At 47.8% G+C, this 128,743-nt stretch overlaps 1 protein-coding gene across 1 annotated transcript; it reads right to left on the bottom strand.

The window, feature by feature from the left end:
• Positions 1-2,066: 2,066 nt before the first annotated feature.
• PTGIS (prostaglandin I2 synthase) lies at positions 2,067-63,323 on the bottom strand. The gene is made up of 10 exons (XM_068987047.1): positions 63,221-63,323; positions 38,942-39,065; positions 36,860-37,038; positions 33,961-34,104; positions 28,606-28,757; positions 18,681-18,862; positions 10,387-10,555; positions 9,249-9,430; positions 7,948-8,099; positions 2,067-5,330 (listed from the first exon to the last, which is right to left on the bottom strand). Exons 1-10 carry the CDS (start codon positions 63,292-63,294, stop codon positions 5,186-5,188), a joined length of 1,503 nt encoding a protein of 500 aa, XP_068843148.1. The 5' UTR covers positions 63,295-63,323; the 3' UTR covers positions 2,067-5,185.
• Positions 63,324-128,743: the final 65,420 nt, after the last annotated feature.

Raw genomic sequence — 128,743 nt, forward strand, 5'->3', positions numbered from 1 at the left:
CTGAAGGAGATAGAAGATGGCAGCTGTGGCTAGGGCGGAGTATGGGCTGGCAAGAATGGACTGAGGAGTGGGAGAGAAAAACAGAGGAGAGAAAGACCATCCAGGTGAGGGTTGTCTGGAGGTGTCTGGATTTTATTGCAATGGAGTTGATGGGTTTTAAACAAGGGAGTAACTGATCTGATATTTACCATCAGGGTGTAAAAAAGCCTCTCCTTCTCCCCACAACTTTCACTCCTTAACCCCTGGAAACTACTAACCTACTTTCTGCCATTATTGACTTACCGATTCTGGACATTTCACATAAATGGAGTCATACAATGTGCACTTTTTGTGACTGGCTTCTCTTGCTAGGTATATATTTTTTGAAGATTATCTATGTTGTACCATGGAACAGTACATCATTTCTTTTCATTGACAATTAGTGTTCCGTTGTATGAACATATCACATTGTGTTTATCCACTCCTCAGCTGGAGGACATTGGGGTTGTTTCCACTTTGGAGTTATTTAATATTGACTCTTGAGTGACTGTTTCATTCTGATATGGAAGCTACTTTTCTGTGTTAGGGGTATTCAAATGTCCATTCACAGATTGTTAATGGAAGTAAATGACAAATGCATTTCTTAATGTTCTTACCTGGCAAAATAAAACTCGGTGGAGTCTTTCTGTTAACTTTTATGGAACAGAATCTGAAAGGTCAAAACCCTGGAGCTGCAGACTGCTGATAAAGTCAATGGCTCAGAGAAGCCAAGTGTTGTCCCTCTGGCCCTGCGTGTGGCTCAGAGCAGGGCTGGTAAACAAGAGAGCACAGTGCAGCGATTCTCAAGCTGGGGTACAGTCCCCTCCTCAGGCACATGTCGGTCTCCCGGAGAGAAAGACTACATTTCCCAGACTCCTATGCAGTAAGGAGTGTCATGCAACTAAATTGTGACCAAGGAGATAGAAGCAGATCTTTCTCTTTGCTCCTCTCTCCTTCCTGCTGGCTGGAATGTGGACAAAATGGCAGGAGCTCAAGCAGACATCCTGGACCCTGAGGTAGAAAGCACTGGTTACAGATGATGCTGGAGGGACCAAAAGGAAGAGCCTGGTGTGGAGATGCCATACCACCTCTGATCTCCTGTATCTGTGTAAGAGAGAAAGCAATGTCTGCTGTATTGAATATAAGCATCTTAATATGTGAAGTAGTGCTGTGTAACTTTCGGATGTCTGTCACAGCCCAACCCAATCCCACCAAATGGGCCTCCGTGGCCCCCCCCAGATGAGGAAACTGATACGACATTTGCCTCAGGACAGCATTTTTTCTCAAAGATTTGAGAGGGAAAAAAAGCAGTTTTCCCTTTTCAAGTTTTCCCAAAGCTAATTTAATTAATTTCTCCCCAGGAATTCCTTGGTGGTTCAGTGGTTAGGACTCTGCATTTCACTGCAAGGGGCATAGGTTCAATGCCTGGTCAGGGAACTAAGATCCCACATGCCTCGAGGTGTGGCCAAAAAAAAAGAAAAACTTCTCTCCCCTTCTTTTAAATATTAAAACAAATGCATATATTTACATGAAGCATAGGGAACATGTGGCAAATTTGTAAGAGACTCTCTCTGCTTGGTTTACTTTGGGTGGTAAGCCTCTTCCCCAAGGTCCTCTATGGACACCTGGTCCGTCCTCTGCCCTCAGGAGGATTGTTGATAGATTCTGAGCCTGGTCTCAGGAGGCAGGGAGCCTGTGCCTGAATCCCGGGTCTACTACTTATTAATTGCGTGATCCTGGCCAGCCACTTCACTCTCTGACCCTCAGTTTCCTCCTCTAAAACGGAGACGGTCATGTCACTTGGCAGGAGGCTGGGGGGTGTGACTTGATTCTGTCCATGGAAGGCCATGTCCCAGAGCCAGGCACTCAGGTGCTCCACTCCCTTCCCAGGCGCTAAGCTCGCCTCTCTGGACGTAGTCGACTCTTTATCTGACTCACAGTCAGAGGCAGTCCACAAACAAGAATGATTTGATGTATTTCAGCACATTTCTGCTCGACAATATCATATAAAAATAGAATTCTTTATTAAAACAGCAAGGCGGAACAATCACTGCTACTCACAAAACACCGTCTTTAAAAACAACAACAAAAAACATCCAGACGAATGTCGTTAGGCCAGAAGATTCAACTCTCAGGGCTGGTTTCTCCACCTGGAGAATGGGCAGGTGGGATGTCCCCCGCTCACTGTGGGCGGGAAGCACCGGTGGGAGATGGCCCAGGGTGGCCCTTGTGCTGGGCGTGATGCCCCCCTGTGGGGTGGGCACCTCGCTCCTCTTCCCCTGTCGAGGACCAAGTCTCAGGGTGCTGCTGGCGTGGTCGTAACGCCACTCAAACACCTGTCTGTTCCCTTTGTAACTCAGAAGAGGCAGAGCTCAGGCTCTGAGCCTTGGTGACACCAGCACAGGGGACCCCTCCCCAGCAGATTTATCTTTCACAGTCACTTTCTATTTTTGGCAGCAAGTGATACATGTTGTTAGTTACCGGCAGTGGGAAAGAAGCTCCCTTTTTAAACAAATATAAGTTTAAAAAAAATGAGACCATTTAAAGGAAATAAACTGGTAAACAACAATACAAAATACAGCAAAAAATAATAATCATGATGTGGTACAGAAACACTCCATCAGGTCAATGTCTGGGTATTTCTGACCTCGGTATTTTTAGAAGAAAGGGAAAAAAGAAAAAAGATGAAAACAAAGGTGGGTTCAAAGCACTTTCTTTCAAGCTGTACTTGATCTCCGATACCAGCTGGGGCTGCCTGGTGGGAGAATTGTCTCTTCCTAATGATTGTGGCTCCAAGGAGGTGTCCCCTTTAAAGGGAACAGGCTCTTTTTTGAACATGGGTGAGATCTAGTCTCGGCGACAAAGCAGCCCTAATGTGGAAGGGGATAATCAGAGGGCTTTTCCCGAGCGCATCAGGGTAGAAGCCACGCGCCAGAGATCTTCCCGGAGCTATTTCTGCCAGCCTCCTTCCTTCCCTTCCTAGTCAGGATAAGGCAGCTGAGGGTTGCCATGGAAACCGGCTCCTCCTCCCACAGGAGACTGCCAGCTCTGATTTCCTGCAGAGTTAAGAAGCAGGCGGCAGCGGGGGTCACCCAGGCGTGAAGATGGGTTTCCCTAGGGATATCCTGCCTCCTGCCAATCACAGACTGTCTGGGAATCCTGGGGCTGCTTGGAGGCTGGGGGCCAGGGAAGCCCCCAAGCCCTGGTGCCTCTTTGAGAAGAGACCCCAGAACATTCAGAGATTTCACGTCTTCTCTTATCCCTCCAGCTAAAGCTAAAGAAACCTAGTTATGTGTGTGTACGTGTGTCTGCATCTCATGAGATGCATCCACCCATGGGTGCCTCTGGCTCTGTCTGCTGTCTGATGCCAAACAGAACTGCCCCTCCACTATCCCTCTGAGCTCAAGGAGCACAGAGCTGCCCACCTAGCATTTGCTGCTGGGAGAGTAAATCTGTTTGTGAGATTCTATCGGCTTGTAAGCTGTGCAAGTCACTTCACCTTTCTGAAGCCCATTTCCTCATCTATAAAGAGCGTGTAACCATCCTCTTCCCAGAGATGCCGTCAAAATAGAAACTGGTCCTGTCACAGGCATTTAGAGGGTCTTCAATAAGCAGGACCTAATATTAACAAGAATACATATCATCCTAATAACGGCTTCCAGGTAATTTTTCTCTTTGATCTGTTTTTTTCTCTCCCTAAATGCAAAGGCAAGTTGTTGTCACTGATCTGTTTGATCGAAGGGTGGCACACCCAGGATAGGAAGGACCGTTGGTCTGAGAAACAATCCATCAGCAGGACCCTACACCTCCTACAATACCACCTCCAAAAGTAGGAACAGGGTTCTCAAACCGGTGCCTTTGGGGGACAGGAGGTACTGTGGATGGAAAAGCAGAAAGTAGAAATGCTGGTGAACCAGAGATGGGCACCGGATAAGGCAGACAGCTGCTACTCGGCTCTGGCTAACAGTGGCCCTCGGGAACACAGGCCCAGTGTGGACAGATCTTTCAAGCCTTCAAGAGAAGTTGGACATTTTCAATCAACTCTTCCAAAGATGACAAGGTAACATTACCGTATTTTCTATAAATGTGGCCCAAATGAAACAAGCCTGCAATCTAGATGGGGCCCAGAGCTGGAGCTCCTGAGCTAGAATGGAGGAAACCAAGGTCTCTTGTTTGGCTCCACCAGCCCCAGGAGTTCTGGCTGCTTGCTTTCACAGGGGCCACCCAGTCTGGGCTGTCCTGCTAATTCCCTGCCTGAGTCCCAGCGCCAGGAGAGCCCATCCCATGTGGAGCCCGGAACTCTTAATGCTGAGAAGCCTGCTCCTCAGAGCCCCGCATCCAGTGGCCACCCCCAGCCCGTGGAAGCCCCAGCCTCGGGAAACCCTCCTGCGTTTTCTCAAGGATTGGTGTAAACAGAGAGATGGGGGAGGTGTCCAGTGAAGGGGACACCCAGGAAAGCGGATATGCTAAGAGACTCTTTGGCTTTAGGTAGTTTAGTAACAGTTCAGGGACAGAGTTTATATCAACAGATGTACTGCTAGGCCCTGAATGGCCTTTTTATGGCCAGCGTCTGCTTTGACTCGTTATTACCTGGACCATACCCAGGGCATTGGATGGCAATCCCTTAGGGGTTGGGGACAGAGCAGTTAGGAGGTCTCTTAGTGTGCCCTGTCTGCTGCAGCTTTAGGTGGCATAATATAAAGAATCCACTTGCCAGTGCTAGCGACCCAAGAGATGCATGTTCAACCCCTGGGTTGGGAAGATCCCCTGGAGCAGGAAATAGCAACCCACTTCAGTATTCTTGCCTGGAACATTTCCGTGGACAGAGGAGCCTGGTAAACTACAGTCCATGGAGCCACAAAGAATCAGACATGACTGAGCGACTGAGCACAGGCACCCGTAGCTTTAGCGGATTTCACAACGGTGGGAGGAGCTGGGAGCAGAGAGAGTCTCATGTTGGAACTTTGCCGCAGATAATCTGGGCAGCTTTTGGTGTCTTTTCTTCACTCTCCTTCTCCCCCGCCCCCCTCCACCACCCCCAGGCACAGTCTTCTGAAAAACAGCAGGGAAGGGATAATGCTGGAACCATTGGATGTTCAAAGCCTGGCACCCGGGCTGAACGCAGGCACGGGAAGTTGGGTGATGGGGTAGGCTGGGCGAGTGGAGCTCACGGCCGGATGCGGTAGCGGACGGGCACATCGTGTTCCGGCTGCATCAGCCCGAAGCCGTACCTGCTGAGGTCAAACTCGGGGATGTCCATGTCCGGGGTGATCAGCTCCAGGTCAAACTGCGTCAGCACAAGGAACACGAATCTGGAGAGAGGCAGTGTCAGAGGCATGAAGAGGGAAAGAGGGGCGTCCGTTCAAAGTCAGGCAGGAAAACAAGGGCTTCCTCCTGGTCTGACCCCAGCTCTCACTCTGGGAAAACTGGGAAAGGAGGGTGAGCAAGCAGAGCACAAAGGCCACACGCTTCTGAGTCCTGGCTGACAGGCTGTGGGCAGGCATGACATGTGTCAATTCCAACCAAAGCATTTCAGAGCCAGTGCCTGCTCTCCAGCTCTCCTGGCTGCCTGGGCTTCATGTGGAGACGATGGGGTTGGAAGACGGGAAGAACCTGGCCCCTGAGTCCCTGCATGGAGGTGAAGAGCAACCCCCCAAACCCACAGCTGACACTGTATGAGTGGGAACCAAACCTGTACAAGCTTGGGGGTCGACTTGGGTGTCATTTGCCACAGCAGCAAAACTGAGCTTCTCCTGGTTAATACGGACACTGACCCTTCCTGATTCTTCCCACCATCCTCAGCCCAGGCCCCAGCAAATTCCTGGAACCCCGACTGTCTACCCTGGTCTGGGCTGCTGCTAAACCACAGCCGCCTTCGTGAGATCAGAAGCGGGCACCCCTCCTCCGGACAGCTGTGGGGATGCTGGGAGAGCAGGACGCACAGTAGGCACGGCCATCGCCTGGACGCTGTCCTGACAAGTACACGAACTGTGTGATGATGCTATCGGTGGGCCCGTAAAAGGGGTGGCAGGCCAACCCCCGGCAGTGTGAACTGGCTCCACCAGCCGAACTGTACCTCTGCCTGTGTTAGCTAAGCTCAGCCTGATCCGCTACTCCTCTGGGCCCTACCATCACCCCGCCCCCACTGCCACCCAGGTGCCCAATGCTGGCACAACACACGGCAGGGAAGACCCTTTCATCTGACTAGACGAGTGCAAAAGAGGGAAGATGAGGACAGAGCAAAGTCAGCGCTCTGGGCAGGGGAGCTGGGCGCAGACTCGGGCTCTGCCTCTTAAGGGCATGTGACTCCTGTCGGGTTTCTTCCCCACCCTGGGCCTCAGTTTCCCCGTCTGGTCAAGGAGGGTCAAAGGGGTGGGCTGTGTTCCTTCCAGCTCTGAAGCTGCAGGGTGGTAGAGGGGGAGTTTATACCAGTGTGTTGGGGGGTCTGTACCCACACCCAGATTTGGAGCCTGGCACCTTCATTCACCAGGTGCCTGACCGTGAGGAATGCTTTGACCTGTAGAGTCAGTTATCATGACGATGAACTGAAACAAAAATAACAGATTAGCTAACCTATTGGACTCTGTGTGCCAGACACTTTGCTAAGCATTTCGTATCCATTATGTCTTTCATCTGTCCAAAAACTTCCTAGAGTAGGAACTACAGTCAGTTCTGCTGTAACATTTGTTTTGAACACGAGAATTCGTGCCAGTGGGATTCATCCATCAGGGTGCAAACAAAGCGTAACGCAAATTTCACGTCTGCCTGTGGTCACTTCATCCGCAAGGAACACTAAGAGAATGAAAAACTGCACCCAGCTGAATGAAGCCGAGCAGGAATTCACAAAATGCACACACCTAAACTCTGTCCCCTAGCTACCTCAGTACACCAGGTGGGTGGTGAGTCACACCATTCCCAGCAGGCGTCCAACCTCAGATAACCCCCCTCCCAGGCTTCAGTGTGACTCAACGCTCCATCCAATGCCCACTTCCATGGCAAACGTCAGGTCATCGCCAAAGTAAAGCACCGTATTTATCGTACCACTTAGGTGTTTCTATTTATTCCATTAAACATGTGTAAACCTGTGGCAGGGCCCTAAAGTAAATCCTAAAGAAAATCAACCCTGAATATTCATTGGAAGACTGATGCTGAAGCTGAAACTCTAATACTTTGGCCACCTGATGTGAAGAACTGACTCACTTGGAAAAGACCCTGATGCTGAGAAAGATTGAAGGCGGGAGGAGAAGGGGACGGCAGAGGATGAGATGGCTGGATGGCATCACCGACACGATGGACATGAGTCTGAGCAGGCTCCAGGAGTTGGTGATGGACAGGGAGGCCTGGCGTGCTGCAGTCCACGGGGTTGCAAAGAGTCACACGACTGAGCAACTGAACAACAACAATAAACCTGTGCTACCGTATTTTCCAGGGTGCGTTCTCTTTCTGCGACACTGATGAGGTTTCTGAGTGCTGGGCCCCGGCCCTATCTCCACCACAGCCCTGTGGTTTTTATTGTGTGGTTTCCCACAGCGCAGGGATTTTCAAGAATGCACTGGAAGTTTTAGAGTGGAACTAACTGTAAATGATCTCCATTTTACTGCTGCGAAAACTGAGGCCAAAGGTTAATGGAATGTGCCCATTCACTGGCATAATGCCTGCACATGAAAGTCGTAATAGTAGTAATTACAATCATAACTTGTATTAAAAGCCTACAATGAGCCAGGCAGTGGCTGAAGTACCTAGAAAGGTCCCATTTACTCATCCTGACACCTTTGGGATGTAAGATGATCAGTACCCCTATTTTACAGTTGCGGAAACAGAGGCAGAGGTTACCCAGCTGAACAGAAGGACAGGCGATGTCATACCCCTGGTTTGTTATCTGAGGGCCAAAGTGCACGGGGCCCGTGGCTCCATGTGCCCGGTACTCACTGCTTGATGCTGTTGACGGCGTAACCCCTCCCCAGGCACTGATTATGCCCTGCTCCCCACGGCAGGCTGTAGTTCTTCAGTCGTTTCCCATCTTTGTAAAAGTCTTTCTTCTCTGATCCATCAGGGTTCAGGAATCGGTTGTATTTAAATACCTGAAACAGGAAGAAGGTCCCTTTCTAACTCCATCCCCCAAACAGGGATGTATGGAGAAAAATGTCTGAAGATGTTTATCACAGTCTTGTTTATAATAAAGAAACAGTGGACACAATGTAAAGCTCAACTGACGGGGACTGGATAAAAATGGTGGCAGCTAATGATAAGGCTGAGCTTAGTCTGTGTCTGCTGACATTGGAAAGAACTTTCAAGACTGGTTGTTGGGTGAAAAACAAAGTGTCAGAATATTGTGTGATTCTGTGACTATACAAACACATACTTATTCACATGAGTGTGAGCATGTTGTGTGTCTATAAAAAGACATAAATATCTAAAGGACACGCTCCCAACCACAGTTAGGGAACCCTGAGGAACTGGAGAGGAAGGGGAACGAAGACAGATTTTTATTTGTAAATATATATATGTCTATATTTCTGTCTTAAAGTATATATCACTTTAAACATAAAACAATTTAAAATAAATGAAATTAAAATGATTTTTTACAAAAGAGAATGCCAGTTTCCTCTGGTTACATTGTAGAGTGGTAACATGAAGAGTGTATTTGAGCACGGGGCTTTTTGGACAGAGTAGGTGGAAGGATAGGTGACTGGACCAGTGGACAGACAGACGGGAGAGTGAGTTGATGATTGCTGCATGGATGGATGGATGGATGGATGGATGGTGGATGGATGCATGCAGGGATGGATGGTGGGTAGATGCATGCATGGATGGATGGATAGGTGGTGGGTGCATGCATGTATAGTACAGAACATGGCACACAGTAAACATCCCCAACTGTTAGAAATCATGAAAGTTTGCCACATTTCGAAATCTGGGGAGATGGAAAAGCCTTGAGAAGCTAACATTATAAGATGCTAAAAATAGGAAAAATTGCTCAGCTGGCTCTTGCAAGGTGCTTAGTGTGTACCAGGTGCTGTGAAGATCTTTCTTAACATAATCACATGTAATCTTCCTGACAACCCCATGGCAGTAGATGCTATTACGAGGTCCATTTCTCAGGTGAGGAAATAGACACACAGAGGTGACAGTAATCTGGGCCAGGATTCACGGCAAATAAAGAGCCCAACGGGCTGCCGCTGAACGTGAATCCACTCATTTCCTCCCACGACCCCTGGTGTGCCTTTTACCTCCGGGTCTGTGTAGATCTCCGGGTCCTTCTGGGGACTCAGGAAGGGAAAGAGGAGGAGGCGGTCCCCACGTCGCAGGCTGAATTCCCGCCCATCCGCCATGGGCAAGGCCAGGTCGGCCACGACTTCGCGGGTGATGAAGGGCGCGGCGGTGAGCCTGAGGCTCTCACTCAGCACGCTGTCTGCACGGGGCAGGTTCAAGGAGGGAACGGTCAGCGGCGTCCCCTCCACCACTGAAATGCCACCCCCTGGCCCTCATCTGACAGAGGCAGGTGCAGAGACAGAGAGGGTGCATGGCTCTCCCGCCATCACAAAGCCAGGTCAAAACCGGCCGCATGATGAGGCATTTGCCGCAGAGACCTCGGACATGAAGTTCTGGGTCTGATCCTAAAAGAAGCTGCGGGGGAAGGTGGGAGGCAGGCAGATAGCAGAGAGGGCTGGAGAGACAGCGGGGTTTGGCTATGTCTGCCTGCCCAACAGACGGCCTCCTTCAGGAAACAGTTCCCTGTTTTCTTCCGGGGACCACCCCGTTACCGCCCTCAGGGGTTGGGCTGCGCATTCCACACCCAACACCTGGGATTGCACTGCGACTGGCTAATCAGAGCACCTCAACCCGCCGAACCTCATGATTGGCTCCGGATGGGCACATGACCTGAAAAGAGCCAATGAAAGCCATTCCTGGGACTTTGGCTAGGAACGTGGCAGGGACGCACACCCTCCCCAGGCAGGCAACCTGGCGCCACTGGTGGCCATCTTGCCAGCTCGAGGCTGGAGCGGAAAATGAAGCTGAGGACGGAGAGAGACTGAGACCCGAGGGTGTCGTTAAACCACCTGGATCTACCTGGGCCTGGAGCTAGTCCCTCTAGACTTTTTAGTTACCTGCCCCCAATGAAATCTCTTTACTGCTTCAGCCCCTTTAAGTTAGGTTTTCTGCCATCTGCAACCAAAAGCCTCCCACTAGACCATGAGACTCAGGTAGTGAAGACTGGGGTGTGGAGACACCAGGTCTGTGAAGATAGGAGGCCCAGGGCAGGGGCCTTAGGTCAGAGGAACTGATGGGAACCCATGATGGGGAGGAAGGGCTTGGGGGGTGCCCATGATGCCCAGGTCTTTAGGGCTCTCTTGGAGGGTGTCTCACCCAGTACAGGCATGCTGTCCAGAACTTTCTGCTGGAGGCCGGTCATCTGTGAAATGGGCTGCTCTGCTCCCAAGAGGACAGTCTCTAGCTCTCCACGGACTGCGGCCAGGGCCTCAGGGTTCTTGAGGAGAAAGAGCAGGAGCCAGAAGGCGGCAGGACCCATGTTCCCCTGCAATAAGAAGCCCCAGAGGGCAAAGCTGGGGTGAGAGTTGATTGGTCTGTGCCATGTGCCCTGGCCCAGGTACAGGGGTTGGGAAGCCTGGGTTCCCACTCCACCCCCCGCATGACCCCCGTCTACCTTCAGCTCAGGACATGGCTCAAACATGCTCTGCGGTTTTGGCATAGCCCCGTGCCTACTTCAAGGCCGTTCTTGGTGTCCCAGACCTTGAGCAAAATGACTGCGCTGAGGTCACACATGTAATCTCTGCAGCTAATCAGTGAACTATTCACAGTGATTTCAGTGAATCTCTGTAGCTAACCAGACCACCTTACCTGCCTCCTAAGAAATCTGTATGCAGGTCAGGAAGCAACAGTTAGAACTGGACATGGAACAACAGACTGGTTCCAAATTGAGAAAGGAGTACATCAAGGCTGTATATTGTCACCCTGCTTATTTAACTTATATGCACAGTACAGCATGAGAAATTTTGCACTGGATAAACACAAGGGGGAATCAAGATTGCCGGGAGAACTCTCAATAACCTCAGATAGGCAGATTACACCACCCTTATGGCAGAAAGGGAAGAACCAAAGCGCCTCTTGATGAAAGTGAAAGAAGGGAGTGAAAAAGTTGCTTAAAACTCAACTTTCAAAAAACTAAGACCATGGAATCCGGTCTTATCACTTCATGGCAAATAGGGAAACAATGGAAACAGTGACAGACTTTATTTTGGGGGGCTCCAAAATCACTGCAGATGGTGACTGCAGCCATGAAATTAAAAGATGCTTGCTCCCTGGAAGAAAAGCTATGACCAACGTAGACAGAATATCAAAAAGCAGAAACATTACTTTGCTGACAAAAGTCCATCTAGTCCAAGCTATGGTTTTTCCAGTAGTCATGTATGGATGTGACAGTTGGACTATAAAGAAAGCTAAGCACCAAAGAACTGATGCTTTTGAACTATGGTGTTGGAGAAGACTCTTGAGAGTCCCTTGGACTGCAAGGAGATCCAAGCAGTCCATCCTAACGGAAATCAGTCCTGAATATTCATTGGAAGGACTGATGCTGAAGCTGAAACTCCAATACTTTGGCCATCTGATGTGAAGAAGGGACTTGCTGGAAAAGACCCTGATGCTGGGAAAGACTGAAGGCAGGAGAAGGGGGCAACAGAAGATGAGATGATTGGATGGCATCACTGACTTGATGGACATGAGTTTGAGCAAGGTCCGGGAGTTGGTGATGGACTTGCTTGCTGCAGTCCATGGGGTCGCAAAGAGTCGGGCACAACTGAGCAACTGAACTGAAAGGAACTGAATCAGTGAAAATGTTGGTAATAAGAACACAATGTATCAATTAAGATTTCTGTTGGGACTTCCCTGGCAGGCCAGTGGTTAAGATTTCACCTTCCAATGCAGGGGGGATGGGTTTGATCCCTGGTCAGGAAGCTAAGATTCCACATGCCTTGCCAGCAAAAAACCAAAACATAAAACAGAAGCAATATTGTAATAAATTCAAGAAAAGATTTTAAAAACAAAGATTATTGTTAAATCTGAGGATGGATGCATCCTTAGCCCCACTTCCCCATGCTTCCGTACATCCATGCCTCTTACCATGTGACTCTGTACTTCCTCCCATTAAAGGGGTAGGATGTATTTCCTGGCCCCATGGATTTGGGCTCAGCCATGTGATGTGTTTTGGCCAACAGAATGAGGTAGAACTGACTGAACACAGGCATTAAGAGACCTTGTGCATTTCCACTTGCCTGGTGAGCTACCTGATCCCCAGAGGAGGCCAAGAAACATGGAGCAGAGCTGCACTATCCAGTTGAGCCCAGTCTAGACCAGCTGATTCCTAGCAGCCCCAGACTGGTGAGTTAAATAAACACTCATCAGGGCATGCCACTGAGTTTTTGTGGTCAGTTGTCATGCAACAATAGGGAACTGGTACAATATCTGAATGTTTGCTTTCAAATATTTGAGTATCGTATGTGGATATAGCAACGCAGCAATAACCAATGGTGATTGTGAAAGCTATTTGTTTCCTGAACAAAAATTATGTAAAACTGCTCAGGAGTTAGGTAATTAGGAAAATGGATAAAAACATCTTGCTCCAAGACTGCATCCTTGGCTGAGTAACACTCAGGTATTCAGCGTGTGGCTAAATATGTATGGGGTACCCTTAAATGAACTCCAGACATGGCTGGAATACAAATTAACCTTGATTTGGAGGAAGATTTTCATCTACCATAAATGACTCTCCTATCCAATCTTCATAATGGAATATTAAGTAGTCATCAAACGTCATGTTTACCCAGCAATTCTATTACAGACACAACTGCACGTGGACAAAAGGACATTTGCACAAGGATATTTATCACAGTGTTGTGTAACAGCAAAAGACTGGGAGCAACCTCAATATCTAGCAACAGGAGATCAGTGAGATCACGATGATCCATCCACAGGATGATGATACCGGAAGTGGTTAGAAAGGAACTGACTGTGCATTCAAACGTGTGACTAGAGCCAAGATGCACCGAAGCAAGCTGCAGGGTGGGGCTCAGTGTGCTACCACTTGTGTGTATTTAAAGAGGGACATATACATATGAAGAGCACAGACCAGCTCTGGAAAGACTCTAGCACCTGGCAGCTGAGGTTGCCTCTGGGACAGAAGCTGGGAGGGGCATCAGTGACAGCGGGATGGATTTTCTTTCTCCTGAATTCTCGTGAATTCAGAGGTGCCAGGTTCCCTCGTCCAGCAGGCACCGGTATCACCCCACCTTTAACTGAAAAGGAAATCTAAAAACATCCCAGCGTATAGTGAGGGCTTAATGATATTTGTTGAATAAATTATTTGTGTCCCTTTGGGCTGGGGACCTCCAAGGAAGCCTGGAAGTGGGCTGGCAGAGCCCTGGACCAGGACCAAGTTCAGGCAGAATTGTGCAAATCCAGGCTGCCCACTTCCTGTGACTCTGTACAAGCCCCTCCCCTCTCTGGGTTTCAGAACCTCCCTCTTGGTAAAATGGGAGTAAACACACACTCACTCCTGGGGTGGCTACAAGGAGTATAAAGGATTCCCTCCTCAGGCTGAGCTCAGAAATGGTCTCTCCCTCTCACCGGCCCCTCCCTCAGGCTGAGAACCCATGGGGGCTCTGGACTCTCTCTGAGGTTTCCTCCAGCACCTCAGGTCCAGCTGAGACAAGCAAGGTCACTTGCTGTCCATCACTTGAACAGCCGGTGGAATACAGGCGATAAATAATTCAGCTCTGGGTTAACTCAGTGCCAAGGCCCTTTTATCTTGTCCAGATGGTCAGATGGGGGCCACTGCTCATTAATTACAATGCAGGACTGGGAAAGGAGGCTGCTCAGTCAACTCTGTTTTCAGGAGGAAGCTGTGGAGAGTCAGCGAGGTGACAAAGACTGCGTTCTACCCGGCTGCACAGAGGTGTGAGTGTGCGCGTGTCTGATCACACAATCTTGAGATCTTTAGACCACTACCCTGGACGTTGAGTGTTCTCCCCTGGCGCCTTGCCTCAGCTCACCCAGGAGGACACTTCTGGTCTCATCTCATTCCCGCCCACAGCAAAGTCCACCTTCCAGCAGGATCCAGAAAGCAGCATCCGAGCTCTCTTCTACCTTTTCTGTGAACGTCACCCGAGAGCTGACCTCCAGGGGGCGCTCCCTGGGGGCGAGACCCGGTGCGCGGTGACTCACGTGCGCCACCTTGCGGCCTCCTCACCGCACTGTCCGTCAACAGGAGCGGGGTTGGCCTGCAGCCAGGCCTGCTCCGCATCGCTCCTTAGCCCATTTTCCTTTGGAGAATTGCCTCCACTTCACTCGAAGTCTGTGTGGACTGTCTGGGGCTGAACAAACCCCCTCCAGACCTCAGTGTGGTCATAGGAGCCGGCCTGGTCCAGTCAGTCAGTCAGTGATGGACTCAGAGGGGACGGGTGACCTGGGCTGGACCAGTGGGTACCAGACTTAGGATCTGCGCTAGAATTCAAGAGAGAAGCCCTCCGCCGCCGGGAGGAGTGGCTGCCAGGAGCAAGTCCATCTGAGGCTCAAAAGAGCCCAGAACTGAGGGGTGGAGGAGATCATAGATAACATTTCATTTTCGGGGGGATTAAATTTTTTTTCTAAGGGAATGAAAGAATATGTGCAAAGCTGATCCTGGACTGGACCCTGGAAGAGAAAAGGGACATGAGTGGGAAAACTGGGGAGATCTGAACAAAGTACGGACTTTCAATGACTAGTCAGCAGTGCTGATGGCTTAGTTTCCCCGCATGCGCTGTGGTTCTGTGAGAGGTTAACACTGGGGGCCGCTGGGTGAAGGGTATTTGGGAACTCTCTGTACTATCTTTGTGACTCTCCTATAACCTAAAATTATCTCAAAATCAAACTACCGAAGGGGGAAAACCCAGTTCTGTGCACAGCTGTTATTCTTATTACCCTGACCTCCTCTTTGCAGATGGTGATATTGAAGTGACCTGTTCAAGGTCGCACAGCTGGGATTCCACCCGCGTCTGTCTGACCCGAAACACCGCTTTTGCTTCTCATCCTCTTGGTGCAGCACCTCCACGATGGTGATTTCCCGTCGGCCGAGCGTCTGTAGACCTCCTCTCCGGTCTCCCTGCCGCCACTCCCCACCTACTACAGTCTGCTCTCAACAACGTAGCCAGAATAACCCCCCTAAAGCAGAAGGCAGGCCACGTCCCTCTGCTCAGAGCCTTTAAACCGTTCCCATTTCAAGTCCTCCCCGTGGCCTGCAGGGCCCTCCCTGGTCTGGCATCTGCCACCTCCCTGCCATGTCACCCTCGTCCCCGCCTGAGGGCCTTCGCACTCACTGGCTTCCCTCCCCATCCTACACATCTACATGGCTCATGTCTCCACTGCCTTTGAGTTTCTGCTCAGATGCCGCCTTCCTGGTGAGGCTTTCCTTGACCACTCAAAAAAAGCAGCCCCTCTTCACTCCCTTTCTCTGCCTTATCCACAGAACTCATCATCTGCAATACATCTTACAAGGTTGTCCACTGTCTTCTCTCACCAGAATGTCAGCTCCTTAAGGGCAGGGATCTTGGTTCTGCTCACTGCTCTATCCCCACCGCCTAGAATGGTGTCTGGCACATGGGTGGCACACTAAATACTTCTTGAATTTTTTAAATGACTTTTTAAAAATTGTATTTATGTATCTATCTGTGTATTTATTTGGCTGCATCAGGTCCTCACTCCAGCATGCAGGATATTTACCTCTGGCACGTGGGATCTTTGAGTTTCAGTAAGAAACTGCTAGTTGCAGCACATGGGATCTAGTTTCCTGACCAGGGATTGAACTTGGGCCCCCAGCACTGAGAATACAGAGTTCAGCCACTGGACCACCAGGGAAGTCCCTTGAATATGGTTATTAAGCTCTGGTTATCAGCTAAGCAGTTACAGGACTTTACCTGGATCACTTCCTTTCACCCTCCCCACAATGCCTTATGGAAGGTCTTGCTGTCTCTGTTTTACAGAGGAGTAAAATCAGCTTCCCTGGTGGCTCAGACAGTCAAGTGTCTGCCTGCAGTGCAGGAGACCCGGGTTCAATCCCCGGGTCAGGAAGATCCCCTGGAGAAGGAAATGGCAACCTACTCCAGTACTCTTGCCTGGAAAATTCCATGGACGGAGGAGCCTGGTGGGCTACAGTCCATGGGGTCACAGAGTTGGACACGACTGAGTGACTTCACTTTCACTCTAAACCGAGGCACCAAGAAGTTAAGGATTTGACTTTCCAGGAAGTGGCAGAGATTCAGGATCCAAGTTCAGGGAGGTTGGTCACAGAGCCTGTGCCCCAAACTGCTGAGCTACTCAACCTCTTGGCCCTGCTCTCAAGACTCAAGATCTCGAAGGGTCTTCTACTGGCCTGAATGGTGGACACTGCCAACAACTCAACCCGAGAGGACATCTGGACCCCAACTCCTTCCCGGTTCTGGTGCCGCCAAAGGCTGTTCCTCAGACTTGCTGCCACTCAAGCCCCCAGGCCAGCATCCAGTTCCACTGATAGAGGCCATTTCCATAAGGGATTCTGGGGACAGTTTGGAGCTCCAAGTCACTGCCCATAAATATGTTATTAGACACTGATGGGGCCCCAGCTGCTGACTAAACCCACTCCATCCCTTGCCAGCCTCTGCCTGCAAGGACATTTTACCATTCTGAGAGAAAACTAAAAATAAGTCGTAAGTCGATGGGAGAGGAATTACCCAGAAACATAGCCTGTGCAACCGCCCGTCACTGCCACTGAGAGGTGGGGCCGAGAGAAGGAGGGGCTCTGGGCTGGGGTGAGGGCTGGGGCCAGGCCTGGAGTTGCAGTGCCCTCACTCGGCTCGCTCTCGTTGCCAGCAGCGTGCGGGCATCACCAGCTCCACTGGCGCAGCCTCCCCTTTGTTCCCAGAGTCTGTCTAGTGCCTCCTCGTCTCCACGGCCACCACCGTCTGCTCACCATGTCCCCGCTTCTCAGAGCCTGTCCCTCCTCTGCTCAGAACCCTGCCAGGGCTTCCACTTCACCCAGAAAAAAAATCTCGAGTCTTTACTGAGTAGGGCCCAAGGGCCCTCCATGATCCCTGCCCTCAGTCCCACAGCCCACCCCCCGGCCCCCACTCTGCTTTGGCCACACTCAACTCCTCACTGCTACTCAAACACTTGGCATGAACCAACCCCAGGGCCTTTGCACATGCTGTTTCCCCTTCCTGGAATATTCTATCCCCATACCCTCCCCAAGTCCCCAAATCTAGCTCCTTCTTATCATCCAGGGTTCAGCCCAGTCGTCTCTTCCCCAGCAAGGCCACCCTGGCCAGAGTAGAGTAGACCCCCAGGACCTATCTAGTCATGACCTTGTTTTATATCCTTCATGTGAGCACCTAATCACCCTGCATGTTTTCTTGATGTTTCTCTCACCTCTACTCCTGGCTAAAATATGAGCAACACAGAGCAGTGTCTTTGAGGTCCATGGTAAGTTCTCGGTGGAACTTATATTTTTCTTGAGCAAGTAATTTATTTTCAGAATCCCCAATGCAAACATAATACATTGAATAATGAAGCAAAATTATCTAAGGTCACTGTAAATAGGATTCAACCAAGTTTGGTTTCAATCAAAATGGATTTTAGGTCTGTTTTCATTTTTTTTTAATTAAAATTTTTTTATTGGAGTATAGTTGCTTTACAATGTTGTGTTAGTTTCTGGATGATAAGCAAAGTGAATTAGCTATATGTACATATATATATATATTAGATATCCTTCCCATTTAGATCAACTCAGAGCACAGAATAGACCTCCTGGAACTTCTACATGAGTCTTCAAGACAACTGGTTTGCACACTTCAGTAATCTCAAGGTCATGAAAACAATGAAAGGCACCAAACCTGTTCCATACTAAAGAAAACTAAGAAGGTATAATGACTAAATGCAGTCTGTGATCCTGGGTTCGGTGCTGGACCAAGATAAGATTATTAAAACAACAGGCAAAACTGGAACACAGACTGTATATTAGATAATGGTCCTGATTCTGGGTTAACTGTCCTGAATCTGATCACTGGGCTGTGGAGATGGAGGAGAATATTCTTGTTTCTTAGGAGACGCACAATGAAGAAATTAGGGGCAAAGAATCATGATGCCTTCAACTAACTTGCAAATGATTCAATAAGATAATCAGAGTAGGGGAGAGAGAAAGTAAATGTGGTCAAATGTTTAAAACTGGGGAATCTAACATTGTGAATCAACTATACTCCAATAAAAATAAATAAAACTGAAGAATTAAGGTGAAGTATATATGAGTTCATGAAACTATTCATACAGCTTCTCTAAGTTTGCTATTTTTCCAAATTAAAAATTATATATTGAATGAAAGGTCCTGTTCATGAGACACTTTGACAGTTGAGAGAGTGAGGGAACGGGGGCAGATAGCTGGGTGTGTTTGCACAGACCCACACCCACACTCACAGTGGCCCACTCACACATGTACAGGCACACACACAGGCCCATGCAAGCACATGCACACGGACTCGCAGGCACGTTGCCTTAGTGTCCTCATAGTACACACGTGTGAGTGCACACACACACACATAAACACTCACGTGCACAGCCTCACATCCGCAGCCGCTGGCACCCACCTGCGTGGCCCAGAGCTGCAGCACCAGGGCACGGGCCTGCATCTCCTCCGACACGCCCATCTCCTCCAGGTGCAGCAGGTAACTCTCCAGCCATCTGCTCCGTTGGGCCCGGCTGGCCAGCCTGGCTGGGGACAACAGCTTCCACAGGCGACCTTTGACCTTGCCCACTTGGTCCTTATCCCCTGCAGGGATGGAGCACAGGGGATTGAGGGGGGGCAGTTTACAGCTCCACCTCCAGCCCAGTGCCACCCTGCCTCGCCCTCCTCCCTGAGGTCAAGGGTCTTTGGGTGTCACCCCAGGGGGGTGGGTGGGGAGTGTCACCCCAGGGGGGTAGGTGGGGAGTGTCACCCCAGGGGGGTGGGTGGGGAGTTCCTGCAGGAGAAAGCTCCAGGGACCCCAGTCCTGAAATGCGGGCCTGGTTGAGAGGAGGTGAACCGCCAGCATTTGTTAAATGAATGGGTTTCTTCGCAGAGCGGGGGAGGGAACAGGAAACAGGGAGCCGTGTGCTTCCTTCCCGGGGTCTGATCCCAGAGGAAAGCCAGCCGACACAGCATCGGCCAGGAGAAATGACCGAGCAGACCACCAAGAGGGGACAGATGGGTCTGAGCTTCAAACTCAACACCTGCAGGAAAGGGCAGGTCGCGTGCACGAGGGCGGAGGGCCAGGCAGGGCCCGATGGGAGGGTGCCGGGGCTGCACTCAGCTCCACCCCCCCTTCCCCAGCCTCTAGGCCTGACAGAGAAGGCACAGCCAGGGAGCCTGTGATTCCAGGAGAAGCTGAAACCCAAATGTTCACGTGGAATCCTCTCATGTGTTTTAAAGTCAGCATCTCAGTAAGTCATTTTCAATCACCACGCAGGTCACAAAAACTTCTCTGAGGGTCCGCTTTGGCACCCGGATCACCAGTTCACAAACACTATTAAATAAAAGATGGCGTGTTTACATTCCGGAAAACTGTGCAGCGGCCCACACAGGCAGGCCATGGAAGGCATAAAGTCAGTGCTTCCTATTCATATATTTTGTTAATGCTACAAGACGATGCTGCATTGACACGTGTGCAAATGTAAAATTTGTTCGTTTCTTTCCCCAAAATCACCCTTTGGAAAAGGAGTCACTCGGATTGCTATGAGATTCCAAAGTACTAGCAACTGTCTCACTGACTTTTTTGAGCCATAAAGCAGTGTTTCAGGAAGACCCATCTACCCAGGGTCTCTAAATCAGGCCTCACGTGACAGAGCGTAAAATGGAGGCGAAACTTATTCAAGCATATTAATTAGGTTTTCGCGTAATCTGCTCCACATGCTTTTCTTCCACCTCTAGACACTTTTTCAGGTGAAATACTTCTCAGTTTAAAGCAATGTGGCCACCTGTTCGTCTGAAATACATGATTTTCCTGTTATGTATATTTGCTACGTGTTATGTGTATTTTCGGGGCTTCCCTGGTAGCTTAGTGGTAAAGATGCCAAGGCAGGAGGTACAGGTTTTATCCCGAGTCCGGGAAGATCCCACAGGCTACGGAGCAGCTAAGCCCGTGCAAGCTGTGACTACTGAGCCCACACACCTAGAGCCTGTGCTCTGAAGCAGGAAAAGCTAAAACAGTGAGAAGCCCTTGTTCCACAACTAGACAGTAGCCCCCCCAACTGCTTGCTGCAACTAGAGAAAAACCCCTGTAGCAACGAAGACCTACAGCAGCTCTTTAAAAAAAAGGAATCATAATAAAGTAAATAAATAAAACAAAAGATCCAGGAAAAAGTCTTTAAAAAAAATAAGCAAAAAAAAAAAAAAACCCCACAACAACTATATTGGCAATTTGGTAAAATCAGCTTAACATTTTTAGAGCCCTTGGAATTGTACAGGACACACAAAATCTTACACAAGATTTCATTATGGCTACTCTATTAGGAAAAAGCAGCGTCCACACCAGTGTGTTTACCATGCATTTGTGGGCAAAAGCGAAAAGCAAGAATAACATCATGCCTGCTTGTAGTCACATGAAGGAATTCTGGAAGGATCCAGGAGAAACTAGTAACACCAGCCGACTGTGGGTGGGCGGGGTGGGGGGGACAGGGTGGAAGGATGGATGGGAGACGTCTCACTGTCACCATTTTATATTCTCAACGTTTAATCACGTGAACCAAAATCTGGCACCAAGCCCAGCCCTGTAAAGAATTTCCAGTGAAAGAGCATAGATTCATGGATGGATAGATCCCAAAAGTTCATTCTATATTTCAATCAGATGATACGGGAGTGAAGAAAGAGGTTCTGGAAAACTGAGTTTGGTGACTCCACCTGGCAGCCCGCTGATGGAGATGACACAGGAGCCCGAGATGGAGTCTGAATAGGCCACCTCCTGAAAGGTGCAGTGAGAAGAGAGCGACATCTCTAAACGGTTAGTTTATACAACGCTTAACCATGGTTGCTCAACAACATCGATAAGGAGATGTTGTTTCATTTCCAGTCCTAATTATTTCCACATTTAGGTTGACTAAAAAGACAAACCAAACCAAACAAAAAACAAAAAGCCCTTCCTGCTGGGAAAACCAGGGCTTGCTGTATTTGGAGCTGAGTATAACCGGGGTGTACCGTATTTCACGCATGTACCTGGAGAAGGGTCAAGACTAACTCTGTCCAGAAAGAAAGCCACAAGTCACATATGCTGACTGAGCACATAAAATGTGGCCACTCAGAATGGGGATGTCCTGTGAGTCAAAAGTACCTACCAGGTTTCAAGTCTTGGCGACAGACACAAAATGTAAAATTTTGCAGTAATTCCATATTAATTACATGCTAAAATGATAATAGTTTAGATATATTGGGTTGAAGAAAAATATTATTAAAGCTGATTTCACCTCTTTCTTTTTTAAATTTAATTTTGTGTATTTATTTTATTTTTATGGGATTTTTCTTCCCCTGGCTGCTCCCTGCAGCATGTGGAATCTTGGTTTCCCAACCAGGGATTGAACCCGTGTCCCCTGCAGTGGAAGCTTGGAGTCTTAACCACTGGAATGCTGTGGAATTCCTCTTTATTTATCTTTTTTACAGTTTCCCTTGTAGCTCAGTAGGTAAAGAATCTGCCTGCAATGCAGGAGACTCGAGTTCGATCCCTAGGTTCAATCCCCTGGAGAAGGAAATGGCAACTCCAGTATCCTTGCCTGGAAAATCTCATGGACAAAGGAGCCTGGTGGGCTGCAGTCCATGGGGTTGCAAAGAGTTGGGCATGACTGAGCGACTAACACTATTTTTTTTTAAACATGTCTACTAGAAAATGTAAAGTTACATATGTGGCCGGCATTCTATTTCTACAGGATGGTGCTCTTCTAGCAGCTGTTGTTGTTCAGTTGCTCAGTCTTGTCCAACTGTTCATGACCCCATGAACCATAGCAGTAAAATACTCAATTGATAACAATGGTTACCTTGGAGATAGATGTAGAGGGAGTGAGGTCAAAACAGTATATGCCTTCTCTGCAATATTTTATTTTTTCACAAGAGGCAGGGGAGCCCACTTAAGAGCCCAAGCTCTGGAGCAGAGTGCCTGACCTTGAATAAGGCACCTCACCTCTGAACATCTCAGTCTCCTCACCTATAACCTCTGAACACCTCGGTCTCCTCACCTATAAATTAGGGTAAGAGTACTCACCACATAGGGTTGTACAGGGATTGAATGCATTCACATATAAAGCCTGAAGAGTGATGCCTGGCCCAGGCCTAATAAACATTAGCTATACTATTAAACAAAGCTGAATGAATGTTAGTAAATTATTAGTCCAAGAGGAATGTATTCATGTATTATGTCCATAATTAAGAAATAATAAATGGTGAAATAAAGATCACCTAGTTTGCAGCCACAGCAACCCAGGTTGAGATCCCAGCTCTGCCCCTTCCTAGGAGGATAATCTTGGGTAAATCATTCCCTATTTCTGAGACTTAGTTCCCCATCTGAAAAACGGGGGCAACCTGGCTCAGAGGAGCATTAGGAGGACTCAAAAAGATCACACATGGAGCACACTCCGTACTGGCAGGGGTTTGGCAAATTGCACTGGCTATATCCCGCCATTCTTATAAGGTATTATTTATCAGCCCCCATGTAATGACTCAAGGCTGTGAATCAGAACCGCCAGGCTCATATGATCGGTAACTTGGTCGGAAGCAGGAGAAACAGGTTCAATCCCAGACTTCCCATGCTGTGTGGGCTTGGCTTGAGGCCCTGTCCATCTCTGAGCCTCAGTCGCATTTTTTTTTTTTTCTCAAATATTTCTTTCTTTCTTTGGCTGCACCAGGTCTTAGCTGCAGCACTCAGGCTCTTCACTCTTCACTGAGGCACGCCAGATCTTTAGCTGTGGCACGTGAACTCCTAGTTGCAGCCTGTGGAATCTAGTTCCCTGAGCAGGGCCCCCTGCATTGGGAGTTCAGAGTAGCCACTGGGCCATTAGGAAAGTCCCTCAGTCTCCCCATTTGTAAAGCAAGAGGTTTAGGTTTGGAAACACCTCTGTCCCCTGGAGACCCAAGAGTACAGTTCAGAAAGGCCCCCAGTGGAGACATATTTTTAAAGTCTTGTGTTTCACTTTTAAAATGCATTTGATTTTTGCATTAGACCCTGTGATTCTTTAATATAAGAATGCTCCCCCCCCCAAACAATATTCAAATAAAACACCCAATAATCCGGTGAAATGATTATTCCAAAAAGAAGTGATTTGCTTAGCTCAGGGCTCCATTTAACTCCCTACTGCCCCCCAATTCTCTCCTGTATGAGAAGCACCAAATTCGATTATCTGAGGGTCCTCAAAAGCTCAATCTTCTTTTAAAATGTTTATATTTCTAAAACCAGAGGAGGAATAATGCATGAAAATAGTAAACAACAATAATAATAATAATAAAAGAAAAAACAAGTAATTCTAAGACAGTGGTCCCCAAACTTTTTGGCACCAGGGATCAGTTCAATTTTCCAGGAAAAACAGTCTTCCACAGATAACATGGCAATGAATATCTGTGGATTTGTAGACACATGGGAGCATCTCTGTGGGTAATTCCAAGAAGCAGAAGTCCAGGATCAAAGGTGTGTGTATTTTATGCTGATAGGTTCTACCAAATTGCTTTTCCAAAGTAGCTGCATAGCTTCACATGCCCCATAGCAAGCTCTGGGGGCCCTTCTGCAACCCAGCCTCCTGTCCTAAGTTGAGAAACCGTCCCCCACATTGCCACCTGCTGCCCATACTGAGAAATGCAGCCTTCCCATACCCAGCCCAGAGCTGCTCCGGGAATAAAAGGGAGGGTCCCTCTCTGCATCTACCCAGACTTCCCGGGAATCTGGAATGGAAGACTTCTGTATACTTCTTCCATACTTCTGTATGGAAGAAACAGCAACAGAGAAACCACTCTTCCCTGGAGAAGCAATCAGTGCCATCCGTGCACTAGATTTTGCAATCAAACAGATCAAGCTTCTATCTTGCTGCTCTGCCACCTACCAGCTATGTGTCTATGAAAAATGGCTTCACTTCTCTGAGCCTCAGTTTCTTTACTGGAAGAAAGAGTTTAATAATACCAACTTGCATCAGAAGGGCTGATGCTGAAGCGCCAATACTTTGGCCACCTGATGCGAAGAGCCAACTCATTGGAAAAGACCCTGATGCTGGGAAAGATTGGGGGCAGGAGGATGAGATGGTGGATGGCATCACCAACTCAATGAACGTGAGTTTGAGCAAACTCCAGGAGATGGTGAAGGATAGGGAAGCTTAGCATTCTACAGTCCGTGGGGTCGCAAAGAATTGGACACAACTTAGCAATTGCAGGATGTCAGGATTCAATAAGATAAGGAGCTGTCTCAAAAAACACATTACGAATCATGAACAAGCAACTCACAAAGAGGAAAAGCAAATGGCTGGTAACACTAAAACATGTTTTCTCATCACAGGATGAAATGCCCATAAAGCCAGATGCCCTTTTATGCCCATCAGATTAGTAAGGATTTAAAGACTCGTAACTGCATGCTCACAAGGTTGTGGGAAAATGCAAATTAAAACGACCAATTACCCACTTCTGCCCATTAGACTGGCAAACCATTGGAAAGACTGATAAAATCTGGTGAGGAATGAGCAGACGCCTTCCCTTTGGGTAGGCGTATGAATTGCTCCATGGCTTCGTAAAAGATACAGCAACAGCTAATAAAAATTTTAATGTGTATGCCCTTTAACCTGGCAAACCCACTTCCAGGAAACTGTTAGAGAAAAATAAAATCACCAGATTGTAGAAGAGATAACAAGTACAATCAAGTGCTATAACAGTCACACACACAAAAAGGAAACAATTATAAATATCCACTGGAGGGGGTGGCCGTCTAAATAGTGACCTGAAAGAGCCAGAAGGATGTCTGGATTTTTTATGTTGATTTTCACATCCTTCTGCTTTGCTAGGCAGTGTGTGTATATATATATATATAGTATGCTTGAGTTAATTTTATAGATTTTCTGGGGTTTTCTGAGTATAGTATCAGATCACTTGCAAATAGGGATAGTTTTATTTCTTCTTTATTCATTATTGTATCGGTAATTGATTTCCCTTATCTAATTGCATTGGCTAATGCCTCTAGAAGATGTTTGAATTAACAAGGGAGATTGTGCAGCTATATTGTTAGATTAGAAAATCAAGTTGTAGATAATAAATATAACCCCTTTTTGTAAATACACACAGTAATACTTCAGATATATATATTTGTCTCCATTTTTTAAATAGAGTATTCCTACAAAACACAGAAGGGATGTATCAGCACGTTAACACTGGTTTCCATAGGAAGATGGGTTTGGAAGAGTATTATTTCTTTTTCCTGTCTACATCTATCACAAGAATGTGTTTCTTTTTGAAAACATATTTATTTATGTGGCTGTGTCAGGTCTTCACTGTGGCATACGGGATGTTCAGTTTTTGTTGTGGCATGAGGGCTGCTGCAGCATGTGAACTCTTGGTTGAGGCATGTGGGGCCTAGTTCCCTGACCAGGGATCAAACCCTGTTCCCTTGCATTGGGAGCACAGAGGCTCAGCCCCTAGACCCACCAGGGAAGTTCCTGTGTTTCTTTCTTTTTTATATGTATATAACTTTAAATGTTTACTTATCTTACTTTTGTTATACTGTTATTTCTGCCTTCACTGAGGCTCGTTGCTTTGCACGGGCGTTCTCTAGCTGCGACGAGCGCTAGTCTTTGTTGTGGCGCTTGGGCGTCTCACTGCGGTGGCTTCTCTTGCTGTGGAGCAGAGGCTCTAGGTGAGTGGGCTTCAGCAGCTGCTGTCAGGGGCTCAGTGGGTCAGCGTGCGGGCTCTGGGGCGAGGGCTCAGTAGTCGTGGTACACAGGCTTATTTGCTCCAAGGCACGTGGAATCTTCCCAGACCAGGCATTGAATCCTGTTATCGCCTGCACTGGCAGGCAGATTCTTATCCACTGGGCCACCAAGGAAGTGCCCTATGTTTGTTTGTTTGTTTTAACTTAAATAATATAATGTGTTAAAGTTTGATTTTTCAAAATATTAATATATAAATAAAGGAAATGGGGTCATGCACTGTTGTAAGCTTTGAATGACACAGTATTCAACCTGGTATCTGGCACAAAGAAACTGCTCAACAAATAATGTTTTTTTTTTCTTATTACCTCAGCCAGTCCTAACAGCCACCTTCTAGGAAGATCCTACTGTTCTCTCCATTTTACAGATGGGATCACTGAGGCACAGAGAAAATACATAAGAGCCAGTAAACCACTTCAAGCCACCTGAACCCAGAGTCTGTCTTAACCACTGCCTTCAACTGCCCCTCCAAAGAGAAGACCCAGAGCAAAAAGAAGTTAAGTAACTTGCCCTAAATCACCAGCAAGGAAGAAGCAAAGTATTGATTCAAATCCGGGTCTTGCTGCAAGTTTCTGAGACCAGGACACAGTGTTTCTCTGCCTTCCCATGGCTGAGTTGTCAGAAACTTGTCAAAAATGCACGTCCCAGTCTTCCTGAAGAAAGTGAAAGTGTTAGTCGCCCAGTCCTGTCTGACTCTTTGCAACCCCACGGACTGTAGCCCATCAGGCTCCTCTGCCCATGGAATTCTCCAGGCAAGAATATTGGAGTGGGTTGCCATGCCCTTCTCCAAGGGATCTTCCCGACCCAGGGATCGAACCTGGTCTCCTGCATTGCTTTGCCTACAAAGGTCTGTCTAGTCAAAGCTATGGTTCTTCCAGTAGTCATGTATGGATGTGAGAGTTGGACTGTGAAAAAAGCTGAGCGCCGAAGAACTGATGCTTTCGAACCGTGGTGTTGGAGAAGACTCTTGAGAGTCCCTTGGACTGCAAGGAGATCCAACCAGTCCATCCTAAAGGAAATCAGTCCTGAATATTCATTGGAAGGACTGATGCTGGAACTGAAGCGCCAATACTTTGGCCACCTGATGCTGACTCATTGGAAAAGACCCTGATGCTGGGAAAGATTGAAGGCAGGAGGAGAAGGGGACAGAGGATGAGATGGCTGGGTGGCATCACCGATTTGATGGACATGAGTTTGAGCAAGCTCCGGGAGATGGTGAAGGACAGGGAAGCCTGGCGTGCTGCAGTCCATGGGGTCACAAAGAGTCAGACACGACTGAGTGACTGAACAACTCCTACATTGCTGGCAAATTCCTTCCCCTCTGAGCCACCAGGGAAGCTCATTCAAATCAAAAGGACTGGGATGGCGCTTGGAGACTTATTAACAAGGGCCCAAGAGGACTCTTCTCCCTGGGGAAGTCTGAGACACAGTGGCTGGGGGGAACTGAATCCCAGGGATTCCTATGGGCCTGACGCCCTGAATGCAGCAGGAAGCTTTCTACCGATATTGATTCCCCTCTGTAGCCATGAAAATGAAGGCGGTGGGTTTTTGTAAACCCACGTGGGAAGTTCTAGATGAGGAGCTCAGTGAAAACTCTGTAGCAGAACAGTTGCTCCAGAGTGCTACACCGATGTTACAAAAGCACAGGGCTAAACACTAAGAGAAATGAAGGCATTTGCGCTCAGAAAGACACGTACAAGAACGTGCACAACCGCCTAATTCATAGCCACAAACTGGAAGCCACCCAGGTGCCCCTCAACCAGGAACATTTAACAAATTGTGATTATTACTCCAATGAAATACTGCAGAGCAACGAAAAAGAAACCATAGACGCGGACAACAATCTCCATGAATCTTACAGACATAAAGTTGAGTGAAAAAATTCAGACATCCAAGTGCACATATTCTATGATTCTTTTTAGAGGAAGTTCAAGAACAGGTTAAACTAGCTGAGGCGGAAGAAATCCATACAGTGGCTAACTCTACGGGGTGGATATTGACTGGGACAGGGCATGGAAAGTTTAGGTTTCTCTCTCAGCTGTGCATTTAGGACTGTGTACTTTCTTGTATATAAAATATACCTCAATAAAAAAAAAAAGAATTCTGTGTGTGTGTTTAGAGAAAACTCTCCACGCTAGTAATAAAGGTCACCTCTGTGGAGGGGAAGGGAAGTGGTAGACCGGGATGAGGAGAAGGTGGAGGCCTCTTTTATAATTCCCTCTAAGTTATTCTATTTGGCTTGAAGTTCTTATAACCAGCATAAAGTACTTATAAGAATTTCTAAAGAAAACAAGAAAAGAATTTTTAAAGCAAATTAAATCTTAAACCTGGAAAGGAAAGACACACACACAAAGGTCCCCAAGCCCCACTCCGGATGTGCTGCTTCAGAATTTCCAACAGGAACCCCAGCTCTCGTCCAGGCCCTGCCTCCCCACCGGTGCGCTCTTACATACCTCCCCCAGGACGGGGACCTCACCACCTCAAAAGGCATTAGAATGTTTTCCTTCTCGTGTCGTCTATGATCCTTCGGCTTGAGGGTGGACTCCCTCTCTGGGCCCCTCTGCCAGCCCCACAGCTCACCGAAGACCCCACGGTGCTTACCCGCTGACAGGGAGCCACGTGCCAGCTTGGGGAGCAGCAGGTCAAGCTGGCGGAAGGTGTGGAAGACGTCGGCTGAGTGGACGCGGTCCTGGGCCTGGCTCTCCTGGGTGTGCGGCGGTGCCTCGACGCCGTACTGGGTCAGGTAGCCGGCTCTGGGGGCGGCAAGCAGAGGGTCAGCAGGCCGTCTCTGAATGGTCCCAGCTGAGCTCTCAGGGCGGCCTACAAGCTCTTCAAAGATTCGTACCCCTGGGGAGTACCAGGTTTTCCTACCCTGTGCCAGGGACAGTTCTGGGCCAGAGAGTCAGCAGAGAGGCAAACACACAAAACCCTCAAGACAGAGGAGCGGAGGAGTCGTGGGCCAGCCGGGCTCGGAGGGAGGCGCAACGCGGGAGAGGGAGGGAGGAGCGCTCCTTCCGTCAAGCTGCAGGATGGGCAGAGGGCGCGGTCCAGGGCGCAGGGAAGAGCCAACCTCTGCCGCCGGAGGGAGCACGGATGCACTGCTGGAAGCGGGTAAGCAGCGCAGGTGGAAGGGCGAGATGGGGGCCCTGGGTCAAGAAAAGAGGCTCCTGCCCCTGGAGAGGAAGTCAGGGCAGGCTCCTTGGAGGAGGCAGGATCTGAGCTGGAACCTGCAGCATAAGCGGGCGACAGGGGTTCTGGCAGAGGGCACAGCCCAGGCGAAGGCCTGGGGCCAAGGCAGCAGCCACGGCTGCGTCCGAGGACTGCCAGGTGCTGGGCTGGAGTGGCCTGGGAGTCGCCAGAGCCCGTCACACAGGGCTGGCCGTCAACGTGGGAAGGCTGGCCCTGACCTCAAGGGCAACCGGGAGGCGTCTGAGCAGGAGAGGGCCAGGGGCTGGTGGGGGAGCAGGGAGAGAGGATGACACAAGAGCAAGTGTAAGCCCTCGTGTGAGTATGTACACACAACACACACACATTCATACTGCCCACAGGAATGCTCCCAGAGGAAATGTCTCCACCACCCAAGTTTTCCCTTTCAAAGCTCCAGGAGCCCAGCCCCACCGGCCTCAGTCCTGGGAGGCAAACCACGTGGTGAGAGGGGCCAGGACTTCTGAGAGAGACACCGAGAGGCCCTGACCAGCCTCCCGCAGCTCCTCCTAAGTCCCTGGCTCGCCCAGGTCAGGGATTCTCCCGGGGAGAGGATGGAAGCAGGGATGAGGGGGGTGGGGCTGAGAGACGCCTGTCTAGTCCCCACTTAACCCCTCACTTACAGTGCAGGTGTGCAATAAGTCTTCAGAGAACGTTCTATCAATGGATGGGTGGATGGATGGGATGGAGGTGGGGAGGACGGGTGGATGGGTGAATGGATGGGTGGATGGGTGGATGGATGGATGGGAAAGAGGGAGGGAGACTGGGTGGATGGGAGGATGGGTGGATGGATGGATAGCTAGAACAGAATCCCAAGAACACTGATCTTAGAAGAAAATACAGGGCCACCATGATTCTGAGCTCAGTTATCCGAGCTGTTCTCCTGCCTTTTCCCTGCATCCCACTCCCCTCCCCTCCTCCCATCTTAGCCTCCACGTCCCCCAGAGATGGCAAGTTCCAGACCGGCCCATCCCACTGGACTAGGAGGAAGCAACCCTTCCTTCAGAGCGGCTGGAACCAGCTCCCTCCAGAGTCTACCTCCGGGCCCCACTGATGCCGCTGCATCGGCCCGGAAGGAATTCCCTGCTCCTTCTCCTCCAAACGTGTAAGCCCTGGGTCCTCATCTCCAGACAAACGCCCTCAGTCCCCTTACGGCAGAAGTAGTAAAGGTGCAGCCCACAGCCTGGGTTCAGTCCAGAAATGTGTTTGGTTTGGTTAATCGTGTTTTCCTAAAAACAAACTGAATGCATGTTTAAACATTCGGGGAAATTCACACAAAATCTTGAATGGACATGAGTTTGAGTCAACTCCAGGAGTTGGTGATGGGCAGGGAGGCCTGGCGTGCTGTAGTCCATGGGGTCGCAAAGAGTCGGACACGACTGAGCGACTGAACTGAACTGAACACAAAACCTGGATTTCCCCCTCCATCTCGTCTTGAGAAAGGGGAGAGTCTGGCCACTGGCAGCCTGCAGTCCTGCCTGGCAGCCCGGGGCAGGAGTGGAGTCACTGCCACCCCTCTCAGACGGGAACGAGCTGGCAGAGTCACACGGTCCTCCCCGGCCCTGAGGTCTCCGTGACACGGCAGTTAAACGCCTGTCACCATTTACCATCCTACTTGTACTGGTGTTGGTTTTTTTTTTTTTTTTCTTAAAGCAGAAAACTAGTTCCTTAGATAAAATTTCTACCAAAAATAGGCAATGAAAAAAAAAAAACCCTCCTAAAAAGAAAAGAGAGAAAAAAGAAAAGCAGGAAGACCCACGAGATTTCACACTGTGGACGTGACACCCTTTCTAAGGCTCCTTCGCTTTGAAATAAAACCCAACAGCTGAAGACAGGCGAAGTGATTACATGACCTGTAAATACATGTTTGGCCCGTAGGTGGCGCTAGGGGCCAGACAGAAAAAGCTGGAATAAGGCTTGGGAATACGAGGTCTGTGTGCTCACTCCCTCACTCACGTCCGACTATTTGCCACCCCTTGGATGTAGCCCCCTAGGCTCCTCGGGCCATGGGATTTTTCAGGCAGGAATACTGGAGAGGGTTACCAATTCCTCCTCCAGGGAATCTTCCCGACCCAGGGATCAAACCTGCGTCTCCTGCATTGGAAGATGGATTCTTTATCACTGAGCCACCTGGGAAGCCTCGGGGACATCATAGTAAATGAGGGGTCAGGAAAGGCCTCCCTGAGGAGATAACCCTTGAGACGAGACTTGAATGAAGGGAGGCAGGAGCCGTGCAGACATGTAGGGAACAGCATTCTTGGGCAAGGGAACTGAAACTGCAAAGGCCTTGAGGCGGGAACGTGTCTGGCCTGCTCAGCAAGGAAGCTGGTGAGGTGACCCCAGAGGAATCAAAGTCCGAACTCTGGATGGGACTGAGAGGGGCTGGGGTGCACAGAGGACGGGCAGGATCCCATGAGCTGGGCTCCGTGCAGACATGCCTCCCCGTCAGTGCACCTGTTGTCCGGCTCGCCCACTGCCCCAGGGGCTGCAGAAGGCTACGGAAAGGCGGGAGGCTGCTGCCAAGCCCGGAGGCAGGAGCTGCAGCCAGGGGTCAGGCCTTGAAAACACAGGAATCCACTTAAACCTGCCCCCGGCGCTGAGCCTGCTCTTACCACGGTCCTAAACAAAAGACTCCCTCGGACTGCAAGGAGATCCAGCCAGTCCATCCTAAAGGAGATCAGTCCTGGGTGTTCATTGGAAGGACTGATGTTGAAGCTGAAACTCCAATACTTTGGCCGCCTGATGCGAAGAGCTAACTCATTGGAAAAGACCCTGATGCTGGGAAAGATTGAGGGCAGGAGGAGAAGGGGATGACAGAGGATGAGATGGTTGGATGGTATCACTGACTTAATGGACATGGGTTTGGGTAGATTCCGGCAGTTGGTGATGGACAGGGAGGCCTGGCATGCTTCGGTTCATGGGGTCACAAAGAGTCAGACACAACTGAGCAACTGAACTGAACTGAACTGAAACAGGCCCAGCTGCCACCACACGGCCCCTACCTCCCCCAGAGCCTCAGCTTCTCCTCTGACTTCTCTGCCCTCACAAGCATACAGGATGGCAGGAACCAGGAGATCCAGGGGCTCCCCACTGTGATCTTGCTTTGGAGGGCCTCTCTGGACCTCAGTCTCCCCGCCATACGATGACAGGGTGGACCAGACCAGCATCACCCAGACCAGTCACAGCCCTTGAAGGTGTCTGCACCAGTCCAGGGTGAAATGAGAAAAAGTGAACCCAGCAAGGATTGTGCTTGAGGGTGTAGGCTCTGCAGCCAGCCCTCCCAGGGCCCCAGCTGTGAGATTCTGGGCAAATGACCTAGGCTCTCCAGGCCTTAGTTTTCTCATCCATCAAATGGGGTTTCTGAGGCACCTGCTTCATAGAGCTATTGTGCAGATTAAATGATTAGCACCCATTGAGCCTACATGTACACATGTGTCATAAACGTCCCAGGGTACTCATATGTGTCAGGAAACGCCTGTCCTTTATTCTGAAACTGTGTTGCTGTAATTTTTTCGAGCGGTTGAAATGTCTTGCTTTTATGAGGTGCGGGTCATTAATGGTGCCACCGAAAATTAACACACTGTCCTTACTGACTCTCTTTTCCTCACTACCTGTGGCCATGTTCCTCCATCCATCAGGCCATCAAGTCCCTCAGCAGGTCCCATCAACCTCATCCCCCAGAGTGAAGTGAAAGTGAAAGTCCCTCAGTCGTGTCCAACTCTGTAACCCCATGGACTATACAGTCCATGGAATTCTCCAGGCCAAGATACCGGAGTGGGTAGCCTTTCCCTTCTCCAGGGGATCTTCCCAACCCAGGGATTGAACCCAGGTCTCCTGCATTGCAGACAGATTCTTTACCAGCTGAGCCACAGGGGAAGCCCAAGAATACTGGAGTGGGTAGCCTATCCCTCCTCCAGGGGATCTTCCCGACCCAGGAATTGAACCAGGGTCTCCTGTATTGCAGGCAGATCCTTTCCCTACTGCGCTATCAGGAAGCCCAAAGCTGCCCCCGTTCTCCCCACGGCCTGGTCCAGAGCGCCATCCTCTCACCTGGGCAGCTACAGCAGCCTTCTAACAGGTCCCCCGGCCTCTCTTTTGTTGTCACCCACCCAAACTATGATCCAGTCTCCATCTGGCAGACAAGTCCAGGACTTCACTGGTGGTCCAGTGGCTAAGAACCCGCCTTCCAATGCAGGCGACACAGGTTTGCTCCCTGGTTGGGGAACTAAGATCTGGGGAGCTAACATGCCATGGGGCTACTGAGCCTGCACGTCACAGTCAAGATCCTGCATGAAGCAATGAAGACCCCACGCGCGCAGCTAAGAGCCAACACAGCCAGAGAAATAAATAAGTATTCAGAAAAACAGCTCTAAGTCCAATAGCGTCACGTCCCCTGCTTACACCCCCAATGTCACTCATCTTACTTAGAATAAATCCCATAGCTTTGAGGTTCTGTGAGACCTGGTTTCTGCCAACTTCATCCTCATTGCCCTGCCCCATCTCCTCAGCTCATTAGGCTCCAGTCACACTGGCCTTCTTTTCCAAGCATCTGGGTGACCAGCAAGGCCCCTTTCGTGGCCTGTGTCTCCTTTACGGCCCATAGGCTGAGGACCAGGCGACCACTCGGAGTCCCAGGTACAAAATGTCATCTTGCAGCCTTGGCTTTGGAGCATCCCAAACTGCTTCTGCACCCATAAAGTCCTCTTGGTCCCCTTGGCCACTATTCACGGCAGTCCAGAGTGCTGGGCTCACCTGAGCAGGAAGCTGTAGCAGAACTCGAGGAGCCCCATCTCATGCCAGCCACTGCCCGCGTCCATGGTGTCACCCAGCAGGACAGTGCGGAGGTTGGTATACATGGCATCCGTGAGCGCCTGCAGTTCTTTGTGGAGGAGAGTCCTGGGGCAAGGAACAAAGGAGTGAGAGTGTAGCTTCCAAAAATATATATATATATGCACACAAGCACCTCCTTCCCCAGACCTCAAGAGTCCCAGGGCTCCCGTCCTCTTTGGATGACCAGCTTAAACAGAATGATATTATTATTTCTATCACTGTCAACAACAGCAACAGTTACTATTTATTGTGCCAAGCACAATGATCTCACTTCATCTTCTGACCACACTAGGGATAGCAGTTACTGTTATGATACCCGCTTTATAGATGGAGAGACTGAGGGACAGAGAAGACAGTGACTTGCCCAGGGTCACTCAGACAGTAAGTGATAGAGCTGAGACTGAAACCCTGACCTGCCCGACTCCAGAGTCCGAATGCTCAACCATGATAGTCGTCCCTGCTTAGATAAAGAGCCCATAGACTTACAGAAGAGGTCTAATTAAGAAACCAACCATTTCTCCTTGAGATCCAAAGTTAGGGAGATCTGTTTGGATAAATTGTCCCCAACCAAGGACTGCTGATAAGACATGACTCCGAGTGAAGGCTACATGCAGAGTAAGGGAATATGGCTGGTGATCTGGTCTCATTATTTAGGTACCTAGGATTCTGCAGAGAGGACCAGTTCTGGGAGAACGTGCGGCTGACGCTAGAAGCCTCTCTGTACTGAGCCTCCACAACATTCAACATTGAGCCATGACTGAGCATATGATTAGAAGCTGGGAAAGATGAGGTCTTCTATCTAAGTTTAAGGCCCCTCTACAGTTTGCAAGAACCTAGACCACAAAGGGTACCACTGCGTCAAGTGTAGAGTCCACGGGGTGGTGCAGCGCCGATGTTCAACAGCGCCACCTGGTGACAACAACGAGAACAGTACTGTCACAATCAGGCGCTCCAGCTCTCTGTCGCCTCCTGCTGTTTGAAAATAGGATAGATCCCTTTAGAGAAAGCAAGCCCCTGGGTTTTTTTGTTTTGTTTTGTTTTGTTTTTGAGAATTCAAGATGGGAAAACTTCCAGGGGGGGTTTGTGAACTTCCAGATAATGAAAGCTTTTGGATGTTTCATTACTGGAAAAACAATAGACATGACCCACGTGAGACAATATGTTAAAGGGCTTAACACAGTGCTCGGCACCTGGCAGCTGGCTCAGCGATCAACACTGATCACTCTACTCCAAGCATGAGTCCTCAGTGGGGACTGTGGTCATTGACAGGTGCAGCAGCCATGCCCAGAGGACCTCATGCCAGCTTGTGAGAAAAGCCCAGAAGCTCTTGGGAGCAGACACTGGAGGAACCTGGGATCTTCCCTGGGTCAGGGGATAGCATGCAGTGACTCTTGTTGCTAAAGGGACCGCTGGAATAGCGGGATCCAGGACACTCAGGCTCAGGAGTACTCCTAAAATCTGCTCCACAAAGCCAAGGTCAGACTGAGTGCTGCCTCTCATCAATATTCACCTTATGCTGCTGGCCTCTCCTCAGCTTCAGCGGTCCTGCAAAGCCCAGACCCCTAGATGCTTTCCCTGACTCCAGGAGGTGACTCTTTCTGAAGGTGACCGCCAGGCCATATGCACCCTTTAGGCGCAGGTGCAGTCTTTCCTCCTCAGTATCTCGTGGGGAGGAGAATGGGCTGTGGACGCAGCAGACCCGGGTTCAAATCCCAGCCCTGCCACTTGCTAGTAGTTGACCTTGGGTATGTCATGGCACTTCTCTGACCCTCAGTTTCCTCATCTGTAGAATATGGATTAAAAAAATAACTACCTCTAAGGCTGTTGCACAGATATGAACACGTGCCTATCAAAACACCTGGCATTTGGCAGATGTCTTCAAAGGGAAGCCACCAGACTTCCCCGGTGGCTCAGAGGGCAAAGCGTCTGCCTATAATGCGGGAGACCTGGGTTCGATCCCTGGGTCGGGAAGATCCCCTGGAGAAGGAAATGGCAACCCGCTCCAGTACTCTTGCCTGGACAATCCCATGGACGGAGGAGCCTGGTGGGCTACAGTCCCTGGGGCTGCAAATTGGTGTCATTCTGTGCTTGTGAATCTGAGACAATGTCCAGCATGTGAGTGAAGACAGCAGAGGTGCTCACAGGCCCTTCTGTCGGTGTGAACATCCTTTATGTTTCGGGGCCTGCTGTGTGACCTCAGGCAAGTTGCTTCTCTTCTCTGAGCCCCCGTGTCCTCATCTATAAAATGGGGCCATAAGTTACCCTTCAGAATTGCTAGGAAGTCTCATGAGATCATATGATGCCCAGCACAGTGTATGGACTCAAAAACATTAATCACCCTACCACCTCCATTTGACAGATGCAGAAACAGAGGCTCAGAGAGGGTGGGTGACTTGCCCAAAGTCACAAAGATAAGCAGTGGGAAAGCTGGGATTTGAATCCATGTCTGGCTGACACCAACCCCAGTCTTCTACTAAAAATCAGCCTTGCCTCTTGAAAAGGAAAGAATTCTTCTTCATTTCAATTCCCTGCATTTTGTTTTTTGCCTTGTTTTTGTTTTCTCAAAACAAAACATCTTTTTTTTTTTTTTGGTCACACCACAAGGCATGTGGGATCGTCCCCAACCAGGGATTGAACCCATGTCCCCTGCATTCCAGCAAGGAGTCTTAACCACTGGACCGCTAGGGAAGTCCAGAACGAAATGTCTTTACTGGACACCTGTTGTGGAGACCGGTTCAGCCCATGCAGGACTTGAACCACACAGGTAGAAGCCAACTGCCCACCCTGGCCCACCCATCGGGTGCTGTCTGAGGCCACTCACGGTTTCATCTTGGACTTTTCATCACCGGGGTTATAATGTGGAAGCTGCACGTCGAAAATCCTCTCCATGAGGAACACGGCATAGGCGTGGAAGTCCAGCCTGCTGCGGGGCTCCCACACCACCGCGTCGTAGGAGTGGGGATCCAGGAGGACCGTGATGTACCTGCCGCCCACCAGCACCTGCGGAGCGGGCGGGGATGGAGCGAGGAGCATAGCCGTGTGCAACATCGGTTCTCAGGGACCGAGGGCTTCCCTGTGCCAGGCGCTGGCCCCACCAAGTACGTTACAGACAAGGTCCCCTCATCTACCCTCACAACCACCCTGGGAGGCAAGGACTATCATTTACCCACTTAAAGCTGACATGTGAGGCTTAGAGAGGGCACAAATTGTGCCCGAGATGACATAGCTGAGAAGGGGCAGAGCTGGGACTGGGATTCAGCACTTTTTTGCACTAAAGTTTATGCTCTTAACTACCTCACTTGTAAGCATCTGCCTTGGTTGTCTTAGTTGTTGTATTTCCAGCAGCCAGAAGACAGTCTGTCCACAGAAGGCAGCAGATGGACCTGTGTGCATCACAGGTGGAGGGACTGGATGGATAGAAGGATGGAAGGATGGGTGGATGGATGGATGGATGGGTGATGTTGGTAGATAAATGCTGGTGGATACATTATAGGTTCGTGTGGGTGAATGTATGAATGGGTTAATGAATGGAAGGACAGAAAGAGTGGTGGACAAATGGATGAACTGGGTGGATGAATACATGGATGGATGGATGGATGAAAGAATGTTGGTGGATAAATTGTAGTGGGTCCATTACAGGGGTGTGTGTGTGTGTGTATGTGTGTGTGTGTGTGTGTGCACGCGCGTGGATGGAAGGAAGGAAGGATATTGTTGGGTAAATGCTAGTGGATGTGAAAGCACTATCTACTTCTTGGGGGGCTGAACTCTGTATATAACACACTACTCAAGATGGGAAGGAAACTGGAGAACTGTGATCTTGTAGTCAACAAAGGTAAGGGTATTTCCCCTCAGAGGTCGGTGGAGGGTGTCACAGCTGTAACCATCCACTGTCTGGGCCCTGTTTTCAAAATGTGGTCCATGAGTCATGTTAATCAAATTCTTATAAAATGCAGGTCCAATACCCAAGAAAAAAATGCTACTGGATGGATAGTTAGATGGGTGGATAAGTGGAAGGACAGATCACTGAATATACATTGGATGGAAAGATGGATGAATGAGTGGCTACAAGTTGGTTGCAAACTAAACGTATGAATGCATGTTGGGTAGACAGATGGAAGGGTGCTAAGTGGACATTGGATCAACAGATTGAAAGGAGAATGTTGGATAGATGAAAGTTAGAAGGATACATGGAAGTGGACGGATCAGGTGACTGTTGGGATGCTGAAGTGCTGGATGGAGAGAGATATAAATAGATGTGTATGAAGCAGACAGACACTGGATGTTGAAAGGATGGATAATCGAATGCTGGGTGGCAGCAGCAGATGAATGGCAGCATGGGCAGGTAAGCAGAAGAATGGAAGCTGGTGGAAACTGAATCTGTGGATGGAAGGTGGAGGGATTCTGGGTCCATGAGTGGAAGAATACCAGATAAATTTGAGTAGACAGATGGAGGATTGGATGACAAATAAATGAATAGAGAGATAATGGATAGATGTTTAGAAAGGTGGATAGAGGTTTGATGGAAATGGAATATACGAATGAATCCTAGATAGATACTAAGATGGAAGAAGGCTGCTTCGATACTGGGCAGAGAGGCAGAAGGATAAGATGTTGGATGGGTGGATATGTGATAGATGGAAGTTGAATGAATGGATAGAGGTCAGTTAGATGAATGTACATGCATTTGATGGATCTTGAATGCATAGCTGGGTGTTGGGAAGATGCTGGAGGGGTAATGAAGGGATGTGTGTTAGGTGAGTGTTGGATATACAGTTGGATAGGCATACAGAAGGTTGGCTGGACCACTGGACAGTTAGCATATGGATGGATAGTGAAGAAATCAGTAAACAGCAGGTACACCTGGTCCAGTTGCTCATCCCCTTCCTTCCCAAGAGGCACTTACAGTAAAGATGTCACCATGCTTCTCCTTCATCCTAGTGAGGAAGCCGGCAGCATCTTTTCCAAACTCCAAGGCGTGGCCCAGCCAGGGGATACTGCCCAGGTCCAGGGGAGGCTCGCCAGGTCGCCTGCAGAAGTCACGGCACTTGTCACCATTGGATAAAACCGAGAAGAAGATAAACAGTACAGTGCTGAGACCTTGGGAAGCCTGGGGCGCCTCAGTCCATGGGGTCCCGAAGAGTGGGACATGACCTAGCGGCTGAACAACAACAACAAGGCCTCCCTGAGGAGACATTTGATCAAAGGCTTGAAGGCGGAGAGGGAGGGAGCCACACGGATGGCTAGAAGGAGAGCTCCCAGGCAGACAGAGCAAGGGCAAAGGCCCTGAGGTTGGATCATGCCTGGTGTGTTCGAAGAACAGTGAGGGGGCCAGTGTGGCTGGATTGGCAGAAGCAAGAAATAGCGGAAGTTGAGCCAGGGTGGTAACAGAGGCCAGACCACATGGAGTCTTGCAGGCAACGCTGGGGTCTTTAGCTTTTTCTCTAAGTGACGTGGGAGCAGAGGAGGGACTGGGTTGGGCTCAGGTTATTACAAGATTCCTTTTACTGCTGATTAGGGAATTGACCACACGGGGCTGAGAGTAGAAGCTGGGGAACCAGTTGATGTTGCAACATATCAGGGGGTCCAATCAAGGTGGTCATCTCCCTGCAGGTGTATAAGGAGACTGAGCTCTCTGTTTGAGCCAGCAAGGACCAGGGTCCTGGTCATCTCACACTTCCTGTCATGTCCACCAAGAGAGGATGAGGTTGGAGAGCATGGCAACGAACAAAACGAATAACCCAATTTAAAAATACACAGAGGAATCTGCATAGACAGTTCTCCAAGGAAGATACACAAATGGTCAGTAAGCACATGAAAAATACGCCCTACATCATGAGTCACTGCGGAAATGCAAATCAAAACAACATGCGGTACCACTTCAAATCCACTAAGATGGCCATCATTATAAAAACAAAAAAAGGAAAATAAGGGCTGGCAATAATGTGGAGAAATGGAATCCTCATATATTTCTGGTGGGAATGTACAATGGTGCAGCTACTCCAGAAACGAAACTGGCAGTTTCTTGAAAGGAAGAGTGATTGTACGATCCAGCAATAGATCCCAAAGAATTGAAAACACAGGTTCATACATCAGTTCAGGTGAGTTCAGTCGCTCAGTCGTGTCCGACTCTTTGCGACCCCATGAATTGCAGCACACCAGGCCGCCCTGTCCATCACCAAATCCCAGAGTTCACTCAATCTCACGTCCATCGAGTCGGTGATGCCATCCAGCCATCTCGTCCTCTGTCGTCCCCTTTTCCTCCTGCCCCCAATCCCCCCCAGCATCAGAGTCTTTTCCAATGAGTCAACTCTTCCTATGAGGTGGCCAAAGTACTGGAGTTTCAGCTTTAGCATCATTCCTTCCAAAGAAATCCCCGGGCTGATGTCCTTTAGAAAGGACTGGTTGGACCTCCTTGCAGTCCAAGGAACTCTCAAGAGTCTTCTCCAACACCACAGTTCAAAAGCATCAATTCTTCGGTGCTCAGCCTTCTTCACAGCCCAACTCTCACATCCATACATGACTACTGGAAAAACCATAGCCTTGACTAGACGGACCTTTGTTGGCAAAGTAATGTCTCTGCTTTTCAATATGCTATCTAGGTTGGTCATAACTTTCCTTCCAAGGAGTAAGCATCTTTTAATTTCATGGCTGCAGTCACCATCTACAGTGATTTTAGAGCCCCCCAAAAAGTAAAGTCTGACACTGTTTCCACTGTTTCCCCATCTAGTTCCCATGAAGTGATGGGACCAGATGCCATGATCTTCGTTTTCTGAATGTTGAGCTTTAAGCCAACTTTTTCACTCTCCCCTTCACTTTCATCAAGAGACTTTTTAGTTCCTCTTCACTTTCTGCCATAAGGGTGGTGTCATATGCATATCTGAGGTTATTGATATTTCTCCCAGCAATCTTGATTCCAGCTTGTGCTTTTTCCAACCCAGACTTTCTCATGATGTACTCTGCATAGAAGTTAAGTAAGCAGGGTGACAGTATACAGCCTTGACGTACTCCTTTTCCTATTTGGAACCAGTCTGTTGTTCCATGTCCAGGTCTAACTGCTGCTTCCTGACCTGCATATAGTTTTCTCAAGAGGCAGGTCAGGTGGTCTGGGATTCCCATCTCTTTCAGAATTTTCCACAGTATATTGTGATCCACATAGTCAAAGGCTTTGGCATAGTCAGTAAAGCAGAAATAGATGTTTTTCTGGAACTCTCTTGCTTTTTCGATGATTCAGCGGATGTTGGCAATTTGATCTCTGGTTCCTCTGCCTTTTCTCAAACCAGCTTGAACATCTGGAAGTTCATGGTTCACGTATTGCTGAAGCCTGGCTTGGAGAATTTTGAGCATTACTTTACTAGCATGTGAAAAGAGTGCAATTGTGTGGTAGTTTGAGCATTCTTTGGCATTGCCTTTCTTTGGGATTGGAATGAAAACTGACCTTTTCCAGTTCTCTGGCCACTGCTGAGTTTTCCAAATTTGCTGGCATATTGAGTGCAGCACTTTGACAGCATCATCTTTCAGGATTTGAAAGAGCTCAACTGGACTTCCATCACCTCCACTAGCTTTGTTCGTAGTGATGCTTTCTAAGGCCCACTTGACTTCACATTCCAGGATGTCTGGCTCTAGGTGAGTGATCACACCATTGTGATTATCTTGGTCATGAAGATCTTTTTTGTAGAGTTCTTCTGTGTATTCTTGCCACCTCTTCTTAATATCTTCTGCTTCTGTTAGGTCCACACCATTTCTGTCCTTTATCGAGCCCATCTTTGCATGAAATGTTCCCTTGGGATCTCTAATTTTCTTGAAGAGATCTCTAGTCTTTCCCATTCTGTTGTTTTCCTCTATTTCTTTGCACTGATCACTGAGGAAGGCTTTCTTATCTCTTCTTGCTACTCTTTGGAACTCTGCATTCAGATGCTTATATCTTTCCTTTTCTCCTTTGACTTTCGCTTCTTTTCTTTTCACAGCTATTTGTAAGGCCTCCCCAGACAGCCATTTTGCTTTTTTTTGAATTTCTTTTCCATGGGGATGGTCTTGATCCCTGTCTCCTGTACAATGTCACAAACCTCTGTCCATAGTTCATCAGGCACTCTATCTATCGGATCTAGTCCCTTAAATCTATTTCTCACTTCCACTGTATAATCATAAGGGATTTGATTTAGGTCATACCTGAATGGTCTAGTGGTTTTCCCTACTTTCTTCAATTTCAGTCTGAATTTGGCAATAAGGAGTTCATGATCTGAGCCACAGTCAGCTCCCGGTCTTGTTTTTGCTGACTGTATAGAGTTTCTCCATCTTTGGCTTCAAAGAATATAATCAATCTGATTTCAGTGTTGACCATCTGGTGATGTCCATGTGTAGATATGGACACATGTCTTCTCTTGTGTTGTTGGAAGACGGTGTTTGCTAAGACCAGTGCGTTCTCTTGGCAAAACTCTATTAGCCTTTGCCCTGCTTCATTCCACATTCCAAGGCCAAATTTGCCTGTTACTCCAGGTGTTTCTTGACTTCCTACTTTTGCATTCTAGTCCCCTACAATGAAAAGGACATCTTTTTTGGGTGTTAGTTCTAAAAGGTCTTGTAGGTCTTCATAGAACCGTTCAACTTCAGCTTCTTCAGTTTTCCTGGTTGGGGCATAGACTTGGATTACTGTGATATTGAATGGTTTGACTTGGAAATGAACAGAGATTATTCTGTCGTTTTTGAGATTGCATCCAAGTACTGCATTTCAGACTCTTTTGTTGACCATGAGGGCTCCATTTCTTCTGAGGGATTCCTGCCCACAGTAGTAGATGTAATGGTCATCTGAGTTAAATTCACCCATTCCAGTCCATTTTAGTTCGCTGATTCCTAGAATGTCGACGTTCACTCTTGCCATCTCCTGTTTGACCACTTCCAATTTGCCTTGATTCATGGACCTGACATTCCAGGTTCCTATGCAATATTGCTCTTTACAGCATTGGATCTTGCTTCTATCACCAGTCACATCCAAAACTGGGTATTGTTTTTTCTTTGGCTCCATCCCTTCATTCTTTCTGGAGTCATTTCTCCACTGATCTCCAGCAGCATATTGGGCACCTACTGACCTGGGGAGTTCCTCTTTCAGTATCCTATCATTTTTCCTTTTCCTACTGTTCATGGGGTTCTCAAGGCACGAATACTGAAGTGGTTTGCCATTCTCTTCTCCAGTGGACCACATTCATACATCAACTCACACACTACTGTTCATAGTAACATTAATCATAATAGCCGCAAAGTGGAGCCAACCCAAATGCCCACTGACTGATGAATGGACAAACACAGCCTGGTCTATTCATGCTGTGGAAGATTATGCAGTCACTAAAAGGAGTGGAATCCAGATTCCTGCCACAATGTGGAATCACCTCACAATCACCATGCTGAGCAAAGGAAGCCAGACACAAAAGGCCACACAGTGTGTGAGTCTATTTATATGGAATGTCCAGAAAAGGCAAACCAATGGAGAGGGAAAGGAGATTTGTGGTCTCCAGGGTCTGAGGGGAGAAGGGAATGGAGAGGGACAGCTCATCAGGACCAGGTTTCTTTTTGGAGAAATGAAAACACTCTGGAGTTAGATAGCAGTGATGGCTACACCACCGGTGACGATACTAAAAACGATACTAAAAACACATAATTCATTATATGTTTTGAAAGACTGAATCTTATAGTAGATGAACTATATCTCATTAAAGAAAAAAAAGAAGGTGATATGATACAGTGAGAGGGCTAGTTCACAGATGGTGGCCAGGGAGGGTCTCTCCAAGGAGGTGCCATGTGACTAGAGACCTGAAGAAAGAGAGGGGTGAACTTTACAGGCAGAGGGGACAGCACGTGCAAAGGCTCTGGGGTAGGAGCACACAGGGCGAGGCTCTCAGGGCAGCAGGAACCCATGTGTCTGGAATGGAGGAGACTGTGGGGCTGAAAGGCTGGAGACACCCTGTGCACCAGAAGGGCCGGTGGCCAAGGAGAGAGTCCAGAGACCCTCTGGAGGGTTTGAAATAGGATTTAGGAAGTAATGTGATTATGCTTTTAAAAGGTTCCAAGAGGGAATTCCCTGACTGTCCAGTGGTTAGGACTCTGCACTTTCACTGCATAGGACACAGGTTCCATCCCTGGTCGGGCAACTAAGATACTAAGATGGTGCATGCCGCGCAACACACCCCCAGCCCCCTAAAAAAGGCTGTAAGGGCGAGAGGCAGGAGGAAGATGTGTCAGGAGACCAAGCCAGGCCTAGCCTCCGACTTCCCCACTCCCAGGACAGGGGGCTTTGGTGCCATGCCCAGCAGACCAGGGGGGACCACCTTCCCTTCATTCTTTTCCCCATCCCAGTCTACCTTCCTCCACCATGGCCTCTGGCCTCCTTGGTCTGACTGTCCCCCAACATAACCCGAACGAGGAGACAGGTGGTGTATGGCAAGACTAGCTAGACTGGAGGGTGGAAGTCTGGGCAGTTTGGAAGCCCCAGCAGGGGCGAGGGTGCAGGGCAGCAGGAAGCACCTCCCCACCCACCGCCTCCTCTCCCCACCCCCACCCTGCCCCGAGCCCCTCCCTGAGCAGACGCGCAAAGGTGCAGGCGGCTCTGGGACTCGAAGTGGGTGCAGCGGAGGACCCTTCTGTTCGCCCCTCATCTCTCTGGGAGCCAGCTTCTCCTGAAGGCTCCGTTTCCAGGATGGCAGAGCACAGGTGGGAAGAGCCCAGTGTGCACCAGCCCCCGCCCACCTCAGGTCTGAGCCCAAGGACGGGACACAGGAGTGGAGACTTTTGCACCAGAGCAGGGGTTCAGAGGGGACAGGCCAGGTCAGGGGCCCGACTTGAGCACCTCCTGGCTTCCAACCAGCCCTGCCTCTTGCTGGCCACGAGACTTTGCTTCTCCCTGCCCGTTTCCTCGTCTGTAAAACTGGAGTGTTGACACTACTGACCACATCGGGCTGTGACAAAGATGAAGTGGGTTACAGAACAGTGCCTGGTGCCTGGCAACTGGGGAACAGCTGGAGCAGGTCTGAGAAGCAGGACCAACATGACTCTTGGGTGCATCGGCTATATGGCAGGTCCTATGCATTCTCCAAGGGGGCTTCCCTGGTGCCTCAGTGGTACAGAACCCACCTGCCAGTGAAGGAGACGCAGGTTCCATCTGTTAGGTAGGTAAAATAGGGAAAAGAAGTCCAAAATGGCGGTGGCTAAAAGACAAGGAAGGGAAAAGCCCACAAAAATAGAACAAAAGAAGGTCCAAGGACCTGAGGGAGGACCTCAGGTAAAACAAACAACACTCCTGGCTGGCCCAATTTACATAGGACAGGCCCAGGGAGAGAGAAACATATAAATAGAGGAGCCAAAGCCAGGTCTCTCTCTCTCTCCCCCATGCACTGGGGCGCTCTTCTCCTCGTGTCTTTGGATCGATGTGCCCTCACGCCTCGAAGATGGGCCTTCCTGCTATCTTCTAAATCAAATAGAGCCGAAACACTGAGCTGTAACACTGATTTGTCTAAGAGCCATAACACGGTCCATTCGAGACCTGAGAGCTATAACACGGTCTATCCAAGACCTGAGAGCTGTGACATGCCTAAGGGGCTTTAATGTCCGTCACTCCAGATCCTTGTTGTGATGAGACAAAGAACCGAGGAGCATACACTCACGTGACATCTATGGTGCCGTGACTCGGATGTAACCTGGCTGAAACAACCTCTGCGTGGAAGAGGCCAAGCACAGCAGGAGCCCAACTCAGCAAAGCTCCCGCACTAGAAGCAGAAGGTGAAGAAACCCAGCGCAGGGGAAGGCCCATTGTGCTGGAAACCGGGACAGCGGAAAGCCCACGCGGCCCAGTCTCAGATCCCAGGAGACCTCCGGTTAAGGTAACAGGTCCTCGTTCCTATGGCTGGAGGGACATGCCTAACGAAATCTTAATTCCTTTACGATCTCTCGTTTCTTGTTCCCTCGAACCTCCCGCAAACAGGCGGGTGGCAGGGGGCACGACTGAGGGACTCTGGAGAGGCTACTCCTCAGCATGTCCCAAAGGCGCTATCTGCTGAGCCCCAGCAGCTGTTACACAAGCCGGTAGGGGTTCTTCTGTCCTTTCTCTTCTCTGTGCCAAGGATCAGACCAGTGAAATTGTGAGCACCGGTCAGATATTTAGCAAATTTTCCAGCGGGCTATGAAGGAGATTCCTCGGCACGTTTTCCCCACTGCTTTTTCCTCCTGTCGTTCAGCCCTCTCCCGGGACTTGAGCCCGACCAAAACCCAGAATGGCTTCGGGTACCTAATAAAGCTCAGGTTCTGAGGTCTCATTGCAAAAATTCATTGAGAGAGAAAGCGATAAGAGGTGGACTTGTTAAGATTCAGAGAAAAGCGCCCACTCTACAGGGTACTGGCCATGAAATGCGGCCTAGCTAGGTTTTGCGGATATGCTAATGAGTGAGAGGATCATCCCAACCACTGGGAAACCACCCACTCCTCCCTCTTTTGACTGTGCCTTGGAGTTGTCCTGCCACCTCTGGGTGTGTCTGCTGGCTTATAGACTGGGGATTAAGATTTACTTGAATTTGACTTGTCATCTTGGACCCAACTGATTTTAATTGGTTTACATCATACCCTTGTGCTATGTCATTCTTTCAAAGGTTGTGCTCTGCCCCCTTCCCTCCTGTTTCATGCTCTTTTCTTGAGCCCCATCCAGACCCACAAGGTTGCCTCTACAATCTTCTGGAGAGACAACCAGAAAATACCTTGCCTTGGGAGGGAAATACTCTATAATATCCAACCCCCTAATCCTACCCAGTACTGGTTACACTGGAGATCTTGGGGATGCCCAACTCCAAGGAGGTCCCAGGAGGTCATCACGCCTTGACCTGCCTAGGGATCTGGTCCTCGAAAGGTTGTCATGCTTCAACCTGCTCAGGGATCCACTAGTCCCAGGGGTCCCAGGAGGTCATCACGCCTAGACCTGCCCAGGGACCAAATTCTCGAGAGGCCGTCATGCCTCGACCTGCCTGGGGATTCGATCTCGAGGAGGCTGTCACACCTCAGCCTGCCTGGGGATCTGCACCCTGACCCAGACACGCCTGGCTCTCAGGTTGCAACAGTTCTGGGTAGGATAAGCTTCAGAAAGACTCACCCCTAAGGAAGTCCACCCATGGAAACAGAAGGAAGCCTATTACTCATGGGACTGTACCCAGTCTCAGCAATAACTCAGGAGCCCAATGAGAACCCCATTGCCTTTCTGGAAAGGCTGAAAGAGGCCCTCCAAAAGTTTACCAATCTGTACTTAGACTCTTACGAGGGACAGGTGATTTTAAAGGACAAATTCCCGTCCCAATGTGCATCAGATATCAGAATTAAGTTACAACAGCTACAAAAGCAGGACCCTGCTGCCTCTTTAGATGAGATGGTCCAGACAGCCACCAATACCTTTTATAGCAGAGAACAAGAGAAGGAGGCCAAGGCCCAGGAGAAGGAGAGAAAGAAAGAGACAAGGCATGCCCAGATGCTGGCCGCCCTCCAGAGAAGCCCTATGGCAAACCCCGAGTCCTTGAAGGACAAGGCATGAGACAAATGCCTGATCTGTAGATAGGCAGGGCATTGAGCCAAAAAGTGCCCAAACCATGACAAGTCTCCTAGAATGGCTTGCCACAAATGCCTTCAACTGGGACATTGGGTGGCATTCTGCCCTCAGGACGCAAGAGCCTCAAGGTCAAGTGCCAAGCCTAACCTCACGATGGTTCAAGAGGACTGAAGCGGCCCACTCCAGCCAGCCCGCCTGTCACAGATAACCATCAGGGGCTGGAGCCAAGGGTGCGACTGGATGTGGCAGGTAGGTCCGAGAATTTCTTGGTTGACACAGGGGCTACCTACTCTCTTGAACTCCTACTCCGGAGCCTTCTCCTCCCAAACCTGTACCATTTTGGTGCTACAGGAAAAGCAACTACTAGAAGATTCACCCGAGCTCTTCTTTGTTGCTGGGATGGACAAATATTTTCCCACCAGTTTCTGGTGGTCCCTGAGTGTCCTACTCCCTTATTGGGAAGAGATATACTCACTAAACTGGAGACCACCCTTGTGATGGGAAGTTTTTCAGCTCTTACAGCTCTACAGCTCCTGGTTACTACTGAAGAACCCATTACACCTTCAATAGAGAGGGACCAAAAACTATGGGAAGACAAAATTAACCCCCAGGTGTGGGACCAGGGGATTCCTGGACGAGCCCACCAAGCTGAACCTGTCATCATTGTCCTCCAAGATCCCACTCGGTTTCCTAACCGGAAACAATATCCCCTCAAAAGAGAGGCTCGGGAGGGACTACAGCCCCTAATAAATCAACTCCTTGCTTTTGGGCTATTGGTCCCCACCAGTTCGCCATGTAACACCCCAATCCTCTAAGTAAAGAGAAAAGACGGAACCTGGTGAATGGTTCAAGATCTCCGGATCATAAATGAAGCTGTAGTCCCCCTCCATCCCACAGTACCCAATCCCTATGTAATCTTGGGAGAAATCCCACCCAGTGCCAAGTGGTTTGCAGCCTTGAATCTCAAAGATACATTTTTTTGCATACCGCTGGCTAAAGAATTCCAGTATCTTTTTGCCTTTGAGTGGGAGGCCCCAGGAGAAAAACGCCAGCAGATGACTTGGACAGTATCACCTCAGTATTACCTCTGAGCTGACTGTGGCTCAGATCAGGAACTCCTTACTGCCAAATTCAGACTGAAACTGAAGAAAGTAGGGAAAACCACTAGACCATTCAGGTATGACCTAAATCAAATTCCTTATGATTACACAGTGGAAGTGAGAAATAGATTTAAGGGACTAGATCCGATAGATAGAGTGCCTGATGAACTATGGACAGAGGGTTTGTGACATTGTACAGGAGACAGGGATCAAGACCATCCCCATGGAAAAGAAATGCAAAAAAGCAAAATGGCTGTCTGAGGAGGCCTTACAAATAGCTGTGAAAAAGAAGAGAAGCAAAAAGCAAAGGAGAAAAGGAAAGATATAAGCATCTGAATGCAGAGTTCCAAAGAATAGGAAGAAGAGATAAGAAAGCCTTCCTCAGTGATCAGTGCAAAGAAATAGAGGAAAACAACAGAATGGAAAGCACTAGAGATCTCTTCAAGAAAATTAGAGATCCCAAGGGAACATTTCATGCAAAGATGGGCTCAATAAAGGACAGCAATGGTCTGGACCTAACAGAAGCAGAAGATATTAAGAAGAGGTGGCAAGAATACACAGAAGAACTCTACAAAAAAGATCTTCACGACCAAGATGATCATGATGGCGTGATCACTCACCTAGAGCCAGACATCCTGGAATGTGAACTCAAGTGGGCCTTAGAAAGCATCACTACGAACAAAGCTAGTGGAGGTGATGGAAGTCCAGTTGAGCTGTTTCAAATCCTGAAAGATGATGCTGTCAAAGTGCTGCACTCAATATGCCAGCAAATTTGGAAAACTCAGCAGTGGCCACAGGACTGGAAAAGGTCAGTTTTCATTCCAATCCCAAAGAAAGGCAATGCCAAAGAATGTTCAAACTACCGCACAATTGCACTCATCTCACACACCAGTAATGCTCAAAATTCTCCAAGCCAGGCTTCAGCAATATGTGAACCATGAACTTCCAGATGTTTAAGCTGGTTTGGGAAAAGGCAGAGGAACCAGAGATCAAATTGCCAACATCTGCTGAATCATCGAAACAGCAAGAGAGTTCCAGAAAAACATCTATTTCTGCTTTCTTGACTATGTGAAAGCCTTTGACTGTGTGGATCACAATAAACTGTGGAAAATTCTGAAAGAGATGGGAATACCAGACCACCTGACCTGCCTCTTGAGAAAACTATATGCAGGTCAGGAAGCAACAGTTAGAACTGGACATGGAACAACAGACTGGTTCCAAATAGGAAAAGGAGTAGGTCAAGGCTGTATACTGTCACCCTGCTTATTTAACTTATATGCAAAGTACATCATGAGAAACGCTGGGCTGGAAAAAGCACAAGCTGGAATCAAGATTGCTGAGAGAAATATCAATAACCTCAGATATGCAGAGGACTCCACCCTTATGGCAGAAAGTAAGAGGAACTAAAAAGCCTCGTGATGAAAGTGAAAGGGGAGAGTGAAAAAGTTGGCTTAAAGCTCAACTTTCAGAAAACGAAGATCTTGGCATCTGGTCCCATCACTTCATGGGAAATAGATGGGGAAACAGTGGAAACAGTGCCAGACTTTATTTTGGGGGGCTCTAAAATCACTGCAGATGGTGCCTGCAGCCATGAAATTAAAAGATGCTTGCTACTTGGAAGAAAAGTTATGAGCAACCTAGATAGCATATTGAAAAGCAGAGACATTACTTTGCCAACAAAGTTCCATCTAGTCAAGGCTATGGTTTTTCCAGTAGTCATGTATGGATGTGAGAATTGGACTGTGAAGAAAGCTGAGTGCCGAAGAATTGATGCTTTTGAACTGTGGTTTTGGAGAAGACTCTTGAGAGTCCCTTGGACTGCAAGGAGATCCAACCAGTCCATTCTGAAGGAGATCAGCCCTGGGATTTCTCTGGAGGGAATGATGCTAAAGCTGAAACTCCAGTACTTGGCCAGCTCATGTGAAGAGTTGACTCACTGGAAAAGACTCTGATGCTGGGAGGGATTGGGGGCAGGAGGAGAGGGGGACGACCGAGGATGAGATGGCTGGATGGCATCACTGACTCGATGGACGTGAGTCTGAGTGAACTCTGGAAGTTGGTGATGGACAGGGAGGCTTGGCGTGCTGAGATTCATGGGGTCACGAAGAGTCAGACATGACTGAGTGACTGAATTGAACTGAACCGCAGGGATTCAGAGATAGCCCCCACCTGTTTGGACCAGCCCTTAGCCGGGATCTCCTAGATCTGGACCTGGGACATAATGGAAAAATATTACAATACATAGATGACCTACTAATCTGTTCTCCAGGTGAGAAAAGTGCCCAACAACATGCAATTCAGGTTCTAAACTTCTTGGCAGAAAGGGGATATAAAGTCTCCCATGCTAAGGCACAGATGGTCGAGACAAAGGTCACTTACCTGGGAGTTCAAATTACACACGGGTCCAGGAGGCTGTCCTCTGATTGGGTACAAGAAACCCTCCAGTTGCCCTCCCCCATGACTAGAAAACAATTGCGAGCTTTCCTGGGGTTAACTGGATATTGTAGAATCTGGATACCCAACTATGGTCTAATTGCCCAGCCCTTATATGAAAGCTTAAAGGGACGAGACGATTCAATCCCACTGATGTGGGGAACTCCTCAAAAAGAGGCAGAGGCTACACTAAAACAGGCCTTAACTCAGGCACCTGCCTTGAGGTTGCCAGACCCAGAAAAAGCATTCCAACTTTACGTCCATGAAAGAGAGGGAATAGCCTTGGGAGTGTTAACTCAAAGGTTGGGGTCTGAGCCCCAGCCTGTAGCTTACTTATCCTAGAAGCTCGATCCAACTACCCGAGGTTGGCCTCCCTGCCTTCGAAGTCTTGCAGCTATTGCAATCATGATAGAAGATGCTTTAAAACTTTCCTTTGGGGGGCAAACTAACTATTTTTACCAGCCACCAAGTAAAACAACTCCTAAATGGGAGAGGCCATTTATGGATGTCTGATCAAAGAATCCTCAGATATCAAGTAATGCTGATGGAAAATCCAGGCCTCACTATATCTCCTTGTGAGGTTCTTAACCCAGCCACCCTCCTGCCTACTCCCGAGGGCTCTCTCCCCTTTCACTCTTATCTAGAAACCTTGGACCAATGGACAAAACCCCGAGAAGGATTGTCAGAAGATCCTCTGACCAACCCTGAGGAAATCTGGTACACTGATGGAAGCAGCTTTGTCTTGGATGGAGAAAGAAGAGCCGGGTATGCAGTAGTCTCCAATTTTGAGACCATAGAGGCTAAGCCTCTGCCACCAGGTACTTCAGCCCAATTAGCTGAGCTCATAGCCCTGACTCGAGCTTTAGAGCTGGGAAAAGGAGAAAGAATAGCCATTTACACTGATCCCAAGTATGCCTTTCTGGTGCTACATGCACATGCGGCTATTTGGAAAGAAAGGGGCCACTTGACCACCCGAGGGTCCTCAATCAAATATGGTGATCAGATTCTTAGATTCTTGGAGGCAGTCCATCCGCCCACCGAGGTTTAAGTCTCCCACTGTAAAGAACACCAAAAAGGGAGCACGGAAGTGGCACGAGGGAACCAAGCAGCTGATCAGGCAGCTAGGAGAGCAGCATTACAGAACCATGTCCTAATAGGGGTTGCTACCCTAGTTCCACAGACTAATTTGCCAGAAACTCCTTTATATACTGAAGGTGAGACTCTTAAAGCTAAGAGCGAGGGCTTTCAAATATATCATATGGGGTGGTTCCAAACAAAGGGGCTCCTTTTTCTGCCTGGGAATCTCCAATGGAAGTGGGTTAACTCCTTACATGCCAGTACTCATTTAGGAGAAAAGGCCCTCCAAAGACTACTAGAAAGGTCCTTCGGAGGAACAGGCTTCCAAACAACCCTAAGACAGGTGGTCTCCTCTTCTCCCACTTGCCAATTAAATAACCCCCAAGGAGCTTGAAGACCTCAGCTGGCCCAGCCTGTCCAACAACGTGGGGCCTACCCAGGAGAGGACGGGCAGATGGACTTCACCCAGATGCCAGTTTCTCAAGGGTATAAATACCTATTAGTCATGATAGATACATTCACAGGATGGGCTGAAGGCTTTCCCACCCGGACTGAGAAGGCTGAGGAGGTGGTAAAAAAACTGCTCCATGAAATCATTCCAAGATCTGGTCTGCCCAGGTCATTACAAAGTGACAATGGGACGTGATTTATTTCTAAGGTCACCCAAGGGGTCTCAAAAGCACTGGGCATTACTTATTATCTCCATTGTGCCTAGAGGCCTCAATCTTCAGGAAAAGTAGAAAGAGCCAATCAATTCTTAAAATCAGCAATAAAAAAGATAACCCAGGAGACCTCCCTGGGGTGGAAGGAGGCTTTACCAATAGCTCTCCTCCGCACCGGCATTGCCCCTAAGGAACAGCTCGGTCTTGGTCCTTATGAGATGCTATATGGGAGACCGTTCGTTTATGTCAATGACCTCTTCCTAGATCCAGAGGTTCAGATGCTCCAGTCTTACACCATGGCCACTGGGCAATTCCAACAGGATATACGCTTGTGGGGTATGAACCAGGACCCAGAAGAGTCTAAGGAGTCACCACTATATGCCCCAGGGACTCAAGTCCTAATTAAAGTCTGGAAAGATGGGTCCCCAAAGGCTCAACTCCAGCCCACATGGAAGGGCCCCTACCCTGTAATACTTTCTATCCCCACAGCAGTCAAGGTACCAGGACATGACACCTGGATTCACTACTCACGAGTCAAGCCGTGGAAAAAAAACAGAAGAGGACACTCAATACACCTGTGAGCCCCTGGGAGATCTCAGATACCTATTCAGGACTACCAGTGAGTGCCATTCTAATGAACACCCCCAAAATCTGGTTTCTGGAGATAAGATTTCTCAGGACAGCTCTAAAGAGCCAACACAGCTTGACAAAGATTATACTCCAAAACAGACAGGAGATAGATCTTCTGACCCCTGAACAAGGAGGGACTTGAGCCATCCTGGCGATGTGAATTTAAAATTGACTAATGCCCCTACTAGTCCTTGTTATGCTATATTGATGATGCTTATGATTATTCCGTGTACTGTCAACTGTCTAACCTGTTTTGTCTCTGCCCAGGTCAACCAGCTACAACATACAGTGCCAGTCCAACAAAGATATAAAACTACAGCCGGCCACGGAAAATATCACACACCCTTAGATGGACACCGCTATAAGGACTCCAAGGCTTGAGACTAGCAAGAGGGGGAGGCCCAATACCCCTTGCCATCCCAGTTCAGCAGAAAGTAGCCAGAAAGACCTCAACACCCCTATTCCCAAAGAATTGGGCCTCCCATCTTTCGAGGGGGGAATGTTAGGTAGGTAAAATAGGGAAAAGGAGTCCAAAATGGTGGTGGCTAAAAGACAAGGAAGGGAAAAGCCCACGAAAATAGAACAAAAGAAGGTCCAAGGACCTGAGGGAGGACCTCAGGTAAAACAAACAACACTCCTGGCTGGCCCAATTTACATAGGACAGGCCCAGGGAGAGAGAAACATATGAATAGAGGAGCCAAAGCCAGGTCTCTCTCTCTCTCCCCCATGCACTGGGGCGCTCTTCTCCTCATGTCTTTGGATCGATGTGCCCTCACGCCTCGAAGATGGGCCTTCCTGCTATCTTCTAAATCAAATAGAGCCGTAACACTGAGCTGTAACACTGATTTGTCTAAGAGCCATAACACGGTCCATTCGAGACCTGAGAGCTATAACACAGTCTATCCAAGACCTGAGAGCTGTGACACGCCGAGGGGGCTTTAATGTCCATCACTCCAAATCCTTGTTGTGATGAGACAAAGAACCGAGGAACATACATCCCTGGGCTGGGAAGATTCCCCTGAAGAAAGAAATGGCAGCCCGCTCCAGAGTTCTTGCCTGGAAAATCCCACAAACAGAGGATCCTGGTGGGTTCCAGTCCATGTGGTCGCAAAACAGTCGGAGGCGCCTGAGTGGCTACACAGCAACAGCATGAATTTTCCAGAGGTTTCCTTGCTTGGTAATGACAGCTGATGCCTGATGCGGCCTGAGGCTCACTGATATTGAGAGAGTCAGTTCCCAGACAGGTTGATAAGAAGCTCCGAAGCGGTGGGGCTCAATATGTAGGTGATATTCTGCTCTGTGCTGAGACAGAGGAAGCTTGCTCACAAGCCTCAGAAGATTTCTTAAACTTCCTGGCAGGCTGCGGTTACCAGGCATCAAGAGAAAAGGCTCAGCGGTGGCTCAGATGGTTAAGCGTCTGTCTACAATGTGGGAGACCCGGGTTTGATCCCTGGGTCGGGAAGGAAATGGCAATCCACTCAAGTATTATTGCCTGGAAAATCCCATGGACAGAGGAGCCTGGTAGGCTACAGTCTAAGGGGTCGCAAAGATTCGGACACGACTGAGCGACTTCACTTCACTTCACTTCACTTTTGTGAACAATCTGCTAGATATCTGGGCCTAATTGCATCAGAAGGGACTAGGGCCATAGGCCCTGAGAGGATTAAACCTACACTAAATCATCCCCTACCTATGACTTTAAGACAATTGAGAGGATTTGGGGGAATCACAGGCTACTGTTGCATTGGATTCCGGGTTATGGGGAACCCGCTCGGCCTTTGTATGAACTTAGAGCTGAGACTCAGCAGGCCCAAACCAACAGACTGGTTTGGTCTCCAGATACTCAAAAGGCTTTTAAGGTTCTTCAGACTGATCTCCTGCAAGCTCCCACTTTGAGCTTGCCCACAGGGTCAGAATTTAATTTGTTAGTCCCTGAAAGAAAAGGTACGGCCTTGGGAGTTTTGACACAACCCCAAGAGGGCCTCACCTGCAACCTATTTCTTATCTAAGCAGAGAGTTAGACGTAATTTCATGTGGGTGGCCACACTGTCCAGGAGTAATTGGGGCAATGGCTTTATTAACTCCTGAAACTTTAAAAATAATCCATGGACGAAATCTTACTGTATTGACTTCTCATGATGTGAGTGGAATCTTAAATTCTAAGGTTAATACTTGGATGAGAGATCAGTCATTGTTGTTAGAAGGACCAGTAACTAAGCTTAAAGTTTGTGGAAATTTAAATCCTGCCACTTTCCTTCCTGAGAAGGAAAATGAAACACCTGATCACAATTGTTCCTAATTCCTAACTTTCTGTTCCCAATTCCTTCCTTTAGCTCAGGAAGACCTAATGGATACCCTGTTAGACAATCCTGACATGGAAATATTTACAGATGCCAGTTCTTTTGTTTGGGAGGGGAAGAGTTAAGCAGGTTATGCCGTGGTGATGGCTGAACAGATTTTAGAAGCAAAATCTCTCCCCCAGGGAACCAGCGCTCAGCTTAGCAGAGCCTGTGGCTCTGACCCAAGCTCTAGAGTTAAGCAAAGGGCAGCGTGTAAATATCTACACTGATTCTAAGTGTGCTTACTTGACTTTACATGCTCATGTTGCAACATGGAAAGAAAGAGTTTAAAATGGCAACCGGAGAACCTATTAAGCATTTCAGAGAGATCCAGAGACTTTTAACTGCTAAATATTGTCCTAAAGAAGTAGCTGTTATGCATTGCAAAAGGCACAGCAGGGATGCAAGTAAAGAAGACAAAGGTAACCAGACTGTCAAGCCAGAAAAGCGGCACTTTAAAAGCCCTCACTGCAGACGCCTTTGATCTGGATAGGTGCTGTGAACAGGAAAAACCACAGTTCACTGAGGAAGAATTAGAAAGGCATGAGAAAAGAGGAACAGATGACTGATGAAGGATGGTTACAGTCCGAGGATGGACAATTAGTAATTCCTGAAATTGCTCAATGGAAAAGTTTTTCTAAAGCTTTAGAATTAACTAATCATGTAACTCAGCTCTCAGCTTTCCAACAGGCACTAACTGAACTCTGGGAGATGACTCCTGACCCAGTCTGAGTCAGGCAAGCCTCTATTTGAGCCAGAAACCGAGGTCCTGATAAAAACATTGGGGTCTGGGGGCCAATCTCTCAGGCCCCTCTGGGAAGGCCCTTACCAGGTTATTCTTTCTTCTCCCACTGCTGTCAAAGTGCCAGGAATTGATTCATGGGTGCAGCACACTCGAGTTACGAGGTGGCACCCTGACCAGAACTAAGTGACGTCATTTTATGTCTTTACTTTCTGTGCTGACTTTGTACTTTACAGATGGGCCTGATAATCTATGTGAGCCTACTTCTGCTGACTCCAAAAGTCCTGAGTCTGCCATTTGACCCTCAAGACAATGCCTTCCTGTCCTGGGCTCATTCCTACGCTGCATTCCACAATCGGTCTAATTGCTGGGTACTTTAATAAAACTTTATTACACAAAAGCTCTGAGCGATCAAGCCTCATCTCTGGCCCCGGATTGAATTCTTCTCCTCCAGAGGGCAAGGATCCTAGCATCTTTTCGTGGTTCAGCAACAACCTTTCAGTATTCTTTGCAGAAGGAAGTTCTCCTATCAAGCCCATTTTACAGCAGACGAAACTGAGGCCCAGAAGGGGCTAAGCCACTTGCCCGAGGGCCCACCGTGGAGAGTCTAGGTCTCTAATCCAGGCAGGCCTGACTACGGAGCCCACAGTCTTCATGCAACCCTGGCCCCAATTCACCTCAAGTGGCCACGTGGACCCCCACTTTTCCGGTGAGGAGACTGAGACACAGAGAGGTTTCAGCAACCTGCCCAGATGCAGGAGGAGGTTTTCGCCCAAGATATCTTTCGGGGAGTGGGTGGGGCTTCCTCTCCATGCCTTTCACTCAGGCTGCCACCGGAGCTCCCCAGCGAGCCTGCTGTTATTGCTGGCATCACTCATCTTTCCCCAGAAAAGTCCCGAGGAGGCGCAGACAAAGGCAGGAAACTGGGGGCCCGGGCGTCTGACCCTTGAAGTGCCAGCGGCTCCTTCAGCCCACGGGCCTGGAATCCAACTCGGGCCCCAGTCACATTCCAGGGTGATTCAGCAGGAGGCCAGCAGGGCGGAGGAGGCTCTATTTTGGAGTCTGCGGTCTCTAGCCTCGCCCACTGACACTCTCACTGATTTGAGGCACCGCCAGGCCCTGGGGGACAGGGATGCCGGGCTTGACCCTCTCATCCACAGCTCCAGGCAATTCGGCTGACCACTGCCCGCCATTCCTGGTTCAGACATGGAGGCAGCTCTTCTGATCCTCCCGGGAGCCTTGATTCTCACCATGGGAGTTCCTCAAAACCTGCTCATTCTTTGCTCACAGACCCCACCGCCAACCCCACATCCTGTCCCGTCTCTCTCTCCCTTGAAACTTTGAGAGAATCAGGGAGGAAGTCATGCCTGGATATCACCCACCTTTGGGCCCCTTGGCGTATCCCATCCTTTCTGTACAGAAGGTGGACACTTCTTGTAGACCTAGTACTGAGACCAGTGGGGATCCTGGAGTGGATTGCCATTTCCTTCTCTGTCTGGGACATAGCAGGCGCTTAATGCATATGTCTCAGATGAATGAGTCAAGCACACAGTTAGTGCTCAGTGAGCAGCACCTGCCTCCTGGACTTGAAAGAGGGTTCAGAGAGCTAGTGCAGGTCAGGCGCCTGACACACAGCCCATGTTCTGGACGGCCCAGAGCAGAAGCTGCTCGTTTAGCTGAGCAGTGTGGGTAGGTGGATTGCCGGACTTCTCTGCTCCGGAGTCTCAACTCCTTCAGGGCCTCGGGGAGGATTTCATGGGGGACCAGAGACGCTGTTTGCTGCCAAGTTGAGTTGGAACCTCCTGAGCTTCTATTTAAACTGCTTAGCCCATTCCTTTCCCAGGATTCATTTGCAGGCTGCTGGCTGCTCACCAAGGGTTCCCCCTAACCCTCTTCCACTTTTCCCTCCCATTGCCTCCAGGGTATAGAAAAACCACATGGCTGTCTTGCTCTAGCTTGTTGTTTTCCCAGTTTTGCAATGGACACAGACTCACAGAATTGTTTCTCAGCATAATAAAAGAAAGAGACAGCAGAGGAAGCACAGCGATAAGCAGACAAATGGCACGCTGGAGAGGCAATAGGGAGTGGTGGGGACTGTGGCAAGGTTTAGAGAGGGTTCTGCTGCTGAGTGCCAGGCAATTGCCACGAGATCTTCCAGGAGAGGCGGGAAGTCTGGAACTGTGTGTGTGGACGCCCCCAGTTTTCCCCCCTTGTACTGTGTGGTCCATACCAGACCCACTTGGGTCTGAATCCAGCCGTGGACTACCATTTGGGGACCTCCAGTTACTGCACGTTGAAATGAGACAGAATTATTTGTGCCCAGTAATTCTATATCCTGGAAGGGCCCAGAGTGGCCCTTGTGCCTCTCAGAACCCTCATCTGATGCCACCATGACCTCTGATTCCCCGCCCACCCCACCCCCCACCCGCCACCGAAAAGGGTCTCCCACCCAGGAGACCTCTTCCAACCCTTCCTGCAGCAGCCACACAAGCACAAAGAGGAAGACCAATGCATTCAGCCTGCTGCAGTGGGATGGGGCATGGGAGACCAGCTGCGTGAGCGATCTCAGAGCACAGATGGAGAAACTGAGGCCTGGAAAGTAGGAAGGATGTTTCTGATACTCAACAGGGAGAGCATTAGCCCCAGAGGGCCCAGGAGTTAGACTTCCAAGTCCCAACCCAAGACTTCCTAACTCCACACTCACACCAGGGGAAGCACTCATGGTAACTGAGCCAAGTTTGAAAAATCTTTACCTTGATGGCAGAAATTTGAATTTGGACTAGAAACTAGATACTAAGAATTATCTTTTGGGTCGGGTGGAGGGGCGGCTCCCCTCATGGCTCAAAGGTAAAGAACCCATCTGCCAATGCAAGAGACACAGGTTTGATCTCTGGGTCAGGAAGATCCCACATCCGACAACTACTCAGCTTGCTCTCTAGAGCCTGGGAGCTACAACTAGTGAAGCCCACGGCTGCTAGAGCCCGTGCTCCTCAACAAGAGAAACCGCCGACATGAGAAGTCCACGTACCGCAGCGAGAGAGTGGCCCCTGCTCACCCAAACTAGAGAAAAGCCCACACAGGAATGAAGACCCAGCACAGCCAAAAAACTAATAAACTGAAAAAAAAAAAAAGAATGATCTTTTAGGGGACTCCCTGGCAGTCCAGTGGTTAGGACTCTGTTCTCACTGCCAAGGGCCCAGGTTTGATCCCTGGTGAGGGAACTAAAATCCCACAAGATGTGTGATACATCTAAAAAAAAAAAAAAGACAGTAGAAATTTATTTTTTTAAGAAAGAAATTTTAACATGTATGCTGAAATACTTAATGTTGAGATATCATAATATCTGTAATTTTAAATATTATCAACTGTCAAATGAAGTGGTGGGTGCAAGGGTTTCCTATACAATTCTTTTTTATTTTTTCTATATAGTTGAAATTTTTTATAATTAAAAATGTTTTGATTTTATTTTTAAAGGCCAAAGGTAAAGACAAGAGTAACTGACTGGACTGAAGATGAAGGTGAGGTGAAGTTGCTCAGTCGTGTCCAACTCTTTGCAACCCCATGGACTGTAGCCTACCAGGCTCTTCCAACCATGGGATTTTCCAGACTGACTGAAGTAGCACCTTTTTTTTTTTCTTTGAGTGAGAAAAGCAACAATTTTGGAACCAGCTAGATGTACAGTATAACTTTCGTGCAGACGTAAGGAGGTCACTTAGGCTTCCTAAGCCTCAGCTGTCGGGTAGGGTAATGGACCTCCCTGGGGTGCTGAGCAGGAACGAGCAATGAGCCGTGGGAGAAGCATGGCCTTAAGCGTTTTGACTCAAACTTTGAATCACTGTCTACACAGCATCAGTCTCATGTCTCTCTTTTCCAGCACTTGATTATTTGTCCTTCCTTCCGTCTAGTCAAGGCTATGGTTTTTCCAGTGGTCATGTATGGATGTGAGAGTTGGACTGTGAAGAAAGCTGAGCACCGAAGAATTGATGCTTTTGAACTGTGGTGTTAGAGAAGACTCTTGAGAGTCCCTTGGACTGCAAGGAGATCCAACCAGTCCATTTTAAAGGAGATCAGTCCTGGATGTTCTTTGGAAGGAATGATGCTAAAGCTGAAACTCCAGTACTTTGGCCACCTCATGCGAAGAGCTGACTCACTGGAAAAGACTCTGATGCTGGGAGGGATTGGGGGCAGGAGGAGAAGGGGACGACAGAGGATGAGATGGCTGGATGGCATCACCGACTCGATGGACATGAGTTTGGGTGAACTCTGGGAGTTGGTGATGGACAGGGAGGCCTGGCGTGCTGCAATTCATGAGGTCGCAAAGAGTCGGACATGACTGAGCAACTGAACTGAACTGAAGAATCTGATTGTAGCTGCTTCTCTTACTATCTTAACATCATGTGGTTTAAGACTTTGGGGCATTCAGATCACAAATAAAATGTGTGGGAAGAGTGAAAATTCATTTCTTCTGAAAATTAAAAATTCTTACAGCCTAGATTTTTAATCCAGGTAACTCAGTCTCAGTTTCCTTCTCTGTAAAACAGGGGTAAAAAGAGTACCCCCTCACTGAGCTGGAAGAAGAAAATGAGACTGGGGGTCTCAACTGGGGTCCCTGTGAGGTCTTCCAAGGGTCCAAGCAACTGCCCCCATGGTCTACATAACGCTCCCCACCAGCTGTCAGTGACCCTCATACCCACCATAGAGCTATATGTGAAAGTCACTCAGTCGTGTCCAACTCTTTTCGACCCCACGGACTATACAGTCCATGGAATTCTCCAGGCCAGAATACTGGAGTGCGTAGCCTTTCCCTTCTCCAGGGGATCTGTACAACCCAAGGATCAAACCCAGGTCTCCTGCATTGCAGGCGGATTCTTTACCAGCTAAGCCACTAGGGACGTCCATAGAGCTACATGGACAGATGTCAAAACGAAACTCTAGAGGGAAACAGCAGCAGTGCAGTCCAAAACCAACTCTTTACAGCATTTCCAAAAAGCCTGACAACTTAGGAAAAATAATTCATAATCCATGGGGAAACTTATCTGTGGTCTTTTTTTTCTTTTTCATTTTTCCAGGCAAATGATTGAATGTATGGTTTTAAGTTTCACCTGGAAAGATGTCTAGAGGTTGAAGAAAACTAGGGTGAAATCATTGTTTGGAAATTCAACCAACACTGTTTAAAACTAAAAGGTTTCCAGAAAATTTCTGCAAGCTTCAGACACACTGATTTAAACACACTTTCACTGCTCTGAGTTATCTACGGGCAAATGTCTGCGTGAATGAGGAAAGCTGGGAGGCTGAGAAGATATGGCAACCAAAGGCACCGAGGCACCCTGGATGAGATCCTGGCACAGAAAGAAGACGTTAATGGAAAAACAGACGAAATTCAAATAAAGCTTGGAGTCTGGCTAATTTTAACAGGCCAGTGTTGGTTTTTTTAGCTTTAATGATTGTACCACGATAACGTAACCCATTAACAATAGCTGGAATTTGGTGAAGGGTATCTGGGAACTCTTTGTACAACTTTCCTGTAATATAAAACCAATGTAAAATAAAAGGCGTACTTTTAAAAAGATCTGGAAAGTTCCTCCCAAATTAATCAACAGGAGAGGTACCGAACTGTTGGGAGGGTAGTTAGAAGGGCTTCAGTCTTATCTATAATGGGATAAATGCTTAAGTCAAATGTAATTCCTTGTTCAGTTTAAATTAATCTTCTAAACACTTTTTAAAAAAAGACTTAACTGCCATCTCCTTGATTTAAATTTTACTTTTCTCCTAAATGGCAGATTGTCAAAGGAGCAGGAGAATCTTTAGGACTAGGAAGATGAGACATCTGTTTCTCCTCTGCCAGGCTACCAGACCTCAGCGGAAGGGAGCCCCCTTTCCGGGAGTGCGTTTCTCAGGCAGAAGGAAACACCGAGACTACTCAGCCCCTTCCCCTGGGTCGGGGAAGCCTGTGGAAGGTGGTTCCAGGCCCGGTAAGAGGGCATCCTTCAGAGCCTCTGCCTTCCTGGCCTTAACCCTGCCATCTGTGTAATGGGGTGAGGAACAAGGCTGTCCACACGATGCTAAGAGCAGGGCTGGGGGCTGATGCGGAGTTGGTGCAGGACGCAGTCAGAGGGTGAAGGGCAGGAGAGAGCTTCTTCCCCCGGGAATCACACGGAGCGTGCCCACGCACCCACTCTGCACCCCGGTTCTCACTGAAACCCCTTCTCAGGTACTGGCGCGGAGCTCTGGGCCAGGCCTGAGCTTCTTGCGGTCCAGCCCTGTTAGTGTGTGCAGTGGGTCATCAGCCCTCTGGGACCCCTGTCCCGGGACCTTTCTGCGCGCATCTCCCCAACGTTGGGCCTGGCGCCTTCCCCAGGGCGGGAGATGAGCGCAGAAGTCCCCCTGACCGGAACCTGGACCCCCACCTCCAGGCTCCCCTGGGGGATGCTGGGGACGGCGGGAAGGTGACCCCCTCCTGCCCGGGGAACTGGAGCGGGGGTGGGGGGCTCCAACACGGGCCTGAGTGGGCTGGGCGACCCCCTGGCTGCAGCCGGGAGGCGCGCGCCCGAGCGGAGACGCCCCTTTGTCTAGCCCGGGGCCGCGCGGGTTGTGGGGGGAGCCGGGACCCGGCCGGCTTGGGGGGCACTCACCGCGTGCGCCGGCGGGTCAGCAGCAGCAGCAGCAGCAGCGCGGCCAGGAGGCCGAAGACCACGGCCCAGGACATGGCAGGGGTAGCGTCCAGGCTGAGGCGGCGGAGCGCGGGAGGCTGGCTCGGGGGCCTCGGGGCCAAGGGGACCCAGTCCCGGGGGCGACCCCGCCCCCATCCCACGCCCCGCCCACCCGCCCGGGGCGGGGCCCGCGAGCGCTCCCGGGTCCCCAGGGCGGGTGGGATTGCTCCCGGGCTCAGCTCCAGGGGGCAGGCTCCCAACCGCTGGCCCGGGAGAGGGGGCTTGGCCGGACAAGCTGCGGAAAGTGCGGCTGCCGGGGAGGGGAGATGCGAGCTGGAAGGGAAGGCGGACGACGGGAGGGGTGATGTAGGAGAGAGGGGGGTGACTACAGGGAAGGAGGGATCCTGCGGGGGTTGGGGGCCTGTTGAGCAGGGATGGGGGACCCGAAGAAGAGGAAGGAGAGGAGTATGGGGGGACGGAGGGGTGGCGGGGATAGAGAGGCAAGTGCTACGATGAGGGGTCCCATGGTGGGAGAGGAGAGACAGAAGCGGGAGGGGCGGGAAGGGGCCTTTCCTCCACCCTCCACCCAAGTATCCGCCACCACGGAAGACTCTCCCCCTGCCCTCCCCTCGCCCCCTCCCCCCACCATCCCATCCCCCCACCAGAAGGGCTAAAGACCATTGATTAGTTTTCGATTCTGTTGGTCCAAGTGCAGTGGGGTTGGGCTGGATTATATCGCCCCTATATTTCCTTCAATAATACTTTGGCCACCTGATTCCAAAAAACTGACTCACTGGAAAAGACCCTGATGCTGGGAAAGATTGAAGGCGGGAGGAAAAGGGGACCACAGAGAATGAGATGGTTGGATGGCATCACCGACTCAATGGACATGAGTTTGAGTAAGCTCCAGGAGTTGGTGATGGACAAGGAGGGCTCGCGTGCTACAGTCGATGGGGTTGCAAAGAGACCAACTCGAGTGAGTGACTGAACTGAATTGAACTGAACTACAGTGGAGGGGACGCAAGAGCTCAGGGCATCTGGCTCTCAGTCTCCCATTCTCAATTGTAATGGACAAATCAATGAGCCTGAGTCCATCACCTGTTCCAGAGCACAGTACACATTCAGTATATGGTGGCCATTGTTACCATCACCTGGTGCTTAGAGGGCTGGCTGGGCCTCCCAGGTGGCTCGGTGGTAAAGAATGCGCCTGCCAGTGCAGGAGACATGGGTTCGATCCCTGGGTCAGGAAGATCCCCTGGAGAAGGAAATGGTAACCCCCTCCAGCATTCTTGCCTGGGAAATCCCATGGACAGAAAAGCCTGGTGGGCTACAGTCCATGAGGTCGCAAGAGTCAGACACGATAGAGCACACACAGAGTGCTGGTCTCTGGTGCCAGTGGCTCCGCAGGAGACTACCCCTTGGCGCTGGCGAGAACTGGGCTCCCAGCTGGAAGGCCTGGACCTACACACCTCCCACCCTCATTTACACCTGGGAAACCTTGGCTTCCCTGGTGGCTCAGATGGTAAAGGATCTGCCTGTAGTGCAGGCTAAGCTAAGCTAAGTCGCTTCAGTCGTGTCCGACTCTGTGCGACCCCATAGACGGCAGCCCACCAGGCTCCCCCGTCCCTGGGATTCTCCAGGCAAGAACACTGGAGTGGGTTGCCATTTCGGGTTTAATCCCTGGGTTGGGAAGATCCCCTGGAGAAGGGAATGGCAACTCACTCCAGTGTTCTTGCCTGGAAAATTCCATGAACAGAGGAGACTGGCAGGCTACAGTCCATGGGGTTACAGAATCGGACACAACTGAACTACTAGCACTAACCTTGGCTAGGGAGCTTCACCTCTTTTAAGCCACTTCCTTGTCTGGGAACAGAGAGGTCAGAGCTGCCCTTTACCTTGGCAGGTTGCTGTGAAGAATCCATGAGAGCTTGTCAGTGAAGGGAACTGCAAACTAGGAGTGCTGCGCACATGTGGGTTTTCTGAGGCTGTGGGGCAGAGCGTGGAGGTAGGGCCCAGGAGGTCTGATCCTAATCCTGTGTCTGCCACTTGCTGCTTGGTGAATTAAGGCAGGTTTTGCTTCATGTTACTGATAGCGCTTGGAGGAGTTGTTACTCTCCCCGGGCCTCCTGGCTTCTGCCCTCATCTCTCTGCAGTTCATTCTCAGAAGGGCTTTTGTAGAACCTCAGTCAAATCCTCTAGTGAAGCCTGCTCAGAACCTCCATGGCTCCACGTCGCTCAGCCCACAGGGTCCTGTAAGGACTTTGACCTGCCCCCAACCACTGTTACCTCCCTGCCCTCCTCTCTCCTAGCTCTGCTCCAGCCACACCCACCTCCTGTGCCCTCATGAGTGTGCCAGACTCACTCTCACTTCAGGGCCCTTGCACTCACTCCTCCCGCTGGCTGGAACACTCCTCTCAGATCTGTGCACAGCTGGCTCTTTCCACTGCACCCCTCACCCCTCCGTCTCTGCTCAGTTGTCATCTCTTCAGAGAAGCCCTCCCTGTCTGCCTGTCCGGTCTCAAGGAGCCCCATCAACCTTGTCTGTTGCCTTGAACCGGCTTGTTTTTCTTGACAGTACTTAACATTTCCTGCTATCATATTAAAGATTCATTTATTTGCCTGTTTAATGTCGGCTGTCAAGGCAGTTGGATGACCCTCGTGTGGCCTCCAGCAGATTTAGAACATCAAGAGTCAAAAGGAGTTTCTTGAACCACTTGTTTATTTATCCAGCTTACCCGCCGGCGAAGCCAATAGTCCCAAAAAGGCCATGGAACGGGCCCTGGAGGGTTTTCTCCAAATTTGGGGAGCCCCACAGGGCGGCCTTCTGGCAACGGGGGTTCACAGCTTATCCGGGCAAGTGCTAAACAGGGTGACCCCAGGTGGTCTGCGCCTCCTCCTCGAGCCGAGGTGCCTCATGGGTGAAATGAGGATGAGGTGAGGAGGAGATGACCTGATCCAGGTGGCACACCTGTCAGGGTGCCAGACCCCCTGTGAATGGCAGTGGGAGTCGGTTGCCATTAGCACTTATTCCAGCCCAGCCTCTCACCATACGAGATCAAGGTTTGGTCTCAGCTTCTGGTCTGAAAAATGGGAAGGGCATTTCCTTCCTCAGAAGACTATTATAAGGGCTGAATTAAATGATGAGGGAATGAAATCCCTTAGCACAGGGCCTGGTACACAGCAGGTGCTCAATAAATGTTATCTCTGCAATCCCACACCCTTGAGTGCAAACCACCATCGCCTCAGCCCAAATGCCCCCCACCCATGAGATGTCCTTCTTCCCCTCTCAGCCCAGGGGAAGGAGGTCAACTGCTCACATACCAAGGAGAGAAGAACGTTTGCGGGCTTCTCCCTCGCGAGTGGAATCGAGTAGAATCTGATTTTGTTCAGGAATCAAACAGGTGTTTAGGGAGATGGCCCCACCCCTGTTCCCATGGAGTGAACCAGCGACGGCCTGAGCCAGCCAGGAACATCCCTCTTAGATAGAGACTCGGTCAAGGGTGGCCATGTGGGCACCATCTGGACATTTGTTGGGGGCTTCTGGGAATTTTTTCCTCCTTATTTGCCTCCTTATCTTTGGCGGGGTGGGGGGGGGGCATTGTGTAAGGCATTTGTGAAGGGGGCATCTCCTGAGGGGGCCAGGAAAATGACAGAACCCCAAACCAGAGCTGCTGAAGAACTGTCCCTGGAACCACTCACCTCCAAACTTCTTGTTTAATGAGATAACCAAACGCCTGTGTTGCTGAGGACACCATGAGTCAGATTTTCTTTTCCTTGCAGCCAAAACCTTCCCCAATTAAGATGACTTCAGTTATGGCTGTGCTGAGGACCACATGATCTCATTGGGTGTCCAAAGCGCCTTGGCCCCGGGGAGCATTCAAAAATGTCACTTCTCCTCGTTAGTTTTGCTTTTTTTTTTTTTTTTAACAGCTCAGTCTTTCTGTGCTTATCAGGCTAACAGAGGATCAGCTCTCCAGTTATGGAATATTGCAGGATCAGGCAGGCTCTGAAAAGCAGTAGAAAAATCCCAAACTCTCCTGACCCATGAGGACTGACAAGGCCCTGCAGAGGGCAGGGCTGGTGTGGCCTCAGGAATAAAGAGGAGGGACGACAGCCCTAAGGGTGACCCCTCAGCCAGTGAAGAATGGCTTGAGAACCAGGTTCAAACCCAAACATTGTCCACTCATTTGCTGTATGAAACCTAAGCAAGGACTTCCCTGGTTAAGAATCCACCTGCCAACTCACGGGACACAGGTTTGATCCCTGGTCTGGGAAGTTCCCACATGCAGCGGGGTTACCAAGCCCGTGAGCCACAACTGCTGAAGCCTGCGTGCCCTAGTTCTCCACAAGAGAAGCCACCACAATGAGAAGCCTGCGCCCCGCAACTAGAGAGTAGACCCCACTTGCCACAACGTCATTGCTGTGTGTGGCAGTGAAGACTCCGCACAGCCATAAATAAATAAGGACACGACTGAGCGACTGAACTGAACTGAAAAAAAAAAAACCCTAAGCAAGTCACTTCATCTCTCTGAGCCTCAACTACTTCATCTGTGCAATGGGCATGTTGCTGGTAGTGATGTTTGCAGGCAGACATCCAGTGGAAGGTGAAGCATCTCAGCCTTCATCTGAAAAGTGAAGCCCACGTGTCAGGTGGACCTCAGGAAATGATTCCTTCCCTCCAGCTCCACCAGAGGCTGCCACCCAGTGACAAGCATCCTGGACTTTCCCCTGTAGGCGTCTTGGTACGTCCAGATGTCTGCTGTCCACTAGAGTGGAGACATCTGGGCCAATCCCCGAGCCCGCCCGATCTCCACGCTCTTATCTGACTGCTGTCAGGTCATAAGGATAATGTCAAGCCCCGACTCCCTCAGAAAATGAGGGGGCTTCGCCTGGGAAAGGGCAGCCCTTCCTACCCCATGCCCCTGCTTCCTCTCTCCCAGGTTCATGTCTGTATCCTAAAGGTCACAAACCAAACAGTCGGCTACACACACAGGATGACCAACTCAGCCTGGCTTACCCAGACTTCCCTGGTTTTAGTTCTGAAAGTCCCACATCCCAGGAAATCCCTCGGTCCTGGACAAGCACGAGAGCTGGTCACACTATCAGCCCACATCTGTAGTGCGTGAGTGGGTGAGGCTGGCGGGAGATTGGTTCAGCGACTGACTGCCATCTTAGACCCTGAGGAGAGTCATCGCCAAGTCACACAGCTAATTAACTACCCCAGAACGGCCCTGTGGTAGATTGGAACTCGGTCTCTAATTCTGACACTTTCCCTGTATTGGAATTAAACACACACACTCTCTGCCACATGTCTGCAGTCCCTCCCATTATGGACAGAGAATACTGCCCTCACCCAGCCATGATGGGGTACCAGTTCTGAGTAAAGATACAAGAGAAGGGGGACTTCCTAGGAGGTTCAGTGGTTAAAACTCTATGCTTGACTGCAGGGGCTGTGGGTTTGATTCCTAGTCGGAGAAGGCAATGGCACCCCACTCCAGTACTCCTGCCTGGAAAATCCCATGGACAGAGAAGCCTGGAAGGCTGCAGTCCATGGGGTCACTTAGGGTCAGACATGACTGAGCGACTTCACTTTCACGCATTGGAGAAGGAAATGGCAACCCACTCCAGTGTTCTTGCCTGGAGAATCCCAGGGACGGGGGAGCCTGGCAGGCTCCCTGGGGAGCCGTCTATGGGGTCACACAGAGTCGGACACGACTGAAGTGACTTAGCAGCAGCAGCAGAGAATGAAGATCTCACATGCCACACCATGTGACTGATAATAAATAAAATTAAGTTACTTTATATTAAAAAAAACCTTAAGTGTGTATACCTTAAAAAAACCAAAACATACAAAGGAACCACGTATCTCCATGTGACCTTCTTGGTTTCTGCCATTGGCCACGATACATGGAACAAGACTGAACTTAGCCTGCAGCCTAAAGCAAGACTCCACAGCTGACCTGTAGAGCTGTGAGTGAGGAAAATGAAAATTTGCTATTAAAAGTCATGGAGGTTTTGAGGATTTTGTTAGGCAGCAAAAACTGACTGTTCTAGGCTTTATCTCTTATCATCTTGGAGTCCATTTAGTTCAATGTTCTTTGTACCAGTTTGACACAGAATAGGCTACTTTCCATACTTTTCATATTTGGTTTTCTCATCTGTACAAGGGGATAATGGCAAGGCCTCCCTCCCATGGTGGCTGAAAGGACTCAAGAAGGTCATGGATCTAGTTCATATAGTATGCCCTTAATAAAAGGACTTTATTAGAGAAGCATAATTCTTTCAGCACTCACTTGCTGACCATATACTTACCAGCACTCTGTTAGCCTCTCTGTCAAGAATTTTAGAGGAAGAAATAGAGAAGGCCAACCTCCCCCATTTTTTCCATTTTCCAACAGGATTAGAAAAGAATTAGAGGCAGAGGGATGGAGGAAATGACCTCTTTTCTGACATCCAGGCCTTGGGGCTGAATTGTCTGTATGGTGGGGGCATGTCTGTGGATTAGGACACCTGAGGGTCTCTAATGAACAAGGATTTCAGCTGTAATAAGGCCAGCCTCCAGCATCCTTCCCTGAGGAGAGCCAGGATTATGTAGGGAATGGAGTCGGCAGAAAGCCCAGAGGTGGGAGATTGGGGGGGCGGTGGGGGGCTGGGGGGGCGGGTAGGGCACAGCTGCCCAGATGGAAGCAGGACTGAGCTGGGTGGGCTTCTGTTCCACTTTCCCAGGCAAATTCCACTTGTGCCTCATCTGGGGCTGAGAGATGATACTTGGGGGTTGTCCTGCCCGTGTTCCAGGCTATTTGCCAGGGGGAGGGGAGGGATGGGGCTGGGGGCTAGGGGAGATGGGGCTGCAGCAAGTGTGCGCTCCTTTGATGCCCCAGGAAAAGGGGCCAAGGCGGCCTCATGGCTCCCAACCAGCTGCCTTGGCACTTTGGAATGGAAAAAATGAGGCTGCCAGACTTCAGTCTCTTCAACTCCCTGCTGCCCTGCCTGAGCGCCAGCCTGACCCAGAAGATAAGGAGATAAAAGACCTGTGTTGGTCAGATCCACAGACGGACCTCAAGTGCTGGCCCTGCTGCCACCTGCAGTGCCCTGAGAGCCTTCAGACCTCTGCTTTCTCATGTTAAAAAGGGGACAACAGTCAAAACTACTCTGTTTATGTCTCAGAGGAGCTGAAAGGACCCAATAAGAGGATGGGAATAGGAAAATGGTTGCAGAAGGTAACATATTCCCCTCCTCCTTCTAGAAATTATACCAAAGTATCAAAGAGAATGAAAAGGAAAAAACCCACAAACTCCATTTTTAGGAAAACCATGTTCCCAGGTAGCTCAAATGGTAAAGAATATGCCTGCATTGTGGGAGACCCAAGTTCGATCCCTGAGTTGGGTAGATCCCCTGGAAAAGGGAATGCAACCCACTCCAGTATTCTTGCCCGGAGGATCCCATGGACAGAAGAGCCTGGAGGGCTACAGTTTATGGCTTGCAAAGTATTAGACACATCTGAGTGACTAACACACACAGGAGAGAGTTATAATTCATAGGCTTCATACTATGTGTGAAATTTCCAAAAGTGGCTTTGAAATAGGGCAGAAGTCATACAGGAGGTGGCGAGTGGGTTCAGAGATGGCAAATCTTAGAAAGTATCAGCAAAGATGTACTTTCTGGGGAGGAGTGTTTATCTTGAGATGAACAACTGGATTTTTTATTTATAAAACTGAAGGTAGAACCAGGGTGAGCAGCGGAAGCCCTGTTGGACCTGATTTGATTCTGAGAAACAGAGATGATGTAACAAAGAATTAGAGAAAGGAGACATATTTTTAGGGAACAGTGTGTCTCTTTGACAGAGATGAGATAATCTTTTAGTTACGAAGTTCAAGAAAGTACCCTCCTTCTTCCCATAGAGACAGTCAGTAAATATCTGACCCAGGAAGACCAAGCCCTTTCAATGACATGCTAAAAAAAAGGACAAGTGTAAAAGCCTTGATACCATGATATTATAATAAACTATGCAGAAAAGAGCATAAAAATCTATCACAAATGAAAATGTTATATCCAAATAATTTTGGCATGAATTAAAAAATTGAATGAGCAATTACCTCTGTGAAGGAAAATAATAAAACAGATATAACTGAACGACTCAGGAAGAAGCTGGCAGGCAAAAGGAGGTAATGAATGTGAGCTGGCAGAGCTCAAGAGAAAAACAGAAGGGAGAAAACTATGGAAATGAAGAAGACTTGGAAAGAGCATGAAGGAGGACAGATCTTGCAGAAAATACAATGAGGGACATGGATGACAGACGGGAGAAAAGGGGAAAATGAAAAAGAAGGGAAAATAGCGGAAGAAAGACTAGAAAGGAAATAATAGGTAAGGGGGAGCCATCATATGCATAATCGGAAACTTCAGCAGAGAAACACAGACTAAGTGAACGGGACAAATAAGTAGATCCAATTCAAGAAAACTTGTTATAAAAGAAGCCCCAGGCCTGCTCAGTGAAAGGCAACACCATATGCCAGGGAAAACGACCCAGAATAGCTGACACTAAACCACAGGCTAGTAAAGTTATTTTACATTAAAGATAAAGAAAGAATCCTTTAGACAACTGGGCAAAAAAAACCCAGATGGTCTCATTTGCAATATCAGGGAGCCAGAGTGTAGAATTCAATGCTGATACATCAAGTGATTATACTACAAGGGTATTTAACAACACAAAAGTAAGCAGTAAAAAGATCGACTGAAATTAGAAAATGGAGGGAAAGAAAAGGGAGGATGAGAAAATGTAATTTTATGAGAAGGAACCAATATACACTGTCTTAAAAAATAAAGGACTAAAGATATATGCATAAAGTTAAACAATAGACAAAAACAAACACAGACAAAAACTTTCCTAAATATTGGAAGAACCATCTACAAGAAACAAAGCAAATTTTTAAAAAGCAGACATCATAGTGGAATACTTTTAACTACTTTCTTCCACTCCCCCCACAAAAAGAAACCCAAAATGAAAGAATTCTGACTAACTGTATCACTATAGCAATTAATGGACTTCTCTGGTAGTCCAGTGGTTAAAATTCTGTACTTTCAATGCAGGGGGTGAGGGTTCAATCCCTGGTTGGGGAACTAAGATCCTACACAGACCCTAAGGCTGGGACGGCAGGAGGGCAGGAGGAGAAGTGGGCAACAGATGGTCGGATGGCATCACCACCTCAATGGACGTGAGTTTGAGCAAACTCCGGGAGATAGTGAAGGACAGGGAAGCCTGGCGTGCTGCAGGCTATCAGGTCACCATGGGCCAGACACGACTTAGCCACAGAACCATAACGACAGAGCAAGAAATATAAATGTGCTTAGTTGTGGAAAGAAAGAACATTTTCAGATTGAATCACAAAACAGAACCTGATTTTATGTTGTATAGAAGACAGTCTATATGTTTTATAGAAGACAGTCACAAAAATAAGTGACTGAGAAAGAAGGAGAAAGAATATATCACACAAATGCAAACACGATGGAGGGAGAGACTGCAGTCTTCTGTGAGATGAAATTAGAGGAGGAAAGTAGTAAGCGAGATGAAGAAGAGCTCTGTCTAGTGCTAAGGGTTCAACTGTCATTAAAGATAGGAAGATGTGAGCAACTATATACCAAATAACCCCAAAGTTAGTCATTTAAGAACTTAAGGCACTTACTTCTCTCCGCCTTTGACAGATCAAGAAGACAGAAAATAAGGACATAGAAGCAAAAATAATGAACATATATCAGACTACAGCTTTGATATTGAAAGACAGCTTCAATAATTTTTTAAGTGAAATAGTACAAATGATACTCTCAGGTCACAATGCAATAAGGCTAGAAAAAAATAATACACTGATTTAAGAGGGTATATTCACCTTGAAAGCTGAGCTTTCAAGCTGAGCGCTGACAGAAAGCTGAACCCTGAAAGAAAGCTGAGCGCTGAAGAATTGATGCTTTTGAACTGTGGTGTTGGAGAAGACTTTTGAGAGTCCCTAGGACTGCAAGGAGATCCAACCAGTCCATCCTAAAGGAGATCAGTCCTGAATATTCATTGGAAGGAGTGATGCTGAAGCTGAAGCTCCAATACTCTGGCCACCTGATGCAAAAAACTGACTCATTGGGAAAGACCCTGATGCTGGGAAAGATTGAAGGTGGGAGCTGAAGGGGACAACAGAGATGAGATGGTTGGATGGCATCACTGACTCGATGGATATGAGTTTGAGTAAACTCCTGGAGTTGGTGATGGACAGGGAGGTTTGGTGTGCTGCAGTCCATGGGGTCACAAAGGGTCAGACACGCCTGAGTAGTTGAACTGATTCACCTTGAAATGCTTTAACCTATCTCTTATCTGTTTAATAAAAGAGGAAATAAACCCAATATTGAAGAATTATCAAAATAATGATAATAGAAGTTCTATACATCAAAACCTGGGAGATTCATCTAAAGCAATATTTAGCCATAAATATCCTTATTAGCCTTGGCTCAGAGGGTAAAGAATCTGCCTGCAGTGCGGGAGAGTCAGGCTCAATCCCTGGGTCGGTAAGATCCCCTGGAGAAGGAAATGGTAACCCATCCCAGTATTCTTGCCTGGAGAATTCCATGGACAGAGGAGCCTGGCAGGCTACCATCCATGGCACTGCAGAGTTGGACACGACTGAGTGACTAACAGTTTCATTTTATCACTAAAAAAAAGAAAAAGAAGAAACTGAATTAAGCATTTGACTCAAAAAGTTTTATGAAAAGAAATGACTGAACCAAACAAATGGAAGGAAAGCAAAAGTAACTAATATGAATAAAGCAGAAATTGTGGAGATGCAAAATAGAAAAAAAAAAAAGGAAAATAACCAAAGCTGCTCTTTTGATGATGGCAGGAAATGGAGGCAACAACAATAAAACAGATAAACAGTTCACACAATCCGGGAAAAATGGACAGAGTGTAAGTATGTGGAGTAAGACATGATAAGGAGAGAATTAACCACAGGGGGGAAAAAAAGAGAAAATTAAAAGGGTCACAAGAGTCTATTTTGTTTACCTCTATATAATTAAATTTTAAAATATGGATGAAAAGGATAATTTGTCAGGAAAATATAATTTACTACTTGGCTTCAGAACAAACAGAAAACAGAGTTCCATAGACATGCTTCTCCAACTTTAATGGACACACAAAGCACCTGAAGTTTGTTTTGTGTGTGTTTGTTTGTTTAATTCTCAGGGCTGCTGTTTAACTCTTTGGCATGCAGGATTTCAGTTCCCTGACTAAAATTCTGACAGGGATTGAACCCGCACCCCTGCAGTGAAAGTGTGAAGTCTTAACTACTGGACCAACAGGGAGGTTCCTCACCCAAAGTTCTTATTCAAGTTCAGACTCTGGTTCTGGGATTTTGCCCGGGATCCTGAATTCTATACAGTCCTGAGATGCTCTTGCTGTATTTGGTAAGTGTCAAGGCCGTAGAAGAAATAAAGGCTGACAAAAATCTGGCCACAAAAAAACCTATCTCATGAATTGTGCAGTCAAATTCTATGAAACTTTTAAAGACTAGATCATTCTGAAACGGAGCAGGACCCTACGGCCCTTGCCCCCTTCACCGCGTTCTCTGCCTATTTTTTGCCTGTGGAAAACTTGAGTCAAAGAACAAGTTTAATCAAGGAAATGTGACAATATAAACACAAAGGAAAACAGTGAAAGGAAACCAAATAATAATAATATAGTCATTAAGCACAGTCAAGGACCTTTAGTTCCTTCTCGAGGACTGTAGATAATATTCTGAGCCATATCCTGTGAGCCGTCATAGATACTGAAACCCCAGGCGGAGGAACTTAACCACACGACGACCAGACTGGACCCAGGACACGAGCTGCCACAGTTCCAAGCCCTCGCTACAAAGAAATAGGCACAAATGGCCCCTGGAACTGAAGATTAACTGGACCTAAAACAAACAAGCTGCTGCTCAGACCACTGATGACCAATCTGAAGATGACGGTCAGAGATCTCTGTGCCGTTTCCGCATGTAGCCCCTCACCCCTCCACCATTTCTGTCTATAAAAGTTCTTGCTCCTCTGGTTGCCAGTAGGGGACTGTTGGAGTTTGGACAGATGCCCACCACTCCCCTTCACCCCCAGTTGCCGGCATCTGATGTAAAGCAAACTTTCCTTTCCACCAATCTGGCTTGTTTACAGGCTTTTGAGTGGTGAGCAGTTGGACCCACCACACTCTTTCAATAACAATTCTAAGGTAGTCCAATTTTTTGAGAGCAAGGCAAAGAAAGAAAACTTTACAATTCTTTTTATGAAGCAGATATCATGTTGATACTTAAGCCTGACAAGAACTACACAGAGTAACAAATTTCACTTGTGAGTAATAATGCAAAAATTCTATTTTTTCAAGCTTTCCAGTGAAGTATAGTTGATTTACAGTGTTGTGCCAATCTCTGCTCTACAGCAAAGTGCCTCAGTTATACACGTGTAGGCATTCTGTTTTTATATTCTTTTTATTAAGGTTTATCACAGGATATTGAATATAGCTCCCTGTAATGCAAAAATTCTAAATAAAATTTTAGTAAACAGAACCATAAGAAAGATACAAAAATAAAGAAAAATACATCATGACCAAGTGGGTTTTATTCTAGGAATGCAAAGCTAGTTCAATGTTAGAAAACCTATTAATGTAATTCATGAGGAGAAAGTTCATATAGTTCTTCTTAGGGCTAAAAGGGCATTTGGGAAAGCTCGACATCCATTCTTTATAAAAAACTCACACACATATTCAATAAGAATTCATGGATACTCAGTAAAATAAAAATAGATATTTACGTCTTAACATGGTAAAATATATGGAGTACACCATACTTAATTGGAAAAACCCTTGGGGCATTTCAACTAGAGGACCAAGACAAAAATGTCCATTTTCACTGCTATAGTTGAACCCGGAACTGCATATTTAAGATGGTATTGGACGTACTAAAAACTCCAGGAGTTGGTGATGGACAGGGAGGCCTGGTGTGCTGCGATTCATGGGGTCGCAGAGAGTCGGACACGACTGAGCGACTGAAGTGAACTGAACTGAACTGAATCAGTACAAATGGATGACATAAAATTGTCAGTGTTACACATAATAAAATGACTCTGTGTAGGAAACACAAGATAATTCCGGAAAGTGTTGAGATACAAAATTAGCATGTATAAATCAGTAGCTTTCGTTTATTCCAGCAATCATCAGTTGGAAGATACACTGAAAGGAAAGTTCCCATCTACAGTAACAAAATTAAGATTGAATGTTATTGTTGTTCAGTCGTGTCTGACTCTCTGTGACTCCATGGACAACAGCTGCTCAAACTCATGTCCATTGAGTCAGTGATGCCATCCAACCATCTCATCCCTCTGTCGGCCCCTTTTCTCTTTCACCTTCAATCTTTTTCAGCATCGGGGTCTTTTCCAAAGAGTGAAGGGAAGTGAAAGGTCACTCAGTCGTGTCCAACTCTTTGCAACCCCACAGACTGTACAGTCCATGGGATTCTCCAGGCCAGAATACTGGAGTGGGTAGCCTATTCCTTCTCCAGGGGATCTTCCAGACCCAGGAATTGAACCGGTGTCTCCTGCATTGCAGGCGGATTCTTTACCAGCTGAGCTATCAGGGAAGTCCAAAGAGGTGGCCAAAGTATTGGAGCTTCAGCTTCAGCACCAGACCTTCCAGTGAATATTCAGGGTCCATTTCCTTTTAATTGACTGATTTGATCTCCTTGCTGTCCAAGGAACTCTCAAGAGTCTTCTCCAACACCACAATTCAAAAGCATCAGTTCTTCGGTGCTCAGCCTTCTTTATGGTCCAACTCTCACAACTGTACACGACTACTGGAGAAACCAAACCTAAGAATAAAATTAAACAAAAGATGAGTAAGACCTACCCAAAGAAAACCTGAATTCACTATGGAATGACCCAAAACATACTTAACAAGTTGAAAGGTACACCATGATTTCAGATGGCAAGTTTCATCATGCAAACAATGCCTGTTCTCCCTAAATTGATTTATAAATCCTTGTTATTATAATAAAAGTACCATTAGCCTTTTAAACAGAGAAGCTAATTTTCAAATTAATCCTATGAAAAATTAAGCAAAAATATCCAAGAAATCTCTGGAAGAGAGGGGAACAACATTATCAGATGTTAAACCATGTCATAAAATCTCAGTAATTCAGACACTGTGGTACTGGGCTGTCTTGATAGATTAATGGAACAAAACTGAAAGCCCAGAAATATATCGAATCCTTTCAGGAATTTAGGATGTGATGACGTTAATGTGGCACGTTGTATTATCTTGGTTTTCTTTTTGTTGCTGTTGTTTTGTTTATTGCCACGCTAAGCAGCATGTGGGATCTTAGTTGTATTTTCTAAAAATACTTGGAAACGATCGTAACAGATCAACTCTAGGGAACTGAGAAGTGGGAGCAGGGGCTTGGGGAACAGGAATCAAAGGGTGTAGGATGCCAATATTTTTTTCTGCTTAGCACTGGTTCCCCTTAAGTTTCTGGTTCTCCCAAGAGAGAGTCTGATTGGCTAGTTTAGGTCATGTGCCCACCCACTGATCTGGATGGACAGTCAAACAAGGTGTGAAATGTTGAGTCCCCACAGGAGGACCAGAACGTGGGGTGGGAAGGTTGGAAGTTGGGCAGGGATGGCCACATGCCCGTTTCACAGATGAGGAAAGGGAAGCCCAGAGACAGAGAGGGATTGGCAAGGCCACGGAGCCCAGGGACAGTGGATTCCAGGATCCGACTGGAGGCCCCAGCTGCCTTTCCCCTCCTGGGGCTCCAGGCTGGCAGGGGAACAAGAGGGCCTTGTGACTCTGGCAGGGATGAATGGCTGGCTCTTGGGGACATGCCCTGACCCAGATGAGGCCTCTGCGGCTCAGGAAACCACCTCACACTGAGCTGCATTCAGGAGCTGAGATCTCCTCTTTCGGCTCCTCTTACCATAGACAGACCAGACCCCCCTTCACATGTGGCCCTGCCCTTCAACTCCAGCCCTAAGGTTTTTAGAAGAAGCCTAGGGGAAAAAGCCTATTTTTCCAATATGTAAAGCACTGCATGGACCAAATAAAACATGTCTGGGTTGGAGGCAGCCCAAGGATGGCTAATTTGAAAGTCCTGGAATGCTCCTTTCTGCGCACAAACGTTAAAGCTCTATTTTCATAGATACTACTAGGCTTGTGCTAGGCTTGCAGACTTCCTCACTTTGAATTCAGACATGCCAAGAAAAATCAAGAGCAGCAATTATGAGTGAGGGATAGTCTGGAGCCAGAGAATCTGGGCTCAGATCCCCAGCTCTGCCACATACTGTGTGGCCTCAGGCAAGTCATTTAACCTCTCTGGGCCCCAGCTTCCGTTGGTGGGGTGTGGGGACACACGTAAACAGTGGCTTTGTTGTTGCTGTTGTCCAGTCACTAAGTTGTGTCCAACTCTTTGCGACTCCATGCAGCATGCCAGGCTTCCCTGTCCTTCAGTATCTCCTGGAGTTTGTTCAATTTCATGTCCATTGAGTCAGTGATGCCATCCAACCTTCTCATCCTCTGTTGCCCCCTTCTCCTTTTGCCTTCAATCTTTCCCAGCATCACATATAGTAAAGACCACAAAAGGCTCTGCTATTGTCCTTGGTCCTTGGTCCGATCTTGTCATGAGCTTCATGTGGTTAAAAAAAAAGCAAAACCTTAAGCCAGGCTAATCATTTAAACTGTTTAGGGGAGACCACCTTCACTTGGGTGTTTCAGGGACAAGCATGGCTGTTCAGTTCCCTGTTGTCCCCTGTTCCTCTCCAAGTTGGCTCCTCATCCAAGAGAAATATTAGGTTCTGAAGTGCCGTTTAGTGAGTGTCCCCCCTGCAGCAGCAGCAGCAGGTGTGTGAGCTAAGGAGTGCTCATAACCAGCCCTGGGCGGGAGGAATTGCAACTCCTTGCACCAGTGTTGGGGAGCTTGCAGGCAATGCACACGTATGAGATTCCAGCATGTCAGACTCCAAAGCCTGGCTTTCCTCTGCTCCTATCAACTCTGTATCCGTTCCCAGTGTTGGGACAAGATTCAGTAGCTTCTCAGTTTTAAGTGGCCCATGTCACTTGCTCCCTAAAGGAAAAGCTTTTTCTACCCTATCCACAAGATGTGTTCAGTATGACAGCCATTTGTCTATGTTTTTCATTGCAAATGATAGGAACTCAACTCAAATTGGCTTGAGACAAAAACAAACAAACAAACCAGTAACTTATTGGCTCAAACAGGGAAAGTCCAGGATTGCAACCCTGGCTTTGGGGAGATGGGAGTAGGAGAAGGGCAGGATGAGGGGAACAGCTTCAGGTACAGCAGGAACCCCAAGGATGTCAGGATTCATTTCACTCCATCTTTCAGATCTCTTTCCTCTGTGTTGGCTTCACCGATAGACAGTCTGTTCCTGTGTTGCATCGTGATGGCTTTTAGCAGCGCTCACTTGCTGTGGGCTCAGCAACCACAATGGGAGAAGCGTCTCTTTGTCAATAATCTTAGTGAAAGTCTGAGGCTGATTCAGGCCGGCCTTATCTGAGTCAGATGCTAATCCCTGAAGCCATATGGGGGCTCACATGGGCCAGGCTGGATCTCCTGCCAGCTTCTGGAGGCGGAGTTGGAGACTGGAGTAGTTTCACTACAATGATGAGTAATTAGTGGCCTGCTTGGACTCAAGTCCTTTGCACTGTGAGTTTATTCCACATGTTCTGGCCTTGAGACTTGCTCTGAGTGATAGAATGCTGGGAAGTGATGCTGTACCTGTTCCCAACATTGGCCTCAAGAATCTTTGCAGTTTCTGCTCTTTCTTGGAACCCTGTATAACCACTGTGAGAATCAGCCTGGAGGATGAGAAACCACAGGGAAGAGAGTCCAGTCCCCTGCAGAGGCTGTCCTAGACCAACAGACAGCCATCTGACCTCCCTACATGTGAGCATGCCCAGCCAAACTCAGCAGACTTGCTTAGCCGACCTGAAGCTGACCTCAGATGCATGAGACAAGCTGAGACCAAAACTGCGCCGTGCTTCCATTTATTTGTGGGAAACGATAAGTACTTTTTATTTATACATTTATTTTTGGCTGCCTCAAGTCTTGGCTGTGGCACACCATATCTTTGTGTCATGCAGAGTCTTTCTGTTGTAGCACTTGGACTCTCTAGTTGTGGCCCATGGGCTCAGTAGTCATGGTGCATGGGTTTAGTGGCTGTGCGGCATGTGGGATCTTAGCTACCCAACCAGGGATCGAACCCGCATCCCCTGCATTGCAAGGCAGATTCTTAACCACTGGACCACCAGGGAAGTCCCAATGCTTATTATTTTAAGCCACTGAGATTCAGGACAATTTATGTACCAAAAACTGACAGATACAGGGGTCAGTTCACTGGAATGATGTGGACTGAGTGGAGGAGGGGTGCTTGCTAAGAGGAGACATGTGTTCTGTTACCAGAAGGGCAGGAAGAATCTTGGGCAATCTATTATTTCTTACTCTACAATTATCATCCCCATTTTGCAAGTAAGGAAACTGAAGCTCAGAGAGTTTCTTCAACTGGTGAGTGAGAGAGAAATCAATTTGCCCTTCAGCCTGGTCCAAGTTTCCCAGAACAAGTACAAAAATTGAGTTATGAACCTGGATTCAGTGGAACATGGACTCAAATGTGATCATGCATCTGAGATGAATCAATCATGACAGTTGAACACAGATTTTAGTTGAGTTTCCTGGCAGCCAAGGTAAAAAGGGAAATGTATTGAGTTGCTTCAGTCTCTTTACTTAATATTTAATGAAGAAGGAAGTGGGGGAGAAGGAGGAAAGAAAAAAAGGAAAAAGACCTATATCCAAGGTTGAAAAGAACTATATCTAAGGAAAGAAAAAACAAAACTATATCCAAGACTGTCTGAAGACAAATGTTTTTCTAGCCTTGACTCTAAGATGGCAGTAAGGGCTTCTTACATAAGGAATCTAACAGAAAAGAAAAAAAAAAAAAAGGTTTTTATGGTAGATGCTACTCATTTCATTCCCCATGAAAGTTAAAGGCAGCCTATGAACTCACAGGCTTTTCTGAGAGGAACTCAGATAATGAGATCCTTTCTCTTTTTTTCCCTTTCTTTCCTCTCTCCTCCCTCATGTCTTCCTTTCTTTCTTTCTAACAATATAGAAATTTATTTCTGTCTCTAGTGTAACAATTTAGAGATCACCGATCCAGGAAGAGCTCAGCCATTCCTCCCGTGCAGCTTCACCCTCTGGGTGCAGGGTGGCTGCTCTAGCACCTGCCATCACACATGTCCTCCAACCATCAGAAAATGGGAAGAAGCAAGAGTTTGCTTTTGAACAATTTTATTTACCTTCCTGGTAAGACTGGAACTGACAGAAGGCAAGGGAACAGAGGTAACATGCATTTGTAAAGTTGAAAATTGAAAGGTTGCTAAGGTTCAAACCCTAACTCAGCCACTTACTAGTTGTGTTAGTTCCCTGTGACTGCCACAAATTACCACAGACTTGGTGATCTGCAACAAGAGAAACTCATTCTCTCATAGTTCTGGAGGCCAGATGGTCAACATCAGTTTCATGTGATCAGAGCACCATGGCAAGATGTTGGCAGGGTAGAGCCCCCGCTGGGGGATCTAGGGGAGAATCCTTCCTCCAGCTCCTGGTGGCCGCTGGCATTCCTTTGCCTGCCGCCACATCACTGTCACCTCTGCCTCTGTCTTCAAGTTGTCTCCTTGTCTGCACGTCCATCTACGCTTCCTCGGCCTTGCTCTTATAACGACAAATGTGCTGGCCCTTACAGCCCTCCTGAACAGTCCAGAGTATTATTGATGAATATCATCTCAAAAGCCTTAATTTGGGCTTCCCTGGTGGCTCAGGAGTAGAGAATCCACTGACAGTACAGGAGATGAGGGTTTGTTCCCTGGCCTGGCAAGATCCCACATGCCGTGGAGCAACTAAGTCTCTGCACCGCAACTATTGAGCCCCCGTGCCGCAACTGCTGAAGCCCACGCACCTAAAGCGCGTGCTCTGAAACAAACAAGCTCTGAGGCCACGCACTGGAACTAGAGAGGAGCCCCTGCTCGCCACAACTAGAGAAAGGCCCACTCAGCCACAAAGACCCAGCACAGCCCGAAATAAGTAAAGAAATATTTTTTAAAAGCCTTAATTTAACCACACCTGCAAAGACTTCACCATATTAGGGTAACCTTCACAGGAATTTATGACCTGATATCTTAGAAGTTCACCACCTAGCCCACTGCTCTAGTTGTGGGAGCCCAGGCAAGTGTCTTAACTTTCCTGTGTGTCATTTTTCTTACTGTAAAATGATAGGAGCCACCTCTGTAGGCTATTATGAGGATCAAATAAATTAATTACATACGTTAATCACATAAAGATTACTTCAAAGGGTGACCAGCACACGGTAGGTTTTAATATGATCAAGACATTTCTGCTACGATGCAACTCCTCAGAAGGACAGCTGTCATCTTGGTCCTGTTCACCACTGTCTTCCTAGCACCCACCACATAGTAGGGACTTGCACACAGGAGGTCCTCAGTAAATATTTAATGCACGCATGCCGCAGGCTGACTGCGTGGCCTTAGGGAAGTTGTTTTCCCTCTCTGGGGCTTGGTTTCCTCCTGCCTTCATGAAGAACAGTTGTTGGGGAAAGTACATTCTCTATCTAGAAGGGCGTGTCCCTGTCAGGGGTAGAGGTTTGGGGGTGGAGGCAGGGGACAGCTGCAGCTGCTTTCTTTCTGAGTCACTAGATTTCTCAACTTAAGGTCAAGTGTTTAAATATTATGAGCAAGCCAATTGGAGATAAGGTGGGGAAACACTGATTTGGCCAAAGCACTGGGTCTGGACTTCTCTGGAACTTTTCAGCAGCATGACTTGGAACTTAGCACCTGCCAGGAAAACGGGCTGTTGACTCACGACCAGGAGGGGCGTCCCAGATGCCTGATTTTCAAACCTGCTTTAACTGTCCCTGTTCACAGAGCTGATATCTACTCAAATCCTCATGGTCTGAGTGGAGAAACTGAGACCCAAAAAAGAATGAAGACCTTGTCCAGAGTTATGCTGCCCGACGCGGCTACGATCCTCAGCCCAGCACCTGTAGCAGCCAACCTGGCAAAAAGAGAGGAAACCCTGCCGGCAGGGGCTGTGATGTGTGTAAATGCCCGGGGGTGAGAGGCGGGACACAGACTCGGAAACTCAGGCAGAGGAGAGAAAGGGGGCTACGTCACATACCCAGGACTTTGGACTCAATTCTGAGGAGAAAGGGAAACCACTGATGCTTTTAGGAAGAGGACCAGCTAGACCTGAGAGTCTCTTTCCAAGTGTGGTCCCCAGACCATCAGCATGAGAACAACAGTGGGGATGAGGAGAAGGCAGTCAAAACAGATTCCTGGGGAGGGATAAGCTGGGAGGTTGGGATTGAGGTACACATGCTGTTAGATGTAAAATAGATAACTAATAAGGACCTACTGCATAGCACAGGGAACTCAATACTCTGTAATGATCTGTATGTGAAAAGAATCTAGAAAGAGTGCATATATGTATATGGATAACTGGTTCACTTTACTGTACACCTGAAACTAACACAGCATTGTAAATCAACTATCAGTTCAGGTCAGTTCAGTCGCTCAGTCGTGTCCGACTCTTTGCGACCCCATGAATCGCAGCACGCCAGGCCTCCCTGTCCATCACCAACTCCCAGAGTTCACTCAGACTCACGTCCATCGAGTCCGTGATGCCATCCGGCCATCTCATCCTCGGTCGTCCCCTTCTCCTCCTGCCCCCAATCCCTCCCAGCATCAGAGTCTTGTCCAAAGAGTCAACTCTTCACATGAGGTGGCCAAAGCACTGGAGCTTCAGCTTTAGCATCATTCCTTCCAAAGAAATCCCAGGGCTGATCTCCTTCAGAATGGACTGGTTGGATCTCCTTGCAGTCCAAGGGACTCGCAAGAGTCTTCTCTGACACCACAGTCCAAAAGCATCAATTCTTCGGTGCTCAGCTTTCTTCACAGTCCAATCACCACATCCACACATGACCACAGGAAAAACCATAGCCTTGACTAGACGGACCTTTGCTGGAAAAGTAATGTCTCTGCCTTTCAATATGCTATCTAGGTTGGTCATAACGTTTCTTCCAAGGAGCAAGAGTCTTTTAATTTCATGGCTGCAGTCACCATCTGCAGTGATTTTGGAGCCCAAAAAAATAAAATCTGACACCGTTTCCACTGTTTCCCCACCGGATGGAACCGGATGCCATAATCTTCGTTTTCTGAATGTTGAGCTTTACGCCTACTTTTTTACTTTCACTTTCATCAAGAGGTTTTTTAGTTCCTCTTTACTTTCTGCCATAAGGGTGGTGTCATCTGCATATCTGAGGTTATTGCTATTTCTCCCGGCAATCTTGATTCCAGCTTGTGCTTCTTCCAGCCCAGCATTTCTCATGATGTACTCTGCATAGAAGTTAAATAAGCAGGGTGATAATATACAGCCTTGACGTACTCCTTTTCCTATTTGGAACCAGTCTGTTGTTCCATGTCCAGTTCTAAGTGTTGCTTCCTGACCTGCATATAGTTTTCTCAAGAGGCAGGTCAGGTGGTCTGGAATTCCCATCTCTTTCAGAATTTTCCACAGTTTATTGTGATCCACACAGTCAAAGGCTTTGGCATAGTCAATAAAGCAGACATAGATGTTTTTCTGGAACTCTCTTGCTTTTTCGATGATTCAGCAGATGTTGGCAATTTGATCGCTGGTTCCTCTGCCTTTTCTAAAACCAGCTTGAACATCTGGAAGTTCACAGTTCACGTATTGCTGACTAGCATGTGAGATGAGTGCAATTGTGCGGTAGTTTGAGCACTCTTTGACATTGCCTTTCTTTGGGATTGGAATGAAAACTGACCTTTTCCAGTCCTGTGGCCACTGCTGAGTTTTCCAAATTTGCTGGCATATTGAGTACAGCACTTTCACAGCGTCATCTTTCAGGATTTGAAATAGCTCCACTGGAATTCCATCACCTCCACTAGCTTTGTTCGTAGTGATGCTTTCTAAGGCCCACTTGACTTCACATTCCAGGATGTCTGGCTTTAGATGAGTGATCACACCATCGTGATTATCCAGGTCGTGAAGATCTTTTTTGTAGAGTTCTTCTGTGTATTCTTGCCACCTCTTCTTAATATCTTCTGCTTCTGTTAGGTCCAGACCATTTCTGTCCTTTATTGAGGCCCATCTTTGCATGAAATGTTCCCTTGGGATCTCTAATTTTCTTGAAGAGATCTCTAGTCTTTCCCATTCTGTTCTTTTCCTCTATTTCTTTGTATTGATCACTGAAGAAGGCTTTATCTCTTCTTCCTATTCTTTGGAACTCTGCATTCAAATGTTTGTTTCTTTCCTTTTCTCCTTTGCTTTTCGCCTCTCTTCTTTTCACAGCTATTTGTAAGGCCTCCCCAGATAACCATTTTGCTTTTTTGCATTTCTTTTCCATGGAGATGGTCTTGATCCCTGTCTCCTGTACAATGTCATGAACCTCATTCCATAGTTCATCAGGCACTCTATCTATCAGATCTAGGCCCTTAAATCTATTTCTCACTTCCACTGTATAATCATAAGGGATTTGATTTAGTCTAATGGTTTTCCCTACTTTCTCTAATTTCAGTCTGAATTTGGCAATAAGGAGTTCATGATCTGAGCCACAGTCAGCTCCTAGTCTTGTTTTTGTTGACTGTATAGAGCTTCTCCATCTTTGGCTGCAAATAATACAATCAATCTGATTTTGGTGTTGACCATCTGGTGATGTCCATGTGTAGAGTCTTCTCTTGTGTTGTTGGAAGAGGGTGTTTGCTACGACCAGTGCATTTTCTTGGCAAGACTCTATTAGTCTTTGCCCTGCTTCATTCCATATTCCAAGAAGCTGAAGTTAAACGGTTCTATGAAGACCTACAAGACCTTTTAGAACTAACACCCAAAAAGGATGTCCTTTTCATTATAGGGGACTGGAATGCAAAAGTAGGAAGTCAAGAAACACCTGGAGTAACAGGCAAAATTGGCCTTGGAAATCAACTATACTCCAATAAAAATTATTTTTAAAAACACAGCAAAGAAATGTTAACCACTCATGGATGCTTCAGGATATAACAAGCAGTACAGTTTTAAATATACATGTTGGGGAAAGTACAGGAATTATAAATCAATGAAACTCCATTTTGTGTAAAATCGCACTTCAGTGCAACCATAATTAATAAATGCTCCTATGAGCCCCCCCACCCCGGCAAAAAAAATGCCCCACAGACTCCTGGGATCTAACATAGATGGGCTCTTCATTTTAACAGACCCTCCTCCGAGGTGATCCTCAGGCACACCCACTGTTCTAGTGAGTCCAGAGATGCTGGGTAACATTCTAGTTTAAAGGTCTGGGCTCAGCCAGACCTGATTGCAAATCCCAGCTCTGCCACTCACTCACTGTGTGACTTTAGGACACTTACTGAACCTCTCTGAGCCTCAGTTTCCCCTTCTCTAAAATGAAGACAATCTTAGTCTTTGTCTCTCAGGGTTCTTCTAAAGACCAAGTAAGATAATGTATATAAAGGGCTAAACACAGGCTGAAACCCTAGAACCCTTATAGTGCTCAAAATCACTGGTGCTTAGGGACTCGCCATAGTGGTGATGTGAAGAAAGGGTTGGAAGGGAGCAGGCGTGGAGGTCCATCTAGTCAAAGCTACAGTTTTTCCAGTAGTCATGTGTGGATGTGAGAGCTGGACTAGAAAGAAAGCTGAGTGCTGAAGAATTGATGCTTCTGAACTGTGGTGCTGGAGAAGACTCCTGAGAGTCCCTTGGACAGCAAGGAGATCCAACCAGTCCATCCTAAAGGAAGTCAGTCCTGAGTGTTCATTGGAAGGATTGGGGCTGAAGCTCCAATACTTTGGCCACCTGATGTGAAGAACTGACTCATTGGAAAAGACCCTGATGCTGGGAAAGACTGAAGGCAGGAGAAGGGGATGGCAGAGGATGAGATGGCTGGATGGCATCACTGGCTCAATGGACATGAGTGTGAGTAAGCTCCAGGAGTTGGTAATGGACAGGAAGGCCTGGCGTGCTGCAGTCCATGGGGTTGCAAAGAATCGGACACGACTTTGAGATTGAACTGAACAGAGCTGAAGCATGGAGGCAGGGAGACCAGTGAGGAGGCGGCCCTAGGATGCACTTGAGGTTGGAATGTGGAAATAGCACAGGCGGGGTTCTCCCTGCAGAGACCTTGCAGTGCCCTGACATTCTGCTAGGAGATGGGCTGGGCCGGGAGAGAGGAGGGGGAAGTAAACAGGAAGGAATGGCAGCTGCATCTGCGATCCTGACACCTGTGTGGGCTGCTTCAAGAACTTCATCCTCGCCACAACCCTACGATGTGGGGATCACTTGATCCTCAGGGTTTCTCAGTCTCGGTACTATTGACATTGTGTGTGTGTTAGCTGACTGTATTCGACTCTTTGTGTCCCCATGGACTGTAGCCCGCCATGCTCCTCTGTCCATGGGATTTCCCAGGCGAGAAAACTGGAGCAGGTTGCCATTCTCTTCTCCAGGGATCTTCTCAACCCAGGGACCAAATACAGGTCTCCTGCACTGCGGGTAAATTCTTTACCAACTGAGCCAAGAGAAGCTCATGCCAGGTAATTCTTTGTTGTGTGGGACCAGGCTGCACCGTGGGATATTCTAGCAGCATCCCTGGCTAGATGACTGTAGTGCCCTCTGCTAGTGGTGACAACCGAAAATGTCTCCAGAATTTGCCAAATGTTCCCAGAGGACAAAATCACCCCAGTTAAGTCCCAATGTGTTATCCTGATTATACAGGTAAAAGAGCCCCAGAGCCAAGCCGTCTTGCCCACAGTCACGCAGCTAAGAAGCAGCAGGATTCAAATTCAGGTCTGGCTCAGAGCTCCGATGTTAACCTCTGCTGTGAAGGTCAACTCTTTGCAGTGGCAGATCCAGGCTGTCTCCATGGGAGGGTCTTGGGGGTGAAAGGTTGTTGAACCATGAAAGATGCCTCGTTAAGGCTATGGGGAGAACTTTAATCCAATTGTCCTGTGTCTCTTGAGTTAATTTGCGCAGATGTCTTTTGATAATATCCTTAGCTTTTTCAACCTTTCCTGAGGATTGGGGTCTCCAGGAACAGTGTAAGTGATATTCTATTCCTAGAGCTTTTGATACCCCCTGAGTTACAGCAGCTTTAAAGGTGGAGCCATTGTCACTCTGAAGGCTCCACGGCAGCCCAAACCTGGGGATAATTTCATGGATTAAAATCTTTATAACCTCCTTAGCCTGTTCACTACAACAGGGAAAAGCCTCAATCCATCCAGTAAAAATATCCAACCAAAATTGTAAGCAAGAATACCCATTAGCTTTTGACATATGAGTAAAATCACTTTCCCAGTCCTCTCCAGGATGCTTTCCACTTCGTTGTAATCCAGATTTTGCTAGCTTCTCAGCTTTGGGTTATTTTCCTGACAAACCTCACATCTTTTGATGATGTTCTTTAAAGTTTTCGTTGCATTTTTACCTTCAAATGAACGAGAAGCCATCTGGTAAGTACTCTCTACACCTAAATGAAAACTCTGGTGTAAACCCTTAAGAATTTTCCATCGAGCATTCTCAGGAATTATTAATTGTCCATCCTCGGACCATAACCATCTGTTATCAGTAATCTTTGCCCCTCTTCTCTCATATTGTTGTAGCCCCGTGTTCCAGGAAGTAAACTCACTCAGAAGGACAATGCAGATAGTGAAGTGCAGTTTATACACCGGCGGGCCCAAGGCAGAGTCTCCTCTTAGCCAAGGACCCCAACCAAACTTACCCCAAGGTAAGTTTTTGTGAAAACCTTATATACCCTAACTGTATGTGCCCAAACCCACCTCCCCAAATTCCCTGAAACTAGTCTGAAGAAAGGAAGAGAAAGATACAATCAAAGTTAACCTGTGATTCATATGCCTTAAGCCTAGGTAGTTAACAGTGGACAATTATCAATAGGCCTGTGGTCATACCCCAATAAGCATAATAGAATTTATGATTCTATTTGGTTACACAGATAATTAAGGTATTCTTTTATGCAATGGAGAGTCTAGGTATGAGCCCTGGGGTTCTTTCATCCGGGGGGCCTTGTTTTCCAGTTGGTATGTCGTTTCCATAGATACTGGGCATAGAGCTCAAAGTCCACAGTCCGGCCCAAGATGGAGTCGTGCTTTCAAGATGGAGCCTGTTCTGTCCATTTCCTCCTACATTCCCCGCTCTTGACGCTCTTAACTCATAGTATGAGCATCACTCCTAGGGATATATTGCACCCTGGCTCTCTGACTGCCAATATGGGAGAATGACACCAACCTCTGGGTTACAAAGTTCATAACACATTGTGAAATGCAGGATCCACAAAGCAGAACTATCCAGACAACTATAACAATGGTAAATATAGTTTTCCACCAATCACTCTTCACCCAAGATAGGACCGAAGTCCAAAAAGAAAGATCGTCATCAGACATAGCTTTTACCTGACCTTTCATGTCACTGATAGGGTGACTGATATATTAGGGTGGCTGATATATAGCCGGATAAATCAGGAATATATACACAACATCCAACATTGATTATAGCACAGGTCCCTCCTTACGCTGAAACTATGGTTATTCTCAAGATGATGCCAGCAAGTCTTTGTAGCAGCAGTTGATTGTAGAGCTTCACCTCTTTTTCTTCTTTAAGATGATCTTGGTTTCACCCCTTGGCGTCTTCTGGGTCTGCATGATATGCTCTCTTCACCCTCATGTGGTGGATCCAGGGAGTGACACCTGCAACTTTAACTGCCGTAGGAGTGGTTGGAACAACAGTATAGGGACCCTTCCAATGTGGGGCCAAGGAGTCGTGTTTCCAGTCCTTGACCCATACCTGATCCCTGGGCACAAATTCGTGAATCTCTTCCCCAAGGGGGAACGGCACCCTTTCTTGTACAAACTTAGTTACCCAATTTACTACCTTACCTAGTTCCATCTGCTATGAAATCCCATCTCCCCTTACCTGAGGCAAATTTGTTGACACCTGTTTTATTATGGGAGGGGCCTCCCATACACAATTTCATATGGAGAATAGCCTTGGGACTGTGGGGTCATCCTGAGTCTAAGCAGAGCCATCGGAAGCAAGTCCACCCAGGAGCAGTCAGTCTCTGTGATCTACTTGGAGAGTCTCTAAGTGGCCGGTTGGTTCATTCCACCATCTCAGAAGAACTCTGGGCCTATATGCCATGTACAGTTTCTATTTGATATTTAAAGTTTTGCTTACTTGTTGTACTAAATCAGCTATGAAAGCCAGGCCATTGTCTGGTCCAATGCTGGTAGGAAATCCAAATCTGGGAATTATCTCCCTGAGCAGGTACCAGGCTACTTCGGATGCTCTTTCAGTCCAGGTAGGAAAAGCTTCTACCCATCCCAAGAAGTACATACCATGATCAGCAGGTAATGGTAGTGTCGGTGAGGTTTCATTTCAGTGAAGTCCACTCCCAGGTGTTCAAAGGGCAGCGTGCCTTTCAGCTGAATCTCTGGAGGTTTTTGTCTGTGTTGAGAGGCAGCATTAACCTGTGAGCAGGCAGCATGGCCTAGGCGGGTCGCTTGGTGTGTTTGGCTTACCAGAGTGTGTGCCAGCTCCTCTGGTACCCATAATTTGCCACTTGGCAATTCCCACCATCCCTTTTCAGTCTTGATGGCCCCTTCCGCTTTGGCTAATCTGACAGCCATTGTCCTTGTTTTATCAGGCTAGTGATATCAGTATATAGGACCCAACTATAAACTGGAACCTTGTGTCCTTCTTTAAAACAAACCCCAGATACCATACCTCCTCCTTGCAGATCTGTGCCTCCTTCTTCAACACCCGGTAACCTGCTTCCATCAGCAGCTGGAGCGGTGCTTTTGCCCTTCCCCATTTTTCCTTGGTCTCAGCAGCCAGCAGCTGGTCATCCACATATTGTAGGAGCCAACATCTATACTTTTCTGGGTGGAATGAGTCCAGGTTAGAAGCCAAGGCTTCCCCAAAGATGGTTGGGGAATTCTTAAGCCCTTGTCGGGGAGTCCAGGTGAACTGTTGTTTGGTGTCCCCGACTGGATCTTCCCACTCAAAGGTAAAGATGGACTGTGATGCTGAGGCGAGGTGTATGCAGAAGAAGACATCCTTCAGATCTAGGCAAGTATAAACTTTAGTCCTCGGCGGGAGGAGGCTAAGTAAGGTATAGGGGTTTGGAACAGTGGGGTGTAAAGTCACAGTAGCCTGGTTGACTAGCCTGAGATCCTGTACAGGCCTAGAGTCCTGTCCTCCTTCCTTTTTGACTGGCAGGATTGGAGTATTCCAAGCCTACTTGGCACTCTACCAGACTGCCCGCTAGTTTCAATCTATTGATGTGGGGTAGTATGCCAGCCCGGGCCTCTATTTAGCCAGCCTGGTTGAGGGGCGGGGTGGGGGAGGTTGTCTTCCTCCCAGACTTCAGGGAATAATTGAGTTATTCTCTTCCAGCCCACCTGGTTCTTCCTTCGGAGGCTCATGCAACCTTCACTCGTCTTGTGGGGGTATTGAGAGAGAGCGAATAAGTCATAGTGTCCATCCGGAAAGTGGGCCTCTCTTCAGGAGAGAAAGTCACTTGTGCTCCCAGCTTGGAGACTAAGTCTCTCCTCAGCAGGGGTACTGGGCACTCAGGGATAGAGAGGAACTCATGAGTCACTTGGTGACCCCCCATTTGACATTTCCTGGGTTGGCAAAACGGTTTAACTATTTCTACTCCTGAAACCACAGTTACGGCAGCGGTCCTTTTAGACAGTGGCACCACGGGTTTAGTTACCACGGAAAATTCTGCCCCGATGTCCGTCATAAAGTCAATGTCTTGGTCCCCAATTTTTAAAGTTACCATGGACTCTCGGGGACCTGAAGTCTTCGAGCCCCGGCATCCCTCTTCAGTCTCTATGTTAATGAGTTCTGCAACCGGGAGGGATTTATTCTCCCTCGTTGAAGGTCAGGAACACGGGCGGTAAGGAGATACCCCTCATCCAAGGTAAGGAGCAGTGGCTGTGCTTTGCTGGAGCAGCCATGAAGAGATACCCCACGCCCAAGGTAAGAGAAACCCAAGTAAGATGGTAGGTGTGGCAAGAGGGCATCAGAGGGCAGACACACTGAAACCATACTCACAGAAAACTAGTCAATCTAATCACACTAGGACCACAGCTTGTCTAACTCAATGAAACCAAGCCATGCCTGTGGGGCAACCCAAGATAGGCGGGTCATGGTGGAGAGGTCTGACAGAGCATGGTCCACTGGAGAAGGGAATGGCAAGCCACTTCAGTATTCTTGCCTTGAGAACCCCATGAACAGTATGAAAAGGAAAAATGATAGGATACCAAAAAAGGAACTCCCCAGGTCATTAGATGCCCAATATGCTACTGGAGATCAGTGGAGAAATAACTCCAGAAAAAATGAAAGGATGGAGCCAAAGAAAAAACAATACCCAGTTTTGGATGTGACTGGTGATAGAAGCAAGATCCGATGCTGTAAAGAGCAATATTGCATAGGAACCTGGAATGTCAGGTCCATGAATCAAGGCAAATTGGAAGTGGTCAAACAGGAGATGGCAAGAGTGAACGTCGACATTCTAGGAATCAGCGAACTAAAATGGACTGGAATGGGTGAATTTAACTCAGATGACCATTATATCTACTACTGTGGGCAGGAATCCCTCAGAAGAAATGGAGTAGCCATCATGGTCAACCAAAGAGTCCGAAATGCAGTACTTGGATGCAATCTCAAAAATGACAGAATGATCTCTGTTCGTCTCCAAGGCAAACCATTCAATATCACAGTTATCCAAGTCTATGCCCCAACCAGTAATGCTGAAGAAACTGAAGCTGAACGGTTTTATGAAGACCTACAAGACCTTTCAGAACTAACACCCAAAAAAGATGTCTTTTTCATTATAGGGGACTGGAATGCAAAAGTAGGAAGTCAAGAAACATCTGGCGTAACAGGCAAATTTGGCCTGGGAATGCGGAATGAAGCAGGGCAAAGGCTAATAGAGTTTTGCCAAGAAAGTGCACTGGTCATAGCAAACACCCTCTTCCAACAACACAAGAGAAGACTCTACATATGGACATCACCAGATGGTCAACACCAAAATCAGATTGATTAAATTCTATCCAGCCGAAGATGGAGAAGCTCTATACTGTCAACAAAAACAAGACCAGGAGCTGACTGTGGCTCAGATCATGAACTCCTTATTGCCAAATTCAGACTGAAATTGAAAGTAGGGAAAACCGCTAGACCATTCAGGTATGACCTAAATCAAATCCCTTATGATTATACAGTGGAAGTGAGATATAGAATTAAGGGCCTAGATCTGATAGATAGAGTCCCTGATGAACTACGAAATGAGGTTCATGACATTGTACAGAAGACAGGGATCAAGACCATCCCCATGGAAAAGAAATGCAAAAAAGCAAAATGGTTATCTGGGGAGGCCTTACAAATAGCTGTGAAAAGAAGAGAGGTGAAAAGCAAAGGAGAAAAGGAAAGATATAAGCATCTAAATGCAGAGTTCCAAAGAATAGCAAGAAGAGATAAGAAAGCCTTCTTCAGCAATCAATGCAAAGAAATAGAGGAAAACAACAGAATGGGAAAGACTAGAGATCTCTTCAAGAAAATTAGAGATCCCAAGGGAACATTTCATGCAAAAATGGGCTCGATAAAGAACAGAAATGGTCTGGACCTAACAGAAGCAGAAGATATTAAGAAGAGGTGGCAAGAATACACAGAAGAACTGTTCAAAAAAGATCTTCACGACCCAGTAATCATGATGATGTGATCACTCATCTAGAGCCAGACATCTTGGAATGTGAAGTCAAGTGAGCCTTAGAAAGCATCACTACAAACAAAGCTAGTGAAGGTGATGGAAGTCCAGTTGAGCTCTTTCAAATCCTGATAGATGATGCTGTGAAAGTGCTGCATTCAATATGCCAGCAAATTTGGAAAACTCAGCAGTGGCCACAGGACTGGAAAAGGTCAGTTTTCATTCCAGTCCCAAAGAAAGGCAATGCCAAAGAATGTTCAAACTACCGCACAATTGCACTCTTCTCACATGCTAGTAAAGTAATGCTCAAAATTCTCCAAGCCAGGCTTCAACAATACATGAACCGTGAACTTCCAGGTGTTCAAGCTGGTTTTAGAAAAGGCAGAGGAACCAGAGATCAAATTGCCAACATCCCCTGGATCATCGAAAAAGCAAGAGAGTTCCAGAAAAACATCTATGTCTGCTTTATTGACTATGCCAAAGCCTTTGACTGTGTGGATCACAATAAACTGTGGAAAATTCTGAAAGAGATGGGAATACCAGACCACCTAACCTGCCTCTTGAGAAATCTGTATGCAGGTCAGGAAGCAACAGTTAGAAGTGGACATGGAACAACAGACTGGTTCCAAATAGGAAAAGGAGTACATCAAGGCTGTATATTATCACCCTGCTTATTTAACTTCTATGCAGAGTACATCATGAGAAACACTGGACTGGAAGAAACACAAGCTAGAATCAAGATTGCTGGGAGAAATATCAATCACCTCAGATATGCAGATGACACCACCCTTATGGCAGAAAGTGAAGAGGAGCTAAAAAGCTAGTTGATGAAAGTGAAGGAGGAGAGGGAAAAAGTTGACTTAAAGCTCAACATTCAGAAAACGATGATCATGGCATCCGGTCCCATCACTTCATGGGAACTAGATGGGGAAACAGTGGAAACAGTGTCAGGCTTTATTTTTGGGGGCTCCAAAATCACTGCAGATGGTGATTGCAGCCATGAAATTAAAAGGCGCTTACTCCTTGGAAGAAAAGTTATGACCAACCTAGATAGTATATTGAAAAGCAGAGACATTACTTTGCCAACTAAGGTCCGTCTAGTCAAGGCTATGGTTTTTCCTGTGGTCATGTATGGATGTGAGAGTTGGACTGTGAACAAGGCTGAGCGCCGAAGAACCGATGCTTTTGAACTGTGGTGTTGGAGAAGACTCTTGAGAGTCCCTTGGACTGCAAGGAGATCCAACCAGTCCATTCTGAAGGAGATCAGCCCTGGGATTTCTTTGGAAGGAATGATGCTAAAGCTGAAACTCCAGTACTTTGGCCACCTCATGCGAAGAGTTGACTCATTGGAAAAGACTCTGATGCTGGGAAGGATTGGGGGCAGGAGGAGAAGGGGACAACAGAGGATGAGATGGCTGGATGGCATCATGGACTCGATGGATGTGAGTCCGAGTGAACTCCAGGAGAAGTGATGAATAGGGAGGCCTGGCGTGCTGGGATTCATGGCGTCGCAGAGTCAGACACGACTGAGCGACTAACTGAACTGAACTGAACTTCCTTCTGGGCACTCATTCTTCCAATGACCGAACCCACGGCTTCGGGCTCATTGATTTGGCTGTAGTTGAGCCCGTGGCCTCCGTTGGGACCGGTTGGAGGGCTGTCCTGACCTTGAAGCTAGGGGGATGAGGGGGTGCTTCTTTGCTTCGGCGGTGAAAAAGTCTTCGGAAGACTTTCCAAGCGCAGCAGCCAACATTGCAAACCTCTCGTCTGTTCTCCTCTGCTCGTCTTTATACCTTTTCTCCTACTTCTTTTCTATTTCCGTGTCCCTGTTCCAGAACACCTTATCTGCTCTTTCAATCAGCCGAGAACTAGACACGGATAGAACTCCCTCGGTCTTTGGAAGCATTAGTTTTATGTCAGGACATGCTTGCGAGATAAATGCTGAATTGATAACAATCTGGGAGCCAGTAGCTTCTGGATCGATGGGTGTATAGAGTCTTTAGACCTCACAAAGTCTCTCATAAAATTCGGAAGGTGACTCATTCCCCTTCTGAACTATTGCGGCCGGAATAGTTTAGACATGTCCACTGGCCTCTGGGCTCCCCTTTTAAGTCTTTGTATAATCTCCGACTGTTATCTGTCTAATTGGATTTTTCCTTCCTCTGTATTATAGTCCCGATTAGGTCTGTCAGTGGGGAAGCCTTGCTCTATCCACCTCTGTGCATTAGCAGTGCCCTCAGGAACCATCTCCTGTAGCCATTTCCTTGCCTCGGTGTTGATACTATATCTCTCTTCTGTACTGAAGAGAGATGCTAGTAATTGCATTATATCATCCCAGGTTGGTCAATGAGTGCGGAAAATAGTCTCCACTAGTCTAGCCATGCCCTGGGGTTCCACCGAGTAAGAGGGGTGTGTTTTTGCCAGTTCAGTATATCGGTTGATGAAAAGGGCTGATAGCAATAGGTTACAGGAGCCTGCTGATAGTCACTGCCCTCCCATATCACTGGGGGTTGCTGAGCTTCTCTGAGGGGCCTCTGCAAGGGTATTCTTTCCTCTGGCTCTTTGGCGGAGCGGAGCCTTTGTTTAATCCCAGGAGTTCTTCCCCCTTGTCTGGGAGTACTTACTGGGAGTGGAGGGTAGAGTTTAGGGAACGTAGGGGCAGCATTCGGGCTGGTAGTAGAGTCCAGGGGGCTCATTGTCTCTCCAGCTGAGGCTGGAGCCTGCCGGGTCTGGTGGGGGCAGGGCGGCTCTAAAACCTGTGGAGCTGTCGGGACCATTGAGGGGTCTGGGAGGCTTACCGGTCTCAGGCTGGTTCCTCCGGTTGGGCCTCCAGTGGCCGTGGTGCTACTAGCTGGCAGAACCATCATCCAATACAAGGTGGGGGAAGCTCATCTCCTTCAGGGTCCTGCAAAATTTCTTCCTCATCCTTGGTTACCTTTGGGGCCATCAAGATCTTTCCTTCCCCACCATGAGCATAAAAACGGGCCCATTTTGGGGGGAGGGTCTTGGGCTATTCCCAGCCAAGAGTCTATGTATGGGAACTGGTCGGGGTGTCCAGGCTTTCCCATAACTATAGCATAGACTGTCTTTATGATTTAAGCTCACAGTTCCCTCTGGTGGCCGGTCAACTCCCACTGAAGGCCATTCGACTTCACAAAAGGTACGCAGCTGGCCAGGCATCATTTTCCTCCCATAGTCTCCATCGAATCCTTAAAAATTCTTAATCATGTTCTCCAATACAGTGGCCTTAGAGCCACTTCCTCCCATTTCCTTATCTCTGGATTCCCACGTCCCAGGGCCTTCCCCAGAAACCAATCTATCTTTTCACTGACAGGGGAGATGATGGGTCACACAGCAGATGGGTACCTCCTGGGGAGGGCAGAATACCAGCGGCAGAAATCCATAGCCTCTTTCTAAAACCCTGTTAGAAACTCACTGTCAATGACAATGCAGATAGTGGAGTGCACTTTATTACACCAGCAGGCCCAAGGCAGAGTCTCCTCTTGGTCAAGGACCCGACCAGCATTTGTGAAAATCTTTATACCCCATGTGTACGTGTCTGAACCCACCACCCCTAATTCCTTGAGACGTACATAAACAAAGGAAGGGTAAATACAATCACAATAACCCCATCATTCGTGTCTTATGTGTTCAGACAGTTAATAATCAATAAGCTCGTGGTTACATTCCAACCAGTTAATAATCGACCAGCCTGTGGCTACATTCCGATAGATACAGAAAAGATTTATGACCTGTCTGGAGGCAGCGGTGATTACAGTATGTTTTCTCTTAGGCGATGAGTAACCTGGAAGTGATCTTCAAGATTCCCCTGTCCAGAGCGGGGCTTATCCTTCTGTTGTAGTTTCCATAGGCACAAAGTCCAGAGTCCATTGGAAAAGGTGGCCGAGCATGATCAGCACAAACAGGCCTGAGATGGGGTCCAGGCCCTGTGAATTCCTTCTTCATTGCCCCCTCTTGATGCTCTTAGTTTCCGTAACGAGCATCATTCATCGAGAGATAACATTATGCATTAGTCTTCTGGGCAACCACATGAGAGAACGCTGTCAACCTCTGGGTTACAAAATTCACAAGGACTTGTAATAAGCAGGGCCCACAAAGCAGTATGATTAAGATTATTATACCGATAGTAAAAACAGTTTTCCACCAGTCTGACTTTACCCAGGACAGGACCGAATTCCAAAAGGGAATATTTAAATTCGACATGGCATTCACTTGATTTTGCATATCCTCCATGGCAGCAGATACATTCCCAGACAGGTCAGGGATGTATACACAACATTCGACTTTAATTATGGCACAAGTCCCGCCCTGGGCTGCTGTGAGTATGTCTAATGCCATCCTATTTTGCAATACTGCCTTCCTCATCTGAGATTGTTCTTCGTTCAAAGCTTCAATGGCTTTTTTAGCGCCTAAGAGGGCTCTTTGAGTGAAATTAGTTAAGGCGTTGACCTTAACCATGATATCCACTGTCCCTAAAGGAGGTACAAATGCGGCAGCGAGATATTCATACCATTGGAACGTGGATCGTGTCCATCTTGCCTGCAGATAGGGCAGGTTTGCTGGAGGATGGTGTAGGCTAGCCTTAATTCTGCCAGGAGCGAAAACAAATCCTAGTGTGCAACGCCCTACCCAGCCAACTGGTAACCATGGCCATATGTTAGACCCACAGAGCCATTTGGTCCCGTTGGGGGCTACCCAGCGGATTCTGGAACTATATTTCCAATCAGAACCGGGCCACGGAGTAGACTGACTGGGGTGATAGGTTACGTCCAAGATTTGTTTACATTGTTGCTGGGACAAATAACCCATGTGTTTTAAATGTTTTGGGTCTAGGGGGCGACCTGCAAATCTAATTTTCTGTTCTTTTTGTTCCCAGCAAATTGTAGCAGGAGCAGTCATCTGTCCTCTCTCAGAAGTCATCCAGAAAAATTCATCCCAGACCTGGTAGTATTCTGCAAGGTACCGAGCAAACTTTTCCTCTTCTGCAGGGGTGTTGTTCTTATAGGATTTTTTTATATATGAGTTATAAGCACTACTTATTGCCGTATAACTAGCGTTGATGTCAAATGTAACCCTATGTCCCAGGTCCATTGATGGCTCTTTCTTACACCAGGAGAGCAAAGAAACATCATAATTAATGAGACTAACGAAACTTTCTTTCTGTTGTTCCAAGAAGGAGCACAGTGGTACAAGGTCTCCATTCTCAAGTGGCGATACCCACCAGGGGAGTCCGTCCATTGCTGACAGGGGCATAGCCCCGCATACCCAGCAATTGGAGGCGTTGTGGAACTTTGCATAAGAATGTGCCCATGAGATGAAGATGTTGCCCTGTACCGGAACAGCGATCAGGCTCAGAATTGCGTTGGTGAGGCCTAGTAGCAGGAGTTGCTTACCCAGCTCCATCCTATAGAGGGCTCGTCCGGGACCTCGTTTTCTTCTTCCTCTTCAGGATGATCCTGGTTTCCCGTGGGTCGGTTGGGTCCTTCTGGGTGGTCCACTCGGCGTCTTCTGGGTCAGCGTGCTATGCCTTCTTCGCTCTGGTGTGATGGATCCAAGGGGCGATTCCTGCAACTTTAATTGCGGCAGGGGTGGTTAAAACAACAGTATAAGGACCTTTCCATCAGGGGCTAGTGGGTCATGTTTCCAGTCATTCACCCATACCTGGTCCCCTGGTATAAACTCATGCATTTGCTCCCCCAGGGGGAACGGTATTCTTTCTTGCACAAACTTAGTTACTTGATTCATTACCTTACCTAGTTGTTCCATCTGCTGTGATATCCCATCTCCTCTCACCTGAAGTATACCAGTTGTTACTCTGTCTTTTTATGGGAGGAGGCCTCCCATATACAGTCTCCTAGGGAGAGCAGCCATGGGATCCGTGCAGTCATCCTGAGTTTGAGCAAGGCCGTGGGCAGCACATCTACACAGGAACAGTCATTCTCTATAATCCATTTAGAAAGCGTCTCCTTTAGGGTCCGGTTAGTTCATTCTACCATTCCGGAGCTCTGAGGCCGGTGGGCAGAGTGTAACTTCCGTTTATATTCATGGCTTTCCTTACTTGCGGTATCAGAGCTGATATGAAGGCTGGGCCATTATCTGATCCTATGCTGGTGGGAAATCCAAATCGAGGAACTATTTCCCTAAGCAGGCTCCGAGCCACTTCTGATGCTCTTTCAGTTCAGGCGGGAAGGCCTCCACCCATCCCGAGAATGTATAAACCAAGACCTACAGGTAACGAAAATGGCGATATGGTTTCATCTCAGTGAAGTCCACTTCCAGATGTTCTAAAGGAAGGGTACCTTTTAATTGGATGCCTGGGGGTTTTGATGTGCACCCTGGAGCGGCGTTAATCTGAGAGCAGGTGTTGCAATTTTGGGATTCCGTTCTACACAGAGAGGCGAGGTGAGGAACCAGAAAATACCTTCGGATCGATTCCTCCAATTTGTCATGTCCTAGGTGAGTCGTACGATGAGCTTGGCTCACCAGAGAGGGGGCCGTCTCCTCGGGCACTAGTAGCTTACCACCTGGCAGCTCCCACCATCCTTTGTCTGTTTGGGTGGCTCCCTCTGCTTCAGCTAGTTGGGTTTGAGCCTCAGTGTATGTCGGGGAGTCTAGGGCCAGCTCGGGTAGCTCAGCTAGGACAAATGTTCTCATGGGGATTTCTGTGCATTCCTTTCTGTCCTCGGCTGCTCGTCTGGGGATCTCATCAGCCAGTCTATTTCCTCGAGCCTGTGGGATGTCTTCCTTCTGGTGCCCACGGCAGTGCACGACTGCTACCTCCGTGGGGCTCCAGACAGCATCTAGCAGAGTCAGAATCTCCTCCTTATTCTTAATGTCCTCTCCATTGGTGTTAGAAGGCCTCCCTTCCGGTGCAGCGCCCCATGTACGTGGAGCACAGGGAAAGCTTACTGGGAGTCGGTGTAGACGTTCACTCTCTTACCCTTTGACAATTGCAGTGCCTGGACTAAGGCCCATAACTCTGCTCGCTGGGCTGACCAGTTCTGTGGTAAGGAGCCGGCCTCGACAACAGTCCTCTCTGTGGCTACAGCATAGTCTGACAGTCGCTGTCCTAGCTTTACCAGGCTGGTGCCATCAGTATACAGAGTCCAGTCAGGATTTGAAATTGGCCTGTCTCGGAGGTCTGGACGGCTAGCATAGACCTCCTCTAAGACTTCCTTGCAATCGTGGGTAGGTTCACCTTCTCCCGTTGGGAGAAGCGTTGCTAGGTTTAAACCCTGCCAAGGCTCGATACGGAGGCTGGGGTTTTCACATAGCAGTCCCTGGTATTCACTAATCCGGGAATTTGACAGCCATTTGTGGGGGTCTCCTCGAAGGAGGGTGTTGACTTCATGTGGGACCTTTATGATCAGGTCCTGGCCGAAAGTCAACTTTGTGGCTTCACGTACCAGTAAGGCGACCGTGGCCACTGCCCACGGACAGCTAGGCCACCCGGTGGCAACGTTATCAAGTCGCTTTGAAAGGTCAGCAATTGGCCTGTCCCATGTTCCCAAAGTGAAGTGAAGTCACTCAGCCGTGTCCGACTCTTCGTGGCCGCAAGGACTGCAGCCTACCAGGCTCCTCCATCCATGCGAAATTCCAGGCAAGAGTACTGGAGTGTTCCCAAGGTCTGAGTCAAAACCCCCATGGCTGTTTTATCTTTCCCGGTCACATACGAGGTGAATGGTTTGGTGAGGTCCGGCAGTCCCAAGGCGGGGATGGAGGTGATTGCTAGCCTTAGCTCCTCGAAGGCTTTCTGCTGTTTCTCAGTCCAGTTTACTGGATTTTCCTCAGGCCCTGTCAGGAGCTCAAATAAGGGCTGGGCTATTTGAGAATACCTTGGAATGCAAATCCTGCAGAATCCAGTGGCCCCTAGGACCTCCCTGACTTGCCGTCAAGTCTTAGGCGTGGGGGGCCTCAGAATTACTTCTTTTCTAGATTGGTCTAGCAACCTTGTGCCTCCCCTTAAGACAAACCCCAAATACCTTACCTCCTCCTTGCAGAGTTGTGCCTTTTCCTTGACACTCGGTATCCCGCCTCTGCCAGCAAGTGGAGGAGAGCTGGGGTCCCTTCACACATTCCTTCCAGGTCTCAGTGGCTAACAACAGGTCGTCCACATATTGCAGGAGCCAACATCCATACCTTTCAGGATGGAAAGGTTCCAGGTCCGAGGCCAAGGCTTCTCCAAAGATGGTTGGTGTGTTTTTGAATCCTTGTGAGAGGTGTGTCCAAGTGAGCTGCTGCTTATTGCCTCTGATTGGGTCCTCCCATTCAAAGGCAAAGATGGGCTGTGATGCAGGTGCTAGGCGTGTATGGAAAAAGGCATCTTTGTGGTCCAAGCAAGTATAGATCCTTGTCTTAGGTGGGAGGAGGCTAAGTAAGGTATAGGGGTCTGGGACAGACAGGTGCAGAGTTACAGTGGCCTGATTGACCAAGCTGAGATCCTGTACGGGCCTATAGCCTTGTCCTCCTTCCTCCTTTACCGGTGAGATTGGTGTGTTCCAGGCTGATTGACATTCCGCCAGGATGCCTGCCTGTTTAGGCCTGCTGATGGGAGGCAGAATCCCTGTTCGGGCGCCTACAGGCATTGGGTATTGATGCTTTCTCCCTGGGGTGGCACCAGGTGTGAGTTCTGTTATTACAGGGGCTTGGTGGTTGGCCAGCCCAGGGGCGTTATCTTTGCCCCAGACCTCAGGGAACTGCTGAGTTAGCCTTCTCTCCAACTCTGTTGCCTGGTCTTGTTTATCTCCAGGGGGCTCATGTAGCCTCCATTCGTCTTGAGGGGGCACAGAGAGGGAGAGTAAGTAGGTTGTTGTGCCCACCCGAAAAGCGGGCCTCTCTTCAGGAGAGAAAGTCACTTGTGCTCCCAGCTTGGAGACTAAGTCTCTCCCCAGCAGGGGCACTGGGCACTCAGGGATAGAGAGGAACTCATGAGTCACTTGGTGACCCCCCATTTGACATTTCCTGGGTTGGCAAAACGGCTTAACTATTCCTACTCCTGAAACCACAGTTAGGGCGGTGGTCCTTTCAGACAGTGGCACACGGGTTTAGTTACCACAGACAATTCTGCCCCGGTGTCCGCCATAAAGTCAATGTCTTGGTCCCCAATTTTTAAAGTTACCATGGACTCTCGGGGACCTGAAGTCTTCGAGCCCCGGCATCCCTCTTCAGTCTCTATGTTAATGAGTTCTGCAACCGGGAGGGATTTATTCTCCCTTCTTCCTTCTGGGTACTCATTCTTCCAATGACCGAACCCTGGGCTTCGGGCACATTGATTTGGCTGTAATGGAGCCCGTGGCCTCCGTTGGGACCGGTTGGAGGGCTGTCCTGACCTCGAAGCTGGGGACGGGTAGAGCGGGGCCTTCTTTGCTTCGGCGGTGGAAAAGTCTTCAGAAGACTTTCCAAGCGCAGCAGCCAACATTGCAAACCTCTCGTCTGTTCTCCTCTGCTCGTCTTTATACATTTTCTCATATTTCTTTTCTATTTAAGTGTCCCTATTCCGGAACCTTATCTGGTCTTTCAATCAGCCAAGAACTAGACATGGATAGAACTCCCTCGGTCTTTTGAAGCGTTAGTTTTATGTCAGGACATGCTTGCGAGATAAATGCTGAATTGATAACAATCTGGGAACCCGTAGCTCCTGGATCTGTGGGTGTATAGAGTCTGTAGTCCTCACAAAGTCTCTCATAAAATTCGGAAGGTGACTCGTTCCCCTTCTGAACTATTCTGGCCAGTTTAGACATGTCTATCGGCCTCCAGGCTCCCCCTTTAAGTCCTTGTGTAATCGCTTTCCGGTGTGGGTCTAATTGGACTTTTCCTTCCTCTGTATTGTAGTCCCAATTAGGTCTGTCAATGTGGAAGGCTTGCTTTATCCATTTCTCTGGGTTGGCATTGCCCTCAGGAACCATCTCCTGAAACCATTTCCTTGCCTCGGTGTTGATACTATATCTCTCTTCTGTACTGAAGAGAGATGCTAGTAATTGCATTATATCGTCCCAGGTTGGTCGATGAGGGCAGAAAATAGTCTCCATTACTCTAGTCACACCCTGGGGTTCCACCAAGTAAGAGGGGATGTGTTTTTGCCAGTTCAGTATATCGGTTGATGAAAAGGGCTGATAGTAATAGGTTACAGGAACCTGCTGATAGTCACTGCCCTCCCATATCACTGGGGGTTGCTGAGCTTCTCTGAGGGGGCATCTGCAAGGGTATTCTTTTCCCTGGCTCTTTGGCAGAGTGGAACCTTTGTTTAATATCAGGGGTTCCTCCCCCTTGTCCGGGAGTACTTACCGGGAGTGGAGGGTAGAGTTTAGGGAACGTAGGGGCAGCATTCGGGCTGGTAGTAGAGTCCAGTGGGCTCACGGTCTCTCCAGCTGAGGCTGGAGCCTGCCGGTGGTCGGGGGCAGGGCGGCTCTACAACCTGTGGAGCTGACAGGACCGTTGAGGAGTCAGGAAGGCTTCCCAATCTCAGGCTGGTTCCTCTGGTTGGGCCTCCAGTGGCCGCGGTGCTACTAGCTGGCAGAACCATCATCCAATACAAGGTGGGGGAAGCTCATCTTCTTCAGGGTCCTGTAAAATTTCCTCCTCATCCTTGGTTACCTTTGGGGCCATCAAGATTTTTCCTTCCCTGCCATGAGCATAAAAACGGGCCCATTTTAGGGGGAGGGTCTTGGGCTATTCCCAGCCAAGAGTCTGTGTACGGGAACTGGTCGGGGTGTCCAGGCTTTCCCATAACTATAGCATAGACTGCCTTTATGAGATTTAAGTCCATATTTCTGTCTGGTGGCCAGCCAACTCCCATTGAAGGCCATTCAACTTCACAGAGGGTTTGGAGCCGGCCGGGCATCATTTTCCTCCCATAGTCTCCATCGATGCTTTCTTAAAATTGTTAATCATATTCTCCAATACAGTGGCCTTAGAGCCACTTCCTCCCATTTCCTTATCTCTGGATTCCCACGTCCCAGGGCCTTCCCCAGAAGCCAGTCTTATCTTTTCACTGACAGAGGAGATGACGGGTCACACAGCAGACGGGTACCTCCTTGGGAGGGCAGAATACCAGCGGCAGAAATCCATAGCCTCTTTTTAAAACCCTGTTTTAGAAAGCTCGGCACGTTTCCTAAAACGGCGTGGACACACCTCCTAACTGGCTTTCTCAAACCTTGAGTTCCCTTTCTTTATCCCTGTCACAGCCATCGACCTGAGAGCCGAGCAGCTATTGTCGCCCACCTAAACCAGTTTCCTATGAGTCTCTCTTCTGGTCCCTCACAGGGGGGTGATCAGGATCCCTCTTCCACCCTGCAGGCTGAGCTCCTCCCCATCGGAGCGCTCAGTTCCCCTGCTGCCATTCACTACCTGCCAAAGCGAAGAAACCAGGCGTTGAAAGGCTGAATTCTTCCGGAGGGGCAAGGCGCCTTCCCCCTTCTAGGAGATTCAAGCCACAAAGCCTCAGGGTGGCCTCAGATGAGACCTGGCCCTCAAAGCGAGGAGATTCCTGACCAATGCACCAAATGTTACAGCCACGCATTCCGGGAAGCAAACTCACTCTCAAGGACAATGCAGATAGTTCAGTGCAGTTTATTACACCGGTGGGCCCAAGCCAGAGAATCCTACTAGCCAAGGACCGCAACCAGTTTTTGTGAAAACCTTATATACCCTAAGTGTACGTGCCCAAACCCACCTCCCCAAACTCCCTGAAACTAGTCTGAAGGAAGGAAGAGAAAGATACAATCACAGTTAACCCGTGACTCATATGCCTTAAGCCTAGGTAGTTAACAGTGTGTTGTAGCCACGCGTTCCAGGAAGCAAACTCACTGTCAATGACAATGCAGATAGTGGAGTGCAGTTTATTACACCGGCAGGCCCAAGGCAGAGTCTTCTCTTTGTCAAGGACCCCAACCAGCATTTGTGAAAATCTTTTATACCCCATGTGTACATGTCTGAGCCCACCACCCCTAATTCCTTGAGACTTACATAAATAAAGGAAGGGTAAATACAATCACAATAACCCCATCATTCATGTCTTATGTGTTCAGACAGTTAATAATTAGTAAGCTCGTGGTTACATTCCAACCAGTTAATAATCAATAAGCCTGTGGTTACATTCTGATAGATACAGAAAAGTTTTATGAAGGCGGTCCTAAGATTGCGTCAGAATAGGACGGGGAAACCACTTTCTCCCCCACAAATTCATCAAAAGGACATTTAAATGCTGAGTAAATTCCACAAACAACTCTGAATCCGGCAGAGGACATCAGGCACCCTTAAAAGCAGCCCATTGTCTTCGAAAGGAGTTAGGAAAAAAACTAAAAGACAAAAAAAGAGACCAAAGAGGGAGGGACGGAGCTCCGTCCCAGGAAGGGAGTCTTAAAAACATGAGGAAACACTGTCACTGCCAAGTCTGTGGCGAGCCTTGGAAACACAGAGGGCAACATAGCTGGGAGGAAAAATAAATAAATAATTAAACCCACAGATTATGAGCCCAACGTAACTCCCCCAGCAGAGAAGCAGCGCCAACTCCTGTACCGGCCACTAGCAAGCAGGGGCTGGGCAGGGAGGCGTGGGCTGCATTGCTTAGAGTAAGGACCGGGCCTGAATGCCCCGAGGGCTATCTGAGCGATCTAACTTGGCTTAGCAAACCAGACTGCGGGATAGCTACCATGCCCAAAGCCCTAACCTAAGACACCGCCAGACCCTCGCACAGAACAAAGGACTGAACAGAGCTAGCCGGCTGCAGACCATCCCCCTCCCGGGACAGGCAGCCAGAGCTGGCTCTCTGGGGCTTAGCAAACTGCAAGCAGGCTTCTTTGCTAACTAAGACTTCTTGGCATTCTGGACATCCACTTGCGAAGGTGCACCGTTGTACACCCAGAAAACCGAGCAGCAGGGATGGGGGAGGCAATAAGTCACAGCAACCGCACTCGCCAAACACCTCATCACCTGAGCTGCTCGGACCTGGGAAGAGCACAAAACGCAGGCCCAACCGTTGTAGGCCTCTGAGGTCTACCCGAGTGCCTGAACCTGAGCGGCTTAGACCTGGGAAGTGCATGCAGCCCAGGGCCGGCATCGGATGGTTACCGGCGGAGCAACCTAGAGCCTGAGCAGTGTGGGCAGGGAGGGCACACGCACCATGAGCGGGGGCAGGCCCAGTGTGGCTAAGACACTGCGAGCACACACCAGTGTTGGTTGCAGTGTCCCTCCCTCCCCACAGCGCTACGAACAAGTGAGCCTAAAAGAGTGTCCACCACCGCCTCCTGTGTCAGAGCAGAAATCAGACACTGAAGAGACCAGCAAACACAAGCAGCTGAAACAGAGGGAACCACCTTGGAAGTGACAGGTGCAATAGATTAAAACCCTGTCGTTAGTACCGACTACACAGGAAGGGGCCTATAGATCTTGAGAAGTATAAGCCGGACCAAGCCATGAAATTAAAAGACACTCCTTGGAAGAAAAGTTATGACCAACCTAGACAGCATATTGAAAAGCAGAGACATTACTTTGCCAGCAAAGGTATGTCTAGTCAAGGCTATGGTTTTTCCATTGGTCATGTATGGATGTGAGAGTTGGACTGTGAAGAAGGCTGAGTGCCGAAGAATTGATGCTTTTGAACTGTGATGTTGGAGAAGACTCTTGAGAGTCCCTTGGACTGCAAGGAGATCCAACCAGTCCATTCTGAAGGAGATCAGCCCTGGGATTTCTTTGGAAGGAATGATGCTAAAGCTGAAACTCCAGTACTTTGGCCACCTCATGCGAAGAGTTGACTCACTGGACAAGACTCTGATGCTGGGAGGGATTGGGGGCAGGAGGAGAAGGGGATGACAGAGGATGAGATGGCTGGATGGCATCATGGACTCGATGGACGTGAGTCTGAGTGAACTCCGGGAGATGGTGATGAACAGGGAGGCCTTGCGTGCTGTGATTCATGGGGTTGCCAAGAGTCGGACACGACTGAGTGACTGAACTGAACTGAAGGAACTATCCAAAAATGAACTGACCCCACACTGCCCACAATACCACCAGAGAAAGTCCTAGATATATTTTTACTATTTTTATGATCATTCTTTTTTAATTTTTTTAAAATTTTAAGTCCTCTATTACTCCTTTAATTTTCATTTTTATAAGCTACTATTACTTTGCAAAAAAAGACTATTTTTAAAGCAAACTTCATATATATATATGTATTATTTTTTAATATTTTTTGTGACTTTGTTTTTTTTTCTTCTTTTCTTTAATATTGTATTTTTGAAAATCCAACCTCTACTCTAGATTTTTAATCTTTGCTTTTTGGTATTTGTTATCAATTTTGTACCTTTAAGAACCCAATCTTCAGTACCCATTTTTACTTGGGAGTGAGATTACTGGCTTGACTGCTCTCTCCCTCTTTGAACTCTCCTTTTTCTCTACCAGGTTGCCTCTGTCTCCTCCCTCCCCCATCTCTTCTCTACCCAACTCTGTGAATCTCTGTGTGTTCCGGATGGTGGAGAACACTTAGGGAACTGATTACTGGCTGGATCTGTCTCTCTCCTTTTCATTTCCCACTTTTATCCTCCTGGCCACCTCTGTCTCCTTCCTCCCTCTTCTCTTCTCTGTATAACTCTGCGAACATCTCTGAGCAGTCCAGACTGTGGAGAGCACATAAGGAAGTGATTACTGGCTTGCTTGCTCTCTCCTCTTTTGATTCCACCTCATCTCATTCGGGTCACCTCTAACTCCCTCCTCCCTCTTCTCTTTTCCATGTAACTCTGTGAACCTCTCTGGGTGTCCCTCACTGTGGAGAAACTTTTCATCTTTAACCTAGATGTTTTATCAATGGTGCTGTATAGATGGAGAAGTCTTGAGACTACTGTAAAAATAAGACTGAAAACCATAAGCAGGAGGCTTAAGTCCAAATCCTGAGAACACCAGAGCACTGACTCCAGGGAACATTAATCAACAGGAACTCATCAAACGCCTCCATACCTCCACTGAAACCAAGCACCACCCAAGGGCCAGCAAGTTCCAGAGCAAGATATACCACACAAATCCTCCAGCAACACAGGAACACAGCCCTGAGTTTCAATATACTGGCTGCCCAAAGTTACTCCAAACCCACTGATATCTCATAACACATTACTGGACATTTCATTACACTCCAGAGAGAAGAAATCCACCTCCACCCACCAGAACACCGACACAAGCTTCCCTAACCAAGAAACCTTGACAAGCCACCCATACAACCCCACCCACAGTGAGGAAACTCCACGATAAAGAGAACTCCACAAACTGCCAGAATACAGAAAGGCCACCTCAAACTCAGCAATATAAACAAGATGAAGAGACTGAGGAATACCCAGCAGGTAAAGGAACAGGATAAATGCCCACCAAACCAAACAAAAGAGGAAAAGATAGGGAATCTACCTGAGAAAGAATTCCAAATAATGATAGTGAAAATGATCCAAAACTTTGAAATCAAAATGGAGTCACAGATAAACAGCCTGGAGACAAGGATTGAGAAGATGCAAGAAAGGTTTAACAAGGACCTAGAAGAAATAAAAAAGAGTCAATATATGATGAATAGTGCAATAAATGAGATCAAAAACACTCTAGAGGCAACAAATAGTAGAATAACGGGGGCAGAAGATAGGATTAGTGAAGTAGAAGATAGAACGGTAGAAATAAATGAATCAGAGAGGAAAAAAGAAAAACTAATTAAAAGAAATGAGGACAATCTCAGAGAACTCCAGGACAATATTAAACGCCCCAACACTCAAATCATAGGAGTCCCAGAAGAAGAAGACAAAAAGAAAGACCATGAGAAAATACTTGAGGAGATAATAGTTGAAAACTTCCCTAAAATGGGGAAGGAAATAGTCACCCAAGTCCAAGAAACCCAGAGAGTCCCAAACAGGATAAACCCAAGGCAAAACACCCCGAGACACATATTAATCAAATTAGCAAAGATCAAACACAAAGAACAAATATTAAAAGCAGCAAGGGAAAAACAACAAATAACACACAAGGGGTTTCTAAGGATAACAGCTGATCTTTCAATAGAAACTCTTCAGGCCAGGAGGGAATAGCAAGACATACTTAAAGTGATGAAAGAAAATAACCTACAGCCCACATTACTGTACCCAGCAAGGATCTCATTCAAATATGAAGCAGAAATCAAAAGCTTTACAGACAAGCAAAAGCTGAGAGAATTGAGCACCACCAAATCAGCTCTCCAACAAATGCTAAAGGATATTCTCTAAACAGGGAACACAAAAAGGGTATATAAACTCGAACCCAAAACAGTACAGTAAATGGCAACAGGATCATACTTATCAATAATTACCTTAAACGTAAATGGGTTGAATGCCCCAACCAAAAGACAAAGACTGGCTGAATGGATAAAAAAACAAGACCCCTATATATGTTGTCTACAAGAGACCCACCTCAAAACAGGGGACACATACTGACTGAAAGTGAAGGGTTGGAAAAAGATATTCCATGCAAACAGAGACCAAAAGAAAGCAGGAGTAGCAATATTCATATCAGATAAAATAGACTTTAAAACAAAGGCTGTAAAAAGAGACAAAGAAGGACACTATATAATGATCAAAGGATTAATCCAAGAAGATATAACAATTATAAATATATATGCACCCAACATAGAAGCACCCCAATATGTAAGACAAATGCTAACAAGTATGAAAGGGGAAATTAACAATAACACAATAATAGTGGGAGACTTTAATAACCCACTCACACCTATGGATAGATCAACTAAACAGAAAATTAACAAAGAAACACAAACTTTAAATGATACAATAGACCAGTTAGACCTAATTGATATCTATAGGACATTTCACCCCAAAACAATGAATTTCAACTTTTTCTCAAGCGTACACAGAACCTTCTCCAGGATAGATCACATCCTGGGCCATAAATCTAGCCTTGGTAAATTCAAAACAAATGAAATCATTCCAAGCATCTTTTCTGACCACAATGCGGTAAGATTAGATCTCAATTACAGGAGAAAAACTATTAAAAATTCCAACATATGGAGGCTGAACAACACACTGCTGAATAACCAACAAATCACAGAAGAAATAAAAAAGAAATCAAAATATGCATAGAAACGAGTGAAAATGAAAACACAACAACCCAAAACCTGTGGGACACTGTAAAAGCAGTGCTAAGGGAAAAGTTCATAGCAATACAGGCATACCTCAAGAAACAAGAAAAAAGTCAAATAAATAACCTAACTCTACACCCAAAGCAACTAGAAAAGGAAGAAATGAAGAACCCCAGGGTTAGCAGAAGGAAAGAAATCTTAAAAATTAGGGCAGAAATAAATGCAAAATAAACAAAAGAGACCATAGCAAAAATCAACAAAGCCAAAAGCTGGTTCTTTGAAAGAATAAATAAAGTTGACAAACCATTAGCTGCCGAGGTCCAGCCTCAGCAGGGTCCAGGGATATCCTCAGGATGGACGACGTCGACGAATGAAGAAAGATAGAGAAAGAGATAAGGAAAGAACGACACGGGGTGACCAAGCTTCAGTGAGCGAGGCCTGTTTTACTTTATTTTCCTCGGGGCTTTTATACCCTGAGTTGTACATACAACAAGGTGAAAAATGCAGAGTCAACTCAACATTCCATCAGTAACAACCTTTATCGATATCAGGCTCCTTCCTGTAAGAGTCTTATTTTCTGTAAATCATCTTCTGTTCCAGAGGCCTGTTGATATTTCATGACCTCTTTTTGATAAAGATTGGTCAGTCAGAACAATAATTTTCCCTTAAAGTGTTTCTTCTTAAATTCTTAGCCTGTGTCACCTTTAAAGTACAGAGTTACATTTTTATGGAGCAAAGATTCAGTGGGTTACAGCAAAGAAAGAACTTATTAACTCAATGTCCAATGTTGCTAATGCTAAAGCTACTGCTTGTTATTTCTATATCTTAACTATATGCACTCCCAGGAACACAGTGGATAAGGGATGTGAGAACTTGGCAGCAAGTATTGGCTCAACAATGTTGCAAGAGTCTGGATAAACCTGCCAAGCAAGCTAGAAAGCTAACAGAGGGTTTGAAACACTCCTTTCATGCCCAGGAGATTTATTAACTAAAGCCCTAAGTTAACTCTTACCAGAGAAAGGTGGTTGGGAGACAGCCCCCTGCTAATGTCAGAAGAGCTGGTGAAAGACATAAAATAGTAAGACAGACAGATTCTGGTTCAGGGGTAGATGTTCGAGCAGGTCCAAGGCGTCCATCGAGTCCTGAGGCCTTGCTTATCAGGACTCTTCCACATGACCTTATCATGGGTGGGATGGCCCAGGGAGTCCCTCGAGTCCTGCATGACCTTGTCATGGGTGGTATCTCCCGTGCTGGCTCCTGGCAATTAGCCAGATTCATCAAGAAACAAAGGGAGAAAAATCAAATCAATAAAATTAGAAATGAAAATGGAGAGATCACAACAGATAACACAGAAATACAAAGGATCATAAGAGACTATCAGCAATTATATGCCAATAAAATGGACAATGTGGAAAAAATGGACAAATTCTTAGAAAAGTACAACTTTCCAAAACTTAAAAAAACTTAGAAAATCTTAACAGACCCATCACAAGCACAGAAATTGAAACTCTAATCAGAAATCTTCCAGCAAGCAAAAGCCCAGGTCCAGACAGCTTCACAGCTGAATTCTACCAAAATTTTAGAGAAGAGCTAACACCTATCCTACTCAAACTCTTCCAGAAAATTGCAGCGGAAGGTAAACTTCCAAACTCATTCTATGAGGCCACCATCACTCTAATACCAAAACCTGACAAAGACGCCACAAAAAAAGAAAACTACAGGCCAATATCACTGATGAACATAGATGCAAAAATCCTTAACAAAATTCTAGCATTCAGAATCCAACAACACATTAACAAGATCATACACCATGACCAAGTGGGCTTTATCCCAGGGATGCAAGGATTCCTCAATATCCGCAAATCAATCAATGACTCTTTGAGACCCCATGGACTGTAGCCTACAAGGCTTCTCTATCCATGGGATTTTCCAGGCAAGGATACTGGAGTGGGTTGCCATTTCCTTCTCCAGCGGATCTTCCTGACCCAGGAATCGAACCCAGGTCTCCTGCATTGCAGGCAGACGCTTTACCCTCTGAGCCACCAGGGAAGCCCTGTAATACACTACCTTAACAAATTGAAAAACAAAAGCCATATGATTATCTCAATAGATGCAGAGAAAGCCTTTGACAAAATTCAACATCCATTTATGATAAAAACTCTCCAGAAAGCAGGAATAGAAGGAACATACCTCAACATAATAAAAGCTATATATGACAAACCCACAGCAAACAGTATCCTCAATGGTGAAAAAATTGAAAGCATTTCCCCTAAAGTCAGGAACAAGACAAGGGTGCCCCCTTTCACCACTACTATTCAACATAGTTTTGGAAGTTTTGGCCACAGCAATCAGAGCAGAAAACGAAATAAAAGGATTCCAAATTGGAAAAGAAGTAAAACTCTCACTGTTTGCAGATGACGTGATCCTCTACATAGCAAACCCTAAAGACTCCACCAGAAAATTACTAGAGCTAATCAATGAATATAGTAAAGTTGCAGGATATAAAATCAACACACAGAAATCCTTTGCATTCCCATACACTAATAATGAGAAAATAGAGAAATTAAGGAAACAATTCCATTCACCATTGTAACGAAAAATACTTAGGAATGTATCTATCTAAAGAAACTAAAGACCTATATATAGAAAAGTATAAAACACTGGTGAAAGAAATCAAAGAGGACACTAATAGATGGAGAAATATACCATGTTCATGGATCGGAAGAATCAATATAGTGAAAATGAGTATACTACCCAAAGCAATCTATAGATTCAAAGCAATCCCTATCAAGCTACCAACAGTATTTTTCACAGAGCTAGAACAAATAATTTCACAATTTGTATGGAAATACAAAAAACCTGGAATAGCCAAAGCAATCTTGAGAAAGAAGAATGGAACTGGAGGAATCAACCTGCCTGACTTCAGGCTCTACTACAAAGCCACAGTCATCAAGACAGTACGGTACTGGCACCAAGACAGAAATATAGATCAATGGAACAAAATAGAAAGCCCAGAGATAAATCCATGCACCTATGGACACCTTATCTTTGACAAAAGAGGCAAGAATATACAATGGAGAAAAGACAATCTCTTTAACAAGTGGTGTTGGGAAAACTGGTCAACCACTTGTAAAAGAATGAAACTAGAACACTTTCTAACACCATACACAAAAATAAACTCAAAATGGATTAAAGATCTAAACCTAAGACCAGAAACTATAAAACTCCTAGAGGAGAACATAGGCAAAACACTCTCAGACATAAATCACAGCAGGATCCTCTATGACCCACCTCCCAGAATACTGGAAATAAAAGCAAAAATTAACAAATGGGACCTAATTAAAATTAAAAGCTTCTGCACAACAAAGGAAACTAAGCAAGGTGAAAAGACAGCCTTCAGAATGGGAGAAAGTAATAGCAAATGAAGCAACTGACAAACAACTAATCTCAAAAATACACAAGCAACTCCTGCAGCTCAATTCCAGAAAAATAAACGACCCAATCAAAAAATGGGCCAAAGAACTAAATAGACATTTCTCCAAAGAAGACATACAGATGGCTAACAAACACATGAAAAGATGCTCAACATCACTCATTATCAGAGAAATGCTAATCAAGACCACAATAAGGTACCATTTCACACCAGTCAGAATGGCTGTGATCCAAAAGTCTACAAGCAATAAATGCTGGAGAGGGTGTGGAGAAAAGGGAACCCTCTTACACTGTTGGTGGAACTGCAAACTAGTACGGCCACTATGGAGAACAGTGTGGAGATTCCTTAAAAAACTGGAAATTGAACTGCCTTATGACCCAGCAATCCCACTGCTGGGCATACACACCGAGGAAACCAGAATTGAAAGAGACATGTGTACCCGAATGTTCATCGCAGCACTGTTTATAATAGCCAGGACATGGAAGCAACCTAGATGTCCATCAGCAGATGAATGGATAAGAAAGCTGTGGTACATATACACAATGGAGTATTACTCAGCCATTAAAAAGAATACATTTGAATCAGTTCTGATGAGATGGATGAAACTGGAGCCGATTATACAGAGTGAAGTAAGCCAGAAAGAAAAACACCAATAGAGTATACTGACGCAAATATATGGAATTTAGAAAGATGGTAACAATAACCCTGTATGCGAGACAGCAAAAGAGACACAGATGTATAGAACAGAGGGAGAGGGTGGGATGATTTGGGAGAATGGCATTGAAACATGTGTAATATCATATAAGAAACGAATCACCAGTCTCGGTTCGATGCAGGATACAGGATGCTTGGGGCTGGTGCACTGGGATGACCCAGAGGGGTGGTATGGGGAGGGAGGTTGGAGGGAGGTTCAGGATGGGGAATACATGTACACGTGTACACATGTACACGTATACACATGTACCCGTGGCAGATTCATGTTGATGTATGGCAAAACCAATACGATATTGTAATTAGCCTCCAATTAAAATAAATAAATTTAAATTATTAAGACAGAATATTATCTATAGCCCCTGAGGAGGAACTTAAGGTCCTTGACTTTTGTTTAATGACTAAACTATTAAATATTATTAGTTGGTCTCAAAAAAATAAAAGAGAGATTTATGACCTGTCCAGAGGCAGAGGTGATTAGAGTATGTTTTCTCTTAGGAGATGAGTAACCTGGATGTGATCTTCAAGATTCCCTTGTCCAGAGGGGGTCTTATCCTTCTGTTGTAGTTTCCATACGCATTAAGCACAGAGTCCAGAGTCCATTGGAGAGGTGGCCGAGCATGATCAGCATGAACAGGCCTGAGATGGGGTCCAGGCCCTGTTAATTCTTTTTTCAAGTGGGCAATTATCAACAGGCCTGTGGTCATACCCCAATAAGCATAATAGAATTTATGATTCTATTTGATTACACTGATAATTAGGGTATTCTTTTAGGCAATGGAGAGTCTAGGTATGAGCTCTGGGGTTCTTCCATCCGGGGGGTCTGGTTTTCCAGTTGGTATGTTGTTTCCATAGATACTGGGCATATAGCTCAAAGTCCACAGTCCAGCCCAAGATGGAGTCGTGCTTTCAAGATGGAGCCTGTTCTGTCCGTTTCCTCCTACAATATCTTTCTAATTCTTCCTCAGTATATTGTGGTTTCTCCTGTTCCAAAGGACCTGTCCAGTTCAAAGGCATCTGGAGTGAAGGGGTTTTGTAAAATGCCGCTTTTCTGGCTTGACAGTCAGCCAGCTGATTACCTTTGGCTTCTTTACTTGCATCCCTGCTGTGCCCTTTGCAATGCATAACAGCTACTTCTTTAGTACAATATTTAGCAGTTAAAAGTCTCTTGAGCTCTCTGAAATGCTTAATAGGTTCTCCTGTTGCCATTTTGAACTCTTTCTTTCCATGTTGCAGCATGAGCATGTAAAGTCAAGTAAGCATACTTAGAATCAGTGTAGATATTTACCCGCAGCCCTTTGCTTATCTCTAGAGCTCAGGTCAGAGCCACAAGCTCTGCTAGCTGAGCGCTGGTTCCCTGGGGGAGAGATTTTGCTTCTAAAACCTGTTCAGCCATCACCACGGCATAACCTGCTTTACACTTCCTCTCCCGAACAAGAAAACTGGCATCTGTAAATATTTCCATTTCAGGATTGTCTAACAGGGTATCCATTAGATCTTCCTGAGCTGCATAAAGTTAGGAATTGGGAACAATTGTGATCAGGTATTCCATTTTCCTTCTCAGGAAGGAAAGTGGCAGGATTTGAATCTCCACAAACTTTAAGCTTAGTTACTGGTCCTTCTAACAACAATGACTGATCTTTAAGAAGCCTACTGTCTCTCATCCAAGTATTAACCTTAGAATTTAAGATTCCGCTCACATCATGAGAAGTCAATACAGTAAGATATCGTCCGTGGATTATTTTTAAAGTTTCAGGAGTTAATAAAGCCATTGCCCCAATTACTCCTGGACAGTGTGGCCACCCACATGAAATTACGTCTAACTCTCTGCTTAGATAAGAAATAGGTTGCAGGTGAGGCCCTCTTGGGGTTGTGTCAAAACTCCCAAGGCCGTACCTTTTCTTTCAGGGACTAACAAATTAAATTCTGACCCTGTGGGCAAGCTCAAAGTGGGAGCTTGCAGGAAAGCAGTCTGAAGAACCTTAAAAGCCTTTTGAGTATCTGGAGACCAAACCAGTCTGTTGGTTTGGGCCTGCTGAGTCTCAGCTCTAAGTTCATACAAAGGCCGAGCGGGTTCCCCATAACCTGGAATCCAATGCAACCGTAGCCTGTGATTCCCCAAAATCCTCTCAATTGTCTTAAGGTCATAGGTAGGGGATGATTTAGTATAGGTTTAATCCTCTCGGGGCCTATGGCCCTAGTCCCTTCTGATACAGTTAGGCCCAGATATCTAACAGATTGTTGACAAAGCTGAGCGTTTTCTCTTGATGCCTGGTAACCGCAGCCTGCCAGAAAGGTTAAGAAATCTTCTGAGGCTTGTGAGCAAGCTTCCTCTGTCTCAGCGCAGAGCAGAATAGCACCTACACATTGTAGTACAACTGCTTCGGAGCTATTCGAGTTAGTGGATCCTGTGACAAACTTTGTCCAAATAAGCGAAGGCTGTCACGAAATCCCTGGGGCAAAACTGTCCAGGTTAACTGAGAAGCTGGCTTTGTAGGGCCTTCAAAGGCAAATAGAAATTGACTTTCCTCTGCCAAAGGCACCGAATAGAAGGCATCTTTTAAATCAATTACTGAGGAGTATTTGGCTCGTTCAGGAATTTCAGACAATAGAGTATAAGGATTAGGCACCGTGGCGTGTAAAGGAACTACAGCCTCATTTATTTGTAAATCTTGAACTAGTCTCTATTTACCATTTGATTTCTTTACACCCAAAATAGGAGTGTTGCATGGACTGTTACAGGGAATTAATAGTCCCTGCTCCTTTAAATTCTTGACGATGGGTTTTAACCCTTCCTTAACCTCAGGTTTCAGTGGATATTGCCTCTTATGTGGAAATAAGTGGGGGTCTTTGAGCTTGACAACTACAGGAATAGCATTTTGTGCTCAACCCACAGATTTTCCATCAGCCCGTACTCTAGGATTTACATTTTGTTCAATTAAAGGGAAAGAAAGGGAGGGCTCCATAATCATGAAATCCATGAGGCATGGACCTTGCTCAGTATATCCTTCCCCAAAAGGGGTGAGGGAGACTCTGGCACGATCAGAAACTCAGAAAACTGGAAGATCAGAAAAGAGCACAGAGTCCCAGTTATACCTTAAAGAACAACTGAAATTTATACCCTGAAGACATAAGTCTGGCACATTTTGAAGAGAGAAAAAGGACAACAAATATGCTACTTCTACCCATTCCCCTTGTTTTCTACAGAACCGGTCTAATTGTAAAACAGTCTTATAATTAAGGGACCCTCCAACTGGCCACCATTCGCCATCCTCCAGTGGGTGCCACGGCCATGCAGTATCACATAGGAAGACCAGGCGTGTCTTCTTTAAGCTCTGGAGATCAAATTTATCCCAGTTTTTCAGGACACAGTTCAAATGAGTGAGGCTGGAATTGTTAGCTCCCATCTGTAAGAGAGAAAAAAAGTGACCAGCACCATCATTCTACCAGAAGCGTCTCTCCCTGCTCTAGAGGGGGGTGTAGACAGACTTTACACCAAAGCTTTCCTTCCCTGGTAGCACTTTGTCCCTCACCAACACAGGTGCTGTACTTGCTCCTCCCGGTTCTACCACCGAGACGGGGTGGAGAAGCACCAGGGGTAGACCTGACAGCATCCCAGACTGACATCCAGCTCCTCACCATTAAAGCCTTGCTTGCCTCTGATGCCACCCAGGGTGCAATCAGAGTAACCTTCCAGAATGCCTCCCCAGCTAAGACCGCTGGGGGAAACATTCGTCACCTGAGTGCGTGTGCACAACCCTGAGTATATTCCTGACCACAATAAGACCGGTACGAACATAAAACTGAGATGTTCCTTCCAAGGATTACCATACCAGTATAAACGACAGCAAAAGAGAAGGGCTGGCTAGTGAGGAAAAAGTGATTTTTGTCCTCGAGTTTTTTTAGGGCCAGTCCTTCCAGTTCATTCCCACAGATCCCACAGAAAGAATATCTAAGGAGTTTGGGACAAAATCCACTGGAAAGCCTCCTCTGGTCCACTAAGAGCTAGCGTTACCAAAGGAAGAAACCCATTGCACATCAAATCTGAGTAACCTTTAACCTCCGAGATGCTCTTGGAGCTAGAGCTCCATCTAGCTTCTGAACTTTTGATTCCTAGCGAGGCTAGGCGCGTCCTGACTACCAATCCAAGTTTGGGACCTAAGTAACAGTACACAGTAGCAGCGTAGATCACAAGTCCCTTGAAAGTCTATGATCCAACAGATTAGATTAGTAGTTCTAATTCCCAAGGAGTTATGAAATGGTCAAAGAAACCAGATAGTTTGACTGAGAAAGGAGAGTTCGGTTCACACGCTTTGGCCATTTCTGGTCAGTCCCTGAAGGAGACATTGGGTGTCTCTTGATATTGGTAGGTCAGTATAAACCCCGGACGGGTATCTTCCATAAGCCATATGAGGTCACCGTGGAACAGCAGAGCAGGGCTCCTCACTTGCTCAGTGCAGGGCGTGTCATTCATTCACACAAGCACACTGTAGAGTTAGTAAGTGAAAGTGAAGTCGCTCAGTCGTGTCCGACTCTTTGTGACCCCATGAACTGTAGCCTACCAGGCTACTCCGTCTGTGGGATTCTCCAGGCAAGAGTACTGGAGTGGGTTGCCGTTTCCTTCTCCAGGAGATCTTCCCAACCCAGGGATCGAACCCAGGTCGATCCCTGCATTGCAGGCAGATGCTTTGGGGTCGCCAAGAGTCGGACACGACTGAGCGACTTCACTTTCACTTTTCACTTTCATGCATTGGAGAAGGTAGTGGCAGCCCACTCCAGTGTTTTTGCCTGGAGAATCCCAGGGACGGGGAGCCTGGTGGGCTGCCGTCTCTGGGGTCGCACAGAGTCGGACACGACTGAAGCGGCTTAGCAGCAGCAGCTTTACCATCTGAGCCACCAGGGAAGTTAGTAAAGTACAGCAGGAAACGTGGTTGCTAGGAGAACCAAGATCTAGAGCTTCAAGCGTCCTTACCTTGTCCTGAAGAATCCCGGATGAGCCCCCAGGATGAAAGGTTGTTGCTGAACCATGAAAGATACTGGGATTCCTGGCCTCCAGAGGAGAAGAATTCAATCGGGGGCCAAAGATGAGGCTTGACGCTCAGAGCTTTTGTGTAAAGTGAAGTCGCTTAGTTGTCTCCAACTCTTTGCAGCCCCATGGACACCAGGCTCCGCTGTCCATGGGATTTTCTAGGCAAGAGTACTAGAGTGGGTTGCCATTTCCTTCTCCAGGGAACTTCCCGACCCAGGGATCGAACTTAGGTCTCTCACATTGTAGACAGACGCTTTACCAGGTGAGCCACCAGGGAAGTCAAAGTATAAAGGAGACAGAGAAAGCTTCTGACATTGACATCAGAAGGGGGCAGAGAGTACCCCCTCACTAGTGTTAGCAATGGAGTTATATACTTTTTAATTACTTATTACAGTGAATCAAAAGAATGTCTGGAGGTTGTAAAGGCCTCACTAGACCCACTCCCATAATTTACATTTTAAGATAACAGGATTAGCCAGGTTTTTTCCAGAGACTGTCCTCAGGCAGGATACATTATTGTTATATAATCCTAAGGAATGTAGAGAGAAAAAAAACGATGGTCCTTTCTTCCTCCTTGAGACTTCCAGACCTCTCTCTCCTTGGGGACCCCTGGACTTCTTATCAACCTGCCTAGGAATTGACTGTCTCAGGGGCAGTGGTCTAGGAGGCGATCTAGGGTTAGCCTGCTGGGGAGGCGAATCACATTAACTTAGGTCTTATGCTTATGGGGCTGGCTTTGGGAGCAGTGATCGAGATTATGGGGGAGCCAGATTCACCCATCACCACCAAGCATCCTCTAGGTTGCCCTGGATGATAGGGCTTTGGGAGACGAGGACAGGGGAGGACCAAGATGGGGCTGCTGGGAGAAGCAGTGAGGGCGTCCTAGCCTGGAACCTTGCTGCTAGGACTCTCCCCCAAACTCTGTCCGAGACCTTCAGGCTAAATATTTACAGTGTAAACTCTCTTTTCCTTCCTGGGTGGACAGATGGAGACTTAGAGGTGGTCCAGGAGATCTGGGGAGACAGAATCCGGGGAAAGGGAAAAGAGCTGAGGCCAGAGGCCAGAAGACTGGAGACTGGAAAAAAACGTCTGTTTCTCCATTTGACATCCAAAGCCTTCCAGGGCAGAACTGGGTGCCAGCAGTCACCTCCCTCAGGGAGCCGTGGAATTCAAATTGTTTTTGTTTTCTTAAGAGATGTGGAAGAAAATGATATGTTTCTTTAAGCCCAGTCTTGCAAGGAGCTAGACGTGAGGGGACAATTATGTTTAAAAATGGTGCACAGAGAAGAACCACTTTTCTTGACCCCAAAATACTTTGTTTATACAGATGGTTGCCATACAAGAAGTGACTCTGAGCTGTTGAAGAAGGTGGATTTGTGACGGAGGGGCCTTCGGGTGAGTTATTAGAGTCAAGGTCCTGACAATGACCCAGCCACTGGGTTCTCCTTCCAGGCGATGAAAAGACTGAAAGGGGCCTTCATGCTATTGGTTTTACCACGACTGTCCTTTAAGTGTCTGAAGCATCACCTCTGACCTCTCGCCTGGGATGACTCCCAGAGCTTGACGATCTTGGTGGGAGAATGCATGGAGCATTGCACTTACTTTGGCAGGAAATGGTGTTCATTAAAGAAACAGGTGCTTGTTAGCCATCACGTGAGTGGTGGTGACGTTGCCTGTGCTGTGTGCATGCATGCGCGTCCACAGGCACACAGGCGACTGTGTTTGCATCTTCTTTTCCTTCTCTGTTCTTCCACCAAAGTGGAAAGTGTTGAAAGGTGTTTGAGAGGTGTGAAAACAGAGAGACACAGCAGTTCAGTCCGCTCTTCTCTCTTGTAGGATAAAAGCATGTTTCTGGAGGTTTCTGAACCAAAACTGGTCCTTCTCCATCTTTTAAGTGCATCGGAGACAGCTGGAGGTCTCAGTTTTGTTGTTTTTAATTTTGGCTGCTCTGGGTCTTCACTGTGTTATGGTGCACATCCGCTGCGTGTGGGATTCTAGTTCCCTTACCAGGGATTGAACCTGTTTTTCCCGTATGAGAAGGCAGATGCTGGGCCACCAGGGAAGTCCTTAGGGGCTTTGTTAAAAGCAGAGCTGACTCAGCAGATCTGCAGCAGAGCAGGAGAGTCTGCCTTTCCAATAGGCTCCCGGGCAGGGCTGATGCTGCACCTGGAGGGGTGGGTGGGTGCCTTAGCACCTGGCTTGAAGCTTGAGGTCATTGCCAGGGAGAGTTTTATCATTGGTTACCTAGCATGCTTCTTGTGCCCCTGCTGCCTGGCACACCCTCTCTTTCTCTGCTAAACCTCTCTGTGAGCTCCCCACCTTCTTATACAGGACACCTCCTCCAGCTGGTATGCACTCCACTTAAGGCTTCAGGAAATGTCTACACTTGAAGGATCTTTGGAATAATCTCCTCAACCCTCCCTAGAGTTCCAGGTGCTTTAGTGGTAAGAGCAAAAATCTCAGCTCAACCCAGCCGAAGCAGAAAAAAAAATTTTAGTGACTTATTGCCTCATAGAAATGAGAAATCCAAAAATATTTATTGAAGCAATGTTTGTAATAATCCCAAACTGGAACCAATCTTCATGTGTCCTGCCGTTAAAAAAAAAAAAAAAAAAAAAGGTTGGGAAGGTTTGCATATCCTGACCCAAAAAATCTCCAAAATGTATTTTTAAGCAAGAAAAGCAAGCTCAGAATGATAGATACAGTATTATGCCACTTATTTTAAAACACCCACCCCCAAAATTCTTTGTATCTTCTACATGTCTGTATACATTTGTGTGGCTGCACAGAATAAGAATTAGGCAAGGTTTCTCAACTGGGACACAATTTGGGGCAGATAATTTTCCATTGGGGAGTGTCCTGGGCTTTTAGAATGTTTAGAAACATCCCTGGCTTCTACCCAGTAGATGCTGGTAGAACCACTCCCCCAGGTGTGACACCAAACTGTCACCAGGCACTGCCAAATGTGCCCTGCTGGCAAAATCCTCCGTGGTTTAGAACCACTGGAATAAGATCTGGAAGAAATAAGATCAGCTACCTCTGGGGGATGGGAAGTACTGGGATGGAGGTTTTTCATTCATTACGGATTCATTCATTCATCTATTTGATACATTCTGTGTCTTTGGTGGGCCCTGACTGACTCAGGAAGGATAAATAATACTTAGAAAGTCTGGCACAAAACAAATGCTCTAGAAATACCAACACCATTGTGGTTGCTTGTATGGCTCCCCTTTCCTCACCTAAAAGGGCAGACCTTGTCTTGAAGTCATTCTGAGACCAGCAGACACAGCTGAAAGAGCTCATCCCTAGATCCCCTGGAGAAGGGAATGGCTACCCACTCCAGTGTTCTTGCCTGGAGAATCCCATGAACAGAGAAGCCTGGTGGGCTACAGTCTATGGGGTCTCAAACAGTCAGACACAACTGAGTGACTTTTCATTTTTTTAAAAAATTTATTTTTAAAATCCCTTCCTAGTGAGATCCCTGAGGCTCCACTTGCTCCATCTGCAGGATGTCAGTAATCTTACCTCTCACCAGCTGGCTGTGATTAGATGCCCTTGTGACTAACACCTGGGACACCAGAGCTGCCTCATTAAGGTTGGTGGGCTCCACGTGTGTTTATTTATTCAGCTTGTAGCAGGCACAAATGCATTGCGCTGAGCATCAAGGGGGGTTAAAACCCACACAGGATCCAGGGCAGCGCATGGCTCAGTCCCCAAAGGGAGATGCACCGAGAGATGCTTGGACTTGAGTGAGCCGGGAGGGAGGGGAGTTGCCCTTGGTCTCAGTGAGTCTGTGGTCAGGATCGTGATGATCCAGTAACTTTCCTCCAAGATCAGTGTTCTCAGGATTAAGTCCTAACCATCCACCCATCCATCCATCCACCCACCCACCCATCCTTTGATAGAATATTATTGAAGCCCTACTATGTGTCTGCACTGTGTGAAAGAGGTGGGGACTACACAGGCCTTTCTCAGCCCCACCCCACCCCCATCTCTGCTTCCATCCTCTCCTTGGAAGAATCCCTGTCCCGGGAGATCCAGGGACTAGGAGGAGCTGCAAGAGGCTGGGTCAGAGCTTCACAGTGTCTCTCTGCAGAGGTCCTGGCCCCTCTCAGCACGTGGAGAAGGTGAAAACCTGCATTTCCTTCCCAAGCCTGAGGTCAGTGGGGCTGGGCTCCTGGGACACTGAAGGTAAAAGCATGAGTGGTGAAAACATTTCCTCCAGTACCTTCCTGGTGGGAGTGAACAGCGGAGGGTCCCACCCAGATCCCAGCCTCCTGTCTGCCCAAGGGGCTGCCCAGGCCCCTCCACTGGGTGGAAAATTCCCACAGGTAGAGTCAGTGGCGGGTTCTGATCCCACTGTTGTGAATGCGGTTCCCCAGGCATGTGTCCTGCAACCCTGTCTTCCTCCCGCTACCCCACCCTCCAGGGAGCGGGTACTCTGTAGTCTATTTAGCGTCCGGACTCTCCCCAGTGGAAGGACTTTTTGGTCACAGTTCCTGATGACTGAGCCCCAGCTACATCCTAGGTGACTGTAATTGGTCATTCATTTCGTATCACCACCAATGCCCTTGGGTGGTAGGTACCCATACTGTCTCCATTTTACAGACTTGGAAACTGAGGCACAGAGAGGCTAAGCCCCTTGTCCATTGGTAAGCAGCAGGACTGGGACTCCAGAGCCACACGTCACCAGAATCTTAGTGGAAAGTCAGCGCCTGGAGAGGAAAAGGTCTCAGCGAAGTGTCCATGATGGACACAGAAGGAGGAAGGGGGATCTCGAGGCTCGAGCCTCAAGCCCTCACTCCATGGGAAGCAGCTCCAGCATCACCTCCTCCCTGCTGGGCCTGCCACCACCCTGCTCATCTACCTCTCTCCTGGAATCCCAGGTTCTCCTGGTTGATGGCTGTGGCTCCAGGAACAACATCAGCCCATAAAGGCAGGACCTGGGCTGTCCAGTTCAGGACCATGGCCCCGGCTCGTGTCAGTACTTAATACATTTTGGTGAAAGATCTTTGGGATCAGTTGTCAATCATTTGTGGCTCAGATGCAGCCTCAATGCCGACTGTGAGCCTAGTAAACCACAGTACCCCCTTCCCTGACCTTCACTTCCCTCGTCTGTAAAACAGGCTTGTAAGGCTTCTCTCGTAGGTCCTACACATACTAAATGCTCAAGGAATAGCCGTTGAGTGAACGAAATTGGAGCTGAAAGGCCTGCAATGTCCAGGGCTATAAACTCAGATGTCCCAGCATCTCAACACACGAGCCAGAAATGACAGAGTGGGTGGGGCACTGACCGTGATAGCCCCGAGTCAGCTCCAGGCACCACCTGCCAGATCTTCTCATTTCTTAAGAGAAGCCAGAAATCTGGAGTTTACGAGAAGTTTCTCAACTCTTGAGTGCTGACCATTAATCTAAAACACATAAACATGTCTGTGGGCAGGATGTGGTTACAGGCTGTCAGTTAGAGACCCCTGATTAATCCAACCTCTTTTGCCTTTGGATGTGGAGACTGGGGCCCAGAGAGGTGAGCCACCAGCCCCAGGTCACAGAGCACAGATAGTAGAGGGGAGGTGGCTGGCGACTTTCATCCTCCAGCCGCCAGCCCAGCTGCTCAAGCCCAGGGCATAGGAGCTCCTGCTTGGCCTTGATCCCAAGGGAGGCAGAGCAGCCGTCTCCTCCCAGGCCTGGCAGTTCTAGGGTGAGATGGAGGTCACGGTGTCTCTGCTCACCCCGCCTAGACCAGGCTGTATCAGGCGTTGAGATTCAGAGAAGGATTCCAAGCAACAGGCTGACCTAGGAAGCAAGACCTGGGATGGGACAATGGCATAGGGGGTGGGCACGTTCCTTCTTCCCTTTAGTGAGCGGGAAATCATGGCAGCAGCCTGAGCAGACCTGGGAATGGGGCTGATCTTTTCTTTTTAATTAATTAATCCATTGTTTTGGGCTGTGCTGGGTCTTCATTGCTGCTCATGGACTTGCTCTAGTGGCCATGAGCTGGGGCTACTCTTCGTTGTGGGGCGCAGGCTCTAGGGCGTGCAGGCTTCAGTGGTTGCAGCCTCTGGGCTAGAGCACAGGCTCAATAGTTGCAGCGAACAGGCTTAGTTACTCCGTGTCATGTGGGGTCTTCTCAACCCAGGGAGGGTGGCTCCTGCATGCCAAGCCCCCTCAACAGAGCTCACTTGACGCCCACAATCCCCCTGGCCTCCCTGCCTCCATCCCCCCAGCTCCCTCTGCCACAGTCACGCGGGCTGCCCTGCTCTGCCTCGAACATACCAAGCTCACTCCCACCTCAGGGCCTTTGCACCTGCCTGTCCCTCCAGCTGGTGCCATGTTCCCCCATTAACCACCTGGCTCACGTCCTTACCTCCTTCAGGCCTCCATGAAGTGTGACTGTTTCAGGGAGGCCTCGCCTGCCTGTTTCCTCTGCTCAAAAATGCAAACCACACAGACATCCCCTGTCCTCCACCTGGCTTTATTTTTCCCCACGGCACTTACCGCCATCTCATGGATTAGATGCCTCACGTGTTTGTTAGGTATGAGTTTCCTTTTGCAGCTGTAACACATCACAATTTGGTTGCTTAAAACAATACAAATTTATCTTACAGTTCTGGAGGTCAGAAGTTCGAATGAGATCTTCTTTGGCCACCATTAAAGGGCAGGGTTGAGCTCCACAGGGAGATCCAGAGAGAAACATCTGCTTCCATGTCTTTTCCGGCTTCTCCAGGCCGCCTGCGTTCCTGGGCTCGCGGCCCCACCTCCGTCCTCAGAGGTGCAGAGGCGGGTCCGGTCTGTCTCATGCTGCGTCCCTCTGGCTCTGACTCTCCTCCTTCCTTCTTGGATTACAAGGACTCTTGCAATTAAATTGGGCCCAGTAGGGACTTCCCTTGGTCCCATGGCTAGGACTCCACGCTCCCAACACAGGGGATCAGGGTTTGATGCCTGGTCAGGGAACTAGACGCTGCATGCTGCAACTAAAGATCCCGCACCCCGCAGCAAAGATCGAAGATCTCATGTGCAGCAACTAAGACCTGGCACAGCCAAATAAAGAAATATTTAAAGTAAATAAATAAAAACAGGGCCCAGTAGATAATCCAGGACCATCTCCCAGCTCAAGGTCAGCTGCACAACAACCTTAATTCTGCCTGCCACCTTAACTCCCCATGTGACCTCACATATTTGCTGGTTCCAGGGTTTAGGACGTAGATGGGGGTGAGATGGCTATTAGTCTACCTACCACACACACACATGCACACACACACACACGCAACAGAGCTCCAGGAGGACAGATTGGTGTCCATCTGGTTTACTACTTTATGCCCAGTGCCCAGTACTTAACCAGAGCTCAATAACATTTGGTGAGTGGATGGCTGAATGGAGCAGACTGTGGTGAAATGAAGGAAAGGGAGGCGGGGGAGGCGATTCGGACACCCAGGGGTCCTCCCTGACTTACTCAGGAGACCTTGGTCCAGAGAAAGCTCACGCACTTAGGGCTGGGTGCCGTGACTTAGCCCCTGGCCTTGCAATACCCGCCAGAGCGCATCCCACGAAGTCATCCCGACCCCACAAGGAGGGGATGGGTGTGCGCGGCCTCCCTCCCTTACCGCTTGGCTCTGCCCATTCCTGGACCAGCTGCTCGTGGCTCTGCCAGGCCGAGAGAGAAGGCCAGAGGTCTGGGCAGCTCTGAGGGTGGACTGTCCCGGCCCTGACCCCATCTCTGCTTGCCCCAACAGTCCTCCTGAAGCCCCCTCCCACGGCCTCCAGCGGGTGCAGACAGCTGCCCTGGCCCAGCAGGACCCCATTAGTCACATAGCAGCTGGAGATTTCTCCTCCTCCCAGCAGTGCGGGCCCTCCTGGCTTCAAAGGAGGCAGGCTCAGGGCCCAGGTTTTCTCATGACAAAAAAATGTTCTGCGCCAAAGGACATGAGCAAATGGCCTGCTAGGAAGAAAGCAGAAATAAATGACTTTTCAGCATAGCAGCACGCAGAGATCTTGGAGACAGAATGTTGAATGAAAGAGGAGAGAAAACAGAAGAACTTGTCTCTAAATTAAAAACACCCATGCATAAAATAATGCTACTTGTTTTACAAAAGACACATACACAACCAGAGACAGCTGTCATGGACCTGGGCGTTAAGGATGAGGGGCGAAAATACAACCAAACAAAACAAAGTAAATCATGGAGATCCCTGACACAAACCAATAATAGCATGTTTAACCCCACAAATAAAAGGTGTCTCCCTCACTCTCAACTTAAAAAGAGAAAAGGGAAAGTCGCTCAGTCATGTCTGACTCTTTGTGACCCCATGGACTATACAGTCCATGGAGTTCTCCAGGCCAGAATACTGGAGTGGGTAG

The sequence above is a fragment of the Capricornis sumatraensis genome, chromosome 15 (genome assembly GCF_032405125.1).
Source record: "Capricornis sumatraensis isolate serow.1 chromosome 15, serow.2, whole genome shotgun sequence".
Classification (NCBI taxonomy): Eukaryota; Metazoa; Chordata; class Mammalia; order Artiodactyla; family Bovidae; genus Capricornis; species Capricornis sumatraensis.

Bases quoted from the DNA above. Each gene is read 5' to 3' on its own strand.
- PTGIS (XM_068987047.1), bottom strand. From the start codon at position 63,294: ATGTCCTGGGCCGTGGTCTTCGGCCTCCTGGCCGCGCTGCTGCTGCTG. The intron at 10,556-18,680 runs GTGGGTGCCAGC...TTCTTATTGCAG, and splicing joins TGCAGCTCTGGGCCACGCAG to GGGAACATGGGTCCTGCCGC. The intron at 5,331-7,947 runs GTGAGTACCGGG...GCCTCTCTCCAG, and splicing joins GCCGTCAACAGCATCAAGCA to ATTCGTGTTCCTTGTGCTGA.